Genomic DNA, 144,179 nt, shown 5'->3' on the forward strand with positions numbered 1-144,179 from the left:
GTATTTATATCGTACTTTATACTTCTGGCGTTGACTTCTTAGGCCCTAACTATGCCATCTGGTGGAACAACGCCCTAGGGTGAAGCCTAGGTTGCCCAGAAAGCAGAAATGACCATAACTTTCATACTGGTTGCAATTATTCGTTTTATCTGGTGGAAAAACTGTAGTATTTATATTGTATTTTATGCTTCTGGCGTTGACTTCTAAGGCCCTAACTATTCGATCAGGTGGAGCAACGCCCTAGAGTGAAGCCTAGGTTGCTCGAAATGTAGAAAGGACCATAACTTTCACATTGGTTGCAATTATTCGTTTTATTCGATGGAAAAGCTGTTGTATTTATATCGTATTTTATGCTTCTGGCGTTGACTTCTTAGGCCCTAACTATTCCATCTGGTGGAACGACGCCCTAGGGTAAAGCCAAGATTGCGCGGAACGTAGAAATGACCATAACTTTCACACTGGTAGCAATTATTCGTATTATACTATGGCAAAACTGTTCTATTTATTTTGTATTTTATGCTTCGGGCGTTGACTTCTAAGGCCCTAACTATTAGATCTGGCAGAGCAACGCCCTAGAGTGAAGCCTAGGTTGCCCGGAACGTAGAAATGACCATTACTTGCACAGTGTTTGCAATTATTCATTTTATACGATGGCGAAGCTGTTGTATTTATATTGTATTTTATGCTTCCGGCGTTAACTTCTAACGCCGTAGCTATCAGATGTGGAGCAGCAACGCCCTAGAGTGACGCGTAGGTTGCCAGGCACGCAGAAATGACCATTACTTTCACAATGTTCGCAATCATTCATTTTATACGATGGAAAAACTGTTGTACTTATATCGTATTTTATTCTTCTGGCGTTGACTTCTTAGGCCCTAACTATTTGATCTGGTGGAGCAACGCCCTAGAGTGAAACATAGGTTACCCGGAACGTAGAAATGACCAGTACTTTCACACTGGTTGCAGTTATTCGTTCTATAAAATGGAAAAACTGTTCTATTTATTTTGCATTTTATGCTTCGGGCGTTGACTTCTAAGGCCCTAGCTATTCCATCTGGTGGAGCAACACCCTAGCGTGAAGACTAGGTTGCCCGGAACGTAGAAATGACAATTACTTCCACACTGTTTACAAATATACATTTTATACGTTGGCAAAGCTGTTGCATTTATATTGTATTTTATGCTTCTGGCGTTGACTCCTTAGGCCCTAACTATTCGATCTAGTGGAGCAATGCCTCAGAGTTAAGTCTAGGATGCCCGAAACGCCGAAATGATCATTACTTTCACGCTTGTTGCAATTATTCCTGTTATACGATGGAAAAACTGTTGTATTTTTATTGCATTTTATGCTTCGGGCGTTGACTTCTAAGGCCCTGACTATTCAATCTGTTGGAGCTACGCGCTAGAGTGAAGCCTAGGTTGCTCGGAATGTAGAAATGACCATAGCTTTCACACTGGTTGCAATTATTCGTTTTATACGATGGAAAAACTGTTGTACCTATATTGTATTTTATGCTTCTGGCGTTCACTTCTTAGGCCCTAACTATTCGATCTGGTGAAACAACGGCCTAGTGTGAAGCCGAGGTTGCCCGGAACGTAGAAATGACCATAACTTTTACACTGGTAGCAATTATTCGTTTTATACAATGGAAAAACTGTTCTATTTATTTTGTATTTTATGCTTCGGGCGTTGACTTCTAGGGCCCTAACTGTTTAATCTGGTGGAGCAACGCCCTAGGGTGAAGCCTAGGTTGCCCGGAACGTAGAAATGACCATTACTTTCGCACTGTTTGCAATTATTCCTTTTATACGATGGAAAAGCTGTTGTATTTATATCGTATTTTATGCTTCTGGCGTTGACTTCTATGGTCCTAGCTATTCGATCTAGTGGAGCAACGCCCTAGAGTGAAGCCTAGGCTGCCCGGAACGTAGAAATGACAATTACATTCACACTGTTTGCAATTATTCCTTTTATACGATGCAAAAGCTGTTGTATTTATATCGTATTTTATGCTTCTGGCGTTGACTTCTAAGGACCTAACTATTCGGTCTGGTGGAGCAACGCCCTAAAGTGAAGCCTAGGTTGCTCGGAATGTAGAAATAACCATAACTTTCACACTGGTTGCAATTATTCCTTTTATACGATGGAAAAGCTGTTGTATTTATATAGTATTTTATGCTTCTGGCGTTGACTTCTATGGCCCTAGCTATTCGATCTAGTGGAGCAACGCCCTAGAGTGAAGCCTAGGCTGCCCGGAACGTAGAAATGACAATCACTTTCAAACCTGTTGCAATTAATCCTGTTACACGATGGGAAAACTGTTGTATTTTTATTGCATTTTATGCTTCGGGCGTTGACTTCTAAGGCCCTGACTATTCAATCTGTTGGAGCTACGCGCTAGAGTGAAGCGTAGGTTGCTCGGAATGTAGAAATGACCATAGCTTTCACACTGGTTGCAATTATTCGTTTTATACGATGGAAAAACTGTTGTATTTATATTGCATTTTATGCTTCTGGCGATCACTTCTTAGGCCCTAACTATTCGATCTGGTGGAACAACGGCCTAGGGTGAAGCCTAGGTTGCCCGGAACGTAGAAATGACCATAACTTTTACACTGGTAGCAATTATTCGTTTTATACAATGGAAAAACTGTTCTATTTATTTTGTATTTTATGCTTCGGGCGTTGACTTCTAGGGTCCTAACTGTTTAATCTGGTGGAGCAACGCCCTAGGGTGAAGCCTAGGTTGCCCGGAACGTAGAAATGACCATTACTTTCGCACTGTTTGCAATTATTCCTTTTATACGATGGAAAAGCTGTTGTATTTATATCGTATTTTATGCTTCTGGCGTTGACTACTAAGGCCCTAGCTATTCGATCTAGTGGAGCACCGCCCTAGAGTGAAGCCTAGGTTGCCCGGAACGTAGAAATGACCATAACTATTACACTGGTAGCAATTATTCGTGTTATACAATGGAAAAACTGTTCTATTTATTTTGTATTTTATGCTTCGGGCGTTGACTTCTAAGGCCCTAACTGTTTGATCTGGCGGAGCAACGCCCTAGAGTGAAGCCTAGGTTGCCCGGAGCGTAGAAATGACAATGACATTTACACTGGTTGCAATTATTCGTTTTATACAATGGAAAAACTGTTCTTTTTATTTTGTATTTTATGCTTCGGGCGTTCACTTCTTAGGCCCTAACTATTCGATCTGGTGGAACAACGCCCTAGGGTGAAGCCTAGGTTGCCCGGAACGTAGAAATGACCATAACTTTTACACTGGTAGCAATTATTCGTTTTATACAATGGAAAAACTGTTGTATTTATTTTGTATTTTATGCTTCTGGCGTTGACTTCTTAGGCCCTAACTATTCGATCTGGTGGAGCAATGCCTCAGAGTTAAGTCTAGGATGCCCGAAACGCCGAAACGATCATTACTTTCACGCTTGTTGCAATTATTCCTGTTACACGATGAAAAGACCGTTGTATTTTTATTGTATTTTATGCTTCAGGCGTAGGCTTCTAAGGCAGTAGCTATTCGATATGGTGGAGCACCGCCCTAGAGTGAAGCCTAGGTTGCCCGGAACGTAGAAATGACCCTTACTTTCACACTGTTTGCAATTATTCGTTTTATACGATGGAAAAGCTGTTGTATTTATATCGTATTTTATGCTTCTGGCGTTGACTTCTTAGGCCCTAACTATTCCACCTGGTGGAACAACGCCCTAGGGTGAACCCTAGGTTGCCCGGAACGTAGAAATGATCATAACTTTTACACTGGTAGCAATTATCCGTTTTATACGATGGAAAAACTGTTCTATTTATTTTGTATTTTATGCTTCGGGCGTTGACTTCTAAGGGCCTAACTGTTTGATCTGGTGGAGCAACGGTCTAGAGTGAAGCCTAGGTTGCCCGGAAGGTAGAAATGACCATAACTTTCACACTGGTTGCAATTATTCGTTTTATACGATGGAAAAGCTGTTGTATTTATATCGTATTTTATGCTTCTGGCGTTGACTTCTTAGGCCCTAACTATTCCATCTGGTGGAACAACGCCCTAGGGTGAACCCTAGGTTGCCCGGAAAGTAGAAATGATCATAACTTTTACACTGGTAGCAATTATCCGTTTTAAAGGATGGAAAAACTGTTCTATTTATTTTGTATTTTATGCTTCGGGCGTTGACTTCTAAGGCCCTAACTGTTTGATCTGGTGGAGCAACGCTCTAGAGTGAAGCCTAGGTTGCCGGAACGTAGAAATGACCATTACTTTCACACTGTTTGCAATTATTCCTGTTATACGATGGAAAGACTGTTGCATTTTTATTGTATTTTATGCTTCAGGCGTTGACTTCTGAGGCCGTAGCTATTCGATGTGGTGGAAGAACGCCCTGGAGTGAAGCCTAGGTTTCCCGGAACGTAGAAATGACCATCACTTTCAAACTGGTTGCAATTAATCCTGTTATACGATGGAAAAACTGTTGTATTTTTATTGCATTTTATGCTTCTGGCGTTCACTTCTTAGGCCCTAACTATTCGATCTGGTGGAACAACGTCCTAGCTTGAAGCCTAGGTCGCCCGGAACGTAGAAATGACCACAAGTTTCATAATGGTTGCAATTATTCGTTTTATACGATGGAAAAACTGTTGTACTTCAATAGTATTTTATGCTTCGGGCGTTGACTTCTTAGGCCCTAACACTTTGATCTGGTGGAGCAACGCCCTACAGTGAAGCCTAGGTTGCTCGGAATGTAGAAATGACCATTACTTTCACACTGGTTGCAATTATTCGATTTATACGATGGAAAAGCTGTTGTATTTATATTGTATTTTATGCTTCTGGCGTTCACTTGTTAGGCCCTAACTATTCGATCTGGTGGAACAACGCCCTAGGGTGAAGCCTAGGTTGCCCGGAACGTAGAAATGACCATCACTTTCACACGGGTTGCAATTATTCCTGTTATAGCATGGAAAAGCTGTTGTATTTATATCGTATTTTATGCTTCTGGCCTTGACTTCTAAGGCCCTAGCTATTCGATCTAGTGGAACAACGCCCTAGAGTGAAGCCTAGGTTGCCCGGAACGTAGGAATGACCATTACTTTCACACTGTTTGCATTTATTCCTTTTATACGATGGAAAAGCTGTTGTATTTATAACGGATTTTATGCGTCTGGCGTTGACTTCTAAGGACCTAACTATTCGATCTGGTGGAGCAACGCCCTACAGTGATGCCTAGGTTGCCGGGAACGTAGATATGAACATAACCTTCGCACTGGTTGCAAATTATTCCTGCTATACGATGGAAAAACTGTTGTATTTTTATTGCATTTTATGCTTCGGGCATTGACTTCTAAGGCCCTAACTATGCAATCTGTTGGAGCAACCCCCTTAGGGGGAAGCCTAGGTTGCCCGGAACGTAGAAATGACAATAACTTTCACACTGGTTGCAATTATTCGTTTTATACGATGGAAAAGCTGTTGTATTTATATCGTATTTTATGCTTCTGGCGTTGACTTCTTAGGCCCTAACTATTCCATCTGGTGGAACAACGCCCTAGGGTGAAGTCTAGGTTGCCCGGAAGGTAGAAATGACCATAACTTTCACACTGGTAGCAATTATTCGTTTTATACGATGGAAAAACTGTTCTATTTATTTTATACTTTATGCTTCGGGCGTTGACTTCTAAGGCCCTAACTATGCAATCTGTTGGAGCAACCCCCTTAGGGGGAAGCCTAGGTTGCCCGGAACGTCGAAATGACCATAACTTTCACACTGGATGCAATTATTCGTTTTATACCATCGAAAAGCTGTTGTATTTATATCGTATTTTATGCTTCTGGCGTTGACTTCTTAGGCTCTAACTATTCCATCTGGTGGAACAACGCCCTAAGGTGAACCCTAGGTTGCTCGGAACGTAGACATGATCTTAACTTTTACACTGGTAGCAATTATCCGTTTTATACAATGGAAAAACTGTTTTATTTATTTTGTATTTTATGCTTCGGGCGTTGACTTCTAAGGCCCTAACTGTTTGATCTGGTGGAGCAACGCTCTAGAGTGAAGCCTAGGTTGCCCGGAACGTAGAAATGACCATTACTTTCACACTGGTTGCTATTATTCGTTTTATACGATGGAAAAATTGTTATATTTATATCGTATTTTATGCTTCTGGCGTTGACTTCTTAGGCCCTAACTATTCGATCTGGTGGAACAACGCCCTAGAGTGAAGCCTAGGTTGCCTGGAACGTAGAAATGACCATCACTTTCACACGGGTTGCAATTATTCCTGTTATAGGATGGAAAGACTGTTGCATTTTTATTGTATTTTATGCTTCAGGCGTTGACTTCTGAGGCCGTAGCTATTCGATGTGGTGGAAGAACGCCATAGAGTGAAGCCTAGGTTGCCCGGAACGTAGATATGACAATTACATTCACACTGCTTTCAATTATTCCTTTTATACGATGCAAAAGCTGTTGTATTTATATCGTATTTTATGCTTCTGGCGTTGACTTCTAAGGCCCTAACTGTTTGATCTGGTGGAGCAACGCCCCAGAGTGAAGCCTAGGTTGCCCGGAACGTAGAAATGACCATCACTTTCAAACTGGTTGCAATTAATCCTGTTATACAATGGAAAAACTGTTGTATTTTTATTGCATTTTATGCATCGGGCGTTGACTTCTAAGGCCCTAACTATTCAATCAGTTGGAGCAACGCCCTAGAGTGAAGCCTAGGTTGCTCGGAATGTTGATATGACCATAACATTCACACTGGTTGCAATTATTCGTTTTATACGATGGAAAAACTGTTGTATTTATATTGTATTTTATGCTTCTGGCGTTCACTTCTTAGGCCCTAACTATTCAATCTGGTGGAACGACGCCCTAGGGTGAAGCCTAGGTTACCCGGAACGTAGAAATGACCATAACTTTTACACTGGTAGCAATTATTCGTTTCATACAATGGAAAAACTGTTGTATTTATATGGTACTTTATGCTTCTGGCGTTGACTTCTTAGGCCCTAACTATTCGATCTGGTGGAGCAATGCCTCAGAGTTAAGTCTAGGATGACCGAAACGCCGAAATGATCATTACTTTCACGCTTGTTGCAATTATTCCTGTTATACGATGAAGAGACCGTTGTATTTTTATTGTATTTTATGCTTCAGGCGTAGGCTTCTAAGGCCGTAGTTATTCGATATGGTGGGGCACCGCCCTAGAGTGAAGCCTAGGTTGCCCGGAACGTAGAAATGACCATAACTTTTACACTGGCAGCACTTATTCGTTTTATACGATGGAAAAGCTGTTGTATTTATATTGTATTTTATGCTTCTGTCGTTCACTTCTTAGGCCCTAACTATTCGATCTGGTGGAACAACGCCCTAGAGTGAAGCCTAGGTTGCCCGGTACGTAGAAATGACCATCACTATCAAACTGGTTGCAATTATTTGTTTTATACGATGGAAAAGCTGTTGTATTTATATCGTACTTTATGCTTCTGGCGTTGACTTCTTAGGCCCTAACTATTCCATCTGGTGGAACAACGCCCTAGGGTGAAGCCTAGGTTGCCCAGAAAGCAGAAATGACCATAACTTTCATACTGGTTGCAATTATTCGTTTTATCTGGTGGAAAAACTGTAGTATTTATATTGTATTTTATGCTTCTGGCGTTGACTTCTAAGGCCCTAACTATTCGATCAGGTGGAGCAACGCCCTAGAGTGAAGCCTAGGTTGCCCGAAATGTAGAAAGGACCATAACTTTCACATTGGTTGCAATTATTCGTTTTATTCGATGGAAAAGCTGTTGTATTTATATCGTATTTTATGCTTCTGGCGTTGACTTCTTAGGCCCTAACTATTCCATCTGGTGGAACGACGCCCTAGGGTAAAGCCAAGATTGCGCGGAACGTAGAAATGACCATAACTTTCACACTGGTAGCAATTATTCGTATTATACTATGGAAAAACTGTTCTATTTATTTTGTATTTTATGCTTCGGGCGTTGACTTCTAAGGCCCTAACTATTAGATCTGGCAGAGCAACGCCCTAGAGTGAAGCCTAGGTTGCCCGGAACGTAGAAATGACCATTACTTGCACAGTGTTTGCAATTATTCATTTTATACGATGGCGAAGCTGTTGTATTTATATTGTATTTTATGCTTCCGGCGTTAACTTCTAACGCCGTAGCTATCAGATGTGGAGCAGCAACGCCCTAGAGTGACGCGTAGGTTGCCAGGCACGCAGAAATGACCATTACTTTCACAATGTTCGCAATCATTCATTTTATACGATGGAAAAACTGTTGTACTTATATCGTATTTTATTCTTCTGGCGTTGACTTCTTAGGCCCTAACTATTTGATCTGGTGGAGCAACGCCCTAGAGTGAAACATAGGTTACCCGGAACGTAGAAATGACCAGTACTTTCACACTGGTTGCAGTTATTCGTTCTATAAAATGGAAAAACTGTTCTATTTATTTTGCATTTTATGCTTCGGGCGTTGACTTCTAAGGCCCTAGCTATTCCATCTGGTGGAGCAACACCCTAGCGTGAAGACTAGGTTGCCCGGAACGTAGAAATGACAATTACTTCCACACTGTTTACAAATATACATTTTATACGTTGGCAAAGCTGTTGCATTTATATTGTATTTTATGCTTCTGGCGTTGACTCCTTAGGCCCTAACTATTCGATCTAGTGGAGCAATGCCTCAGAGTTAAGTCTAGGATGCCCGAAACGCCGAAATGATCATTACTTTCACGCTTGTTGCAATTATTCCTGTTATACGATGGAAAAACTGTTGTATTTTTATTGCATTTTATGCTTCGGGCGTTGACTTCTAAGGCCCGGACTATTCAATCTGTTGGAGCTACGCGCTAGAGTGAAGCCTAGGTTGCTCGGAATGTAGAAATGACCATAGCTTTCACACTGGTTGCAATTATTCGTTTTATACGATGGAAAAACTGTTGTACCTATATTGTATTTTATGCTTCTGGCGTTCACTTCTTAGGCCCTAACTATTCGATCTGGTGAAACAACGGCCTAGGGTGAAGCCGAGGTTGCCCGGAACGTAGAAATGACCATAACTTTTACACTGGTAGCAATTATTCGTTTTATACAATGGAAAAACTGTTCTATTTATTTTGTATTTTATGCTTCGGGCGTTGACTTCTAGGGCCCTAACTGTTTAATCTGGTGGAGCAACGCCCTAGGGTGAAGCCTAGGTTGCCCGGAACGTAGAAATGACCATTACTTTCGCACTGTTTGCAATTATTCCTTTTATACGATGGAAAAGCTGTTGTATTTATATCGTATTTTATGCTTCTGGCGTTGACTTCTATGGCCCTAGCTATTCGATCTAGTGGAGCAACGCCCTAGAGTGAAGCCTAGGCTGCCCGGAACGTAGAAATGACAATCACTTTCAAACCTGTTGCAATTAATCCTATTACACGATGGAAAAACTGTTGTATTTTTATTGCATTTTATGCTTCGGGCGTTGACTTCTAAGGCCCTAACTATTCAATCTGTTGGAGCAACGCCCTAGAGTGAAGCCTAGGTTGCTCGGAATGTAGAAATGACCATAACTTTCACACTGGTTGCAATTATTCGTTTTATACGATGGGAAAACTGTTGTATTTATATTGCATTTAATGCTTCTGGCGTTCACTTCTTAGGCCCTAACTATTCGATCTGGTGGAACAACGCCCTAGGGTGAAGCCTAGGTTGCCCGGAACGTAGAAATGACCATAACTTTTACACTGGTAGCAATTATTCGTTTTATACAATGGAAAAACTGTTGTATTTATATTGTATTTTATGCTTCTGGCGTTGACTTCTTAGGCCCTAACTATTCGATCTGGTGGAGCAATGCCTCAGAGTTAGGTCTAGGATGCCCGGAACGTAGATATGACCATAACCTTCACACAGGTTGCAATTATTCGTTTTATACGGTGTAAAGGCTGTTGTATCTATTTTGTATTTTATTCTTCTGGTGTTGACTTCTTAGGCCCTAACTATTCGATATGGTGGAATAACGCCGTAGAGTGAAGCCTAGGTTGCCCGGAACGTAGAAATGACCATTACTTTCACACTGTTTGCAATTATTCCTTTTATACGATGGAAAAGCTGCTGTATTTATATCGTATTTTATGCTTCTGGCGTTGACTTCTAAGGACCTAACTATTCGATCTGGTGGAGCAACGCCCTAGAGTGAAGCCTAGGTTGCTCGGAATGTAGAAATGACCATAACTTTCACACTGGTTGCAATTATTCGTTTTATACGATGGGAAAACTGTTGTATTTAAATTGTATTTTATGCTTCTGCCGCTCACTTCTTGGGCCCTAACTATTCGATCTGGTGGAGCAACGCCCTAGAGTGAAGCCTAGGTTGCCCGGAACGTAGAAATGACAATTACATTCACACTGTTTGCAATTATTCCTTTTATACGATGCAAAAGCTGTTGTATTTATATCGTATTTTATGCTTCTGGCGTTGACTTCTAAGGACCTAACTATTCGGTCTGGTGGAGCAACGCCCTAGAGTGAAGCCTAGGTTGCTCGGAATGTAGAAATAACCATAACTTTCACACTGGTTGCAATTATTCCTTTTATACGATGGAAAAGCTGTTGTATTTATATAGTATTTTATGCTTCTGGCGTTGACTTCTATGGCCCTAACTATTCGATCTAGTGGAGCAACGCCCTAGAGTGAAGCCTAGGCTGCCCGGAACGTAGAAATGACAATCACTTTCAAACCTGTTGCAATTAATCCTGTTACACGATGGGAAAACTGTTGTATTTTTATTGCATTTTATGCTTCGGGCGTTGACTTCTAAGGCCCTGACTATTCAATCTGTTGGAGCTACGCGCTAGAGTGAAGCGTAGGTTGCTCGGAATGTAGAAATGACCATAGCTTTCACACTGGTTGCAATTATTCGTTTTATACGATGGAAAAACTGTTGTATTTATATTGTATTTTATGCTTCTGGCGATCACTTCTTAGGCCCTAACTATTCGATCTGGTGGAACAACGGCCTAGGGTGAAGCCTAGGTTGCCCGGAACGTAGAAATGACCATAACTTTTACACTGGTAGCAATTATTCGTTTTATACAATGGAAAAACTGTTCTATTTATTTTGTATTTTATGCTTCGGGCGTTGACTTCTAGGGTCCTAACTGTTTAATCTGGTGGAGCAACGCCCTAGGGTGAAGCCTAGGTTGCCCGGAACGTAGAAATGACCATTACTTTCGCACTGTTTGCAATTATTCCTTTTATACGATGGAAAAGCTGTTGTATTTATATCGTATTTCATGCTTCTGGCGTTGACTACTAAGGCCCTAGCTATTCGATCTAGTGGAGCACCGCCCTAGAGTGAAGCCTAGGTTGCCCGGAACGTAGAAATGACCATAACTATTACACTGGTAGCAATTATTCGTGTTATACAATGGAAAAACTGTTCTATTTATTTTGTATTTTATGCTTCGGGCGTTGACTTCTAAGGCCCTAACTGTTTGATCTGGCGGAGCAACGCCCTAGAGTGAAGCCTAGGTTGCCCGGAGCGTAGAAATGACCATGACATTTACACTGGTTGCAATTATTCGTTTTATACAATGGAAAAACTGTTCTTTTTATTTTGTATTTTATGCTTCGGGCGTTCACTTCTTAGGCCCTAACTATTCGATCTGGTGGAACAACGCCCTAGGGTGAAGCCTAGGTTGCCCGGAACGTAGAAATGACCATAACTTTTACACTGGTAGCAATTATTCGTTTTATACAATGGAAAAACTGTTGTATTTATTTTGTATTTTATGCTTCTGGCGTTGACTTCTTAGGCCCTAACTATTCGATCTGGTGGAGCAATGCCTCAGAGTTAAGTCTAGGATGCCCGAAACGCCGAAACGATCATTACTTTCACGCTTGTTGCAATTATTCCTGTTACACGATGAAAAGACCGTTGTATTTTTATTGTATTTTATGCTTCAGGCGTAGGCTTCTAAGGCAGTAGCTATTCGATATGGTGGAGCACCGCCCTAGAGTGAAGCCTAGGTTGCCCGGAACGTAGAAATGACCCTTACTTTCACACTGTTTGCAATTATTCCTTTTATACGATGGAAAAGCTGTTGTATCTATATCGTATTTTATGCTTCTGGCGTTGACTTCTAAGGCCCTAGCTATTCGATCTAGTGGAGCAACGCCCTAGAGTGAAGCCTAGGTTTCCCAGAACGTAGAAATGACCATCACTTTCAAACTGGTTGCAATTAATCCTGTTATACGATGGAAAAACTGTTGTATTTTTATTGCATTTTATGCTTCTGGCGTTCACTTCTTAGGCCCTAACTATTCGATCTGGTGGAACAACGTCCTAGCTTGAAGCCTAGGTTGCCCGGAAGGTAGAAATTACCATAAGTTTCATACTGGTTGCAATTATTCGTTTTATACGATGGAAAAACTGTTGTATTTCTATTGTATTTTATGCTTCGGGCGTTGACTTCTTAGGCCCTAACACTTCGATCTGGTGGAGCAACGCCCTACAGTGAAGCCTAGGTTGCCCGGAACGTAGATATGACCATAACCTTCACACAGGTTGCAATTATTCGTTTTATACGGTGTAAAGGCTTTTGTATTTATTTTGTATTTAATTCTTCTGGTGTTGACTTCTTAGGCCCTAACTATTCGATATGGTGGAATAACGCCGTAGAGTGAAGCCTAGGTTGCCCGGAACGTAGAAATGACCATTACTTTCACACTGTTTGCAATTATTCCTTTTATACGATGGAAAAGCTGTTGTATTTATATCGTATTTTATGCTTCTGGCGTTGACTTCTAAGGCCCTAGCTATTCGATCAAGTGGAGCAACGCCCTAGAGTGAAGCCTAGGTTGCTCGGAATGTAGAAATGACCATAACTTTCACACTGGTTGCACTTATTCGTTTTATTCGATGGAAAAGCTGTTGTATCTATATTGTATTTTATGCTTCTGCCGTTCACTTCTTGGGCCCTAACTATTCGATCTGGTGGAACAATGCCCTAGGGTGAAGCCTAGGTTGCCCGGAACGTAGAAATGACCATAACTTTTACACTGGTAGCAATTATTCGTCTTATACAATGGAAAAACTGTTCTATTTATTTTGTATTTTATGCTTCGGGCGTTGACTTCTTTGGCCCTAACAATTCGATCTGGTGGAGCAACGCCCTAGAGTGAAGCCTAGGTTCCCTGGAACGTACAAATGACCATCAGTTTCACACGGGTTGCAATTATTCCTGTTATAGGATGGAAAGACTGTTGTATTTTTATTGCGTTCTATGCTTCTGGCGTTCACTTCTTAGGCCCTGACTATTCGATCTGGTGGAACAACGCCCTAGGGTGAAGCCTAGGTAGCCCGGAACGTAGAAATGACCATAACTTTTACACTGGTAGCAATTATTCGTTTTATACAATGGAAAATCTGTTCTATTTATTTTGTATTTTATGCTTGGGGCGTTGACTTCTAAGGCCCTAACTGTTTGATCTGGTGGAGCAACGCGCTAGAGTGAAGCCTAGGTTGCCCGGAACGTAGAAATGACAATTACATTCACACTGTTTGCAATTATTCCTTTTATACGATGCAAAAGCTGTTGTATTTATATCGTATTTTATGCTTCTGGCGTTGACATCTAAGGACCTAACTATTCGATCTGGTGGAGCAACGGCCTAGAGTGAAGCCTAGGTTGCTCGGAATGTAGAAATAACCATAACTTTCACACTGGTTGCAATTATTCGTTTTCTACGATGGAAAAGCTGTTGCATTTATATTGTATTTTATGACTCTGGCGTTGACTTCTAAGGCCCTAGCTATTCGATCTAGTGGAGCAACGCCCTAGAGTGAAGCCTAGGTTACCCGGAACGTAGAAATGACCATCACTTTCAAACTGGTTGCAATTATTCGTTTTATACGATGGAAAAACTGTTCTATTTATTTTGTATTTTATGCTTCGGGCGTTGACTTCTAAGGCCCTAACTGTTTCATCTGGTGGAACAACGCCCCAGAGTGAAGCCTAGGGTGCCCGGAACGTAGATATGACCAATACTATCACACTGTTTGCAATTATTCCTTTTATACGATGGAAAAGCTGTTGTATTTTTATTGCATTTTATGCTTCTGGCGTTCACTTCTTAGGCCCTAACTATTCGATCTGGTGGAACAACGTCCTAGGGTGAAGCCTAGGTTGCCCGGAAGGTAGAAATGACCATAACTTTCACACTGGTTGCAATTATTCGTTTTATACGATGGAAAAACTGTTGTATTTATATTGTATTTTATGCTTCTGGCGTTCACTTCTTGGGCCCTAACTATTCGATCTGGTGGAACAACGCCCTAGGGTGAAGCCTAGGTTGCCCGGGACGTAGAAATGACCATAACATTTACACTGGTAGCAATTATTCGTTTTATACAATGGAAAAACTGTTCTTTTTATTTTGTATTATATGCTTCGGGCGTTGACTTCTAAGGCCCTAACTGTTTGATCTGGTGGAGCAACGCCCTAGAGTGAAGCCTAGGTAGCCCGGAACGTAGAAATGACCATCACTTTCAAACTGGTTGCAATTAATCCCGTTATACGATGGAAAAACTGTTGTATTTATATTGTATTTTATGCTTCTGGCGTTCACTTCTTAGGGCCTAACTATTCGATCTGATGGAACAATGCCCTAGGGTGAAGCCTAGGTTGCCCGGAACGTAGAAATGACCATAACTTTTACACTGGTAGCAATTATTCGTTTTATACAATGGAAAAACTGTTCTACTTATTTTGTATTTTATGCTTCGGGCGTTGACTTCTAAGGCCCTAACTGTTTGATCTGGTGGAGCAACGACCTAGAATGTAGCCTAGGTTGCCCGGAACGTAGAAATGACAATTACTTTCACACTGTTTGCAATTATTCCTTTTATACGATGCAAAAGCTGTTGTATTTATATCGTATTTTATGCTTCTGGCGTTGACTTCTAAGGACCTAACTATTCGATCTGGTGGAGCAACGCCCTAGAGTGAAGCCTAGGTTGCTCAGAATGTAGAAATAACCATAACTTTCACACTGGTTGCAATTATTCGTTCTTTACGATGGAAAAGCTGTTGTATTCATATTGTATTTTATGCCTCTGGCGTTGACTTCTAAGGCCCTAGCAATTCGATCTAGTGGAGCAACGCCCTAGAGTGAAGCCTAGGTTGCCCTGAACGTAGAAATGACCATCACTTTCAAACTGGTTGCAATTAATCCTGTTATACGATGGAAAAACTGTTGTATTTTTTTTGCATTTTATGCTTCGGGCGTTGACTTATAAGGCCCTGACTATTCAATCTGTTGGAGCAACGCCCTAGAGTGAAGCCTAGGTTGCTCGGAATGCGGAAATGGCCATAGCTTTCACACTGTTTGCAATTATTCATTTTATACGGTGGCAAAGCTGTTGCATTTATATTGTGTTTTATGCTTCTGGCGTTGACTCCTTAGGCCCTAACTATTCAATCTGGTGGAGCAATGCCTCAGAGTTAAGTCTAGGATGCCCGAAACACCGAAATGATCATTACTTTCACGCATGTTGCAATTATTCCGGTTATACGATGAAAAGACTGTTGTATTTTTATTGTATTTTATGCTTCAGGCGTAGGCTTCTAAGGCCGTAGCTATTCGATATGGTGGAGCCCCGCCCTAGAGTGAAGCCTAGGTTGCTCGGAACGCAGAAATGACCACTACTTTCACACAGTTTGCAATAATTCATTTAATACGATGGAAAAGCTGTTGTATTTATATCGTATTTTATGCTTCGGTCGTTGACTTCTTAGGCCCTAACACTTCGATCTGGTGGAGCAACGCCCTACAGTGAAGCCTAGGTTGCCCGGAACGTAGATATGACCATAACCTTCACACAGGTTGCAATTATTCGTTTTATACGGTGTAAAGGCTTTTGTATTTATTTTGTATTTAATTCTTCTGGTGTTGACTTCTTAGGCCCTAACTATTCGATATGGTGGAATAACGCCGTAGAGTGAAGCCTAGGTTGCCCGGAACGTAGAAATGACCATTACTTTCACACTGTTTGCAATTATTCCTTTTATACGATGGAAAAGCTGTTGTATTTATATCGTATTTTATGCTTCTGGCGTTGACTTCTAAGGCCCTAGCTATTCGATCAAGTGGAGCAACGCCCTAGAGTGAAGCCTAGGTTGCTCGGAATGTAGAAATGACCATAACTTTCACACTGGTTGCAATTATTCGTTTTATTCGATGGAAAAGCTGTTGTATCTATATTGTATTTTATGCTTCTGCCGTTCACTTCTTGGGCCCTAACTATTCGATCTGGTGGAACAACGCCCTAGGGTGAAGCCTAGGTTGCCCGGAACGTAGAAATGACCATAACTTTTACACTGGTTGCAATTATTCGTTTTCTACGATGGAAAAACTGTTGTATTTATATTGTATTTTATGCTTCTGGCGTTCACTTCATAGGGCCTAACTATTCGATCTGATGGAACAATGCCCTAGGGTGAAGCCTAGGTTGCCCGGAACGTAGAAATGACCATAACTTTTACACTGGTAGCAATTATTCGTCTTATACAATGGAAAAACTGTTCTATTTATTTTGTATTTTATGCTTCGGGCGTTGACTTCTTTGGCCCTAACAATTCGATCTGGTGGAGCAACGCCCTAGAGTGAAGCCTAGGTTCCCTGGAACGTACAAATGACCATCACTTTCACACGGGTTGCAATTATTCCTGTTATAGGATGGAAAGACTGTTGTATTTTTATTGCGTTCTATGCTTCTGGCGTTCACTTCTTAGGCCCTGACTATTCGATCTGGTGGAACAACGCCCTAGGGTGAAGCCTAGGTAGCCCGGAACGTAGAAATGACCATAACTTTTACACTGGTAGCAATTATTCGTTTTATACAATGGAAAATCTGTTCTATTTATTTTGTATTTTATGCTTGGGGCGTTGACTTCTAAGGCCCTAACTGTTTGATCTGGTGGAGCAACGCGCTAGAGTGAAGCCTAGGTTGCCCGGAACGTAGAAATGACAATTACATTCACACTGTTTGCAATTATTCCTTTTATACGATGCAAAAGCTGTTGTATTTATATCGTATTTTATGCTTCTGGCGTTGACATCTAAGGACCTAACTATTCGATCTGGTGGAGCAACGGCCTAGAGTGAAGCCTAGGTTGCTCGGAATGTAGAAATAACCATAACTTTCACACTGGTTGCAATTATTCGTTTTCTACGATGGAAAAGCTGTTGCATTTATATTGTATTTTATGACTCTGGCGTTGACTTCTAAGGCCCTAGCTATTCGATCTAGTGGAGCAACGCCCTAGAGTGAAGCCTAGGTTACCCGGAACGTAGAAATGACCATCACTTTCAAACTGGTTGCAATTATTCGTTTTATACGATGGAAAAACTGTTCTATTTATTTTGTATTTTATGCTTCGGGCGTTGACTTCTAAGGCCCTAACTGTTTCATCTGGTGGAACAACGCCCCAGAGTGAAGCCTAGGGTGCCCGGAACGTAGATATGACCATTACTATCACACTGTTTGCAATTATTCCTTTTATACGATGGAAAAGCTGTTGTATTTTTATTGCATTTTATGCTTCTGGCGTTCACTTCTTAGGCCCTAACTATTCGATCTGGTGGAACAACGTCCTAGGGTGAAGCCTAGGTTGCCCGGAAGGTAGAAATGACCATAACTTTCACACTGGTTGCAATTATTCGTTTTATACGATGGAAAAACTGTTGTATTTATATTGTATTTTATGCTTCTGGCGTTCACTTCTTGGGCCCTAACTATTCGATCTGGTGGAACAACGCCCTAGGGTGAAGCCTAGGTTGCCCGGGACGTAGAAATGACCATAACATTTACACTGGTAGCAATTATTCGTTTTATACAATGGAAAAACTGTTCTTTTTATTTTGTATTTTATGCTTCGGGCGTTGACTTCTAAGGCCCTAACTGTTTGATCTGGTGGAGCAACGCCCTAGAGTGAAGCCTAGGTTGCCCGGAACGTAGAAATGACCATCACTTTCAAACTGGTTGCAATTAATCCCGTTATACGATGGAAAAACTGTTGTATTTATATTGTATTTTATGCTTCTGGCGTTCACTTCTTAGGGTCTAACTATTCGATCTGATGGAACAATGCCCTAGGGTGAAGCCTAGGTTGCCCGGAACGTAGAAATGACCATAACTTTTACACTGGTAGCAATTATTCGTTTTATACAATGGAAAAACTGTTCTACTTATTTTGTATTTTATGCTTCGGGCGTTGACTTCTAAGGCCCTAACTGTTTGATCTGGTGGAGCAACGACCTAGAATGTAGCCTAGGTTGCCCGGAACGTAGAAATGACAATTACTTTCACACTGTTTGCAATTATTCCTTTTATACGATGCAAAAGCTGTTGTATTTATATCGTATTTTATGCTTCTGGCGTTGACTTCTAAGGACCTAACTATTCGATCTGGTGGAGCAACGCCCTAGAGTGAAGCCTAGGTTGCTCAGAATGTAGAAATAACCATAACTTTCACACTGGTTGCAATTATTCGTTCTTTACGATGGAAAAGCTGTTGTATTCATATTGTATTTTATGCCTCTGGCGTTGACTTCTAAGGCCCTAGCAATTCGATCTAGTGGAGCAACGCCCTAGAGTGAAGCCTAGGTTGCCCTGAACGTAGAAATGACCATCACTTTCAAACTGGTTGCAATTAATCCTGTTATACGATGGAAAAACTGTTGTATTTTTTTTGCATTTTATGCTTCGGGCGTTGACTTATAAGGCCCTGACTATTCAATCTGTTGGAGCAACGCCCTAGAGTGAAGCCTAGGTTGCTCGGAATGCGGAAATGGCCATAGCTTTCACACTGTTTGCAATTATTCATTTTATACGGTGGCAAAGCTGTTGCATTTATATTGTGTTTTATGCTTCTGGCGTTGACTCCTTAGGCCCTAACTATTCAATCTGGTGGAGCAATGCCTCAGAGTTAAGTCTAGGATGCCCGAAACACCGAAATGATCATTACTTTCACGCATGTTGCAATTATTCCGGTTATACGATGAAAAGACTGTTGTATTTTTATTGTACTTTATGCTTCAGGCGTAGGCTTCTAAGGCCGTAGCTATTCGATATGGTGGAGCCCCGCCCTAGAGTGAAGCCTAGGTTGCTCGGAACGCAGAAATGACCACTACTTTCACACAGTTTGCAATAATTCATTTAATACGATGGAAAAGCTGTTGTATTTATATCGTATTTTATGCTTCGGTCGTTGACTTCTTAGGCCCTAACACTTCGATCTGGTGGAGCAACGCCCTACAGTGAAGCCTAGGTTGCCCGGAACGTAGATATGACCATAATCTTCACAAAGGTTGCAATTATTCGTTTTATACGGTGTAAAGGCTGTTGTATCTATTTTGTATTTTATTCTTCTGGTGTTGACTTCTTAGGCCCTAACTATTCGATCTGGTGGAACAACGCCGTAGAGTGAAGCCTAGGTTGCCCGGAACGTAGAAATGACCATAACTTTTACACTGGTAGCAATTATTCGTTTTATACAATGGAAAAACTGTTCTACTTATTTTGTATTTTATGCTTCGGGCGTTGACTTCTAAGGCCCTAACCGTTTGATCTGGTGGAGCAACGCCCTACAGTGAAGCCTAGGTTGCTCGGAACGCAGAAATGACCACTACTTTCGCACAGTTTGCAATAATTCATTTAATACAATGGAAAAGCTGTTGTATTTATATCGTATTTTATGCTTCTGGCGTTGACTTCTAAGGACCTAACTATTCGATCTGGTGGAGCAACGCCCTAGAGTGAAGCCTAGGTTGCTCGGAATATAGAAATGACCATAACTTTCACACTGGTTGCAATTATTCGTTTTATACGACGGAAAAACTGTTGTATTTATATTGTATTTTATGCTTCTGGCGTTCACTTCTTAGGCCCTAACTATTCGATCTGGTGGAACAACGCCCTAGGGTGAAGCCTAGGCTGCCCGGAACGTAGAAATGACCATAACTTTTACAATGGTAGCAATTATTCGTTTTATACAATGGAAAAATTGTTCTATTTATGTTGTATTTTATGCTTCGGGCGTTGACTTCTAAGGCCCTAACTGTTTGGTCTGGTGGAGCAACGCCCTAGAGTGAAGACCAGGCTGCCCGGAACGTAGAAATGACCATTACTTTCACACTGTTTGCAATTATTCCTTTTACACGATGGAAAAGCTGTTGTATTTATTTCGTATTTTATGCTTCTGGCGTTGACTTCTATGGCCCTAGCTATTCGATCTAGAGGAGCAACGCCCTAGAGAGAAGCCTAGGTTGCCCGGAACGTAGAAATGAACATCACTTTCAAACTGGTTGCAATTAATCCTGTTATACGATGGAAAAACTATTGTATTTTTATTGCATTTTATGCTTCGGGCGTTGACTTCTAAGGCCCTAACTATTCGATCTGGTGGAGCAATGCCTCAGAGTTAAGTCTAGGATGCCCGAAACGCCGAAATGATCATTACTTTCACGCTTGTTGCAATTATTCCTGTTATACGATGAAAAGACCGTTGTATTTTTATTGTATTTTATGCTTCAGGCGTAGGCTTCTAAGGCCGTAGCTATGCGATATGGTGGAGCACCGCCCTAGAGTGAAGCCTAGGTTGCTCGGAATATAGAAATGACCATATCTTTCACACTGGTTGCAATTATTCGTTTTCTACGATGGAAAGACTGTTGTATTTATATCGTATCTTATGCTTCTGGCGTTGACTTCTATGGCCCTAGCTATTCGATCTAGTGGAGCAACGCCCTAGAGAGAAGCCTAGGTTGCCCGGAACGTAGAAATGACCATCACTTTCAAACTGGTTGCAATTAATCCTGTTATCCGATGGAAAAACTGTTGTATTTTTATTGCATTTTATGCTTCGGGCGTTGACTTCTAAGGCCCTAACTATTCAATCTGTTGGAGCAACGCCCTAGAGTGAAGCCTAGGTTGTTCGGAATGTAGAATGTCCATAACTTTCTCACTGGTTGCAATTATTCGTTTTATACGATGGAAAAACTGTTGTATTTATACTGTATTTTATGCTTCTGGCGTTCACTTCTTAGGGCCTAACTATTCGATCTGGTGGAGCAATGCCTCAGAGTTAAGTCTAGGATTCCCGAAACGCCGAAATGATCATTACTTTCACGCTTGTTGCAATTATTCCTGTTATACGATGAAAAGACCGTTGTATTCTTATTGTATTTTATGCTTCGGGTGTTGACTTCTAAGGCCCTAACTGTTTGATCTGGTGGAGCAACGACCTAGAGTGTAGCCTAGGTTGCCCGGAACGTAGAAATGACAATTACTTTCACACTGTTTGCAATTATTCCTTTTATACGATGCAAAAGCTGTTGTATTTATATCGTATTTTATGCTTCTGGCGTTGACTTCTAAGGACCTAACTATTCGATCTGGTGGAGCAACGCCCTAGAGTGAAGCCTAGGTTGCTCAGAATGTAGAAATAACCATAACTTTCACACTGGTTGCAATTATTCGTTCTTTACGATGGAAAAGCTGTTGTATTCATATTGTATTTTATGCCTCTGGCGTTGACTTCTAAGGCCCTAGCAATTCGATCTAGTGGAGCAACGCCCTAGAGTGAAGCCTAGGTTGCCCTGAACGTAGAAATGACCATCACTTTCAAACTGGTTGCAATTAATCCTGTTATACGATGGAAAAACTGTTGTATTTTTTTTGCATTTTATGCTTCGGGCGTTGACTTATAAGGCCCTGACTATTCAATCTGTTAGAGCAACGCCCTAGAGTGAAGCCTAGGTTGCTCGGAATGTGGAAATGGCCATAGCTTTCACACTGTTTGCAATTATTCATTTTATACGGTGGCAAAGCTGTTGCATTTATATTGTATTTTATGCTTCTGGCGTTGACTCCTTAGGCCCTAACTATTCAATCTGGTGGAGCAATGCCTCAGAGTTAAGTCTAGGATGCCCGAAACACCGAAATGATCATTACTTTCACGCATGTTGCAATTATTCCGGTTATACGATGAAAAGACTGTTGTATTTTTATTGTATTTTATGCTTCAGGCGTAGGCTTCTAAGGCCGCAGCTATTCGATATGGTGGAGCACCGCCCTAGAGTGAAGCCTAGGTTGCTCGGAACGCAGAAATGACCACTACTTTCACACAGTTTGCAAATATTCATTTAACACGATGGAAAATCTGTTGTATTTATGTCGTATTTTATGCTTCGGGCGTTGACTTCTTAGGCCCTAACACTTCGATCTGGTGGAGCAACGCCCTACAGTGAAGCCTAGGTTTCCCGGAACGTAGATATGACCATAACCTTCACACGGGTTGCAATTATTCGTTTTATACGGTGTAAAGGCTGTTGTACTTATTTTGTATTTTATTCTTCTGGTGTTGACTTCTTAGGCCCTAACTATTCGATCTGGTGGAACAACGCCGTAGAGTAACGCCTAGGTTGCCCGGGACGTAGAAATGACATTTACTTTCACACTGGTTGCTATTATTCGTTTTATACGATGGAAAAACTGTTGTATTTATATTGTATTTAATGCTTCTGGCGTTCACTTCTTAGGCCCTAACTGTTCGATCTGGTGAAGCAACGCCCTAGAGTGAAGCCTAGGTTGCCCGGAATGTAGAAATGACAATTACTTTCACACTGTTTGCAATTATTCCTTTTATACGATGCAAAAGCTGTTGTATTTATATCGTATTTTATGCTTCTGGCGTTGACTTCTAAGGACCTAACTATTCGATCTGTTGGAGCAACGCCCTAGAGTAAACCCTAGGTTGCTCAGAATGTAGAAATAACCATAACTTTCACACGGGTTGCAATTATTCCTGTTATAGGATGGAAAGGCTGTTGTATTTATATTGTATTTTATGCTTCTGGCGTTCACTTCTTAGGGCCTAACTATTCGATCTGATGGAACAATGCCATGGGGTGAAGCCTAGGATGCCCGGAACGAAGAAATGACCATAACTTTTCACTGGTAGCAATTATTCGTTTTATACAATGGAAAAACTGTTCTATTTATTTTGTATTTTATGCTTCGGGCGTTCACTTCTTAGGCCCTAACTGTTTGATCTGGTGGAGCAACGCCCTAGAGTGTAGCCTAGGCTGCCCGGAACGTAGAAATGACAATTACTTTCAGACTGTTTGCAATTATTCCTTTTAAACGATACAAAAGCTGTTGTATTTATATCGTATTTTATGCTTCTGGCGTTGACTTCTAAGGACCTAACTATTCGATCTGGTGGAGCAACGCCCTAGAGTGAAGCCTAGGTTGCTCGGAATGTAGAAATAACCATAACTTTCACACTGGTTGCAATTATTAGTTCTTTACGATGGAAAAGCTGTTGTATTTATATTGTATTTTATGCCTCTGGCGTTGACTTCTAAGGCCCTAGCAATTCGATCTAGTGGAGCAACGCCCTAGAGTGTAGCCTAGGTTGCCCGGAACGTAGAAATGACCATCACTTTCAAACTGGTTGCAATTAATCCTCTTATACGATGGAAAAACTGTTGTATTTTTATTGCATTTTATGCTTCGGGCGTTGACTTATAAGGCCCTGACTATTCAATCTGTTGGAGCAACGCCCTAGAGTGAAGCCTAGGTTGCTCGGAATGTAGAAATGACCATAGCTTTCACACTGGTTGCAATTATTCGTTTTATACGATGGAAAAACTGTTGTATTTATATTGTATTTTATGCTTCTGGCGTTTACTTCTTAGGCCCTAACTATTCGATCTGGTGGAACAACGCACTAGGGTGAGGCCTAGGCTGCCCGGAACGTATAAATGACCATAACTTTTACACTGGTAGCAATTATTCGTTTTATACAATGGAAAAACTGTTCTATTTATTTTGTATTTTATGCTTCGGGCGTTGACTTCTAAGGCCCTAACTGTTTGATCTGGTGGAGCAACGCCCTAGAGTGAAGCCTAGGTTGCCCGAAACGTAGAAATGACCATTACTTTCACACTGTTTGCAATTATTCCTTTTATACGATGGAAAAGCTGTTGTCTTTATATCGTATTTTATGCTTCTGGCGTTGACTTCTATGGCCCTAGCTATTCGATCTAGTGGAGCAACGCCCTAGAGTGAAGCATAGGTTGCCCGGAACGTAGAAATGACCATCACTTTCAAACTGGTTGCAATTAATCCTGTTATACGATGGAAAAACTGTTGTATTTTTATTGCATTTTATGCTTCGGGCGTTGACTTCTAAGGCCCTAACTATTCAATCTGTTGGAGCTACGCCCTAGAGTGAAGCCTAGGTTGTTCGGAATGCAGAAATGACCATTACTTTCACACTGTTTGCAATTATTCCTTTTATACGATGGAAATGCTGTTGTATTTATATCGTATTTTATGCTCCTGGCGTTTACTTCTATGGCCCTAGCTATTCGATCTAGTGGAGCAACGCCCTAGAGTGAAGCCTAGGTTGCCCGGAACGTAGAAATGAGCATCACTTTCAATCTGGTTGCAATTAATCCTGTTATACGATGGAAAAACTGTTGTATTTTTATTGCATTTTATGCTTCGGGCGTTGACTTCTAAGGCCCTAACTATTCAATCTGTTGGAGCTACGCCCTGGAGTGAAGCCTAGGTTGTTCGGAATGTAGAAATGACCATAACTTTCACACTGGTTGCAATTATTCGTTTTATACGATGGAAAAACTGTTGTATTTATATTGTATTTTATGCTTCAGGCGTTCACTTCGTAGGCCCTAACTATTCGTTCTGGTGGAGCAACGCCCTAGGGTGAAGCCTAGGTTGCCCGGAACGTAGAAATGACCATAACTTTTACACTGGTAGCAACTATTCGTTTTATACAATGGAAAAACTGTTGTATTTATATTGTATTTAATGCTTCTGGCGTTCACTTCTTAGGCCCTAACTGTTTGATCTGGTGAAGCAACGCCATAGAGTGAAGCCTACGTTGCCCGGAACGTAGAAATGACAATTACTTTCACACTGTTTGCAATTATTCCTTTTATACGATGCAAAAGCTGTTGTAGTTATATCGTATTTTATGCTTCTGGCGTTGACTTCTAAGGACCTAACTATTCGATCTGGTGGAGCAACGCCCTAGAGTGAAGCCTAGGTTGCACGGAATGTAGAAATAACCATAACTTTCACACTGGTTGCAATTATTCGTTTTATACGATGGAAAAACTGTTGTATTTATATTGTATTTTATGCTTCTGGCGTTGACTTCTATGGCCCTAGCTATTCGATCTAGTGGAGCAACGCCCTATAGTGAAGCCTAGGTTGCCCGGAACGTAGAAATGACCATCACTTTCGAACTGGTTGCAATTAATCCTGTTATACGATGGAAAAACTGTTGTATTTTTATTGCATTTTATGCTTCGGGCGTTGACTTCTAAGGCCCTAACTATTCAATCTGTTGGAGCTACGTCCTAGAGTGAAGCCTAGGTTGTTCGGAATGCAGAAATGACCATTACTTTCACACTGTTTGCAATTATTCCTTTTATACGATGGAAAAGCTGTTTTATTTATATCGTATTTTATGCTTCTGGCGTTTACTTCTATGGCCCTAGCTATTCGATCTAGTGGAGCAACGCCCTAGAGTGAAGCCTAGGTTGCCCGGAACGTAGAAATGACCATCACTTTCAAACTGGTTGCAATTAATCCTGTTATACGATGGAAAAACTGTTGTATTTTTATTGCATTTTATGCTTCGGGCGTTGACTTCTAAGGCCCTAACTATTCAATCTGTTGGAGCTACGCCCTAGAGTGAAGCCTAGGTTGTTCGGAATGTAGAAATGACCATAACTTTCACACTGGTTGCAATTATTCGTTTTATACGATGGAAAAACTGTTGTATTTATATTGTATTTTATGCGTCAGGCGTTCACTTCGTAGGCCCTAACTATTCGGTCTGGTGGAACAACGCCCTAGGGTGAAGCCTAGGTTGCCCGGAACGTAGAAATGGCCATAAGTTTTACACTGGTAGCAACTATTCGTTTTATACAATGGTAAAACTGTTGTATTTATTATGTATTTTATGCTTCTGGCGTTGACTTCTTAGGCCCTAACTATTCGATCTGGTGGAGCAATGCCTCAGAGTTAAGTCTAGGATGCCCGATTGGCCGAACTGATCATTACTTTCACGCTTGTTGCAATTATTCCTGTTATACGATGAAAAGGCCGATGTATTTTTATTGTATTTTGTGCTTCAGGCGTAGGCTTCTAAGGCCGTAGCTATTCTATATGGTGGAGCACCGCCCTAGAGTGAAGCCTAGGTTGCCCGGAATATAGAAATGACCATAACTTTCACACTGGTTGCAATTATTCCTTTTATACGATGGAAAAACTGTTCTATTTATTTTGTATATTATGCTTCGGGCGTTGACTTCTTTGGCCCTAACAATTCGATCTGGTGGAGCAACGCCCTAGAGGGAAGCCTCGGTTGCCTGGAACGTAGAAATGACCATCACTTTCACACGGGTTGCAATTATTCCTGTTATAGGAAGGAAAGACTGTTGTATTTTTATTGCATTTTATGCTTCTGGCGTTCACTTCTTAGGCCCTAACTATTCGATCTGGTGGAACAACGCCCTAGGGTGAAGCCTAGGTTGCCCGGAACGTAGAAATGACCATAAGTTTCATAATGGTTGCAATTATTCCTTTTATACGATGGAAAAGCTGTTGTATTTATAATGTATTTTATGCCTCTGGCGTTGACTTCTAAGGCCCTAGCTATTCGATCTAGTGGAGCAACGCCCTAGAGTGAAGCCTAGGTTGCCCGGAACGTAGAAATGACCATCACTTTCACACGGGTTACAATTATTCCTGTTATAGGATGGAAAGACTGTTGTATATTTATTGCATTTTATGCTTCTGGCGTTCACTTCTTAGGCCCTGACTATTCGATCTGGTGGAGCAACGCCCTAGGGTGAAGTCTAGGTTGCCCGGAACGTAGAAATGACCATAACTTTTACACTGGTAGCAATTATTCGTTTTATACGATCGAAAAACTGTTGTATTTATATTGTATTTAATGCTTCTGGCGTTCACTTCTTAGGCCCTAACTGTTTGATCTGGTAAAGCAACGCCATAGAGTGATGCCTAGGTTGCCCGGAACGTAGAAATGACAATTTCTTTCACACTGTTTGCAATTATTCCTTTTATACGATGCAAAAGCTGTTGTAGTTATATCGTATTTTATGCTTCTGGCGTTGACTTCTAAGGACCTAACTATTCGATCTGGTGGAGCAACGCCCTAGAGTGAAGCCTAGGTTGCTCGGAATGTAGAAATAACCATAACTTTCACACTGGTTGCAATTATTCGTTTTTTACGATGGAAAAGCTGTTGTATTTTTATTGCATTTTATGCTTCTGGCGTTCACTTCCTAGGACCTGACTATTCGATCTGGTGGAACAACGCCCTAGGGTGAAGCCTAGGTTGCCCGGAACGTAGAAATGACCATAACTTTTACACTGGTAGCAATTATTCGTTTTATACAATGGAAAAACTGTTCTATTTATTTGTATTTTATGCTTCGCGCGTTGACTTCTAAGGCCCTAACTGTTTGATCTGGTGAAGCAACGCCCTAGAGTGAAGCCTAGGTTGCCCGGAACGTAGAAATGACAATTACTTTCACACTGTTTGCAATTATTCGTTTTTTACGATGGAAAAGCTGTTGTATTTATATTGTATTTTATGCTTCTGGCGTTGACTTCTTAGGTCCTAACTATTCGATCTGGTGGAGCAATGCCTCAGAGTTAAGTCTAGGATGCCCGAAACGCCGAAATGATCATTACTTTCACGCTTGTTGCAATTATTCCTGTTATACGGTGAAAAGACCGTTGTATTTTTATTGTATTTTATGCTTCAGGCGTAGGCTTCTAAGGCTGTAGCTATTCGATATGGTGGAGCACCGCCCTAGAGTGAAGCCTAGGTTGCTCGGAATATAGAAATGACCATAACTTTCACACTGGTTGCAATTATTCGTTTTCTACGCAGGAAAAACTGTTGTATTTATGTTGTATTTTATGCTTCTGGCGTTCACTTCTTGGGCCCTAACTATTCAATCTGGTGGAACAACACCCTAGGGTGAAGCCTAGGTTGCCCGGAACGTAGAAATGACCATAACATTTACACTGGTAGCAATTATTCGTTTTATACAATGGAAAAACTGTTCCTTTTATTTTGTATTTTATGCTTCGGGCGTTGACTTCTAAGGCCCTGGCTGTTTGATCTGTTGGAGCAACGCCCTAGAGTGAAGCCTAGGTTGCCCGGAACGTAGAAATGACCATAACTTTTACACTGGTTGCTATTATTCGATTTATACGATTGAAAAACTGTTGTATTTATATTGTATTTTATGCTTCTGGCGTTCACTTGTTAGGCCCTAACTATTCGATCTGGTGGAATAACGCCCTAGGGTGAAGCCTAGGTTGCCCGGAACGTAGAAATGACCATGACTTTCACACGGGTTGCAATTATTCCTGTTATAGCATGGAAAAGCTGTTGTATTTATATCGTATTTTATGCTTCTGGCGTTGACTTCTAAGGCCCTAGCTATTCGATCTAGTGGAACAACGCCCTAGAGTGAAGCCTAGGTTGCCCGGAACGTAGGAATGACCATTACTTTCACACTGTTTGCATTTATTCCTTTTATACGATGGAAAAGCTGTTGTATTTATAACGGATTTTATGCTTCTGGCGTTAACTTCTAAGGACCTAACTATTCGATCTGGTGGAGCAACGCCCTACAGTGATGCCTAGGTTGCCCGGAACGTAGATATGAGCATAACCTTCGCACTGGTTGCAATTATTCCTGTTATAGGATGGAAAGACTGTTGTATATTTATTGCATTTTATGCTTCTGGCGTTCACTTCTTAGGCCCTGACTATTCGATCTGGTGGAACAACGCCCTAGGGTGAAGTCTAGGTTGCCCGGAACGTAGAAATGACCATAACTTTTACACTGGTAGCAATTATTCGTTTTATACGATGGAAATACTGTTGTATTTATATTGTATTTAATGCTTCTGGCGTTCACTTCTTAGGCCCTAACTGTTTGATCTGGTGAAGCAACGCCATAGAGTGAAGCCTAGGTTGCCCGGAACGTAGAAATGACAATTACTTTCACACTGTTTGCAATTATTCCTTTTATACGATGCAAAAGCTGTTGTAGTTATATCGTATTTTATGCTTCTGGCGTTGACTTCTAAGGACCTAACTATTCGATCTGGTGGAGCAACGCCCTAGAGTGAAGCCTAGGTTGCTCGGAATGTAGAAATAACCATAACTTTCACACCGGTTGCAATTATTCGTTTTTTACGATGGAAAAGCTGTTGTATTTATATTGTATTTTATGACTCTGGCGTTGTCTTCTAAGGCCCTAGCTATTCGATCTAGTGGAGCAACGCCCGAGAGTGAAGCCTAGGTTGTCCGGAACGTAGAAATGACCATCACTTTCAAACTGGTTGCAATTAATCCTGTTATACGATGGAAAAACTGTTGTATTTTTATTGCATTTTATGCTTCGGGCGTTGACTTATAAGGCCCTGACAATTCAAACTGTTGGCGCAACGCCCTAGAGTGAAGCCTAGGTTGCTCGGAACGTAGAAATGACCATAGCTTTCACACTGGTTGCAATTATTCGTTTTATACGATGGAAAAACTGTTGTATTTATATTGTATTTTATGCTTCTGGCGTTGACTTCTATGGCCCTAGCTATTCGATCTAGTGGAGCAACGCCCTAGAGTGAAGCCTAGGTTGCCCGGAACGTAGAAATGACCATCACTTTCGAACTGGTTGCAATTAATCCTGTTAGACGATGGAAAAACTGTTGTATTTTTATTGCATTTTATGCTTCGGGCGTTGACTTCTAAGGCCCTAACTATTCAATCTGTTGGAGCTACGCCCTAGAGTGAAGCCTAGGTTGTTCGGAATGCAGAAATGACCATTACTTTCACACTGTTTGCAATTATTCCTTTTATACGATGGAAATGCTGTTTTATTTATATCGTATTTTATGCTTCTGGCGTTCACTTCTTAGGCCCTAACTATTCAATCTGGTGGAACAACGCCCTAGGGTGAAGCCTAGGTTGCCCGGAACGTAGAAATGACCATAACTTTTACACTGGTAGCAATTATTCGTTTCATACAATGGAAAAACTGTTGTATTTATATGGTACTTTATGCTTCTGGCGTTGACTTCTTAGGCCCTAACTATTCGATCTGGTGGAGCAATGCCTCAGAGTTAAGTCTAGGATGCCCGAAACGCCGAAATGATCATTACTTTCACGCTTGTTGCAATTATTCCTGTTATACGATGAAGAGACCGTTGTATTTTTATTGTATTTTATGCTTCAGGCGTAGGCTTCTAAGGCCGTAGTTATTCGATAAGGTGGGGCACCGCCCTAGAGTGAAGCCTAGGTTGCCCGGAACGTAGAAATGACCATAACTTTTACACTGGCAGCAATTATTCGTTTTATACGATGGAAAAGCTGTTGTATTTATATTGTATTTTATGCTTCTGTCGTTCACTTCTTAGGCCCTAACTGTTTGATCTGGTGGAGCAACGCCCTAGAGTGAAGCCTAGGTTGCCCGGAACGTAGAAATGACCATTACTTTCACAGTGTTTGCAATTATTCCTTTTATACGATGGAAATGCTGTTGTATTTATATTGTATTTTATGCTTCTGGCGTTCACTTCTTAGGCCCTAACTATTGGATCTGGTGGAACAACGCCCTAGGGTGAAGCCTAGGTTGCCCGGAACGTAGAAATGACCATCACTTTCAAACTGGTAGCAATTATTCGTTTTATACAATGGAGAAACTGTTGTATTTATATTGTATTTTATGCTTCTGGCGTTGACTTCTTAGGCCCTAACTATTCGATCTGGTGGAGCAATGCCTCAGAGTTAGGTCTAGGATGCCCGAAACTCCGAAATGATCATTACTTTCACGCTTGTTGCAATTATTACTGTTATACGATGAAAAGGCCGTTGTATTTTTATTGTATTTTAAGCTTCAGGCGTAGGCTCCTAAGGCCGTAGCTATTCGATATGGTGGAGCACCGCCCTAGAGTGAAGCCTAGGTTGCCCGGAACGTAGAAATGACCATAACTTTTACACTGGTAGCAATTATTCGTTTTATACCATGGAAAAACTGTTCTATTTATTTTGTATTTTATGCTTCAGGCGTTGACTTCTAACGCCCCAACTGTTTGATCTGGTGGAGCAACGCCCTAGAGTGAAGCCTAGGTTGCCCGGAACGTAGAAATGACCATTACCTTCACACTGTTTGCAATTATTCCTTTTATACGATGGAAAATCTGTTGTATTTATATTGTATTTTATGGTTCTGGCGTTCACTTCTTAGGCCCTAACTATTCGATCTGGTGGAGCAACGCCCTAGAGGGGAGCCTAGGTTGCCCGGAACGTAGAAATGACCATAACTTTCACACTGGTTGCAATTATTCGTTTTATACGATGGATAAGCTGTTGTATTTATATCGTATTTTATGCTTCTGGCGTTGACTTCTTAGGCCCTAACTATTCCATCTGGTGGAACAACGCCCTAGGGTGAAGTCTAGGTTGCCCGGAAAGTAGAAATGACCATAACTTTCACACTGGTAGCAATTATTCGTTTTATACGATGGAAAATCTGTTGTATTTATATTGTATTTTATGGTTCTGGCGTTCACTTCTTAGGCCCTAACTATTCGATCTGGTGGAGCAACGCCCTAGAGGGGAGCCTAGGTTGCCCGGAACGTAGAAATGACCATAACTTTCACACTGGTTGCAATTATTTGTTTTATACGATGGAAAAGCAGTTGTATTTATATCGTACTTTATGCTTCTGGCGTTGACTTCTTAGGCCCTAACTATTCCATCTGGTGGAACAACGCCCTAGGGTGAAGCCTAGGTTGCCCGGAAAGCAGAAATGACCATAACTTGCATACTGGTTGCAATTATTCGTTTTATATGGTGGAAAAACTGTAGTATTTATATTGTATTTTATGCTTCTGGCGTTGACTTCTAAGGCCCTAACTATTCGATCAGGTGGAGCAACGCCCTAGAGTGAAGCCTAGGTTGCTCGAAATGTAGAAAGGACCATAACTTTCACATTGGTTGCAATTATTCGTTTTATTCGATGGAAAAGCTGTTGTATTTATATCGTATTTTATGCTTCTGGCGTTGACTTCTTAGGCCCTAACTATTCCATCTGGTGGAACGACGCCCTAGGGTAAAGCCAAGATTGCGCGGAACGTAGAAATGACCATAACTTTCACACTGGTAGCAATTATTCGTTTTATACTATGGAAAAACTGTTCTATTTATTTTGTATTTTATGCTTCGGGCGTTGACTTCTAAGGCCCTAACTATTAGATCTGGCAGAGCAACGCCCTAGAGTGAAGCCTAGGTTGCCCGGAACGTAGAAATGACCATAACTTTTACACTGGTAGCAATTATTCGTTTTATACCATGGAAAAACTGTTCTATTTATTTTGTATTTTATGCTTCAGGCGTTGACTTCTAACGCCCCAACTGTTTGATCTGGTGGAGCAACGCCCTAGAGTGAAGCCTAGTTTGCCCGGAACGTAGAAATGACCATTACTTTCACACTGTTTGCAATTATTCCTTTTATACGATGGAAAATCTGTTGTATTTATATCGTATTTTATGGTTCTGGCGTTCACTTCTTAGGCCCTAACTATTCGATCTGGTGGAGCAACGCCCTAGAGGGAAGCCTAGGTTGCCCGGAACGTAGAAATGACCATAACTTTCACACTGGTTGCAATTATTCGTTTTATACGATGGAAAAGCTGTTGTATTTATATCGTATTTTATGCTTCTGGCGTTGACTTCTTAGGCCCTAACTATTCCATCTGGTGGAACAACGCCCTAGGGTGAAGTCTAGGTTGCCCGGAAAGTAGAAATGACCATAACTTTCACACTGGTAGCAATTATTCGTTTTATACGATGGAAAAACTGTTCTATTTATTTTATGCTTTATGCTTCGGGCGTTGACTTCTAAGGCCCTAACTATTCGATCTGGTGGAGCAACGCCCTAGAGTGAAGCCTAGGTTGCCCGGTACGTAGAAATGACCATCACTATCAAACTGGTTGCAATTATTTGTTTTATACAATGGAGAAACTGTTGTATTTATATTGTATTTTATGCTTCTGGCGTTGACTTCTTAGGCCCTAACTATTCGATCTGGTGGAGCAATGCCTCAGAGTTAGGTCTAGGATGCCCGAAACTCCGAAATGATCATTACTTTCACGCTTGTTGCAATTATTACTGATATACGATGAAAAGGCCGTTGTATTTTTATTGTATTTTAAGCTTCAGGCGTAGGCTCCTAAGGCCGTAGCTATTCGATATGGTGGAGCACCGCCCTAGAGTGAAGCCTAGGTTGCCCGGAACGTAGAAATGACCATAACTTTTACACTGGTAGCAATTATTCGTTTTATACCATGGAAAAACTGTTCTATTTATTTTGTATTTTATGCTTCAGGCGTTGACTTCTAACGCCCCAACTGTTTGATCTGGTGGAGCAACGCCCTAGAGTGAAGCCTAGGTTGCCCGGAACGTAGAAATGACCATTACCTTCACACTGTTTGCAATTATTCCTTTTATACGATGGAAAATCTGTTGTATTTATATTGTATTTTATGGTTCTGGCGTTCACTTCTTAGGCCCTAACTATTCGATCTGGTGGAGCAACGCCCTAAAGGGGAGCCTAGGTTGCCCGGAACGTAGAAATGACCATAACTTTCACACTGGTTGCAATTATTCGTTTTATACGATGGATAAGCTGTTGTATTTATATCGTATTTTATGCTTCTGGCGTTGACTTCTTAGGCCCTAACTATTCCATCTGGTGGAACAACGCCCTAGGGTGAAGTCTAGGTTGCCCGGAAAGTAGAAATGACCATAACTTTCACACTGGTAGCAATTATTCGTTTTATACGATGGAAAATCTGTTGTATTTATATTGTATTTTATGGTTCTGGCGTTCACTTCTTAGGCCCTAACTATTCGATCTGGTGGAGCAACGCCCTAGAGGGGAGCCTAGGTTGCCCGGAACGTAGAAATGACCATAACTTTCACACTGGTTGCAATTATTTGTTTTATACGATGGAAAAGCAGTTGTATTTATATCGTACTTTATGCTTCTGGCGTTGACTTCTTAGGCCCTAACTATTCCATCTGGTGGAACAACGCCCTAGGGTGAAGCCTAGGTTGCCCGGAAAGCAGAAATGACCATAACTTGCATACTGGTTGCAATTATTCGTTTTATATGGTGGAAAAACTGTAGTATTTATATTGTATTTTATGCTTCTGGCGTTGACTTCTAAGGCCCTAACTATTCGATCAGGTGGAGCAACGCCCTAGAGTGAAGCCTAGGTTGCTCGAAATGTAGAAAGGACCATAACTTTCACATTGGTTGCAATTATTCGTTTTATTCGATGGAAAAGCTGTTGTATTTATATCGTATTTTATGCTTCTGGCGTTGACTTCTTAGGCCCTAACTATTCCATCTGGTGGAACGACGCCCTAGGGTAAAGCCAAGATTGCGCGGAACGTAGAAATGACCATAACTTTCACACTGGTAGCAATTATTCGTTTTATACTATGGAAAAACTGTTCTATTTATTTTGTATTTTATGCTTCGGGCGTTGACTTCTAAGGCCCTAACTATTAGATCTGGCAGAGCAACGCCCTAGAGTGAAGCCTAGGTTGCCCGGAACGTAGAAATGACCATAACTTTTACACTGGTAGCAATTATTCGTTTTATACCATGGAAAAACTGTTCTATTTATTTTGTATTTTATGCTTCAGGCGTTGACTTCTAACGCCCCAACTGTTTGATCTGGTGGAGCAACGCCCTAGAGTGAAGCCTAGGTTGCCCGGAACGTAGAAATGACCATTACTTTCACACTGTTTGCAATTATTCCTTTTATACGATGGAAAATCTGTTGTATTTATATCGTATTTTATGGTTCTGGCGTTCACTTCTTAGGCCCTAACTATTCGATCTGGTGGAGCAACGCCCTAGAGGGAAGCCTAGGTTGCCCGGAACGTAGAAATGACCATAACTTTCACACTGGTTGCAATTATTCGTTTTATACGATGGAAAAGCTGTTGTATTTATATCGTATTTTATGCTTCTGGCGTTGACTTCTTAGGCCCTAACTATTCCATCTGGTGGAACAACGCCCTAGGGTGAAGTCTAGGTTGCCCGGAAAGTAGAAATGACCATAACTTTCACACTGGTAGCAATTATTCGTTTTATACGATGGAAAAACTGTTCTATTTATTTTATGCTTTATGCTTCGGGCGTTGACTTCTAAGGCCCTAACTATTCGATCTGGTGGAGCAACGCCCTAGAGTGAAGCCTAGGTTGCCCGGTACGTAGAAATGACCATCACTATCAAACTGGTTGCAATTATTTGTTTTATACGATGGAAAAGCTGTTGTATTTATATCGTACTTTATGCTTCTGGCGTTGACTTCTTAGGCCCTAACTATTCCATCTGGTGGAACAACGCCCTAGGGTGAAGCCTAGGTTGCCCGGAAAGCAGAAATGACCATAACTTTCATACTGGTTGCAATTATTCGTTTTTTATGGTGGAAAAACTGTAGTATTTATATTGTATTTTATGCTTCTGGCGTTGACTTCTAAGGCCCTAACTATTCGATCAGGTGGAGCAACGCCCTAGAGTGAAGCCTAGGTTGCTCGAAATGTAGAAAGGACCATAACTTTCACATTGGTTGCAATTATTCGTTTTATTCGATGGAAAAGCTGCTGTATTTATATCGTATTTTATGCTTCTGGCGTTGACTTCTTAGGCCCTAACTATTCCATCTGGTGGAACGACGCCCTAGGGTAAAGCCAAGATTGCGCGGAACGTAGAAATGACCATAACTTTCACACTGGTAGCAATTATTCGTTTTATACTATGGAAAAACTGTTCTATTTATTTTGTATTTTATGCTTCGGGCGTTGACTTCTAAGGCCCTAACTATTAGATCTGGCAGAGCAACGCCCTAGAGTGAAGCCTAGGTTGCCCGGAACGTAGAAATGACCATTACTTGCACAGTGTTTGCAATTATTCATTTTATACGATGGCGAAGCTGTTGTATTTATATTGTATTTTATGCTTCCGGCGATAACTTCTAACGCCGTAGCTATCAGATGTGGAGCAGCAACGCCCTAGAGTGACGCGTAGGTTGCCAGGCACGCAGAAATGACCATTACTTTCACAATGTTCGCAATCATTCATTTTATACGATGGAAAAACTGTTGTACTTATATCGTATTTTATTCTTCTGGCGTTGACTTCTCAGGCCCTAACTATTTGATCTGGAGGAGCAACGCCCTAGAGTGAAACATAGGTTACCCGGAACGTAGAAATGACCAGTACTTTCACACTGGTTGCAGTTATTCGTTCTATAAAATGGAAAAACTGTTCTATTTATTTTGCATTTTATGCTTCGGGCGTTGACTTCTAAGGCCCTTGCTATTCCATCTGGTGGAGCAACACCCTAGCGTGAAGCCTAGGTTGCCCGGAACGTAGAAATGACAATTACTTCCACACTGTTTGTAAATATACATTTTATACGTTGGCAAAGCTGTTGCATTTATATTGTATTTTATGCTTCTGGCGTTGACTCCTTAGGCCCTAACTATTCGATCTAGTGGAGCAATGCCTCAGACTTAAGTCTAGGATGCCCGAAACGCCGAAATGATCATTACTTTCACGCTTGTTGCAAATATTCCTGTTATACGATGGAAAAACTGTTGTATTTTTATTGCATTTTATGCTTCGGGCGTTGACTTCTAAGGCCCTGACTATTCAATCTGTTGGAGCTACGCGCTAGAGTGAAGCCTAGGTTGCTCGGAATGTAGAAATGACCATAGCTTTCACACTGGTTGCAATTATTCGTTTTATACGATGGAAAAACTGTTGTACTTATATTGTATTTTATGCTTCTGGCGTTCACTTCTTAGGCCCTAACTATTCGATCTGGTGGAACAACGGCCTAGGGTGAAGCCGAGGTTGCCCGGAACGTAGAAATGACCATAACTTTTACACTGGTAGCAATTATTCGTTTTATACAATGGAAAAACTGTTCTATTTATTTTGTATTTTATGCTTCGGGCGTTGACTTCTAGGGCCCTAACTGTTTAATCTGGTGGAGCAACGCCCTAGGGTGAAGCCTAGGTTGCCCGGAACGTAGAAATGACCATTACTTTGGCACTGTTTGCAATTATTCCTTTTATACGATGGAAAAGCTGTTGTATTTATATCGTATTTTATGCTTCTGGCGTTGACTTCTATGGCCCTAGCTATTCGATCTAGTGGAGCAACGCCCTAGAGTGAAGCCTAGGCTGCCCGGAACGTAGAAATGACAATCACTTTCAAACCTGTTGCAATTAATCCTATTACACGATGGAAAAACTGTTGTATTTTTATTGCATTTTATGCTTCGGGCGTTGACTTCTAAGGACCTAACTATTCAATCTGTTGGAGCAACGCCCTAGAGTGAAGCCTAGGTTGCTCGGAATGTAGAAATGACCATAACTTTCACACTGGTTGCAATTATTCGTTTTATACGATGGGAAAACTGTTGTATTTATATTGCATTTAATGCTTCTGGCGTTGAGTTCTTAGGCCCTAACACTTCGATCTGGTGGAGCAACGCCCTACAGTGAAGCCTAGGTTGCCCGGAACGTAGATATGACCATAACCTTCACACAGGTTGCAATTATTCGTTTTATACGGTGTAAAGGCTTTTGTATTTATTTTGTATTTAATTCTTCTGGTGTTGACTTCTTAGGCCCTAACTATTCGATATGGTGGAATAACGCCGTAGAGTGAAGCCTAGGTTGCCCGGAACGTAGAAATGACCATTACTTTCACACTGTTTGCAATTATTCCTTTTATACGATGGAAAAGCTGCTGTATTTATATCGTATTTTATGCTTCTGGCGTTGACTTATAAGGACCTAACAATTCGATCTGGTGGAGCAACGCCCTAGAGTGAAGCCTAGGTTGCTCGGAATGTAGAAATGACCATAACTTTCACACTGGTTGCAATTATTCGTTTTATTCGATGGAAAAGCTGTTGTATTTATATTGTATTTTATGCTTCTGCCGTTAACTTCTTGGGCCCTAACTATTCGATCTGGTGGAACAACGCCCTAGGGTGAAGCCTAGGTTGCCCGGAACGTAGAAATGACCATAACATTTACACTGGTAGCAATTATTCGTTTTATACAATGGAAAAACTGTTCTTTTTATTTTGTATTTTATGCTTCGGGCGTTGACTTCTAAGGCCCTAACTGTTTGATCTGGTGGAGCAACGCCCTAGAGTGAAGCCTAGGTTGCCCGGAACGTAGAAATGACCATCACTTTCAAACTGGTTGCAATTAATCCTGTTATACGATGGAAAAACTGTTGTATTTTTATTGCATTTTATGCTTCGGGCGTTGACTTCTAAGGCCCTTACTGTTTGATCTGGTGGAGCAACGCCCTAGGGTGAAGCCTAGGTTGCCCGGAACGTAGAAATGACCATTACTTTCACACTGTTCGCAAATATTCCTTTTATACGATGGAAAAGCTGTTGTATTTATATCGTATTTTTTGCTTCTGGCGTTGACTTCTAAGGCCCTAGCTATTCGATCTAGTGGAGCACCGCCCTAGAGTGAAGCCTAGGTTGCCCGGAACGTAGAAATGACCATAACAATTACACTGGTAGCAATTATTCGTGTTATACAATGGAAAAACTGTTCTATTTATTTTGTATTTTATGCTTCGGGCGTTGACTCCTAAGGCCCTAACTGTTTGATCTGGCGGAGCAACGCCCTAGAGTGAAGCCTAGGTTGCCCGGAGCGTAGAAATGACCATAACATTTACACTGGTAGCAATTATTCGTTTTATACAATGGAAAAACTGTTCTTTTTATTTTGTATTTTATGCTTCGGGCGTTGACTTCTAAGGCCCTAACTGTTTCATCTGGTGGAGCAACGCCCTAGGGTGAAGCCTAGGTTGCCCGGAACGTAGAAATGACCATTACTTTCACACTGTTTGCAATTATTCCTTTTATACGATGGAAAAACTGTTGTATTTATATTGCATTTAATGCTTCTGGCGTTCACTTCTTAGGCCCTAACTATTCGATCTGGTGGAACAACGCCCTAGGGTGAAGCCTAGGTTGCCCGGAACGTAGAAATGACCATAACTTTTACACTGGTAGCAATTATTCGTTTTATACAATGGAAAAACTGTTGTATTTATATTGTATTTTATGCTTCTGGCGTTGACTTCTTAGGCCCTAACTATTCGATCTGGTGGAGCAATGCCTCAGAGTTAAGTCTAGGATGCCCGAAACGCCGAAATGATCATTACTTTCACGCTTGTTGCAATTATTCCTGTTATACGATGAAAAGACCGTTGTATTTTTATTGTATTTTATGCTTCAGGCGTAGGCTTCTAAGGCAGTAGCTATTCGATATGGTGGAGCACCGCCCTAGAGTGAAGCCTAGGTTGCCCGGAACGTAGAAATGACCCTTACTTTCACACTGTTTGCAATTATTCCTTTTATACGATGGAAAAGCTGTTGTATTTATATCGTATTTTATGCTTCTGGCGTTGACTTCTAAGGCCCTAGCTATTCGATCTAGTGGAGCAACGCCCTAGAGTGAAGCCTAGGTTTCCCGGAACGTAGAAATGACCATCACTTTCAAACTGGTTGCAATTAATCCTGTTATACGATGTAAAAACTGTTGTATTTTTATTGCATTTTATGCTTCTGGCGTTCACTTCTTAGGCCCTAACTATTCGATCTGGTGGAACAACGCCCTAGGGTGAAGCCTAGGTTGCCCGGAACGTAGAAATGACCATAACTTTTACACTGGTAGCAATTATTCGTTTTATACAATGGAAAAACTGTTGTATTTATATTGTATTTTATGCTTCTGGCGTTGACTTCTTAGGCCCTAACTATTCGATCTGGTGGAGCAATGCCTCAGAGTTAAGTCTAGGATGCCCGAAACGCCGAAATGATCATTACTTTCACGCTTGTTGCAATTATTCCTGTTATACGATGAAAAGACCGTTGTATTTTTATTGTATTTTATGCTTCAGGCGTAGGCTTCTAAGGCAGTAGCTATTCGATATGGTGGAGCACCGCCCTAGAGTGAAGCCTAGGTTGCCCGGAACGTAGAAATGACCCTTACTTTCACACTGTTTGCAATTATTCCTTTTATACGATGGAAAAGCTGTTGTATTTATATCGTATTTTATGCTTCTGGCGTTGACTTCTAAGGCCCTAGCTATTCGATCTAGTGGAGCAACGCCCTAGAGTGAAGCCTAGGTTTCCCGGAACGTAGAAATGACCATCACTTTCAAACTGGTTGCAATTAATCCTGTTATACGATGTAAAAACTGTTGTATTTTTATTGCATTTTATGCTTCTGGCGTTCACTTCTTAGGCCCTAACTATTCGATCTGGTGGAACAACGCCCTAGGGTGAAGCCTAGGTTGCCCGGAACGTAGAAATGACCATAACTTTTACACTGGTAGCAATTATTCGTTTTATACAATGGAAAAACTGTTGTATTTATATTGTATTTTATGCTTCTGGCGTTGACTTCTTAGGCCCTAACTATTCGATCTGGTGGAGCAATGCCTCAGAGTTAAGTCTAGGATGCCCGAAACGCCGAAATGATCATTACTTTCACGCTTGTTGCAATTATTCCTGTTATACGATGAAAAGACCGTTGTATTTTTATTGTATTTTATGCTTCAGGCGTAGGCTTCTAAGGCAGTAGCTATTCGATATGGTGGAGCACCGCCCTAGAGTGAAGCCTAGGTTGCCCGGAACGTAGAAATGACCCTTACTTTCACACTGTTTGCAATTATTCCTTTTATACGATGGAAAAGCTGTTGTATTTATATCGTATTTTATGCTTCTGGCGTTGACTTCTAAGGCCCTAGCTATTCGATCTAGTGGAGCAACGCCCTAGAGTGAAGCCTAGGTTTCCCGGAACGTAGAAATGACCATCACTTTCAAACTGGTTGCAATTAATCCTGTTATACGATGTAAAAACTGTTGTATTTTTATTGCATTTTATGCTTCTGGCGTTCACTTCTTAGGCCCTAACTATTCGATCTGGTGGAACAACGCCCTAGGGTGAAGCCTAGGTTGCCCGGAACGTAGAAATGACCATAACTTTTACACTGGTAGCAATTATTCGTTTTATACAATGGAAAAACTGTTGTATTTATATTGTATTTTATGCTTCTGGCGTTGACTTCTTAGGCCCTAACTATTCGATGTGGTGGAGCAATGCCTCAGAGTTAAGTCTAGGATGCCCGAAACACCGAAATGATCATTACTTTCACGCTTGTTGCAATTATTCCTGTTATACGATGAAAAGACCGTTGTATTTTTATTGTATTTTAGGCTTCAGGCGTAGGCTTCTAAGGCAGTAGCTATTCGATATGGTGGAGCACCGCCCTAAAGTGAAGCCTAGGTTGCCCGGAACGTAGAAATGACCCTTACTGTCACACTGTTTGCAATTATTCCTTTTATACGATGGAAAAGCTGTTGTATTTATATCGTATTTTATGCTTCTGGCGTTCACTTCTAAGGCCCTAGCTATTCGATCTAGTGGAGCAACGCCCTAGAGTGAAGCCTAGGTTTCCCGGAACGTAGAAATGACCATCACTTTCAAACTGGTTGCAATTAATCCTGTTATACGATGGAAAAACTGTTGTATTTTTATTGCATTTTATGCTTCGGGCGCTGACTTCTAAGGCCCTAACTGTTTGATCTGGTGGAGCAACGCCCTAGAGTGAAGCCTAGGTTGCCCGGAACGTAGAAATGACCATCACTTTCAAACTGGTTGCAATTAATCCTGTTATACGATGGAAAAACTGTTGTATTTTTATTGCATTTTATGCTTCGGGCGTTGACTTCTAAGGTCCTAACTATTCAATCTGTTGGAGCAACGCCCTGGAGTGAAGCCTAGGTTTCCCGGAACGTAGAAATGACCATCACTTTCAAACTGGTTGCAATTAATCCTGTTATACGATGGAAAAACTGTTGTATTTTTATTGCATTTTATGCTTCTGGCGTTCACTTCTTAGGCCCTAACTATTCGATCTGGTGGAACAACGTCCTAGCTTGAAGCCTAGGTTGCCCGGAAGGTAGAAATTACCATAAGTTTCATACTGGTTGCAATTATTCGTTTTATACGATGGAAAAACTGTTGTATTTCTATTGTATTTTATGCTCCGGGCGCTGACTTCTTAGGCCCTAACACTTCGATCTGGTGGAGCAACGCCCTACAGAGAAGCCTAGGTTGCCCGGAACGTAGATATGACCATAACCTTCACACAGGTTGCAATTATTCGTTTTATACGGTGTAAAGGCTTTTGTATTTATTTTGTATTTAATTCTTCTGGTGTTGACTTCTTAGGCCCTAACTATTCGATATGGTGGAATAACGCCGTAGAGTGAAGCCTAGGTTGCCCGGAACGTAGAAATGACCATTACTTTGACACTGTTTGCAATTATTCCTTTTATACGATGGAAAAGCTGCTGTATTTATATCGTATTTTATGCTTCTGGCGTTGACTTCTAAGGACCTAACAATTCGATCTGGTGGAGCAACGCCCTAGAGTGAAGCCTAGGTTGCTCGGAATGTAGAAATGACCATAACTTTCACACTGGTTGCAATTATTCGTTTTATTCGATGGAAAAGCTGTTGTATTTATATTGTATTTTATGCTTCTGCCGTTCACTTCTTGGGCCCTAACTATTCGATCTGGTGGAACAACGCCCTAGGGTGAAGCCTAGGTTGCCCGGAACGTAGAAATGACCATAACATTTACACTGGTAGCAATTATTCGTTTTATACAATGGAAAAACTGTTCTTTTTATTTTGTATTTTATGCTTCGGGCGTTGACTTCTAAGGCCCTAACTGTTTGATCTGGTGGAGCAACGCCCTAGAGTGAAGCCTAGGTTGCCCGGAACGTAGAAATGACCATAACATTTACACTGGTAGCAATTATTCGTTTTATACAATGGAAAAACTGTTCTTTTTATTTTGTATTTTATGCTTCTGGCGTTGACTTCTAAGGCCCTAACTGTTTCATCTGGTGGAGCAACGCCCTAGGGTGAAGCCTAGGTTGCCCGGAACGTAGAAATGACCATTACTTTCACACTGTTTGCAATTATTCCTTTTATACGATGGAAAAACTGTTGTATTTATATTGCATTTAATGCTTCTGGCGTTCACTTCTTAGGCCCTAACTATTCGATCTGGTGGAACAACGCCCTAGGGTGAAGCCTAGGTTGCCCGGAACGTAGAAATGACCATAACTTTTACACTGGTAGCAATTATTCGTTTTATACAATGGAAAAACTGTTGTATTTATATTGTATTTTATGCTTCGGGCGTTGACTTCTAAGGCCCTAACTATTAGATCTGGCAGAGCAACGCCCTAGAGTGAAGCCTAGGATGCCCGGAACGTAGAAATGACCATTACTTGCACAGTGTTTGCAATTATTCATTTTATACGATGGCGAAGCTGTTGTATTTATATTGTATTTTATGCTTCCGGCGATAACTTCTAACGCCGTAGCTATCAGATGTGGAGCAGCAACGCCCTAGAGTGACGCGTAGGTTGCCAGGCACGCAGAAATGACCATTACTTTCACAATGTTCGCAATCATTCATTTTATACGATGGAAAAACTGTTGTACTTATATCGTATTTTATTCTTCTGGCGTTGACTTCTCAGGCCCTAACTATTTGATCTGGAGGAGCAACGCCCTAGAGTGAAACATAGGTTACCCGGAACGTAGAAATGACCAGTACTTTCACACTGGTTGCAGTTATTCGTTCTATAAAATGGAAAAACTGTTCTATTTATTTTGCATTTTATGCTTCGGGCGTTGACTTCTAAGGCCCTTGCTATTCCATCTGGTGGAGCAACACCCTAGCGTGAAGCCTAGGTTGCCCGGAACGTAGAAATGACAATTACTTCCACACTGTTTGTAAATATACATTTTATACGTTGGCAAAGCTGTTGCATTTATATTGTATTTTATGCTTCTGGCGTTGACTCCTTAGGCCCTAACTATTCGATCTAGTGGAGCAATGCCTCAGACTTAAGTCTAGGATGCCCGAAACGCCGAAATGATCATTACTTTCACGCTTGTTGCAAATATTCCTGTTATACGATGGAAAAACTGTTGTATTTTTATTGCATTTTATGCTTCGGGCGTTGACTTCTAAGGCCCTGACTATTCAATCTGTTGGAGCTACGCGCTAGAGTGAAGCCTAGGTTGCTCGGAATGTAGAAATGACCATAGCTTTCACACTGGTTGCAATTATTCGTTTTATACGATGGAAAAACTGTTGTACTTATATTGTATTTTATGCTTCTGGCGTTCACTTCTTAGGCCCTAACTATTCGATCTGGTGGAACAACGGCCTAGGGTGAAGCCGAGGTTGCCCGGAACGTAGAAATGACCATAACTTTTACACTGGTAGCAATTATTCGTTTTATACAATGGAAAAACTGTTCTATTTATTTTGTATTTTATGCTTCGGGCGTTGACTTCTAGGGCCCTAACTGTTTAATCTGGTGGAGCAACGCCCTAGGGTGAAGCCTAGGTTGCCCGGAACGTAGAAATGACCATTACTTTGGCACTGTTTGCAATTATTCCTTTTATACGATGGAAAAGCTGTTGTATTTATATCGTATTTTATGCTTCTGGCGTTGACTTCTATGGCCCTAGCTATTCGATCTAGTGGAGCAACGCCCTAGAGTGAAGCCTAGGCTGCCCGGAACGTAGAAATGACAATCACTTTCAAACCTGTTGCAATTAATCCTATTACACGATGGAAAAACTGTTGTATTTTTATTGCATTTTATGCTTCGGGCGTTGACTTCTAAGGACCTAACTATTCAATCTGTTGGAGCAACGCCCTAGAGTGAAGCCTAGGTTGCTCGGAATGTAGAAATGACCATAACTTTCACACTGGTTGCAATTATTCGTTTTATACGATGGGAAAACTGTTGTATTTATATTGCATTTAATGCTTCTGGCGTTGAGTTCTTAGGCCCTAACACTTCGATCTGGTGGAGCAACGCCCTACAGTGAAGCCTAGGTTGCCCGGAACGTAGATATGACCATAACCTTCACACAGGTTGCAATTATTCGTTTTATACGGTGTAAAGGCTTTTGTATTTATTTTGTATTTAATTCTTCTGGTGTTGACTTCTTAGGCCCTAACTATTCGATATGGTGGAATAACGCCGTAGAGTGAAGCCTAGGTTGCCCGGAACGTAGAAATGACCATTACTTTCACACTGTTTGCAATTATTCCTTTTATACGATGGAAAAGCTGCTGTATTTATATCGTATTTTATGCTTCTGGCGTTGACTTATAAGGACCTAACAATTCGATCTGGTGGAGCAACGCCCTAGAGTGAAGCCTAGGTTGCTCGGAATGTAGAAATGACCATAACTTTCACACTGGTTGCAATTATTCGTTTTATTCGATGGAAAAGCTGTTGTATTTATATTGTATTTTATGCTTCTGCCGTTAACTTCTTGGGCCCTAACTATTCGATCTGGTGGAACAACGCCCTAGGGTGAAGCCTAGGTTGCCCGGAACGTAGAAATGACCATAACATTTACACTGGTAGCAATTATTCGTTTTATACAATGGAAAAACTGTTCTTTTTATTTTGTATTTTATGCTTCGGGCGTTGACTTCTAAGGCCCTAACTGTTTGATCTGGTGGAGCAACGCCCTAGAGTGAAGCCTAGGTTGCCCGGAACGTAGAAATGACCATCACTTTCAAACTGGTTGCAATTAATCCTGTTATACGATGGAAAAACTGTTGTATTTTTATTGCATTTTATGCTTCGGGCGTTGACTTCTAAGGCCCTTACTGTTTGATCTGGTGGAGCAACGCCCTAGGGTGAAGCCTAGGTTGCCCGGAACGTAGAAATGACCATTACTTTCACACTGTTCGCAAATATTCCTTTTATACGATGGAAAAGCTGTTGTATTTATATCGTATTTTTTGCTTCTGGCGTTGACTTCTAAGGCCCTAGCTATTCGATCTAGTGGAGCACCGCCCTAGAGTGAAGCCTAGGTTGCCCGGAACGTAGAAATGACCATAACAATTACACTGGTAGCAATTATTCGTGTTATACAATGGAAAAACTGTTCTATTTATTTTGTATTTTATGCTTCGGGCGTTGACTCCTAAGGCCCTAACTGTTTGATCTGGCGGAGCAACGCCCTAGAGTGAAGCCTAGGTTGCCCGGAGCGTAGAAATGACCATAACATTTACACTGGTAGCAATTATTCGTTTTATACAATGGAAAAACTGTTCTTTTTATTTTGTATTTTATGCTTCGGGCGTTGACTTCTAAGGCCCTAACTGTTTCATCTGGTGGAGCAACGCCCTAGGGTGAAGCCTAGGTTGCCCGGAACGTAGAAATGACCATTACTTTCACACTGTTTGCAATTATTCCTTTTATACGATGGAAAAACTGTTGTATTTATATTGCATTTAATGCTTCTGGCGTTCACTTCTTAGGCCCTAACTATTCGATCTGGTGGAACAACGCCCTAGGGTGAAGCCTAGGTTGCCCGGAACGTAGAAATGACCATAACTTTTACACTGGTAGCAATTATTCGTTTTATACAATGGAAAAACTGTTGTATTTATATTGTATTTTATGCTTCTGGCGTTGACTTCTTAGGCCCTAACTATTCGATCTGGTGGAGCAATGCCTCAGAGTTAAGTCTAGGATGCCCGAAACGCCGAAATGATCATTACTTTCACGCTTGTTGCAATTATTCCTGTTATACGATGAAAAGACCGTTGTATTTTTATTGTATTTTATGCTTCAGGCGTAGGCTTCTAAGGCAGTAGCTATTCGATATGGTGGAGCACCGCCCTAGAGTGAAGCCTAGGTTGCCCGGAACGTAGAAATGACCCTTACTTTCACACTGTTTGCAATTATTCCTTTTATACGATGGAAAAGCTGTTGTATTTATATCGTATTTTATGCTTCTGGCGTTGACTTCTAAGGCCCTAGCTATTCGATCTAGTGGAGCAACGCCCTAGAGTGAAGCCTAGGTTTCCCGGAACGTAGAAATGACCATCACTTTCAAACTGGTTGCAATTAATCCTGTTATACGATGTAAAAACTGTTGTATTTTTATTGCATTTTATGCTTCTGGCGTTCACTTCTTAGGCCCTAACTATTCGATCTGGTGGAACAACGCCCTAGGGTGAAGCCTAGGTTGCCCGGAACGTAGAAATGACCATAACTTTTACACTGGTAGCAATTATTCGTTTTATACAATGGAAAAACTGTTGTATTTATATTGTATTTTATGCTTCTGGCGTTGACTTCTTAGGCCCTAACTATTCGATCTGGTGGAGCAATGCCTCAGAGTTAAGTCTAGGATGCCCGAAACGCCGAAATGATCATTACTTTCACGCTTGTTGCAATTATTCCTGTTATACGATGAAAAGACCGTTGTATTTTTATTGTATTTTATGCTTCAGGCGTAGGCTTCTAAGGCAGTAGCTATTCGATATGGTGGAGCACCGCCCTAGAGTGAAGCCTAGGTTGCCCGGAACGTAGAAATGACCCTTACTTTCACACTGTTTGCAATTATTCCTTTTATACGATGGAAAAGCTGTTGTATTTATATCGTATTTTATGCTTCTGGCGTTGACTTCTAAGGCCCTAGCTATTCGATCTAGTGGAGCAACGCCCTAGAGTGAAGCCTAGGTTTCCCGGAACGTAGAAATGACCATCACTTTCAAACTGGTTGCAATTAATCCTGTTATACGATGTAAAAACTGTTGTATTTTTATTGCATTTTATGCTTCTGGCGTTCACTTCTTAGGCCCTAACTATTCGATCTGGTGGAACAACGCCCTAGGGTGAAGCCTAGGTTGCCCGGAACGTAGAAATGACCATAACTTTTACACTGGTAGCAATTATTCGTTTTATACAATGGAAAAACTGTTGTATTTATATTGTATTTTATGCTTCTGGCGTTGACTTCTTAGGCCCTAACTATTCGATGTGGTGGAGCAATGCCTCAGAGTTAAGTCTAGGATGCCCGAAACACCGAAATGATCATTACTTTCACGCTTGTTGCAATTATTCCTGTTATACGATGAAAAGACCGTTGTATTTTTATTGTATTTTAGGCTTCAGGCGTAGGCTTCTAAGGCAGTAGCTATTCGATATGGTGGAGCACCGCCCTAAAGTGAAGCCTAGGTTGCCCGGAACGTAGAAATGACCCTTACTGTCACACTGTTTGCAATTATTCCTTTTATACGATGGAAAAGCTGTTGTATTTATATCGTATTTTATGCTTCTGGCGTTCACTTCTAAGGCCCTAGCTATTCGATCTAGTGGAGCAACGCCCTAGAGTGAAGCCTAGGTTTCCCGGAACGTAGAAATGACCATCACTTTCAAACTGGTTGCAATTAATCCTGTTATACGATGGAAAAACTGTTGTATTTTTATTGCATTTTATGCTTCGGGCGCTGACTTCTAAGGCCCTAACTGTTTGATCTGGTGGAGCAACGCCCTAGAGTGAAGCCTAGGTTGCCCGGAACGTAGAAATGACCATCACTTTCAAACTGGTTGCAATTAATCCTGTTATACGATGGAAAAACTGTTGTATTTTTATTGCATTTTATGCTTCGGGCGTTGACTTCTAAGGTCCTAACTATTCAATCTGTTGGAGCAACGCCCTGGAGTGAAGCCTAGGTTTCCCGGAACGTAGAAATGACCATCACTTTCAAACTGGTTGCAATTAATCCTGTTATACGATGGAAAAACTGTTGTATTTTTATTGCATTTTATGCTTCTGGCGTTCACTTCTTAGGCCCTAACTATTCGATCTGGTGGAACAACGTCCTAGCTTGAAGCCTAGGTTGCCCGGAAGGTAGAAATTACCATAAGTTTCATACTGGTTGCAATTATTCGTTTTATACGATGGAAAAACTGTTGTATTTCTATTGTATTTTATGCTCCGGGCGCTGACTTCTTAGGCCCTAACACTTCGATCTGGTGGAGCAACGCCCTACAGAGAAGCCTAGGTTGCCCGGAACGTAGATATGACCATAACCTTCACACAGGTTGCAATTATTCGTTTTATACGGTGTAAAGGCTTTTGTATTTATTTTGTATTTAATTCTTCTGGTGTTGACTTCTTAGGCCCTAACTATTCGATATGGTGGAATAACGCCGTAGAGTGAAGCCTAGGTTGCCCGGAACGTAGAAATGACCATTACTTTGACACTGTTTGCAATTATTCCTTTTATACGATGGAAAAGCTGCTGTATTTATATCGTATTTTATGCTTCTGGCGTTGACTTCTAAGGACCTAACAATTCGATCTGGTGGAGCAACGCCCTAGAGTGAAGCCTAGGTTGCTCGGAATGTAGAAATGACCATAACTTTCACACTGGTTGCAATTATTCGTTTTATTCGATGGAAAAGCTGTTGTATTTATATTGTATTTTATGCTTCTGCCGTTCACTTCTTGGGCCCTAACTATTCGATCTGGTGGAACAACGCCCTAGGGTGAAGCCTAGGTTGCCCGGAACGTAGAAATGACCATAACATTTACACTGGTAGCAATTATTCGTTTTATACAATGGAAAAACTGTTCTTTTTATTTTGTATTTTATGCTTCGGGCGTTGACTTCTAAGGCCCTAACTGTTTGATCTGGTGGAGCAACGCCCTAGAGTGAAGCCTAGGTTGCCCGGAACGTAGAAATGACCATAACATTTACACTGGTAGCAATTATTCGTTTTATACAATGGAAAAACTGTTGTATTTATATTGTATTTTATGCTTCGGGCGTTGACTTCTAAGGCCCTAACTATTAGATCTGGCAGAGCAACGCCCTAGAGTGAAGCCTAGGATGCCCGGAACGTAGAAATGACCATTACTTGCACAGTGTTTGCAATTATTCATTTTATACGATGGCGAAGCTGTTGTATTTATATTGTATTTTATGCTTCCGGCGATAACTTCTAACGCCGTAGCTATCAGATGTGGAGCAGCAACGCCCTAGAGTGACGCGTAGGTTGCCAGGCACGCAGAAATGACCATTACTTTCACAATGTTCGCAATCATTCATTTTATACGATGGAAAAACTGTTGTACTTATATCGTATTTTATTCTTCTGGCGTTGACTTCTCAGGCCCTAACTATTTGATCTGGAGGAGCAACGCCCTAGAGTGAAACATAGGTTACCCGGAACGTAGAAATGACCAGTACTTTCACACTGGTTGCAGTTATTCGTTCTATAAAATGGAAAAACTGTTCTATTTATTTTGCATTTTATGCTTCGGGCGTTGACTTCTAAGGCCCTTGCTATTCCATCTGGTGGAGCAACACCCTAGCGTGAAGCCTAGGTTGCCCGGAACGTAGAAATGACAATTACTTCCACACTGTTTGTAAATATACATTTTATACGTTGGCAAAGCTGTTGCATTTATATTGTATTTTATGCTTCTGGCGTTGACTCCTTAGGCCCTAACTATTCGATCTAGTGGAGCAATGCCTCAGACTTAAGTCTAGGATGCCCGAAACGCCGAAATGATCATTACTTTCACGCTTGTTGCAAATATTCCTGTTAAACGATGGAAAAACTGTTGTATTTTTATTGCATTTTATGCTTCGGGCGTTGACTTCTAAGGCCCTGACTATTCAATCTGTTGGAGCTACGCGCTAGAGTGAAGCCTAGGTTGCTCGGAATGTAGAAATGACCATAGCTTTCACACTGGTTGCAATTATTCGTTTTATACGATGGAAAAACTGTTGTACTTATATTGTATTTTATGCTTCTGGCGTTCACTTCTTAGGCCCTAACTATTCGATCTGGTGGAACAACGGCCTAGGGTGAAGCCGAGGTTGCCCGGAACGTAGAAATGACCATAACTTTTACACTGGTAGCAATTATTCGTTTTATACAATGGAAAAACTGTTCTATTTATTTTGTATTTTATGCTTCGGGCGTTGACTTCTAGGGCCCTAACTGTTTAATCTGGTGGAGCAACGCCCTAGGGTGAAGCCTAGGTTGCCCGGAACGTAGAAATGACCATTACTTTGGCACTGTTTGCAATTATTCCTTTTATACGATGGAAAAGCTGTTGTATTTATATCGTATTTTATGCTTCTGGCGTTGACTTCTATGGCCCTAGCTATTCGATCTAGTGGAGCAACGCCCTAGAGTGAAGCCTAGGCTGCCCGGAACGTAGAAATGACAATCACTTTCAAACCTGTTGCAATTAATCCTATTACACGATGGAAAAACTGTTGTATTTTTATTGCATTTTATGCTTCGGGCGTTGACTTCTAAGGACCTAACTATTCAATCTGTTGGAGCAACGCCCTAGAGTGAAGCCTAGGTTGCTCGGAATGTAGAAATGACCATAACTTTCACACTGGTTGCAATTATTCGTTTTATACGATGGGAAAACTGTTGTATTTATATTGCATTTAATGCTTCTGGCGTTGAGTTCTTAGGCCCTAACACTTCGATCTGGTGGAGCAACGCCCTACAGTGAAGCCTAGGTTGCCCGGAACGTAGATATGACCATAACCTTCACACAGGTTGCAATTATTCGTTTTATACGGTGTAAAGGCTTTTGTATTTATTTTGTATTTAATTCTTCTGGTGTTGACTTCTTAGGCCCTAACTATTCGATATGGTGGAATAACGCCGTAGAGTGAAGCCTAGGTTGCCCGGAACGTAGAAATGACCATTACTTTCACACTGTTTGCAATTATTCCTTTTATACGATGGAAAAGCTGCTGTATTTATATCGTATTTTATGCTTCTGGCGTTGACTTCTAAGGACCTAACAATTCGATCTGGTGGAGCAACGCCCTAGAGTGAAGCCTAGGTTGCTCGGAATGTAGAAATGACCATAACTTTCACACTGGTTGCAATTATTCGTTTTATTCGATGGAAAAGCTGTTGTATTTATATTGTATTTTATGCTTCTGCCGTTCACTTCTTGGGCCCTAACTATTCGATCTGGTGGAACAACGCCCTAGGGTGAAGCCTAGGTTGCCCGGAACGTAGAAATGACCATAACATTTACACTGGTAGCAATTATTCGTTTTATACAATGGAAAAACTGTTCTTTTTATTTTGTATTTTATGCTTCGGGCGTTGACTTCTAAGGCCCTAACTGTTTGATCTGGTGGAGCAACGCCCTAGAGTGAAGCCTAGGTTGCCCGGAACGTAGAAATGACCATCACTTTCAAACTGGTTGCAATTAATCCTGTTATACGATGGAAAAACTGTTGTATTTTTATTGCATTTTATGCTTCGGGCGTTGACTTCTAAGGCCCTTACTGTTTGATCTGGTGGAGCAACGCCCTAGGGTGAAGCCTAGGTTGCCCGGAACGTAGAAATGACCATTACTTTCACACTGTTCGCAAATATTCCTTTTATACGATGGAAAAGCTGTTGTATTTATATCGTATTTTTTGCTTCTGGCGTTGACTTCTAAGGCCCTAGCTATTCGATCTAGTGGAGCACCGCCCTAGAGTGAAGCCTAGGTTGCCCGGAACGTAGAAATGACCATAACAATTACACTGGTAGCAATTATTCGTGTTATACAATGGAAAAACTGTTCTATTTATTTTGTATTTTATGCTTCGGGCGTTGACTCCTAAGGCCCTAACTGTTTGATCTGGCGGAGCAACGCCCTAGAGTGAAGCCTAGGTTGCCCGGAGCGTAGAAATGACCATAACATTTACACTGGTAGCAATTATTCGTTTTATACAATGGAAAAACTGTTCTTTTTATTTTGTATTTTATGCTTCGGGCGTTGACTTCTAAGGCCCTAACTGTTTCATCTGGTGGAGCAACGCCCTAGGGTGAAGCCTAGGTTGCCCGGAACGTAGAAATGACCATTACTTTCACACTGTTTGCAATTATTCCTTTTATACGATGGAAAAACTGTTGTATTTATATTGCATTTAATGCTTCTGGCGTTCACTTCTTAGGCCCTAACTATTCGATCTGGTGGAACAACGCCCTAGGGTGAAGCCTAGGTTGCCCGGAACGTAGAAATGACCATAACTTTTACACTGGTAGCAATTATTCGTTTTATACAATGGAAAAACTGTTGTATTTATATTGTATTTTATGCTTCTGGCGTTGACTTCTTAGGCCCTAACTATTCGATCTGGTGGAGCAATGCCTCAGAGTTAAGTCTAGGATGCCCGAAACGCCGAAATGATCATTACTTTCACGCTTGTTGCAATTATTCCTGTTATACGATGAAAAGACCGTTGTATTTTTATTGTATTTTATGCTTCAGGCGTAGGCTTCTAAGGCAGTAGCTATTCGATATGGTGGAGCACCGCCCTAGAGTGAAGCCTAGGTTGCCCGGAACGTAGAAATGACCCTTACTTTCACACTGTTTGCAATTATTCCTTTTATACGATGGAAAAGCTGTTGTATTTATATCGTATTTTATGCTTCTGGCGTTGACTTCTAAGGCCCTAGCTATTCGATCTAGTGGAGCAACGCCCTAGAGTGAAGCCTAGGTTTCCCGGAACGTAGAAATGACCATCACTTTCAAACTGGTTGCAATTAATCCTGTTATACGATGTAAAAACTGTTGTATTTTTATTGCATTTTATGCTTCTGGCGTTCACTTCTTAGGCCCTAACTATTCGATCTGGTGGAACAACGCCCTAGGGTGAAGCCTAGGTTGCCCGGAACGTAGAAATGACCATAACTTTTACACTGGTAGCAATTATTCGTTTTATACAATGGAAAAACTGTTGTATTTATATTGTATTTTATGCTTCTGGCGTTGACTTCTTAGGCCCTAACTATTCGATCTGGTGGAGCAATGCCTCAGAGTTAAGTCTAGGATGCCCGAAACGCCGAAATGATCATTACTTTCACGCTTGTTGCAATTATTCCTGTTATACGATGAAAAGACCGTTGTATTTTTATTGTATTTTATGCTTCAGGCGTAGGCTTCTAAGGCAGTAGCTATTCGATATGGTGGAGCACCGCCCTAAAGTGAAGCCTAGGTTGCCCGGAACGTAGAAATGACCCTTACTGTCACACTGTTTGCAATTATTCCTTTTATACGATGGAAAAGCTGTTGTATTTATATCGTATTTTATGCTTCTGGCGTTCACTTCTAAGGCCCTAGCTATTCGATCTAGTGGAGCAACGCCCTAGAGTGAAGCCTAGGTTTCCCGGAACGTAGAAATGACCATCACTTTCAAACTGGTTGCAATTAATCCTGTTATACGATGGAAAAACTGTTGTATTTTTATTGCATTTTATGCTTCGGGCGCTGACTTCTAAGGCCCTAACTGTTTGATCTGGTGGAGCAACGCCCTAGAGTGAAGCCTAGGTTGCCCGGAACGTAGAAATGACCATCACTTTCAAACTGGTTGCAATTAATCCTGTTATACGATGGAAAAACTGTTGTATTTTTATTGCATTTTATGCTTCGGGCGTTGACTTCTAAGGTCCTAACTATTCAATCTGTTGGAGCAACGCCCTGGAGTGAAGCCTAGGTTTCCCGGAACGTAGAAATGACCATCACTTTCAAACTGGTTGCAATTAATCCTGTTATACGATGGAAAAACTGTTGTATTTTTATTGCATTTTATGCTTCTGGCGTTCACTTCTTAGGCCCTAACTATTCGATCTGGTGGAACAACGTCCTAGCTTGAAGCCTAGGTTGCCCGGAAGGTAGAAATTACCATAAGTTTCATACTGGTTGCAATTATTCGTTTTATACGATGGAAAAACTGTTGTATTTCTATTGTATTTTATGCTCCGGGCGTTGACTTCTTAGGCCCTAACACTTCGATCTGGTGGAGCAACGCCCTACAGAGAAGCCTAGGTTGCCCGGAACGTAGATATGACCATAACCTTCACACAGGTTGCAATTATTCGTTTTATACGGTGTAAAGGCTTTTGTATTTATTTTGTATTTAATTCTTCTGGTGTTGACTTCTTAGGCCCTAACTATTCGATATGGTGGAATAACGCCGTAGAGTGAAGCCTAGGTTGCCCGGAACGTAGAAATGACCATTACTTTGACACTGTTTGCAATTATTCCTTTTATACGATGGAAAAGCTGCTGTATTTATATCGTATTTTATGCTTCTGGCGTTGACTTCTAAGGACCTAACAATTCGATCTGGTGGAGCAACGCCCTAGAGTGAAGCCTAGGTTGCTCGGAATGTAGAAATGACCATAACTTTCACACTGGTTGCAATTATTCGTTTTATTCGATGGAAAAGCTGTTGTATTTATATTGTATTTTATGCTTCTGCCGTTCACTTCTTGGGCCCTAACTATTCGATCTGGTGGAACAACGCCCTAGGGTGAAGCCTAGGTTGCCCGGAACGTAGAAATGACCATAACATTTACACTGGTAGCAATTATTCGTTTTATACAATGGAAAAACTGTTCTTTTTATTTTGTATTTTATGCTTCGGGCGTTGACTTCTAAGGCCCTAACTGTTTCATCTGGTGGAGCAACGCCCTAGGGTGAAGCCTAGGTTGCCCGGAACGTAGAAATGACCATTACTTTCACACTGTTTGCAATTATTCCTTTTATACGATGGAAAAACTGTTGTATTTATATTGTATTTTATGCTTCTGGCGTTGACTTCTTAGGCCCTAACTATTCGATCTGGTGGAGCAATGCCTCAGAGTTAAGTCTAGGATGCCCGAAACGCCGAAATGATCATTACTTTCACGCTTGTTGCAATTATTCCTGTTATACGATGAAAAGACCGTTGGATTTTTATTGTATTTTATGCTTCAGGCGTAGGCTTCTAAGGCAGTAGCTATTCGATATGGTGGAGCACCGCCCTAGAGTGAAGCCTAGGTTGCCCGGAACGTAGAAATGACCCTTACTTTCACACTGTTTGCAATTATTCCTTTTATACGATGGAAAAGCTGTTGTATTTATATCGTATTTTATGCTTCTGGCGTTGACTTCTAAGGCCCTAGCTATTCGATCTAGTGGAGCAACGCCCTAGAGTGAAGCCTAGGTTTCCCGGAACGTAGAAATGACCATCACTTTCAAACTGGTTGCAATTAATCCTGTTATACGATGTAAAAACTGTTGTATTTTTATTGCATTTTATGCTTCTGGCGTTCACTTCTTAGGCCCTAACTATTCGATCTGGTGGAACAACGCCCTAGGGTGAAGCCTAGGTTGCCCGGAACGTAGAAATGACCATAACTTTTACACTGGTAGCAATTATTCGTTTTATACAATGGAAAAACTGTTGTATTTATATTGTATTTTATGCTTCTGGCGTTGACTTCTTAGGCCCTAACTATTCGATGTGGTGGAGCAATGCCTCAGAGTTAAGTCTAGGATGCCCGAAACACCGAAATGATCATTACTTTCACGCTTGTTGCAATTATTCCTGTTATACGATGAAAAGACCGTTGTATTTTTATTGTATTTTAGGCTTCAGGCGTAGGCTTCTAAGGCAGTAGCTATTCGATATGGTGGAGCACCGCCCTAAAGTGAAGCCTAGGTTGCCCGGAACGTAGAAATGACCATAACATTTACACTGGTAGCAATTATTCGTTTTATACAATGGAAAAACTGTTCTTTTTATTTTGTATTTTATGCTTCCGGCGTTGACTTCTAAGGCCCTAACTGTTTGATCTGGTGGAGCAACGCCCTAGAGTGAAGCCTAGGTTGCCCGGAACGTAGAAATGACCATCACTTACAAACTGGTTGCAATTAATCCTGTTATACGATGGAAAAACTGTTGTATTTTTATAGCATTTTATGCTTCGGGCGTTGACTTCTAAGTTCCTAACTATTCAATCTGTTGGAGCAACGCCCTGGAGTGAAGCCTAGGTTGCCCGGAAGGTAGAAATGACCATAACTTTCACACTGGTTGGAATTATTCGTTTTATACGATGGAAAAACTGTTGTATTTATATTGTATTTTATGCTTCTGGCGTTCACTTCTTGGGCCCTAACTATTCGATCTGGTGGAACAACGCCCTAGGGTGAAGCCTAGGTTGCCCGGAACGTAGAAATGACCATAACATTTACACTGGTAGCAATTATTCGTTTTATACAATGGAAAAACTGTTCTTTTTATTTTGTATTTTATGCTTCCGGCGTTGACTTCTAAGGCCCTAACTGTTTGATCTGGTGGAGCAACGCCCTAGAGTGAAGCCTAGGTTGCCCGGAACGTAGAAATGACCATCACTTACAAACTGGTTGCAATTAATCCTGTTATACGATGGAAAAACTGTTGTATTTTTATAGCATTTTATGCTTCGGGCGTTGACTTCTAAGTTCCTAACTATTCAATCTGTTGGAGCAACGCCCTGGAGTGAAGCCTAGGTTGCCCGGAAGGTAGAAATGACCATAACTTTCACACTGGTTGGAATTATTCGTTTTATACGATGGAAAAACTGTTGTATTTATATTGTATTTTATGCTTCTGGCGTTCACTTCTTGGGCCCTAACTATTCGATCTGGTGGAACAACGCCCTAGGGTGAAGCCTAGGTTGCCCGGAACGTAGAAATGACCATAACATTTACACTGGTAGCAATTATTCGTTTTATACAATGGAAAAACTGTTCTTTTTATTTTGTATTTTATGCTTCCGGCGTTGACTTCTAAGGCCCTAACTGTTTGATCTGGTGGAGCAACGCCCTAGAGTGAAGCCTAGGTTGCCCGGAACGTAGAAATGACCATCACTTACAAACTGGTTGCAATTAATCCTGTTATACGATGGAAAAACTGTTGTATTTTTATTGCATTTTATGCTTCGGGCGTTGACTTCTAAGTTCCTAACTATTCAATCTGTTGGAGCAACGCCCTGGAGTGAAGCCTAGGTTGCCCGGAAGGTAGAAATGACCATAACTTTCACACTGGTTGCAATTATTCGTTTTATACGATGGAAAAACTGTTGTATTTATATTGTATTTTATGCTTCTGGCGTTCACTTCTTGGGCCCTAACTATTCGATCTGGTGGAACAACGCCCTAGGGTGAAGCCTAGGTTGCTCGGAATGTAGAAATGACCATAACTTTCACACTGGTTGCAATTATTCGTTTTATTCGATGGAAAAGCTGTTGTATTTATATTGTATTTTATGCTTCTGCCGTTCACTTCTTGGGCCCTAACTATTCGATCTGGTGGAACAACGCCCTAGGGTGAAGCCTAGGTTGCCCGGAACGTAGAAATGACCATAACTTTTACACTGGTTGCAATTATTCGTTTTCTACGATGGAAAAACTGTTGTATTTATATTGTATTTTATGCTTCTGGCGTTCACTTCTTAGGGCCTAACTATTCGATCTGATGGAACAATGCCCTAGGGTGAAGCCTAGGTTGCCCGGAACGTAGAAATGACCATAACTTTTACACTGGTAGCAATTATTCGTCTTATACAATGGAAAAACTGTTCTATTTATTTTGTATTTTATGCTTCGGGCGTTGACTTCTTTGGCCCTAACAATTCGATCTGTTGGAGCAACGCCCTAGAGTGAAGCCTAGGTTCCCTGGAACGTACAAATGACCATCACTTTCACACGGGTTGCAATTATTCCTGTTATAGGATGGAAAGACTGTTGTATTTTTATTGCGTTCTATGCTTCTGGCGTTCACTTCTTAGGGCCTAACTATTCGATCTGATGGAACAATGCCCTAGGGTGAAGCCTAGGTTGCCCGGAACGTAGAAATGACCATAACTTTTACACTGGTAGCAATTATTCGTTTTATACAATGGAAAAACTGTTCTCCTTATTTTGTATTTTATGCTTCGGGCGTTGACTTCTAAGGCCCTAACTGTTTGATCTGGTGGAGCAACGACCTAGAGTGTAGCCTAGGTTGCCCGGAACGTAGAAATGACAATTACTTTCACACTGTTTGCAATTATTCCTTTTATACGAAGCAAAAGCTGTTGTATTTATATCGTATTTTATGCTTCTGGCGTTGACTTCTAAGGACCTAACTATTCGATCTGGTGGAGCAACGCCCTAGAGTGAAGCCTAGGTTGCTCAGAATGTAGAAATAACCATAACTTTCACACTGGTTGCAATTATTCTTTCTTTACGATGGAAAAGCTGTTGTATTCATATTGTATTTTATGCCTCTGGCGTTGACTTCTAAGGCCCTAGCAATTCGATCTAGTGGAGCAACGCCCTAGAGTGAAGCCTAGGTTGCCCTGAACGTAGAACTGACCATCACTTTCAAACTGGTTGCAATTAATCCTGTTATACGATGGAAAAACTGTTGTATTTTTTTTGCATTTTATGCTTCGGGCGTTGACTTATAAGGCCCTGACTATTCAATCTGTTGGAGCAACGCCCTAGAGTGAAGCCTAGGTTGCTCGGAATGTGGAAATGGCCATAGCTTTCACACTGTTTGCAATTATTCGTTTTATACGGTGGCAAAGCTGTTGCATTTATATTGTATTTTATGCTTCTGGCGTTGACTCCTTAGGCCCTAACTATTCAATCTGGTGGAGCAATGCCTCAGAGTTAAGTCTAGGATGCCCGAAACACCGAAATGATCATTACTTTCACGCATGTTGCAATTATTCCGGTTATACGATGAAAAGACTGTTGTATTTTTATTGTATTTTATGCTTCAGGCGTAGGCTTCTAAGGCCGTAGCTATTCGATATGGTGGAGCCCCGCCCTAGAGTGAAGCCTAGGTTGCTCGGAACGCAGAAATGATCACTACTTTCACACAGTTTGCAATAATTCATTTAATACGATGGAAAAGCTGTTGCATTTATATCGTATTTTATGCCTCGGTCGTTGACTTCTTAGGTGCTAACACTTCAATCTGGTGGAGCAACACCCTAGAGTGAAGCCTAGGTTGCTCGGAATGTAGAAATGACCATAACTTTCACACTGGTTGCAATTATTCGTTTTATACGATGGAAAAACTGTGGTATTTATATTGTATTTAATGCTTCTGGCGTTCACTTGTTAGGCCCTAACTATTCGATCTGCTGGAACAACGCCCTAGGGTGAAGCCTAGGTTGCACGGAACGTAGAAATGTCCATAACTTTTACACTGGTAGCAATTATTCGTTTCATACAATAGAAAAACTGTTGTATCTATATTGTATTTTATGCTTCTGGCGTTGACTTCTTAGGCCCTAACTATTCGATCTGGTGGAGCAATGCCTCAGAGTTAAGTCTAGGATGCCCGAACCGCCGAAATGATCATTACTTTTACGCTTGTTGCAATTATTCCTGTTATACGATGAAAAGACCGTTGTATTTTGATTGTATTTAATGGTTCAGGCGTAGGCTTCTAAGGCCGTAGCTATTCGATATGGTGGAGCACCGCCCTAGAGTGAAGCCTAGGTTGCTCGGAATATAGAAATGACCATAACTTTCACACTGGTTGCAATTATTCATTTTATACGGTGGCAAAGCTGTTGCATTTATATTGTATTTTATGCTTCTGGCGTTGACTCCTTAGGCCCTACCTATTCAATCTAGTGGAGCAGTGCCTCAGAGTTAAGTCTAGGATGCCCGAAACGCCGAAATGATCATTACTTTCACGCATGTTGCAATTATTCCGGTTATACGATGAAAAGGCTGTTGTATTTTTATTGTATTTTATGCTTCACGCGTAGGCTTCTAAGGCCTTAGCTATTCGATATGGTGGAGCACCGCCCTAGAGTGAAGCCTAGGTTGCTCAGAACGCAGAAATGGCCACTACTTTCACACAGTTTGCAATTATTCATTTAATACGATGGGAAAGCTGTTGTATTTATATCGTATTTTATGCTTCGGGCGTTGACTTCTTAGGCCCTAACACTTCGATCTGGTGGAGCAACACCCTACAGTGAAGCCTAGGTTGCCCGGAACGTAGATATGACCATAACCTCCACACAGGTTGCAATTATTCATTTTATACGGTGTAAAGGCTGTTGCATTTATTTTGTATTTTATTCTTCTGGTGTTGACTTCTTAGGCCCTAACTATTCGATCTGGTGGAGCAACGCCCTAGAGTGTAGCCTAGGTAGCCCGGAACGTAGAAATGACAATTACTTTCACACTGTTTGCAATTATTCCTTTTAAACGATGCAAAAGCTGTTGTATTTATATCGTATTTTATGCTTCTGGCGTTGACTTCTAAGGACCTAGCTATTCGATCTGGTGGAGCAACGCCCTAGAGTGAAGCCTAGGTTGCTCGGAATGTAGAAATAACCATAACTTTCACACTGGTTGCAATTATTCGTTCTTTAGGATGGAAAAACTGTTCTATTTATTTTGCATTTTATGCTTCCGGCGTTGACTTCTAAGGCGCTAACTATTCAATCTGTTGGTGCAACGCCCTGGGGTGTATCCTAGGTTGCCCGGGAAGTAGAAATGACCATAACTTTCATACTGGTTGCAATTATTCGTTTTATATGATGGAAAAACTGTTGTATTTATATTGTATTTTATGCTTCTGGCGTTCACTTCTTAGGCCCTAACTACTCGATCTGGTGGAACAACGGCCTAAGGTGAAGCCTAGGTTGCCCGCAACATAGAAATGGAAATAACTTTTACACTGGTAGCAATTATTCGTTTTATACAATGGAAAAGCTCTTCTATTTATTTTGCATTTTATGCTTCGGGCGTTGACTTCTAAGGCGCTAACTATTCAATCTGTTGGTGCAACGCGCTGGGGTGTATCCTAGGTTGCCCGGGAAGTAGAAATGACCATAACTTTCATACTGGTTGCAATTATTCGTTTTATATGATGGAAAAACTGTTGTATTTATATTGTATTTTATGCTTCTGGCGTTCACTTCTTAGGCCCTAACTATTCGATCTGGTGGAACAACGGCCTAAGGTGAAGCCTGGGTTGCCCGCAACATAGAAATGGAAATAACTTTTACACTGGTAGCAATTATTCGTTTTATACAATGGAAAAATTCTTCTATTTATTTTGTATTTAATGCTTCGGGCGTTGACTTCTAAGGCCCTAACTGTTTGATCTGGTGGAGCAACGCCCTAGAGTGAAGACCAGGTTGCCCGGAACGTAGAAATGACCATTACTTTCACACTGTTTGCAATTATTCCTTTTATACGATGGAAAAGCTGTTGTATTTATTTCGTATTTTATGCTTCTGGCGTTGACTTCTATGGCCCTAGCTATTCGATCTAGAGGAGCAACGCCCTAGAGAGAAGCCTAGGTTGCCCGGAACGTAGAAATGACCATCACTTTCAAACTGGTTGCAATTAATCCTGTTATACGATGGAAAAACTATTGTATTTTTATTGCATTTTATGCTTCGGGCGTTGACTTCTAAGGCCCTAACTATTCGATCTGGTGGAGCAATGCCTCAGAGTTAAGTCTAGGATGCCCGAAACGCCGAAATGATCATTACTTTCACGCTTGTTGCAATTATTCCTGTTATACGATGAAAAGACCGTTGTATTTTTATTGTATTTTATGCTTCAGGCGTAGGCTTCTAAGGCCGTAGCTATTCGATATGGTGGAGCACCGCCCTAGAGTGAAGCCTAGGTTGCTCGGAATATAGAAATGACCATATCTTTCACACTGGTTGCAATTATTCGTTTTCTACGATGGAAAGACTGTTGTATTTATATCGTATTTTATGCTTCTGGCGTTGACTTCTATGGCCCTAGCTATTCGATCTAGTGGAGCAACGCCCTAGAGAGAAGCCTAGGTTGCCCGGAACGTAGAAATGACCATCACTTTCAAACTGGTTGCAATTAATCCTGTTATCCGATGGAAAAACTGTTGTATTTTTATTGCATTTTATGCTTCGGGCGTTGACTTCTAAGGCCCTAACTATTCAATCTGTTGGAGCAACGCCCTAGAGTGAAGCCTAGGTTGTTCGGAATGTAGAATGTCCATAACTTTCTCACTGGTTGCAATTATTCATTTTATACGATGGCAAAGCTGTTGCATTTATATTGTATTTTATGCTTCTGGCGTTGACTCCTTAGGCCCTAACTATTCAATCTAGTGGAGCAGTGCCTCAGAGTTAAGTCTAGGATGCCCGAAACGCCGAAATGATCATTACTTTCACGCATGTTGCAATTATTCCGGTTATACGATGAAAAGGCTGTTGTATTTTTATTGTATTTTATGCTTCACGCGTAGGCTTCTAAGGCCTTAGCTATTCGATTTGGTGGAGCACCGCCCTAGAGTGAAGCCTAGGTTGCTCAGAACGCAGAAATGACCACTACTTTCACACAGTTTGCAATTATTCATTTAATACGATGGGAAAGCTGTTGTATTTATATCGTATTTTATGCTTCGGGCGTTGACTTCTTAGGCCCTAACACTTCGATCTGGTGGAGCAACACCCTACAGTGAAGCCTAGGTTGCCCGGAACGTAGATATGACCATAACCTCCACACAGGTTGCAATTATTCATTTTATACGGTGTAAAGGCTGTTGCATTTATTTTGTATTTTATTCTTCTGGTGTTGACTTCTTAGGCCCTAACTATTCGATCTGGTGGAACAACGGCCTAAGGTGAAGCCTAGGTTGCCCGCAACATAGAAATGGAAATAACTTTTACACTGGTAGCAATTATTCGTTTTATACAATGGAAAAACTGTTCTATTTATTTTGTATTTAATGCTTCGGGCGTTGGCTTCTAAGGCTCTAACTGTTTGATCTGGTGGAGCAATGCCCTAGAGTGAAGCCAAGATTGCCCGGAACGTAGAAATGACCATAACTTTCACACTGGTTGCTATTATTCGTTTTATACGATGGAAAAACTGTTATATTTATATTGTATTTTATGCTTCAGGCGTTGACTTCTGAGGCCGTAGCTATTCGATGTGTTGGAAGAACGCCATAGAGTGAAGCCTAGGTTGCCCGGAACGTAGAAATGTCCATATCTTTCACACTGTTTGCAATTATTCATTTTATACGGTGGCAAAGCTGTTGCATTTATATTGTATTTTATGCTTCTGGCGTTGACTCCTTAGGCCCTAACTATTCAATCTGGTGGAGCAATGCCTCAGAGTTAAGTCTAGGATGCCGGAAACGCCGAAATGATCATTACTTTCACGCATGTTGCAATTATTCCGGTTATACGATGAAAAGACTGTTGTATTTTTATTGTATTTTATGCTTCAGGCGTAGGCTTCTAAGGCCGCAGCTATTCGATATGGTGGAGCACCGCCCTAGAGTGAAGCCTAGGTTGCTCGGAACGCAGAAATGACCACTACTTTCACACAGTTTGCAATTATTCATTTAATACGATGGAAAATCTGTTGTATTTATGTCGTATTTTATGCTTCGGGCGTTGACTTCTTAGGCCCTAACACTTCGATCTGGTGGAGCAACGCTCTACAGTGAAGCCTAGGTTTCCCGGAACGTAGATATGACCATAACCTTCACACAGGTTGCAATTATTCGTTTTATACGGTGTAAAGGCTGTTGTACTTATTTTGTATTTTATTCTTCTGGTGTTGACTTCTTAGGCCCTAACTATTCGATCTGGTGGAACAACGCCGTAGAGTAACGCCTAGGTTGCCCGGGACGTAGAAATGACCATTACTTTCACACTGTTTGCAATTATTCCTTTTATACCATGGAAAAGCTGTTGTATTTATATCGTATTTTATGCTTCTGGCGTTGACTTCTAAGGACCTAACTATTCGATCTGGTGGGGCAACGCCCTAGAGTGAAGCCTAGGTTGCCTGGAACGTAGAAATGACCATCACTTTCAAACTGGATGCAATTAATCCTGTTATACGATGGAAAAACTGTTGTATTTTTATTGCATTTTATGCTTCGGGCGTTGACTTCTAAGGCCCTGACTATTCAATCTGTTGGAGCAACGCCCTAGAGTGAAGCCTAGGTTGCTCGGAATGTAGAAATGACCATAGCTTTCACACTGTTTGCAATTATTCCTTTTATACCATGGAAAAGCTGTTGTATTTATATCGTATTTTATGCTTCTGGCGTTGACTTCTAAGGACCTAACTATTCGATCTGGTGGGGCAACGCCCTAGAGTGAAGCCTAGGTTGCTGGGAATGTAGAAATAACCATAACTTTCACACTGGTTGCAATTATTCGTTCTTTAGGATGGAAAAACTGTTCTATTTATTTTGGATTTTATGCTTCGGGCGTTTACTTCTAAGGCGCTAACTATTCAATCTGTTGGTGCAACGCCCTGGGGTGTATCCTAGGTTGCCCGGGAAGTAGAAATGACCATAACTTTCATACTGGTTGCAATTATTCGTTTTATATGATGGAAAAACTGTTGTATTTATATTGTATTTTATGCTTCTGGCGTTCACTTCTTAGGCCCTAACTATTCGATCTGGTGGAACAACGTCCTAGCTTGAAGCCTAGGTTGCCCGGAAGGTAGAAATTACCATAAGTTTCATACTGGTTGCAATTATTCGTTTTATACGATGGAAAAACTGTTGTATTTCTATTGTATTTTATGCTCCGGGCGTTGACTTCTTAGGCCCTAACACTTCGATCTGGTGGAGCAACGCCCTACAGTGAAGCCTAGGTTGCCCGGAACGTAGATATGACCATAACCTTCACACAGGTTGCAATTATTCGTTTTATACGGTGTAAAGGCTTTTGTATTTATTTTGTATTTAATTCTTCTGGTGTTGACTTCTTAGGCCCTAACTATTCGATATGGTGGAATAACGCCGTAGAGTGAAGCCTAGGTTGCCCGGAACGTAGAAATGACCATTACTTTGACACTGTTTGCAATTATTCCTTTTATACGATGGAAAAGCTGCTGTATTTATATCGTATTTTATGCTTCTGGCGTTGACTTCTAAGGACCTAACAATTCGATCTGGTGGAGCAACGCCCTAGAGTGAAGCCTAGGTTGCTCGGAATGTAGAAATGACCATAACTTTCACACTGGTTGCAATTATTCGTTTTATTCGATGGAAAAGCTGTTGTATTTATATTGTATTTTATGCTTCTGCCGTTCACTTCTTGGGCCCTAACTATTCGATCTGGTGGAACAACGCCCTAGGGTGAAGCCTAGGTTGCCCGGAACGTAGAAATGACCATAACATTTACACTGGTAGCAATTATTCGTTTTATACAATGGAAAAACTGTTCTTTTTATTTTGTATTTTATGCTTCGGGCGTTGACTTCTAAGGCCCTAACTGTTTGATCTGGTGGAGCAACGCCCTAGAGTGAAGCCTAGGTTGCCCGGAACGTAGAAATGACCATAACATTTACACTGGTAGCAATTATTCGTTTTATACAATGGAAAAACTGTTCTTTTTATTTTGTATTTTATGCTTCGGGCGTTGACTTCTAAGGCCCTAACTGTTTCATCTGGTGGAGCAACGCCCTAGGGTGAAGCCTAGGTTGCCCGGAACGTAGAAATGACCATTACTTTCACACTGTTTGCAATTATTCCTTTTATACGATGGAAAAACTGTTGTATTTATATTGCATTTAATGCTTCTGGCGTTCACTTCTTAGGCCCTAACTATTCGATCTGGTGGAACAACGCCCTAGGGTGAAGCCTAGGTTGCCCGGAACGTAGAAATGACCATAACTTTTACACTGGTAGCAATTATTCGTTTTATACAATGGAAAAACTGTTGTATTTATATTGTATTTTATGCTTCTGGCGTTGACTTCTTAGGCCCTAACTATTCGATCTGGTGGAGCAATGCCTCAGAGTTAAGTCTAGGATGCCCGAAACGCCGAAATGATCATTACTTTCACGCTTGTTGCAATTATTCCTGTTATACGATGAAAAGACCGTTGGATTTTTATTGTATTTTATGCTTCAGGCGTAGGCTTCTAAGGCAGTAGCTATTCGATATGGTGGAGCACCGCCCTAGAGTGAAGCCTAGGTTGCCCGGAACGTAGAAATGACCCTTACTTTCACACTGTTTGCAATTATTCCTTTTATACGATGGAAAAGCTGTTGTATTTATATCGTATTTTATGCTTCTGGCGTTGACTTCTAAGGCCCTAGCTATTCGATCTAGTGGAGCAACGCCCTAGAGTGAAGCCTAGGTTTCCCGGAACGTAGAAATGACCATCACTTTCAAACTGGTTGCAATTAATCCTGTTATACGATGGAAAAACTGTTGTATTTTTATTGCATTTTATGCTTCGGGCGCTGACTTCTAAGGCCCTAACTGTTTGATCTGGTGGAGCAACGCCCTAGAGTGAAGCCTAGGTTGCCCGGAACGTAGAAATGACCATCACTTTCAAACTGGTTGCAATTAATCCTGTTATACGATGGAAAAACTGTTGTATTTTTATTGCATTTTATGCTTCGGGCGTTGACTTCTAAGGTCCTAACTATTCAATCTGTTGGAGCAACGCCCTGGAGTGAAGCCTAGGTTGCCCGGAAGGTAGAAATGACCATAACTTTCACACTGGTTGGAATTATTCGTTTTATACGATGGAAAAACTGTTGTATTTATATTGTATTTTATGCTTCTGGCGTTCACTTCTTGGGCCCTAACTATTCGATCTGGTGGAACAACGCCCTAGGGTGAAGCCTAGGTTGCCCGGAACGTAGAAATGACCATAACATTTACACTGGTAGCAATTATTCGTTTTATACAATGGAAAAACTGTTCTTTTTATTTTGTATTTTATGCTTCCGGCGTTGACTTCTAAGGCCCTAACTGTTTGATCTGGTGGAGCAACGCCCTAGAGTGAAGCCTAGGTTGCCCGGAACGTAGAAATGACCATCACTTACAAACTGGTTGCAATTAATCCTGTTATACGATGGAAAAACTGTTGTATTTTTATTGCATTTTATGCTTCGGGCGTTGACTTCTAAGTTCCTAACTATTCAATCTGTTGGAGCAACGCCCTGGAGTGAAGCCTAGGTTGCCCGGAAGGTAGAAATGACCATAACTTTCACACTGGTTGGAATTATTCGTTTTATACGATGGAAAAACTGTTGTATTTATATTGTATTTTATGCTTCTGGCGTTCACTTCTTGGGCCCTAACTATTCGATCTGGTGGAACAACGCCCTAGGGTGAAGCCTAGGTTGCCCGGAACGTAGAAATGACCATAACATTTACACTGGTAGCAATTATTCGTTTTATACAATGGAAAAACTGTTCTTTTTATTTTGTATTTTATGCTTCCGGCGTTGACTTCTAAGGCCCTAACTGTTTGATCTGGTGGAGCAACGCCCTAGAGTGAAGCCTAGGTTGCCCGGAACGTAGAAATGACCATCACTTACAAACTGGTTGCAATTAATCCTGTTATACGATGGAAAAACTGTTGTATTTTTATTGCATTTTATGCTTCGGGCGTTGACTTCTAAGTTCCTAACTATTCAATCTGTTGGAGCAACGCCCTGGAGTGAAGCCTAGGTTGCCCGGAAGGTAGAAATGACCATAACTTTCACACTGGTTGGAATTATTCGTTTTATACGATGGAAAAACTGTTGTATTTATATTGTATTTTATGCTTCTGGCGTTCACTTCTTGGGCCCTAACTATTCGATCTGGTGGAACAACGCCCTAGGGTGAAGCCTAGGTTGCCCGGAACGTAGAAATGACCATAACATTTACACTGGTAGCAATTATTCGTTTTATACAATGGAAAAACTGTTCTTTTTATTTTGTATTTTATGCTTCCGGCGTTGACTTCTAAGGCCCTAACTGTTCGATCTGGTGGAGCAACGCCCTAGAGTGAAGCCTAGGTTGCCCGGAACGTAGAAATGACCATCACTTACAAACTGGTTGCAATTAATCCTGTTATACGATGGAAAAACTGTTGTATTTTTATTGCATTTTATGCTTCGGGCGTTGACTTCTAAGTTCCTAACTATTCAATCTGTTGGAGCAACGCCCTGGAGTGAAGCCTAGGTTGCCCGGAAGGTAGAAATGACCATAACTTTCACACTGGTTGCAATTATTCGTTTTATACGATGGAAAAACTGTTGTATTTATATTGTATTTTATGCTTCTGGCGTTCACTTCTTGGGCCCTAACTATTCGATCTGGTGGAACAACGCCCTAGGGTGAAGCCTAGGTTGCTCGGAATGTAGAAATGACCATAACTTTCTCACTGGTTGCAATTATTCGTTTTATTCGATGGAAAAGCTGTTGTATTTATATTGTATTTTATGCTTCTGCCGTTCACTTCTTGGGCCCTAACTATTCGATCTGGTGGAACAACGCCCTAGGGTGAAGCCTAGGTTGCCCGGAACGTAGAAATGACCATAACTTTTACACTGGTTGCAATTATTCGTTTTCTACGATGGAAAAACTGTTGTATTTATATTGTATTTTATGCTTCTGGCGTTCACTTCTTAGGGCCTAACTATTCGATCTGATGGAACAATGCCCTAGGGTGAAGCCTAGGTTGCCCGGAACGTAGAAATGACCATAACTTTTACACTGGTAGCAATTATTCGTCTTATACAATGGAAAAACTGTTCTATTTATTTTGTATTTTATGCTTCGGGCGTTGACTTCTTTGGCCCTAACAATTCGATCTGTTGGAGCAACGCCCTAGAGTGAAGCCTAGGTTCCCTGGAACGTACAAATGACCATCACTTTCACACGGGTTGCAATTATTCCTGTTATAGGATGGAAAGACTGTTGTATTTTTATTGCGTTCTATGCTTCTGGCGTTCACTTCTTAGGGCCTAACTATTCGATCTGATGGAACAATGCCCTAGGGTGAAGCCTAGGTTGCCCGGAACGTAGAAATGACCATAACTTTTACACTGGTAGCAATTATTCGTTTTATACAATGGAAAAACTGTTCTCCTTATTTTGTATTTTATGCTTCGGGCGTTGACTTCTAAGGCCCTAACTGTTTGATCTGGTGGAGCAACGACCTAGAGTGTAGCCTAGGTTGCCCGGAACGTAGAAATGACAATTACTTTCACACTGTTTGCAATTATTCCTTTTATACGAAGCAAAAGCTGTTGTATTTATATCGTATTTTATGCTTCTGGCGTTGACTTCTAAGGACCTAACTATTCGATCTGGTGGAGCAACGCCCTAGAGTGAAGCCTAGGTTGCTCAGAATGTAGAAATAACCATAACTTTCACACTGGTTGCAATTATTCTTTCTTTACGATGGAAAAGCTGTTGTATTCATATTGTATTTTATGCCTCTGGCGTTGACTTCTAAGGCCCTAGCAATTCGATCTAGTGGAGCAACGCCCTAGAGTGAAGCCTAGGTTGCCCTGAACGTAGAACTGACCATCACTTTCAAACTGGTTGCAATTAATCCTGTTATACGATGGAAAAACTGTTGTATTTTTTTTGCATTTTATGCTTCGGGCGTTGACTTATAAGGCCCTGACTATTCAATCTGTTGGAGCAACGCCCTAGAGTGAAGCCTAGGTTGCTCGGAATGTGGAAATGGCCATAGCTTTCACACTGTTTGCAATTATTCGTTTTATACGGTGGCAAAGCTGTTGCATTTATATTGTATTTTATGCTTCTGGCGTTGACTCCTTAGGCCCTAACTATTCAATCTGGTGGAGCAATGCCTCAGAGTTAAGTCTAGGATGCCCGAAACACCGAAATGATCATTACTTTCACGCATGTTGCAATTATTCCGGTTATACGATGAAAAGACTGTTGTATTTTTATTGTATTTTATGCTTCAGGCGTAGGCTTCTAAGGCCGTAGCTATTCGATATGGTGGAGCCCCGCCCTAGAGTGAAGCCTAGGTTGCTCGGAACGCAGAAATGATCACTACTTTCACACAGTTTGCAATAATTCATTTAATACGATGGAAAAGCTGTTGCATTTATATCGTATTTTATGCCTCGGTCGTTGACTTCTTAGGTGCTAACACTTCAATCTGGTGGAGCAACACCCTAGAGTGAAGCCTAGGTTGCTCGGAATGTAGAAATGACCATAACTTTCACACTGGTTGCAATTATTCGTTTTATACGATGGAAAAACTGTGGTATTTATATTGTATTTAATGCTTCTGGCGTTCACTTGTTAGGCCCTAACTATTCGATCTGCTGGAACAACGCCCTAGGGTGAAGCCTAGGTTGCACGGAACGTAGAAATGTCCATAACTTTTACACTGGTAGCAATTATTCGTTTCATACAATAGAAAAACTGTTGTATCTATATTGTATTTTATGCTTCTGGCGTTGACTTCTTAGGCCCTAACTATTCGATCTGGTGGAGCAATGCCTCAGAGTTAAGTCTAGGATGCCCGAACCGCCGAAATGATCATTACTTTTACGCTTGTTGCAATTATTCCTGTTATACGATGAAAAGACCGTTGTATTTTGATTGTATTTAATGGTTCAGGCGTAGGCTTCTAAGGCCGTAGCTATTCGATATGGTGGAGCACCGCCCTAGAGTGAAGCCTAGGTTGCTCGGAATATAGAAATGACCATAACTTTCACACTGGTTGCAATTATTCATTTTATACGGTGGCAAAGCTGTTGCATTTATATTGTATTTTATGCTTCTGGCGTTGACTCCTTAGGCCCTACCTATTCAATCTAGTGGAGCAGTGCCTCAGAGTTAAGTCTAGGATGCCCGAAACGCCGAAATGATCATTACTTTCACGCATGTTGCAATTATTCCGGTTATACGATGAAAAGGCTGTTGTATTTTTATTGTATTTTATGCTTCACGCGTAGGCTTCTAAGGCCTTAGCTATTCGATATGGTGGAGCACCGCCCTAGAGTGAAGCCTAGGTTGCTCAGAACGCAGAAATGGCCACTACTTTCACACAGTTTGCAATTATTCATTTAATACGATGGGAAAGCTGTTGTATTTATATCGTATTTTATGCTTCGGGCGTTGACTTCTTAGGCCCTAACACTTCGATCTGGTGGAGCAACACCCTACAGTGAAGCCTAGGTTGCCCGGAACGTAGATATGACCATAACCTCCACACAGGTTGCAATTATTCATTTTATACGGTGTAAAGGCTGTTGCATTTATTTTGTATTTTATTCTTCTGGTGTTGACTTCTTAGGCCCTAACTATTCGATCTGGTGGAGCAACGCCCTAGAGTGTAGCCTAGGTAGCCCGGAACGTAGAAATGACAATTACTTTCACACTGTTTGCAATTATTCCTTTTAAACGATGCAAAAGCTGTTGTATTTATATCGTATTTTATGCTTCTGGCGTTGACTTCTAAGGACCTAGCTATTCGATCTGGTGGAGCAACGCCCTAGAGTGAAGCCTAGGTTGCTCGGAATGTAGAAATAACCATAACTTTCACACTGGTTGCAATTATTCGTTCTTTAGGATGGAAAAACTGTTCTATTTATTTTGCATTTTATGCTTCCGGCGTTGACTTCTAAGGCGCTAACTATTCAATCTGTTGGTGCAACGCCCTGGGGTGTATCCTAGGTTGCCCGGGAAGTAGAAATGACCATAACTTTCATACTGGTTGCAATTATTCGTTTTATATGATGGAAAAACTGTTGTATTTATATTGTATTTTATGCTTCTGGCGTTCACTTCTTAGGCCCTAACTACTCGATCTGGTGGAACAACGGCCTAAGGTGAAGCCTAGGTTGCCCGCAACATAGAAATGGAAATAACTTTTACACTGGTAGCAATTATTCGTTTTATACAATGGAAAAGCTCTTCTATTTATTTTGCATTTTATGCTTCGGGCGTTGACTTCTAAGGCGCTAACTATTCAATCTGTTGGTGCAACGCGCTGGGGTGTATCCTAGGTTGCCCGGGAAGTAGAAATGACCATAACTTTCATACTGGTTGCAATTATTCGTTTTATATGATGGAAAAACTGTTGTATTTATATTGTATTTTATGCTTCTGGCGTTCACTTCTTAGGCCCTAACTATTCGATCTGGTGGAACAACGGCCTAAGGTGAAGCCTGGGTTGCCCGCAACATAGAAATGGAAATAACTTTTACACTGGTAGCAATTATTCGTTTTATACAATGGAAAAATTCTTCTATTTATTTTGTATTTAATGCTTCGGGCGTTGACTTCTAAGGCCCTAACTGTTTGATCTGGTGGAGCAACGCCCTAGAGTGAAGACCAGGTTGCCCGGAACGTAGAAATGACCATTACTTTCACACTGTTTGCAATTATTCCTTTTATACGATGGAAAAGCTGTTGTATTTATTTCGTATTTTATGCTTCTGGCGTTGACTTCTATGGCCCTAGCTATTCGATCTAGAGGAGCAACGCCCTAGAGAGAAGCCTAGGTTGCCCGGAACGTAGAAATGACCATCACTTTCAAACTGGTTGCAATTAATCCTGTTATACGATGGAAAAACTATTGTATTTTTATTGCATTTTATGCTTCGGGCGTTGACTTCTAAGGCCCTAACTATTCGATCTGGTGGAGCAATGCCTCAGAGTTAAGTCTAGGATGCCCGAAACGCCGAAATGATCATTACTTTCACGCTTGTTGCAATTATTCCTGTTATACGATGAAAAGACCGTTGTATTTTTATTGTATTTTATGCTTCAGGCGTAGGCTTCTAAGGCCGTAGCTATTCGATATGGTGGAGCACCGCCCTAGAGTGAAGCCTAGGTTGCTCGGAATATAGAAATGACCATATCTTTCACACTGGTTGCAATTATTCGTTTTCTACGATGGAAAGACTGTTGTATTTATATCGTATTTTATGCTTCTGGCGTTGACTTCTATGGCCCTAGCTATTCGATCTAGTGGAGCAACGCCCTAGAGAGAAGCCTAGGTTGCCCGGAACGTAGAAATGACCATCACTTTCAAACTGGTTGCAATTAATCCTGTTATCCGATGGAAAAACTGTTGTATTTTTATTGCATTTTATGCTTCGGGCGTTGACTTCTAAGGCCCTAACTATTCAATCTGTTGGAGCAACGCCCTAGAGTGAAGCCTAGGTTGTTCGGAATGTAGAATGTCCATAACTTTCTCACTGGTTGCAATTATTCATTTTATACGATGGCAAAGCTGTTGCATTTATATTGTATTTTATGCTTCTGGCGTTGACTCCTTAGGCCCTAACTATTCAATCTAGTGGAGCAGTGCCTCAGAGTTAAGTCTAGGATGCCCGAAACGCCGAAATGATCATTACTTTCACGCATGTTGCAATTATTCCGGTTATACGATGAAAAGGCTGTTGTATTTTTATTGTATTTTATGCTTCACGCGTAGGCTTCTAAGGCCTTAGCTATTCGATTTGGTGGAGCACCGCCCTAGAGTGAAGCCTAGGTTGCTCAGAACGCAGAAATGACCACTACTTTCACACAGTTTGCAATTATTCATTTAATACGATGGGAAAGCTGTTGTATTTATATCGTATTTTATGCTTCGGGCGTTGACTTCTTAGGCCCTAACACTTCGATCTGGTGGAGCAACACCCTACAGTGAAGCCTAGGTTGCCCGGAACGTAGATATGACCATAACCTCCACACAGGTTGCAATTATTCATTTTATACGGTGTAAAGGCTGTTGCATTTATTTTGTATTTTATTCTTCTGGTGTTGACTTCTTAGGCCCTAACTATTCGATCTGGTGGAACAACGGCCTAAGGTGAAGCCTAGGTTGCCCGCAACATAGAAATGGAAATAACTTTTACACTGGTAGCAATTATTCGTTTTATACAATGGAAAAACTGTTCTATTTATTTTGTATTTAATGCTTCGGGCGTTGGCTTCTAAGGCTCTAACTGTTTGATCTGGTGGAGCAATGCCCTAGAGTGAAGCCAAGATTGCCCGGAACGTAGAAATGACCATAACTTTCACACTGGTTGCTATTATTCGTTTTATACGATGGAAAAACTGTTATATTTATATTGTATTTTATGCTTCAGGCGTTGACTTCTGAGGCCGTAGCTATTCGATGTGTTGGAAGAACGCCATAGAGTGAAGCCTAGGTTGCCCGGAACGTAGAAATGTCCATATCTTTCACACTGTTTGCAATTATTCATTTTATACGGTGGCAAAGCTGTTGCATTTATATTGTATTTTATGCTTCTGGCGTTGACTCCTTAGGCCCTAACTATTCAATCTGGTGGAGCAATGCCTCAGAGTTAAGTCTAGGATGCCGGAAACGCCGAAATGATCATTACTTTCACGCATGTTGCAATTATTCCGGTTATACGATGAAAAGACTGTTGTATTTTTATTGTATTTTATGCTTCAGGCGTAGGCTTCTAAGGCCGCAGCTATTCGATATGGTGGAGCACCGCCCTAGAGTGAAGCCTAGGTTGCTCGGAACGCAGAAATGACCACTACTTTCACACAGTTTGCAATTATTCATTTAATACGATGGAAAATCTGTTGTATTTATGTCGTATTTTATGCTTCGGGCGTTGACTTCTTAGGCCCTAACACTTCGATCTGGTGGAGCAACGCTCTACAGTGAAGCCTAGGTTTCCCGGAACGTAGATATGACCATAACCTTCACACAGGTTGCAATTATTCGTTTTATACGGTGTAAAGGCTGTTGTACTTATTTTGTATTTTATTCTTCTGGTGTTGACTTCTTAGGCCCTAACTATTCGATCTGGTGGAACAACGCCGTAGAGTAACGCCTAGGTTGCCCGGGACGTAGAAATGACCATTACTTTCACACTGTTTGCAATTATTCCTTTTATACCATGGAAAAGCTGTTGTATTTATATCGTATTTTATGCTTCTGGCGTTGACTTCTAAGGACCTAACTATTCGATCTGGTGGGGCAACGCCCTAGAGTGAAGCCTAGGTTGCCTGGAACGTAGAAATGACCATCACTTTCAAACTGGATGCAATTAATCCTGTTATACGATGGAAAAACTGTTGTATTTTTATTGCATTTTATGCTTCGGGCGTTGACTTCTAAGGCCCTGACTATTCAATCTGTTGGAGCAACGCCCTAGAGTGAAGCCTAGGTTGCTCGGAATGTAGAAATGACCATAGCTTTCACACTGTTTGCAATTATTCCTTTTATACCATGGAAAAGCTGTTGTATTTATATCGTATTTTATGCTTCTGGCGTTGACTTCTAAGGACCTAACTATTCGATCTGGTGGGGCAACGCCCTAGAGTGAAGCCTAGGTTGCTGGGAATGTAGAAATAACCATAACTTTCACACTGGTTGCAATTATTCGTTCTTTAGGATGGAAAAACTGTTCTATTTATTTTGGATTTTATGCTTCGGGCGTTTACTTCTAAGGCGCTAACTATTCAATCTGTTGGTGCAACGCCCTGGGGTGTATCCTAGGTTGCCCGGGAAGTAGAAATGACCATAACTTTCATACTGGTTGCAATTATTCGTTTTATATGATGGAAAAACTGTTGTATTTATATTGTATTTTATGCTTCTGGCGTTCACTTCTTAGGCCCTAACTATTCGATCTGGTGGAGCAATGCCTCAGAGTTAAATCTAGGATCCCCGAAACGCCGAAATGATCATTACTTTCACGCTTGTTGCAATTATTCCTGTTATACGATGAAAAGACCGTTGTATTTTTATTGTATTTTATGCTTCAGGCGTAGGCTTCTAAGGCCGTAGCTATTCGATATGGTGGAGCACAGCCCTAGAGTGAAGCCTAGGTTGCTCGGAATATAGAAATGACCATAACTTTCACACTGGTTGCAATTATTCATTTTATACGGTCGCAAAGCTGTTGCATTTATATTGTATTTTATGCTTCTGGCGTTGACTCCTTAGGCCCTAACTATTCAATCTAGTGGAGCAGTGCCTCAGAGTTAAGTCTAGGATGCCCGAAACGCCGAAATGATCATTACTTTCACGCATGTTGCAATTATTCCGGTTATACGATGAAAAGGCTGTTGTATTTTTATTGTATTTTATGCTTCACGCGTAGGCTTCTAAGGCCTTAGCTATTCGATATGGTGGAGCACCGCCCTAGAGTGAAGCCTAGGTTGCTCAGAACGCAGAAATGACCACTACTTTCACACAGTTTGCAATTATTCATTTAATACGATGGGAAAGCTGTTGTATTTATATCGTATTTTATGCTTCGGGCGTTGACTTCTTAGGCCCTAACACTTCGATCTGGTGGAGCAACACCCTACAGTGAAGCCTAGGTTGCCCGGAACGTAGATATGACCATAACCTCCACACAGGTTGCAATTATTCATTTTATACGGTGTAAAGGCTGTTGCATTTATTTTGTATTCTATTCTTCTGGTGTTGACTTCTTAGGCCCTAACTATTCGATCTGGTGGAACAACGGCCTAAGGTGAAGCCTAGGTTGCCCGCAACATAGAAATGGAAATAACTTTTACACTGGTAGCAATTATTCGTTTTATACAATGGAAAAACTGTTCTATTTATTTTGTATTTAATGCTTCGGGCGTTGGCTTCTAAGGCTCTAACTGTTTGATCTGGTGGAGCAATGCCCTAGAGTGAAGCCAAGATTGCCCGGAACGTAGAAATGACCATAACTTTCACACTGGTTGCTATTATTCGTTTTATACGATGGAAAAACTGTTATATTTATATTGTATTTTATGCTTCAGGCGTTGACTTCTGAGGCCGTAGCTATTCGATGTGTTGGAAGAACGCCATAGAGTGAAGCCTAGGTTGCCCGGAACGTAGAAATGTCCATATCTTTCACACTGTTTGCAATTATTCATTTTATACGGTGGCAAAGCTGTTGCATTTATATTGTATTTTATGCTTCTGGCGTTGACTCCTTAGGCCCTAACTATTCAATCTGGTGGAGCAATGCCTCAGAGTTAAGTCTAGGATGCCGGAAACGCCGAAATGATCATTACTTTCACGCATGTTGCAATTATTCCGGTTATACGATGAAAAGACTGTTGTATTTTTATTGTATTTTATGCTTCAGGCGTAGGCTTCTAAGGCCGCAGCTATTCGATATGGTGGAGCACCGCCCTAGAGTGAAGCCTAGGTTGCTCGGAACGCAGAAATGACCACTACTTTCACACAGTTTGCAATTATTCATTTAATACGATGGAAAATCTGTTGTATTTATGTCGTATTTTATGCTTCGGGCGTTGACTTCTTAGGCCCTAACACTTCGATCTGGTGGAGCAACGCCCTACAGTGAAGCCTAGGTTTCCCGGAACGTAGATATGACCATAACCTTCACACAGGTTGCAATTATTCGTTTTATACGGTGTAAAGGCTGTTGTACTTATTTTGTATTTTATTCTTCTGGTGTTGACTTCTTAGGCCCTAACTATTCGATCTGGTGGAACAACGCCGTAGAGTAACGCCTAGGTTGCCCGGGACGTAGAAATGACCATTACTTTCACACTGTTTGCAATTATTCCTTTTATACCATGGAAAAGCTGTTGTATTTATATCGTATTTTATGCTTCTGGCGTTGACTTCTAAGGACCTAACTATTCGATCTGGTGGGGCAACGCCCTAGAGTGAAGCCTAGGTTGCCCGGAACGTAGAAATGACCATCACTTTCAAACTGGATGCAATTAATCCTGTTATACGATGGAAAAACTGTTGTATTTTTATTGCATTTTATGCTTCGGGTGTTGACTTCTAAGGCCCTGACTATTCAATCTGTTGGAGCAACGCCCTAGAGTGAAGCCTAGGTTGCTCGGAATGTAGAAATGACCATAGCTTTCACACTGGTTGCAATTATTCGTTTTATACGATGGAAAAGCTGTTATATTTATATTGTATTTTAAGCTTCAGGCGTTGACTTCTGAGGCCCTAACACTTCGATCTGGTGGAGCACCGCCCTAGAGTGAAGCCTAGGTTGCTCGGAATATAGAAATGACCATAACTTTCACACTGGTTGCAATTATTCATTTTATACGGTGGCAAAGCTGTTGCATTTATATTGTATTTTATGCTTCTGGCGTTGACTCCTTAGGCCCTAACTATTCAATCTAGTGGAGCAGTGCCTCAGAGTTAAGTATAGGATGCCCGAAAAGCCGAAAGGATCATTACTTTCACGCATGTTGCAATTATTCCGGTTATACGATGAAAAGACTGTTGTATTTTTATTGTATTTTATGCTTCAGGCGTAGGCTTCTAAGGCCGTAGCTATTCGATATGGTGGAGCACCGCCCTAGAGTGAAGCCTAGGTTGCTCGGAACGCAGAAATGACCACTACTTTCACACAGTTTCCAATTATTCATTTAATACGATGGGAAAGCTGTTGTATTTATATCGTATTTTATGCTTCTGGCGTTGACTTCTAAGGACCTAACTATTCGATCTGGTAGAGCAACGCCCTAGAGTGAAGCCTAGGTTGCTCGGAATGTAGAAATAACCATAACTTTCACACTGGTTGCAATTATTCGTTCTTTAGGATGGAAAAACTGTTCTATTTATTTTGGATTTTATGCTTCGGGCGTTTACTTCTAAGGCGCTAACTATTCAATCTGTTGGTGCAACGCCCTGGGGTGTATCCTAGGTTGCCCGGGAAGTAGAAATGACCATAACTTTCATACTGGTTGCAATTATTCGTTTTATATGATGGAAAAACTGTTGTATTTATATTGTATTTTATGCTTCTGGCGTTCACTTCTTAGGCCCTAACTATTCGATCTGGTGGAGCAATGCCACAGAGTTAAGTCTAGGATGCCCGAAACGCCGAAATGATCATTACTTTCACGTTTGTTGCAAGTATTCCTGTTATACGATGAAAAGACCGTTGTATTTTTATTGTATTTTATGCTTCAGGCGTAGGCTTCTAAGGCCGTAGCTATTCGATATGGTGGAGCACCGCCCTAGAGTGAAGCCTAGGTTGCTCGGAATATAGAAATGACAATAACTTTCACACTGGTTGCAATTATTCGTTTTCTACGATGGAACAACTGTTGTATTTATATCGTATTTTATGCTTCTGGCGTTGACTTCTAAGGACCTAACTATTCGATCTGGTGGAGCAACGCCCTAGAGTGAAGTCTAGGTTGCCCGGAACGTAGAAATGACCATCACTTTCAAACTGGTTGCAATTAATCCTGTTATACGATGGAAAAACTGTTGTATTTTTATTGCATTTTATGCTTCGGGCGTTGACTTCTAAGGCCCTGACTATTCAATCTGTTGGAGCAACGCCCTAGAGTGAAGCATAGGTTGCTCGGAATGTAGAAATGACCATAGCTTTTACACTGGTTGCAACTATTCGTTTTATACGATGGAAAAACTGTTCTATTTATTTTGTATTTTATGCTTCGAGCGTTGACTTCTTTGGCCCTAACAATTCGATCTGGTGGAGCAACGCCCTAGAGTGTAGCCTAGGTTCCCTGGAACGTACAAATGACCATCACTTTCACACGGGTTGCAATTATTCCTGTTATAGGATGGAAAGACTGTTGTATTTTGATTGCATTTTATGCTTCTGGCGTTCACTTCTTAGGCCCTTACTATTCGATCTGGTGGAACAACGCCCTAGGGTGAAGCCTAGGTTGCCCGGAACGTAGAAATGACCATAACTTTTACACTGGTAGCAATTATTCGTTTTATACGATGGAAAAACTGTTGTATTTATATTGTATTTAATGCTTCTGGCGTTCACTTCTTAGGCCCTAACTGTTCGATCTGGTGAAGCAACGCCCTAGAGTGAAGCCTAGGTTGCCCGGAACGTAGAAATGACAATTACTTTCACACTGTTTGCAATTATTCCTTTTATACGATGCAAAAGCTGTTGTATTTATATCGTATTTTATGCTTCTGGCGTTGACTTCTAAGGACCTAACTATTCGATCTGTTGGAGCAACGCCCTAGAGTAAACCCTAGGTTGCTCGGAATGTAGAAATAACCATAACTTTCACACTGGTTGCAATTATTCGTTTTTTACGATGGAAAAGCTGTTGTATTTATATCGTATTTTATGCTTCTGGCGTTGACTTGTATGGCCCTAACTATTCGATCTAGTGGAGCAACGCCCTAGAGTGAAGCCTAGGTTGCCCGGAACGTAGAAATGACCACCACTTTCAAACTGGTTGCAATTAATCCTGTTATACGATGGAAAAACTGTTGTACTTTTATTGCATTTTATGCTTCGGGCGTTGACTTCTAAGGCCCTAACTATTCAATCTGTTGGAGCAACACCCTAGAGTGAAGCCTAGGTTGCTCGGAACGTAGAAATGACCATTACTTTCACACTGGTTGCAATTATTCCTTTCATACCATGGAAAAACTGTTCTATTTATTTTGTATTTTATGCTTCGGGCGTTGACTTCTAAGGCCCTAACTGTTTGATCTGGTGGAGCAACGCCCTAGAGTGTAGCCTAGGTAGCCCGGAACGTAGAAATGACAATTACTTTCACACTGTTTGCAATTATTCCTTTTAAACCATGCAAAAGCTGTTGTATTTATATCGTATTTTATGCTTCTGGCGTTGACTTCTAAGGACCTAGCTATTCGATCTGGTGGAGCAACGCCCTAGAGTGAAGCCTGGGTTGCTCGGAATGTAGAAATAACCATAACTTTCACACTGGTTGCAATTATTCGTTCTTTAGGATGGAAAAACTGTTCTATTTATTTTGCATTTTATGCTTCGGGCGTTCACTTCTAAGGCGCTAACTATTCAATCTGTTGGTGCAACGCCCTGGGGTGTATCCTAGGTTGCCCGGGAAGTAGAAATGACCATAACTTTCATACTGGTTGCAATTATTCGTTTTATACAATGGAAAAACTGTTCTATTTATTTTGTATTTAATGCTTCGGGCGTTGGCTTCTAAGGCTCTAACTGTTTGATCTGGTGGAGCAATGCCCTAGAGTGAAGCCAAGATTGCCCGGAACGTAGAAATGACCATAACTTTCACACTGGTTGCTATTATTCGTTTTATACGATGGAAAAACTGTTATATTTATATTGTATTTTATGCTTCAGGCGTTGACTTCTGAGGCCGTAGCTATTCGATGTGTTGGAAGAACGCCATAGAGTGAAGCCTAGGTTGCCCGGAACGTAGAAATGTCCATATCTTTCACACTGTTTGCAATTATTCATTTTATACGGTGGCAAAGCTGTTGCATTTATATTGTATTTTATGCTTCTGGCGTTGACTCCTTAGGCCCTAACTATTCAATCTGGTGGAGCAATGCCTCAGAGTTAAGTCTAGGATGCCGGAAACGCCGAAATGATCATTACTTTCACGCATGTTGCAATTATTCCGGTTATACGATGAAAAGACTGTTGTATTTTTATTGTATTTTATGCTTCAGGCGTAGGCTTCTAAGGCCGCAGCTATTCGATATGGTGGAGCACCGCCCTAGAGTGAAGCCTAGGTTGCTCGGAACGCAGAAATGACCACTACTTTCACACAGTTTCCAATTATTCATTTAATACGATGGGAAAGCTGTTGTATTTATATCGTATTTTATGCTTCTGGCGTTGACTTCTAAGGACCTAACTATTCGATCTGGTGGAGCAACGCCCTAGAGTGAAGCCTAGGTTGCTCGGAATGTAGAAATAACCATAACTTTCACACTGGTTGCAATTATTCGTTCTTTAGGATGGAAAAACTGTTCTATTTATTTTGGATTTTATGCTTCGGGCGTTTACTTCTAAGGCGCTAACTATTCAATCTGTTGGTGCAACGCCCTGGGGTGTATCCTAGGTTGCCCGGGAAGTAGAAATGACCATAACTTTCATACTGGTTGCAATTATTCGTTTTATATGATGGAAAAAATGTTGTATTTATATTGTATTTTATGCTTCTGGCGTTCACTTCTTAGGCCCTAACTATTCGATCTGGTGGAGCAATGCCACAGAGTTAAGTCTAGGATGCCCGAAACGCCGAAATGATCATTACTTTCACGTTTGTTGTAAGTATTCCTGTTATACGATGAAAAGACCGTTGTATTTTTATTGTATTTTATGCTTCAGGCGTAGGCTTCTAAGGCCGTAGCTATTCGATATGGTGGAGCACCGCCCTAGAGTGAAGCCTAGGTTGCTCGGAATATAGAAATGACAATAACTTTCACACTGGTTGCAATTATTCGTTTTCTACGATGGAACAACTGTTGTATTTATATCGTATTTTATGCTTCTGGCGTTGACTTCTAAGGACCTAACTATTCGATCTGGTGGAGCAACGCCCTAGAGTGAAGTCTAGGTTGCCCGGAACGTAGAAATGACCATCACTTTCAAACTGGTTGCAATTAATCCTGTTATACGATGGAAAAACTGTTGTATTTTTATTGCATTTTATGCTTCGGGCGTTGACTTCCAAGGCCCTGACTATTCAATCTGTTGGAGCAACGCCCTAGAGTGAAGCATAGGTTGCTCGGAATGTAGAAATGACCATAGCTTTTACACTGGTTGCAACTATTCGTTTTATACGATGGAAAAACTGTTCTATTTATTTTGTATTTTATGCTTCGAGCGTTGACTTCTTTGCCCTAACAATTCGATCTGGTGGAGCAACGCCCTAGAGTGTAGCCTAGGTTCCCTGGAACGTACAAATGACCATCACTTTCACACGGGTTGCAATTATTCCTGTTATAGGATGGAAAGACTGTTGTATTTTGATTGCATTTTATGCTTCTGGCGTTCACTTCTTAGGCCCTTACTATTCGATCTGGTGGAACAACGCCCTAGGGTGAAGCCTAGGTTGCCCGGAACGTAGAAATGACCATAACTTTTACACTGGTAGCAATTATTCGTTTTATACGATGGAAAAACTGTTGTATTTATATTGTATTTAATGCTTCTGGCGTTCACTTCTTAGGCCCTAACTGTTCGATCTGGTGAAGCAACGCCCTAGAGTGAAGCCTAGGTTGCCCGGAACGTAGAAATGACAATTACTTTCACACTGTTTGCAATTATTCCTTTTATACGATGCAAAAGCTGTTGTATTTATATCGTATTTTATGCTTCTGGCGTTGACTTCTAAGGACCTAACTATTCGATCTGTTGGAGCAACGCCCTAGAGTAAACCCTAGGTTGCTCGGAATGTAGAAATAACCATAACTTTCACACTGGTTGCAATTATTCGTTTTTTACGATGGAAAAGCTGTTGTATTTATATCGTATTTTATGCTTCTGGCGTTGACTTGTATGGCCCTAACTACTCGATCTAGTGGAGCAACGCCCTAGAGTGAAGCCTAGGTTGCCCGGAACGTAGAAATGACCACCACTTTCAAACTGGTTGCAATTAATCCTGTTATACGATGGAAAAACTGTTGTACTTTTATTGCATTTTATGCTTCGGGCGTTGACTTCTAAGGCCCTAACTATTCAATCTGTTGGAGCAACACCCTAGAGTGAAGCCTAGGTTGCTCGGAACGTAGAAATGACCATTACTTTCACACTGGTTGCAATTATTCCTTTCATACCATGGAAAAACTGTTCTATTTATTTTGTATTTTATGCTTCGGGCGTTGACTTCTAAGGCCCTAACTGTTTGATCTGGTGGAGCAACGCCCTAGAGTGTAGCCTAGGTAGCCCGGAACGTAGAAATGACAATTACTTTCACACTGTTTGCAATTATTCCTTTTAAACCATGCAAAAGCTGTTGTATTTATATCGTATTTTATGCTTCTGGCGTTGACTTCTAAGGACCTAGCTATTCGATCTGGTGGAGCAACGCCCTAGAGTGAAGCCTGGGTTGCTCGGAATGTAGAAATAACCATAACTTTCACACTGGTTGCAATTATTCGTTCTTTAGGATGGAAAAACTGTTCTATTTATTTTGCATTTTATGCTTCGGGCGTTCACTTCTAAGGCGCTAACTATTCAATCTGTTGGTGCAACGCCCTGGGGTGTATCCTAGGTTGCCCGGGAAGTAGAAATGACCATAACTTTCATACTGGTTGCAATTATTCGTTTTATACAATGGAAAAACTGTTCTATTTATTTTGTATTTAATGCTTCGGGCGTTGGCTTCTAAGGCTCTAACTGTTTGATCTGGTGGAGCAATGCCCTAGAGTGAAGCCAAGATTGCCCGGAACGTAGAAATGACCATAACTTTCACACTGGTTGCTATTATTCGTTTTATACGATGGAAAAACTGTTATATTTATATTGTATTTTATGCTTCAGGCGTTGACTTCTGAGGCCGTAGCTATTCGATGTGTTGGAAGAACGCCATAGAGTGAAGCCTAGGTTGCCCGGAACGTAGAAATGTCCATATCTTTCACACTGTTTGCAATTATTCATTTTATACGGTGGCAAAGCTGTTGCATTTATATTGTATTTTATGCTTCTGGCGTTGACTCCTTAGGCCCTAACTATTCAATCTGGTGGAGCAATGCCTCAGAGTTAAGTCTAGGATGCCGGAAACGCCGAAATGATCATTACTTTCACGCATGTTGCAATTATTCCGGTTATACGATGAAAAGACTGTTGTATTTTTATTGTATTTTATGCTTCAGGCGTAGGCTTCTAAGGCCGCAGCTATTCGATATGGTGGAGCACCGCCCTAGAGTGAAGCCTAGGTTGCTCGGAACGCAGAAATGACCACTACTTTCACACAGTTTGCAATTATTCATTTAATACGATGGAAAATCTGTTGTATTTATGTCGTATTTTATGCTTCGGGCGTTGACTTCTTAGGCCCTAACACTTCGATCTGGTGGAGCAACGCCCTACAGTGAAGCCTAGGTATCCCGGAACGTAGATATGACCATAACCTTCACACAGGTTGCAATTATTCGTTTTATACGGTGTAAAGGCTGTTGTACTTATTTTGTATTTTATTCTTCTGGTGTTGACTTCTTAGGCCCTAACTATTCGATCTGGTGGAACAACGCCGTAGAGTAACGCCTAGGTTGCCCGGGACGTAGAAATGACCATTACTTTCACACTGTTTGCAATTATTCCTTTTATACCATGGAAAAGCTGTTGTATTTATATCGTATTTTATGCTTCTGGCGTTGACTTCTAAGGACCTAACTATTCGATCTGGTGGGGCAACGCCCTAGAGTGAAGCCTAGGTTGCCCGGAACGTAGAAATGACCATCACTTTCAAACTGGATGCAATTAATCCTGTTATACGATGGAAAAACTGTTGTATTTTTATTGCATTTTATGCTTCGGGCGTTGACTTCTAAGGCCCTGACTATTGAATCTGTTGGAGCAACGCCCTAGAGTGAAGCCTAGGTTGCTCGGAATGTAGAAATGACCATAGCTTTCACACTGGTTGCAATTATTCGTTTTATACGATGGAAAAGCTGTTGTATTTATATTGTATTTTATGCTTCTGGCGTTCACTTCTTAGGCCCTACCTATTCGATCTGGTGGAACAACGCCCTAGGGTGAAGCCTAGGTTGCCCGGAACGTAGAAATGACCATAACTTTTACACTGGTAGCAATTATTCGTTTTATACAATGGAAAAACTGTTCTATTTATTTTGTATTTTATGCTTCGGGCGTTGACTTCTAAGGCCCTAACTGTTTGATCTGGTGGAGCAACGCCCTAGAGTGAAGCCTAGGTTGCCCGGAACGTAGAAATGACAATTACTTTCACACTGGTTGCTATTATTCGTTTTATACGATGGAAAAACTGTTATATTTATATTGTATTTTAAGCTTCAGGCGTTGACTTCTGAGGCCCTAACACTTCGATCTGGTGGAGCACCGCCCTAGAGTGAAGCCTAGGTTGCTCGGAATATAGAAATGACCATAACTTTCACACTGGTTGCAATTATTCATTTTATACGGTGGCAAAGCTGTTGCATTTATATTGTATTTTATGCTTCTGGCGTTGACTCCTTAGGCCCTAACTATTCAATCTAGTGGAGCAGTGCCTCAGAGTTAAGTATAGGATGCCCGAAACGCCGAAAGGATCATTACTTTCACGCATGTTGCAATTATTCCGGTTATACGATGCAAAGACTGTTGTATTTTTATTGTATTTTATGCTTCAGGCGTAGGCTTCTAAGGCCGTAGCTATTCGATATGGTGGAGCACCGCACTAGAGTGAAGCCTAGGTTGCTCGGAACGCAGAAATGACCACTACTTTCACACAGTTTGCAATTATTCATTTAATACGATGGGAAAGCTGTTGTATTTATATCGTATTTTATGCTTCTGGCGTTGACTTCTAAGGACCTAACTATTCGATCTGGTGGAGCAACGCCCTAGAGTGAAGCCTAGGTTGCTCGGAATGTAGAAATAACCATAACTTTCACACTGGTTGCAATTATTCGTTCTTTAGGATGGAAAAACTGTTCTATTTATTTTGGATTTTATGCTTCGGGCGTTTACTTCTAAGGCGCTAACTATTCAATCTGTTGGTGCAACGCCCTGGGGTGTATCCTAGGTTGCCCGGGAAGTAGAAATGACCATAACTTTCATACTGGTTGCAATTATTCGTTTTATATGATGGAAAAACTGTTGTATTTATATTCTATTTTATGCTTCTGGCGTTCACTTCTTAGGCCCTAACTATTCGATCTGGTGGAGCAATGCCTCAGAGTTAAGTCTAGAATGCCCGAAACGCCGAAATGATCATTACTTTCACGTTTGTTGCAATTATTCCTGTTATACGATGAAAAGACCGTTGTATTTTTATTGTATTTTATGCTTCAGGCGTAGGCTTCTAAGGCCGTAGCTATTCGATATGGTGGAGCACCGCCCTAGAGTGAAGCCTAGGTTGCTCGGAATATAGAAATGACCATAACTTTCACACTGGTTGCAATTATTCATTTTATACGGTGGCAAAGCTGTTGCATTTATATTGTATTTTATGCTTCTGGCGTTGACTCCTTAGGCCCTAACTATTCAATCTAGTGGAGCAGTGCCTCAGAGTTAAGTATAGGATGCCCGAAACGCCGAAAGGATCATTACTTTCACGCATGTTGCAATTATTCCGGTTATACGATGAAAAGACTGTTGTATTTTGATTGCATTTTATGCTTCTGGCGTTCACTTCTTAGGCCCTTACTATTCGATCTGGTGGAACAACGCCCTAGGGTGAAGCCTAGGTTGCCCGGAACGTAGAAATGACCATAACTTTTACACTGGTAGCAATTATTCGTTTTATACGATGGAAAAACTGTTGTATTTATATTGTATTTAATGCTTCTGGCGTTCACTTCTTAGGCCCTAACTGTTCGATCTGGTGAAGCAACGCCCTAGAGTGAAGCCTAGGTTGCCCGGAACGTAGAAATGACAATTACTTTCACACTGTTTGCAATTATTCCTTTTATACGATGCAAAAGCTGTTGTATTTATATCGTATTTTATGCTTCTGGCGTTGACTTCTAAGGACCTAACTATTCGATCTGTTGGAGCAACGCCCTAGAGTAAACCCTAGGTTGCTCGGAATGTAGAAATAACCATAACTTTCACACTGGTTGCAATTATTCGTTTTTTACGATGGAAAAGCTGTTGTATTTATATCGTATTTTATGCTTCTGGCGTTGACTTGTATGGCCCTAACTATTCGATCTAGTGGAGCAACGCCCTAGAGTGAAGCCTAGGTTGCCCGGAACGTAGAAATGACCACCACTTTCAAACTGGTTGCAATTAATCCTGTTATACGATGGAAAAACTGTTGTATTTTTATTGCATTTTATGCTTCGGGCGTTGACTTCTAAGGCCCTAACTATTCAATCTGTTGGAGCAACACCCTAGAGTGAAGCCTAGGTTGCTCGGAACGTAGAAATGACCATTACTTTCACACTGGTTGCAATTATTCCTTTCATACCATGGAAAAACTGTTCTATTTATTTTGTATTTTATGCTTCGGGCGTTGACTTCTAAGGCCCTAACTGTTTGATCTGGTGGAGCAACGCCCTAGAGTGTAGCCTAGGTAGCCCGGAACGTAGAAATGACAATTACTTTCACACTGTTTGCAATTATTCCTTTTAAACCATGCAAAAGCTGTTGTATTTATATCGTATTTTATGCTTCTGGCGTTGACTTCTAAGGACCTAGCTATTCGATCTGGTGGAGCAACGCCCTAGAGTGAAGCCTGGGTTGCTCGGAATGTAGAAATAACCATAACTTTCACACTGGTTGCAATTATTCGTTCTTTAGGATGGAAAAACTGTTCTATTTATTTTGCATTTTATGCTTCGGGCGTTCACTTCTAAGGCGCTAACTATTCAATCTGTTGGTGCAACGCCCTGGGGTGTATCCTAGGTTGCCCGGGAAGTAGAAATGACCATAACTTTCATACTGGTTGCAATTATTCGTTTTATATGATGGAAAAACTGTTGTATTTATATTGTATTTTATGCTTCTGGCGTTCACTTCTTAGGCCCTAACTATTCGATCTGGTGGAACAACGGCCTAAGGTGAAGCCTAGGTTGCCCGCAACATAGAAATGGAAATAACTTTTACACTGGTAGCAATTATTCGTCTTATACAATGGAAAAACTGTTCTATTTATTTTGTATTTAATGCTTCGGGCGTTGGCTTCTAAGGCTCTAACTGTTTGATCTGGTGGAGCAATGCCCTAGAGTGAAGCCAAGATTGCCCGGAACGTAGAAATGACCATAACTTTCACACTGGTTGCTATTATTCGTTTTATACGATGGAAAAACTGTTATATTTATATTGTATTTTATGCTTCAGGCGTTGACTTCTGAGGCCGTAGCTATTCGATGTGTTGGAAGAACGCCATAGAGTGAAGCCTAGGTTGCCCGGAACGTAGAAATGTCCATATCTTTCACACTGTTTGCAATTATTCATTTTATACGGTGGCAAAGCTGTTGCATTTATATTGTATTTTATGCTTCTGGCGTTGACTCCTTAGGCCCTAACTATTCAATCTGGTGGAGCAATGCCTCAGACTTAAGTCTAGGATGCCGGAAACGCCGAAATGATCATTACTTTCACGCATGTTGCAATTATTCCGGTTATACGATGAAAAGACTGTTGTATTTTTATTGTATTTTATGCTTCAGGCGTAGGCTTCTAAGGCCGCAGCTATTCGATATGGTGGAGCACCGCCCTAGAGTGAAGCCTAGGTTGCTCGGAACGCAGAAATGACCACTACTTTCACACAGTTTGCAATTATTCATTTAATACGATGGAAAATCTGTTGTATTTATGTCGTATTTTATGCTTCGGGCGTTGACTTCTTAGGCCCTAACACTTCGATCTGGTGGAGCAACGCCCTACAGTGAAGCCTAGGTTTCCCGGAACGTAGATATGACCATAACCTTCACACAGGTTGCAATTATTCGTTTTATACGGTGTAAAGGCTGTTGTACTTATTTTGTATTTTATTCTTCTGGTGTTGACTTCTTAGGCCCTAACTATTCGATCTGGTGGAACAACGCCGTAGAGTAACGCCTAGGTTGCCCGGGACGTAGAAATGACCATTACTTTCACACTGTTTGCAATTATTCCTTTTATACCATGGAAAAGCTGTTGTATTTATATCGTATTTTATGCTTCTGGCGTTGACTTCTAAGGACCTAACTATTCGATCTGGTGGGGCAACGCCCTAGAGTGAAGCCTAGGTTGCCCGGAACGTAGAAATGACCATCACTTTCAAACTGGATGCAATTAATCCTGTTATACGATGGAAGAACTGTTGTATTTTTATTGCATTTTATGCTTCGGGCGTTGACTTCTAAGGCCCTGACTATTCAATCTGTTGGAGCAACGCCCTAGAGTGAAGCCTAGGTTGCTCGGAATGTAGAAATGACCATAGCTTTCACACTGGTTGCAATTATTCGTTTTATACGATGGAAAAGCTGTTGTATTTATATTGTATTTTATGCTTCTGGCGTTCACTTCTTAGGCCCTACCTATTCGATCTGGTGGAACAACGCCCTAGGGTGAAGCCTAGGTTGCCCGGAACGTAGAAATGACCATAACTTTTACACTGGTAGCAATTATTCGTTTTATACAATGGAAAAACTGTTCTATTTATTTTGTATTTTATGCTTCGGGCGTTGACTTCTAAGGCCCTAACTGTTTGATCTGGAGGAGCAACGCCCTAGAGTGAAGCCTAGGTTGCCCGGAACGTAGAAATGACAATTACTTTCACACTGGTTGCTATTATTCGTTTTATACGATGGAAAAACTGTTATATTTATATTGTATTTTAAGCTTCAGGCGTTGACTTCTGAGGCCCTAACACTTCGATCTGGTGGAGCACCGCCCTAGAGTGAAGCCTAGGTTGCTCGGAATATAGAAATGACCATAACTTTCACACTGGTTGCAATTATTCATTTTATACGGTGGCAAAGCTGTTGCATTTATATTGTATTTTATGCTTCTGGCGTTGACTCCTTAGGCCCTAACTATTCAATCTAGTGGAGCAGTGCCTCAGAGTTAAGTATAGGATGCCCGAAACGCCGAAAGGATCATTACTTTCACGCATGTTGCAATTATTCCGGTTATACGATGAAAAGACTGTTGTATTTTTATTGTATTTTATGCTTCAGGCGTAGGCTTCTAAGGCCGTAGCTATTCGATATGGTGGAGCACCGCCCTAGAGTGAAGCCTAGGTTGCTCGGAACGCAGAAATGACCACTACTTTCACACAGTTTGCAATTATTCATTTAATACGATGGGAAAGCTGTTGTATTTATATCGTATTTTATGCTTCTGGCGTTGACTTCTAAGGACCTAACTATTCGATCTGGTGGAGCAACGCCCTAGAGTGAAGCCTAGGTTGCTCGGAATGTAGAAATAACCATAACTTTCACACTGGTTGCAATTATTCGTTCTTTAGGATGGAAAAACTGTTCTATTTATTTTGGATTTTATGCTTCGGGCGTTTACTTCTAAGGCGCTAACTATTCAATCTGTTGGTGCAACGCCCTGGGGTGTATCCTAGGTTGCCCGGGAAGTAGAAATGACCATAACTTTCATACTGGTTGCAATTATTCGTTTTATATGATGGAAAAACTGTTGTATTTATATTGTATTTTATGCTTCTGGCGTTCACTTCTTAGGCCCTAACTATTCGATCTGGTGGAGAAATGCCTCAGAGTTAAGTCTAGAATGCCCGAAACGCCGAAATGATCATTACTTTCACGTTTGTTGCAATTATTCCTGTTATACGATGAAAAGACCGTTGTATTTTTATTGTATTTTATGCTTCAGGCGTAGGCTTCTAAGGCCGTAGCTATTCGATATGGTGGAGCACCGCCCTAGAGTGAAGCCTAGGTTGCTCGGAATATAGAAATGACCATAACTTTCACACTGGTTGCAATTATTCGTTTTCTACGATGGAACAACTGTTGTATTTATATCGTATTTTATGCTTCTGGCGTTGACTTCTAAGGACCTAACTATTCGATCTGGTGGAGCAACGCCCTAGAGTGAAGTCTAGGTTGCCCGGAACGTAGAAATGACCATCACTTTCAAACTGGTTGCAATTAATCCTGTTATACGATGGAAAAACTGTTGTATTTTTATTGCATTTTATGCTTCGGGCGTTGACTTCTAAGGCCCTGACTATTCAATCTGTTGGAGCAACGCCCTACAGTGAAGCATAGGTTGCTCGGAATGTAGAAATGACCATAGCTTTTACACTGGTTGCAACTATTCGTTTTATACGATGGAAAAACTGTTCTACTTATTTTGTATTTTATGCTTCGGGCGTTGACTTCTCTGGCCCTAACAATTCGATCTGGTGGAGCAACGCCCTAGAGTGTAGCCTAGGTTCCCTGGAACGTACAAATGACCATCACTTTCACACGGGTTGCAATTATTCCTGTTATAGGATGGAAAGACTGTTGTATTTTGATTGCATTTTATGCTTCTGGCGTTGACTTCTAAGGACCTAACTATTCGATCTGTTGGAGCAACGCCCTAGAGTAAACCCTAGGTTGCTCGGAATGTAGAAATAACCATAACTTTCACACTGGTTGCAATTATTCGTTTTTTACGATGGAAAAGCTGTTGTATTTATATCGTATTTTATGCTTCTGGCGTTGACTTGTATGGCCCTAACTATTCGATCTAGTGGAGCAACGCCCTAGAGTGAAGCCTAGGTTGCCCGGAACGTAGAAATGACCACCACTTTCAAACTGGTTGCAATTAATCCTGTTATACGATGGAAAAACTGTTGTATTTTTATTGCATTTTATGCTTCGGGCGTTGACTTCTAAGGCCCTAACTATTCAATCTGTTGGAGCAACACCCTAGAGTGAAGCCTAGGTTGCTCGGAATGTAGAAATGAGCATAACTTTCACACTGGTTGCAATTATTCGTTTTATACGATGGAAAAACTGTGGTATTTATATTGTATTTAATGCTTCTGGCGTTCACTTGTTAGGCCCTAACTATTCGATCTGCTGGAACAACGCCCTAGGGTGAAGCCTAGGCTGCCCGGAACGTAGAAATGTCCATAACTTTTACACTGGTAGCAATCATTCGTTTCATACAATAGAAAAACTGTTGTATTTATATTGTATTTTATGCTTCTGGCGTTGACTTCTTAGGCCCTAACTATTCGATCTGGTGGAGCAATGCCTCAGAGCTAAGTCTAGGATGCCCGAAACGCCGAAATGATCATTACTTTCACGATTGTTGCAATTATTCCTGTTATACGATGAAAAGACCGTTGTATTTTGATTGTATTTAATGCTTCAGGCGTAGGCTTCTAAGGCCGTAGCTATTCGATATGGTGGAGCACCGCCCTAGAGTGAAGCCTAGGTTGCTCGGAATATAGAAATGACCATAACTTTCACACTGGTTGCAATTATTCATTTTATACGGTGGCAAAGCTGTTGCATTTATATTGTATTTTATGCTTCTGGCGTTGACTCCTTAGGCCCTAACTAGTCAATCTAGTGGAGCAGTGCCTCAGAGTTAGGTCTAGGATGCCCGAAACGCCGAAATGATGATTACTTTCACGCATGTTGCAATTATTCCGGTTATACGATGAAAAGACTGTTGTATTTTTATTGTATTTTATGCTTCAGGCGTAGGCTTCTAAGGCCGTAGCTATTCGATATGGTGGAGCACCGCCCTAGAGTGAGCCTAGGTTGCTCGGAACGCAGAAATGACCACTACTTTCACACAGTTTGCAATTATTCATTTAATACGATGGGAAAGCTGTTGTATTTTTATTGCATTTTATGCTTCGGGCGTTGACTTCTAAGGCCCTAACTATTCAATCTGTTGGAGCTACGCCCTAGAGTGAAGCCTAGGTTGTTCGGAATACAGAAATGACCATTACTTTCACACTGTTTGCAATTATTCCTTTTATACGATGGAAAAGCTGTTGTATTTATATCGTATTTTATGCTTCTGGCGTTTACTTCTATGGCCCTAGCTATTCGATCTAGTGGAGCAACGCCCTAGAGTGAAGCCTAGGTTGCCCGGAACGTAGGAATGAGCATCACTTTCAAACTGGTTGCATTTAATCCTGTTATACGATGGAAAAACTGTTGTATTTTTATTGCATTTTATGCTTCGGGCGTTGACTTCTAAGGCCCTAACTATTCAATCTGTTGGAGCTACGCCCTAGAGTGAAGCCTAGGTTGTTCGGAATGTAGAAATGACCATAACTTTCACACAGGTTGCAATTATTCGTTTTATACGATGGAAAAACTGTTGTATTTATATTGTATTTTATGCTTCAGGCGTTCACTTCGTAGGCCCTAACTATTCGTTCTGGTGGAACAACGCCCTAGGGTGAAGCCTAGGTTGCCCGGAACGTAGAAATGACCATAACTTTTACACTGGTAGCAACTATTCGTTTTATACAATGGAAACACTGTTGTATTTATTATGTATTTTATGCTTCTGGCGTTGACTTCTTAGGCCCTAACTATTCGATCTGGTGGAGCAATGCCTCAGAGTTAAGTCTAGGATGCCCGAATGGCCGAAATGATCATTACTTTCACGCTTGTTGCAATTATTCCTGTTATACGATGAAAAGACCGATGTATTTTTATTGTATTTTGTGCTTCAGGCGTAGGCTTCTAAGGCCGTAGCTATTCGATATGGTGGAGCACCGCCCTAGAGTGAGGCCTAGGTTGCTCGGAATATAGAAATGACCATAACTTTCACACTGGTTGCAATTATTCGTTTTTTACGATGGAAAAACTGTTGCATTTATATTGTATTTTATGCTTCTGGCGTTCACTTCTTAGGTCCTAACTATTCGATCTGATGGAACAATGCCCTAGGGTGAAGCCTAGGTTGCCCTGAACGTAGAAATGACCATAACTTTTACACTGGTAGCAATTATTTTTTTTATACAATGGAAATACTGTTCTATTTATTTTGTATTTTATGCTTCGGGCGTTGACTTCTTTGGCCCTAACAATTCGATCTGGTGGAGCAACGCCCTAGAGTGAAGCCTAGGTTCCCTGGAACGTACAAATGACCATCACTTTCACACGGGTTGCAATTATTCCTGTTATAGGATGGAAAGACTGTTGTATATTTATTGCATTTTATGCTTCTGGAGTTCACTTCTTAGGCCCTGACTATTCGATCTGGTGGAACAACGCCCTAGGGTGAAGTCTAGGTTGCCCGGAACGTAGAAATGACCATAACTTTTACACTGGTAGCAATTATTCGTTTTATACGATGGAAATACTGTTGTATTTATATTGTATTTAATGCTTCTGGCGTTCACTTCTTAGGCCCTAACTGTTTGATCTGGTGAAGCAACGCCATAGAGTGAAGCCTATGTTGCCCGGAACGTAGAAATGACAATTACTTTCACACTGTTTGCAATTATTCCTTTTATACGATGCAAAAGCTGTTGTAGTTATATCGTATTTTATGCTTCTGGCGTTGACTTCTAAGGACCTAACTATTCGATCTGGTGGAGCAACGCCCTAGAGTGAAGCCTAGGTTGCTCGGAATGTAGAAATAACCATAACTTTCACACTGGCTGCAATTATTCGTTTTTTACGATGGAAAAGCTGTTGTATTTTTATTGTATTTTATGCTTCGGGCGTTCACTTCTAAGGCCCTAACTGTTTGATCTGGTGAAGCAACGCCCTAGAGTGAAGCCTAGGTTGCCCGGAACGTAGAAATGACAATTACTTTCACACTGTTTGCAATTATTCCTTTTATACGATGCAAAAGCTGTTGTATTTATATCGTATTTTATGCTTGTAGCGTTGACTTCTAAGGACCTAACTATTCGATCTGGTGGAGCAACGCCCTAGAGTGAAGCCTGGGTTGTCCGGAACGTAGAAATGACCATCACTTTCAAACTGGTTGCAATTAATCCTGTTATACGATGGAAAAACTGTTGTATTTTTATTGCATTTTATGCTTCTGGCGTTCACTTCTTAGGCCCTGACTATTCGATCTGGTGGAACAACGCCCTAGGGTGAAGTCTAGGTTGCCCGGAACGTAGAAATGACCATAACTTTTACACTGGTAGCAATTATTCGTTTTATACGATGGAAATACTGTTGTATTTATATTGTATTTAATGCTTCTGGCGTTCACTTCTTAGGCCCTAACTGTTTGATCTGGTGAAGCAACGCCATAGAGTGAAGCCTAGGTTGCCCGGAACGTAGAAATGACAATTACTTTCACACTGTTTGCAATTATTCCTTTTATACGATGCAAAAGCTGTTGTAGTTATATCGTATTTTATGCTTCTGGCGTTGACTTCTAAGGACCTAACTATTCGATCTGGTGGAGCAACGCCCTAGAGTGAAGCCTAGGTTGCTCGGAATGTAGAAATAACCATAACTTTCACACTGGTTGCAATTATTCGTTTTTTACGATGGAAAAGCTGTTGTATTTTTATTGTATTTTATGCTTCGGGCGTTCACTTCTAAGGCCCTAACTGTTTGATCTGGTGAAGCAACGCCCTAGAGTGAAGCCTAGGTTGCCCGGAACGTAGAAATGACAATTACTTTCACACTGTTTGCAATTATTCCTTTTATACGATGCAAAAGCTGTTGTATTTATATCGTATTTTATGCTTGTAGCGTTGACTTCTAAGGACCTAACTATTCGATCTGGTGGAGCAACGCCCTAGAGTGAAGCCTAGGTTGCTCGGAACGTAGAAATGACCATTACTTTCACACTGTTTGCAATTATTCCTTTTATACGATGGAAAAGCTGTTTTATTTATATCGTATTTTATACTTCTGGCGTTTACTTCTATGGCCCTAGCTATTCGATCTAGTGGAGCACCGCCCTAGAGTGAAGCTTAGGTTGCTCGGAATATAGAAATGACCATAACTTTCACACTGGTTGCAATTATTCGTTTTTTACGATGGAAAAGCTGTTGTATTTATATTGTATTTTATGACTCTGGCGTTGTCTTCTAAGGCCCTAGCTATTCGGTCTAGTGGAGCAACGCCCTAGAGTGAAGCCTAGGTTGTCCGGAACGTAGAAATGACCATCACTTTCAAACTAGTTGCAATTAATCCTGTTATACGATGGAAAAACTGTTGTATTTTTATTGCATTTTATGCTTCGGGCGTTGACTTATAAGGCCCTGACTATTCAATCTGTTGGAGCACAGCCCTAGAGTGAAGCCTAGGTGGCTCGGAATATAGAAATGACCATAACTTTCACACTGGTTGCAATTATTCGTTTTCTACGATGGAAAAACTGTTGTATTTATATTGTATTTTATGCTTCGGGCGTTGACTTCTTTGGCCCTAACTATTCGATCTGGTGGAGCAATGCCTCAGAGTTAAGTATAGGATGCCCGAAACGCCGAAATGATCATTACTTTCACGCTTGTTGCAATTATTCCTGTTATACGATGAAAAGACCGTTGTATTTTTATTGTATTTTATGCTTCAGGCATAGGCTTCTAAGGCCGTAGCTATTCGATATGGTGGAGCACCACCCTAGAGTGAAGCCTAGGTTGCTCGGAATATAGAAATGACCATAACTTTCACACTGGTTGCAATTATTCCTTTTATACGATGGAAAAACTGTTCTATTTATTTTGTATATTATGCTTCGGGCGTTGACTTCTTTGGCCCTAACAATTCGATCTGGTGGAGCAACGCCCTAGAGGGAAGCCTAGGTTGCCTGGAACGTAGAAATGACCATCACTTTCACACGGGTTGCAATTATTCCTGTTATAGGAAGGAAAGACTGTTGTATTTTTATTGCATTTTATGCTTCTGGCGTTCACTTCTTAGGCCCTAACTATTCGATCTGGTGGAACAACGCCCTAGGGTGAAGCCTAGGTTGCCCGGAACGTAGAAATAACCATAACTTTCACACTGGTTGCAATTATTCGTTTTTTACGATGGAAAAGCTGTTGTATTTTTATTGCATTTTATGCTTCTGGCGTTCACTTCCTAGGCCCTGACTATTCGATCTGGTGGAACAACGCCCTAGGGTGAAGCCTAGGTTGTTCGGAATGTAGAAATGACCATGACTTTCACACGGGTTGCAATTATTCGTTTTATACGATGGAAAAACTGTTGTATTTATATTGTATTTTATGCTTCAGGCGTTCACTTCGTAGGCCCTAACTATTCGTTCTGGTGGAACAACGCCCTAGGGTGAAGCCTAGGTTGCCCGGAACGTAGAAATGACCATAACTTTTACACTGGTAGCAACTATTCGTTTTATACAATGGTAAAACTGTTGTATTTATATTGTATTTTATGCTTCTGGCGTTGACTTCTTAGGTCCTAACTATTCGATCTGGTGGAGCAATGCCTCAGAGTTAAGTCTAGGATGCCCGAAACGCCGAAATGATCATTACTTTCACGCTTGTTGCAATTATTCCTGTTATACGGTGAAAAGACCGTTGTATTTTTATTGTATTTTATGCTTCAGGCGTAGGCTTCTAAGGCTGTAGCTATTCGATATGGTGGAGCACCACCCTAGAGTGAAGCCTAGGTTGCTCGGAATATAGAAATGACCATAACTTTCACACTGGTTGCAATTATTCGTTTTCTACGAAGGAAAAACTGTTGTATTTATGTTGTATTTTATGCTTCGGGCGTTGACTTCTTTGGCCCTAACTATTCGATCTGGTGGAGCAATGCCTCAGAGTTAAGTCTAGGATGCCCGAAACGCCGAAATGATCATTACTTTCACGCTTGTTGCAATTATTCCTGTTATACGATGAAAAGACCGTTGTATTTATTGTATTTTATGCTTCAGGCGTAGGCTTCTAAGGCCGTAGCTATTCGATATGGTGGAGCACCACCCTAGAGTGAAGCCTAGGTTGCTCGGAATATAGAAATGACCATAACTTTCACACTGGTTGCAATTATTCCTTTTATACGATGGAAAAACTGTTCTATTTATTTTGTATATTATGCTTCGGGCGTTCACTTCTTGGGCCCTAACTATTCAATCTGGTGGAACAACACCCTAGGGTGAAGCCTAGGTTGCCCGGAACGTAGAAATGACCATAACATTTACACTGGTAGCAATTATTCGTTTTATACAATGGAAAAACTGTTCCTTTTATTTTGTATTTTATGCTTCGGGCGTTGACTTCTAAGGCCCTGGCTGTTTGATCTGTTGGAGCAACGCCCTAGAGTGAAGCCTAGGTTGCCCGGAACGTAGAAATGACCATAACTTTCACACTGGTTGCTATTATTCGTTTTATACGATGGAAAAACTGTTATATTTGTATTGTATTTTATGCTTCTGGCGTTGACTTCTTAGGCCCTAACTATTCGATCTGGTGGCACAACGCCCTTGAGTGAAGCCTAGGTTGCCTGGAACGTAGAAATGACCATCACTTTCACACGATTTGCAATTATTCCTGTTATAGGATGGAAAGACTGTTGCATTTTTATTGTATTTTATGCTTCAGGCGTTGACTTCTGAGGCCGTAGCTATTCGATGTGGTGGAAGAACGCCATAGAGTGAAGCCTAGGTTGCCCGGAACGTAGAAATGACCACAAGTTTCATAATGGTTGCAATTATTCGTTTTATACGATGGAAAAACTGTTGCATTTCAATTGTATTTTATGCTTCGGGCGTTGACTTCTTAGGCCCTAACACTTCGATCTGGTGGAGCAACGCCCTACAGTGAAGCCTAGGTTGCTCGGAATGTAGAAATTACCATTACTTTCACACTGGTTGCAATTATTCGATTTATACGATGGAAAAACTGTTGTATTTATATTGTATTTTATGCTTCTGGCGTTCACTTGTTAGGCCCTAACTATTCGATCTGGTGGAACAACGCCCTAGGGTGAAGCCTAGGTTGCCCGGAACGTAGAAATGACCATCACTTTCACACGGGTTGCAATTATTCCTGTTATAGGATGGAAAGACTGTTGTATATTTATTGCATTTTATGCTTCTGGCGTTCACTTCTTAGGCCCTAACTGTTTGATCTGGTGAAGCAACGCCATAGAGTGAAGCCTAGGTTGCCCGGAACGTAGAAATGACAATTACTTTCACACTGTTTGCAATTATTCCTTTTATACGATGCAAAAGCTGTTGTAGTTATATCGTATTTTATGCTTCTGGCGTTGACTTCTAAGGACCTAACTATTCGATCTGGTGGAGCAACGCCCTAGAGTGAAGCCTAGGTTGCTCGGAATGTAGAAATAACCATAACTTTCACACTGGTTGCAATTATTCGTTTTTTACGATGGAAAAGCTGTTGTATTTATATTGTATTTTATGACTCTGGCGTTGTCTTCTAAGGCCCTAGCTATTCGATCTAGTGGAGCAACGCCCTAGAGTGAAGCCTAGGTTGTCCGGAACGTAGAAATGACCATCACTTTCAAACTGGTTGCAATTAATCCTGTTATACGATGGAAAAACTGTTGTATTTTTATTGCATTTTATGCTTCGGGCGTTGACTTATAAGGCCCTGACTATTCAATCTGTTGGAGCAACGCCCTAGAGTGAAGCCTAGGTTGCTCGGAATGTAGAAAGGACCATAGCTTTCACACTGGTTGCAGTTATTCGTTTTATACGATGGAAAAACTGTTGTATTTATATTGTATTTTATGCTTCTGGCGTTGACTTCTATGGCCCTAGCTATTCGATCTAGTGGAGCAACGCCCTAGAGTGAAGCCTAGGTTGCCCGGAACGTAGAAATGACCATCACTTTCGAACTGGTTGCAATTAATCCTGTTATACGATGGAAAAACTGTTGTATTTTTATTGCATTTTATGCTTCGGGCGTTGACTGCTAAGGCCCTAACTATTCAATCTGTTGGAGCTACGCCCTAGAGTGAAGCCTAGGTTGTTCGGAATGCAGAAATGACCATTACTTTCACACTGTTTGCAATTATTCCTTTTATACGATGGAAAAGCTGTTTTATTTATATCGTATTTTATGCTTCTGGCGTTTACTTCTATGGCCCTAGCTATTCGATCTAGTGGAGCAACGCCCTAGAGTGAAGCCTAGGTTGCCCGGAACGTAGAAATGACCATCACTTTCAAACTGGTTGCAATTAATCCTGTTATACGATGGAAAAACTGTTGTATTTTTATTGCATTTTATGCTTCGGGCGTTGACTTCTATGGCCCTAGCTATTCAATCTGTTGGAGCTACGCCCTAGAGTGAAGTCTAGGTTGTTCGGAATGTAGAAATGACCATAACTTTCACACAGGTTGCAATTATTCGTTTTATACGATGGAAAAACTGTTGTATTTATATTGTATTTTATGCTTCAGGCGTTCACTTCGTAGGCCCTAACTATTCGTTCTGGTGGAACAACGCCCTAGGGTGAAGCCTAGGTTGCCCGGAACGTAGAAATGACCATAACCTTTACACTGGTAGCAACTATTCGTTTTATACAATGGTAAAACTGTTGTATTTATTATGTATTTTATGCTTCTGGCGTTGACTTCTTAGGCCCTAACTATTCGATCTGGTGGAGCAATGCCTCAGAGTTAAGTCTAGGATGCCCGATTGGCCGAAATGATCATTACTTTCACGCTTGTTGCAATTATTCCTGTTATACGATGAAAAGACCGATGTATTTTTATTGTATTTTGTGCTTCAGGCGTAGGCTTCTAAGGCCGTAGCTATTCGATATGGTGGAGCACCGCCCTAGAGTGAAGCCTAGGTTGCTCGGAATATAGAAATGACCATAACTTTCACACTGGTTGCAATTATTCCTTTTATACGATGGAAAAACTGTTCTATTTATTTTGTATATTATGCTTCGGGCGTTGACTTCTTTGGCCCTAACAATTCGATCTGGTGGAGCAACGCCCTAGAGGGAAGCCTAGGTTGCCTGGAACGTAGAAATGACCATCACTTTCACACGGGTTGCAATTATTCCTGTTATAGGAAGGAAAGACTGTTGTATTTTTATTGCATTTTATGCTTCTGGCGTTCACTTCTTAGGCCCTAACTATTCGATCTGGTGGAACAACGCCCTAGGGTGAAGCCTAGGTTGCCCGGAACGTAGAAATGACCATAAGTTTCATAATGGTTGCAATTATTCCTTTTATACGATGGAAAAGCTGTTGTATTTATAATGTATTTTATGCCTCTGGCGTTGACTTCTAAGGCCCTAGCTATTCGATCTAGTGGAGCAACGCCCTAGAGTGAAGCCTAGGTTGCCCGGAACGTAGAAATGACCATCACTTTCACACGGGTTGCAATTATTCCTGTTATAGGATGGAAAGACTGTTGTATATTTATTGCATTTTATGCTTCTGGCGTTCACTTCCTAGGTCCTGACTATTCGATCTGGTGGAACAACGCCCTAGGGTGAAGCCTAGGTTGCCCGGAACGTAGAAATGACCATAACTTTTACACTGGTAGCAATTATTCGTTTTATACAATGGAAAAACTGTTCTATTTATTTGTATTTTATGCTTCGCGCGTTGACTTCTAAGGCCCTAACTGTTTGATCTGGTGAAGCAACGCCCTAGAGTGAAGCCTAGGTTGCCCGGAACGTAGAAATGACCATAACTTTTACACTGGTAGCAATTATTCGTTTTATACGATGGAAAAACTGTTGTATTTCAATTGTATTTTATGCTTCGGGCGTTTACTTCTTAGGCCCTAACACTTCGATCTGGTGGAGCAACGCCCTACAGTGAAGCCTAGGTTGCTCGGAATGTAGAAATGACCATTACTTTCACACTGGTTGCAATTATTCGATTTATACGATGGAAAAACTGTTGTATTTATATTGTATTTTATGCTTCTGGCGTTCACTTGTTAGGCCCTAACTATTCGATCTGGTGGAACAACGCCCTAGGGTGAAGCCTAGGTTGCCCGGAACGTAGAAATGACCATCACTTTCACACGGGTTGCAATTATTCCTGTTATAGCATGGAAAAGCTGTTGTATTTATATCGTATTTTATGCTTCTGGCGTTGACTTCTAAGGCCCTAGCTATTCGATCGAGTGGAACAACGCCCTAGAGTGAAGCCTAGGTTGCCCGGAAGATAGGAATGACCATTACTTTCACACTGTTTGCATTTATTCCTTTTATACGATGGAAAAGCTGTTGTATTTATAACGGATTTTATGCTTCTGGCGTTGACTTCTAAGGAGCTAACTATTCGATCTGGTGGAGCAACGCCCTACAGTGATGCCTAGGTTGCCCGGAACGTAGATATGAGCATAACCTTCGCACTGGTTGCAAATTATTCCTGCTATACGATGGAAAAACTGTTGTATTTTTATTGCATTTTATGCTTCGGGCATTGACTTCTAAGGCCCTAACTATGCAATCTGTTGGAGCAACCCCCTTAGGGGGAAGCCTAGGTTGCTCGGAAAGTAGAAATGACCATAAGTTTCATACTGGTTGCAATTATTCGTTTTATACGATGGAAAAACTGTTGTATTTATATTGTATTTTATGCTTCAGGCGTTCACTTCGTAGGCCCTAACTATTCGTTCTGGTGGAACAACGCCCTAGGGTGAAGCCTAGGTTGCCCGGAACGTAGAAATGACCATAACTTTTACACTGGTAGCAACTATTCGTTTTATACAATGGAAAAACTGTTGTATTTATTATGTATTTTATGCTTCTGGCGTTGACTTCTTAGGCCCTAACTATTCGATCTGGTGGAGCAATGCCTCAGAGTTAAGTCTAGGATGCCCGAATGGCCGAAATGATCATTACTTTCACGCTTGTTGCAATTATTCCTGTTATACGATGAAAAGACCGATGTATTTTTATTGTATTTTGTGCTTCAGGCGTAGGCTTCTAAGGCCGTAGCTATTCGATATGGTGGAGCACCGCCCTAGAGTGAGGCCTAGGTTGCTCGGGATATAGAAATGACCATAACTTTCACACTGGTTGCAATTATTCGTTTTCTACGATGGAAAAACTGTTGCATTTATACTGTATTTTATGCTTCTGGCGTTCACTGCTTAGGTCCTAACTATTCGATCTGATGGAACAATGCCCTAGGGTGAAGCCTAGGTTGCCCTGAACGTAGAAATGACCATAACTTTTACACTGGTAGCAATTATTTTTTTTTATACAATGGAAATACTGTTCTATTTATTTTGTATTTTATGCTTCGGGCGTTGACTTCTTTGGCCCTAACAATTCGATCTGGTGGAGCAACGCCCTAGAGTGAAGCCTAGGTTCCCTGGAACGTACAAATGACCATCACTTTCACACGGGTTGCAATTATTCCTGTTATAGGATGGAAAGACTGTTGTATATTTATTGCATTTTATGCTTCTGGCGTTCACTTCTTAGGCCCTGACTATTCGATCTGGTGGAACAACGCCCTAGGGTGAAGTCTAGGTTGCCCGGAACGTAGAAATGACCATAGCTTTTACACTGGTAGCAATTATTCGTTTTATACGATGGAAATACTGTTGTATTTATATTGTATTTAATGCTTCTGGCGTTCACTTCTTAGGCCCTAACTGTTTGATCTGGTGAAGCAACGCCATAGAGTGAAGCCTAGGTTGCCCGGAACGTAGAAATGACAGTTACTTTCACACTGTTTGCAATTATTCCTTTTGTACGATGCAAAAGCTGTTGTAGTTATATTGTATTTTATGCTTCTGGCGTTGACTTCTAAGGACCGAACTATTCGATCTGGTGGAGCAACGCCCTAGAGTGAAGCCTAGGTTGCTCGGAATGTAGAAATAACCATAACTTTCACACTGGTTGCAATTATTCGTTTTTTACGATGGAAAAGCTGTTGTATTTTTATTGTATTTTATGCTTCGGGCGTTCACTTCTAAGGCCCTAACTGTTTGATCTGGTGAAGCAACGCCCTAGAGTGAAGCCTAGGTTGCCCGGAACGTAGAAATGACAATTACTTTCACACTGTTTGCAATTATTCCTTTTATACGATGCAAAAGCTGTTGTATTTATATCGTATTTTATGCTTGTAGCGTTGACTTCTAAGGACCTAACTATTCGATCTGGTGGAGCAACGCCCTAGAGTGAAGCCTATGTTGCTCGGAATGTAGAAATAACCATAACTTTCACACTGGTTGCAATTATTCGTTTTTTACGATGGAAAAGCTGTTGTATTTATATTGTATTTTATGACTCTGGCGTTGTCTTCTAAGGCCCTAGCTATTCGATCTAGTGGAGCAACGCCCTAGAGTGAAGCCTAGGTTGTCCGGAACGTAGAAATGACCATCACTTTCAAACTGGTTGCAATTAATCCTGTTATACGATGGAAAAACTGTTGTATTTTTATTGCATTTTATGCTTCGGGCGTTGACTTATAAGGCCCTGACTATTCAATCTGTTGGAGCAACGCCCTAGAGTGAAGCCTAGGTTGCTCGGAATGTAGAAATGACCATAGCTTTCACACTGGTTGCAATTATTCGTTTTATACGATGGAAAAACTGTTGTATTTATATTGTATTTTATGCTTCTGGCGTTGACTTCTATGGCCCTAGCTATTCGATCTAGTGGAGCAACGCCCTAGAGTGAAGCCTAGGTTGCCCGGAACGTAGAAATGACCATCACTTTCGAACTGGTTGCAATTAATCCTGTTATACGATGGAAAAACTGTTGTATTTTTATTGCATTTTATGCTTCGGGCGTTGACTTATAAGGCCCTGACTATTCAATCTGTTGGAGCAACGCCCTAGAGTGAAGCCTAGGTTGCTCGGAATGTAGAAATGACCATAGCTTTCACACTGGTTGCAATTATTCGTTTTATACGATGGAAAAACTGTTGTATTTATATTGTATTTTATGCTTCTGGCGTTGACTTCTATGGCCCTAGCTATTCGATCTAGTGGAGCAACGCCCTAGAGTGAAGCCTAGGTTGCCCGGAACGTAGAAATGACCATCACTTTCGAACTGGTTGCAATTAATCCTGTTATACGATGGAAAAACTGTTGTATTTTTATTGCATTTTATGCTTCGGGCGTTGACTTCTAAGGCCCTAACTATTCAATCTGTTGGAGCTACGCCCTAGAGTGAAGCCTAGGTTGTTCGGAATGCAGAAATGACCATTACTTTCACACTGTTTGCAATTATTCCTTTTATACGATGGAAAAGCTGTTTTATTTATATCGTATTTTATGCTTCTGGCGTTTACTTCTATGGCCCTAGCTATTCGATCTAGTGGAGCACCGCCCTAGAGTGAAGCCTAGGTTGCTCGGAATATAGAAATGACCATAACTTTCACACTGGTTGCAATTATTCGTTTTTTACGATGGAAAAGCTGTTGTATTTATATTGTATTTTATGACTCTGGCGTTGTCTTCTAAGGCCCTAGCTATTCGGTCTAGTGGAGCAACGCCCTAGAGTGAAGCCTAGGTTGTCCGGAACGTAGAAATGACCATCACTTTCAAACTGGTTGCAATTAATCCTGTTATACGATGGAAAAACTGTTGTATTTTTATTGCATTTTATGCTTCGGGCGTTGACTTATAAGGCCCTGACTATTCAATCTGTTGGAGCAACGCCCCAGAGTGAAGCCTAGGTTGCTCGGAATGTAGAAATGACCATAGCTTTCACACTGGTTGCAATTATTCGTTTTATACGACGGAAAAACTGTTGTATTTATATTGTATTTTATGCTTCTGGCGTTGTCTTCTATGGCCCTAGCTATTCGATCTAGTGGAGCAACGCCCTAGAGTGAAGCCTAGGTTGCCCGGAACGTAGAAATGACCATCACTTTCGAACTGGTTGCAATTAATCCTGTTATACGATGGAAAAACTGTTGTATTTTTATTGCATTTTATGCTTCGGGCGTTGACTTCTAAGGCCCTAACTATTCAATCTGTTGGAGCTACGCCCTAGAGTGAAGCCTAGGTTGTTCGGAATGCAGAAATGACCATTACTTTCACACTGTTTGCAATTATTCCTTTTATACGATGGAAAAGCTGTTTTATTTATATCGTATTTTATGCTTCTGGCGTTTACTTCTATGGCCCTAGCTATTCGATCTAGTGGAGCACCGACCTAGAGTGAAGCCTAGGTTGCTCGGAATATAGAAATGACCATAACTTTCACACTGGTTGCAATTATTCGTTTTTTACGATGGAAAAGCTGTTGTATTTATATTGTATTTTATGACTCTGGCGTTGTCTTCTAAGGCCCTAGCTATTCGGTCTAGTGGAGCAACGCCCTAGAGAGAAGCCTAGGTTGTCCGGAACGTAGAAATGACCATCACTTTCAAACTGGTTGCAATTAATCCTGTTATACGATGGAAAAACTGTTGTATTTTTATTGCATTTTATGCTTCGGGCGTTGACTTATAAGGCCCTGACTATTCAATCTGTTGGAGCAACGCCCTAGGGTGAAGCCTAGGTTGCCCGGAACGTAGAAATGACCATAACTTTTACACTGGTAGCAACTATTCGTTTTATACAATGGTAAAACTGTTGTATTTATTATGTATTTTATGCTTCTGGCGTTGACTTCTTAGGCCCTAACTATTCGATCTGGTGGAGCAATGCCTCAGAGTTAAGTCTAGGATGCCCGATTGGCCGAAATGATCATTACTTTCACGCTTGTTGCAATTATTCCTGTTATACGATGAAAAGACCGATGTATTTTTATTGTATTTTGTGCTTCAGGCGTAGGCTTCTAAGGCCGTAGCTATTCGATATGGTGGAGCACAGCCCTAAAGTGAAGCCTAGGTTGCTCGGAATATAGAAATGACCATAACTTTCACACTGGTTGCAATTATTCGTTTTCTACGATGGAAAAACTGTTGTATTTATATTGTATTTTATGCTTCGGGCGTTGACTTCTTTGGCCCTAACTATTCGATCTGGTGGAGCAATGCCTCAGAGTTAAGTCTAGGATGCCCGAAACGCCGAAATGATCATTACTTTCACGCTTGTTGCAATTATTCCTGTTATACGATGAAAAGACCGTTGTATTTTTATTGTATTTTATGCTTCAGGCGTAGGCTTCTAAGGCCGTAGCTATTCGATATGGTGGAGCACCACCCTAGAGTGAAGCCTAGGATGCTCGGAATATAGAAATGACCATAACTTTCACACTGGTTGCAATTATTCCTTTTATACGATGGAAAAACTGTTCTATTTATTTTGTATATTATGCTTCGGGCGTTGACTTCTTTGGCCCTAACAATTCGATCTGGTGGAGCAACGCCCTAGAGGGAAGCCTAGGTTGCCTGGAACGTAGAAATGACCATCACTTTCACACGGGTTGCAATTATTCCTGTTATAGGAAGGAAAGACTGTTGTATTTTTATTGCATTTTATGCTTCTGGCGTTCACTTCTTAGGCCCTAACTATTCGATCTGGTGGAACAACGCCCTAGGGTGAAGCCTAGGTTGCCCGGAACGTAGAAATGACCATAAGTTTCATAATGGTTGCAATTATTCCTTTTATACGATGGAAAAGCTGTTGTATTTATAATGTATTTTATGCCTCTGGCGTTAACTTCTAAGGCCCTAGCTATTCGATCTAGTGGAGCAACGCCCTAGAGTGAAGCCTAGGTTGCCCGGAACGTAGAAATGACCATCACTTTCACACGGGTTGCAATTATTCCTGTTATAGGATGGAAAGACTGTTGTATATTTATTGCATTTTATGCTTCTGGCGTTGACTTCTAAGGACCTAACTATTCGATCGGGTGGAGCAACGCCCTAGAGTGAAGCCTAGGTTGCTCGGAATGTAGAAATAACCATAACTTTCACACTGGTTGCAATTATTCGTTTTTTACGATGGAAAAGCTGTTGTATTTTTATTGCATTTTATGCTTCTGGCGTTCACTTCCTAGGCCCTGACTATTCGATCTGGTGGAACAACGCCCTAGGGTGAAGCCTAGGTTGCCCGGAACGTAGAAATGACCATAACTTTTACACTGGTAGCAATTATTCGTTTTATACAATGGAAAAACTGTTCTATTTATTTGTATTTTATGCTTCGCGCGTTGACTTCTAAGGCCCTAACTGTTTGATCTGGTGAAGCAACGCCCTAGAGTGAAGCCTAGGTTGCCCGGAACGTAGAAATGACCATAACTTTTACACTGGTAGCAATTATTCGTTTTATACGATGGAAAAACTGTTGTACTTATATTGTATTTAATGCTTCTGGCGTTCACTTCCTAGGCCCTGACTATTCGATCTGGTGGAACAACGCCCTAGGGTGAAGCCTAGGTTGCCCGGAACGCAGAAATGACCATAACTTTTACACTGGTAGCAATTATTCGTTTTATACAATGGATAAACTGTTCTATTTATTTCGTATTTTATGCTTCGGGCGTTGACTTCTAAGGCCCTAACTGTTTGATCTGGTGAAGCAACGCCCTAGAGTGAAGCCTAGGTTGCCCGGAACGTAGAAATGACAATTACTTTCACACTGTTTGCAATTATTCCTTTTATACGATGCAAAAGCTGTTGTATTTATATCGTATTTTATGCTTGTAGCGTTGACTTCTAAGGACCTAACTATTCGATCTGGTGGAGCAACGCCCTAGAGTGAAGCCTAGGTTGCCCGGAACGTAGAAATGACAATTACTTTCACACTGGTTGCAATTATTCGTTTTTTACGATGGAAAAGCTGTTGTATTTATATTGTATTTTATGCTTCTGGCGTTGACTTCTTAGGTCCTAACTATTCGATCTGGTGGAGCAATGCCTCAGAGTTAAGTCTAGGATGCCCGAAACGCCGAAATGATCATTACTTTCACGCTTGTTGCAATTATTCCTGTTATACGGTGAAAAGACCGTTGTATTTTTATTGTATTTTATGCTTCAGGCGTAGGCTTCTAAGGCTGTAGCTATTCGATATGGTGGAGCACCGCCCTAGAGTGAAGCCTAGGTTGCTCGGAATATAGAAATGACCATAACTTTCACACTGGTTGCAATTATTCGTTTTCTACGAAGGAAAAACTGTTGTATTTATGTTGTATTTTATGCTTCTGGCGTTCACTTCTTGGGCCCTAACTATTCAATCTGGTGGAACAACACCCTAGGGTGAAGCCTAGGTTGCCCGGAACGTAGAAATGACCATAACATTTACACTGGTAGCAATTATTCGTTTTATACAATGGAAAAACTGTTCCTTTTATTTTGTATTTTATGCTTCGGGCGTTGACTTCTAAGGCCCTGGCTGTATGATCTGTTGGAGCAACGCCCTAGAGTCAAGCCTAGGTTGCCCGGAACGTAGAAATGACCATAACTTTCACACTGGTTGCTATTATTCGTTTTATACGATGGAAAAACTGTTATATTTGTATTGTATTTTATGCTTCTGGCGTTGACTTCTTAGGCCCTAACTATTCGATCTGGTGGCACAACGCCCTTGAGTGAAGCCTAGGTTGCCTGGAACGTAGAAATGACCATCACTTTCACACGATTTGCAATTATTCCTGTTATAGGATGGAAAGACTGTTGCATTTTTATTGTATTTTATGCTTCAGGCGTTGACTTCTGAGGCCGTAGCTATTCGATGTGGTGGAAGAACGCCATAGAGTGAAGCCTAGGTTGCCCGGAACGTAGAAATGACCACAAGTTTCATAATGGTTGCAATTATTCGTTTTATACGATGGAAAAACTGTTGTATTTCAATTGTATTTTATGCTTCGGGCGTTGACTTCTTAGGCCCTAACACTTCGATCTGGTGGAGCAACGCCTTACAGTGAAGCCTAGGTTGCTCGGAATGTAGAAATGACCATTACTTTCACACTGGTTGCAATTATTCGATTTATACGATGGAAAAACTGTTGTATATATATTGTATTTTATGCTTCTGGCGTTCACTTGTTAGGCCCTAACTATTCGATCTGGTGGAACAACGCCCTAGGGTGAAGCCTAGGTTGCCCGGAACGTAGAAATGACCATCACTTTCACACGGGTTGCAATTATTCCTGTCGTAGCATGGAAAAGCTGTTGTATTTATATCGTATTTTATGCTTCTGGCGTTGACTTCTAAGGCCCTAGCTATACGATCTAGTGGAACAACGCCCTAGAGTGAAGCCTAGGTTGCCCGGAACGTAGGAATGACCATTACTTTCACACTGTTTGCATTTATTCCTTTTATACGATGGAAAAGCTGTTGTATTTATAACGGATTTTATGCTTCTGGCGTTAACTTCTAAGGACCTAACTATTCGATCTGGTGGAGCAACGCCCTACAGTGATGCCTAGGTTGCCCGGAACGTAGATATGAGCATAACCTTCGCACTGGTTGCAATTATTCCTGTTATAGGATGGAAAGACTGTTGTATATTTATTGCATTTTATGCTTCTGGCGTTCACTTCTTAGGCCCTGACTATTCGATCTGGTGGAACAACGCCCTAGGGTGAAGTCCAGGTTGCCCGGAACGTAGAAATGATGATAACTTTTACACTGGTAGCAATTATTCGTTTTATACGATGGAAATACTGTTGTATTTATAGTGTATTTAATGCTTCTGGCGTTCACTTCTTAGGCCCTAACTGTTTGATCTGGTGAAGCAACGCCATAGAGTGAAGCCTAGGTTGCCCGGAACGTAGAAATGACAATTACTTTCACACTGTTTGCAATTATTCCTTTTATACGATGCAAAAGCTGTTGTAGTTATATCGTATTTTATGCTTCTGGCGTTGACATCTAAGGACCTAACTATTCGATCTGGTGGAGCAACGCCCTAGAGTGAAGCCTAGGTTGCTCGGAATGTAGAAATAACCATAACTTTCACACTGGTTATAATTATTCGTTTTTTACGATGGAAAAGCTGTTGTATTTTTATTGTATTTTATGCTTCGGGCGTTGACTTCTAAGGCCCTAACTGTTTGATCTGGTGAAGCAACGCCCTAGAGTAAAGCCTAGGTTGCTCGGAATGTAGAAATGACCATTACTTTCACACTGGTTGCAATTATTCGATTTATACGATGGAAAAACTGTTGTATTTATATTGTATTTTATGCTTCTGGCGTTCACTTGTTAGGTCCTAACTATTCGATCTGGTGGAACAACGCCCTAGGGTGAAGCCTAGGTTGCCCGGAACGTAGAAATGACCATCACTTTCACACGGGTTGCAATTATTCCTGTCATAGCATGGAAAAGCTGTTGTATTTATATCGTATTTTATGCTTCTGGCGTTGACTTCTAAGGCCCTAGCTATTCGATCTAGTCGAACAACGCCCTAGAGTGAAGCCTAGGTTGCCCGGAACGTAGGAATGACAATTATTCGTTTTTTACGATGGAAAAGCTGTTGTATTTATATTGTATTTTATGCTTCTGGCGTTGACTTCTTAGGTCCTAACTATTCGATCTGGTGGAGCAATGCCTCAGAGTTAAGTCTAGGATGCCCGAAACGCCGAAATGATCATTACTTTCACGCTTGTTGCAATTATTCCTGTTATACGGTGAAAAGACTGTTGCATTTTTATTGTATTTTATGCTTCAGGCGTTGACTTCTGAGGCCGTAGCTATTCGATGTGGTGGAAGAACGTCATAGAGTGAAGCCTAGGTTGCCCGGAACGTAGAAATGACCATAACATTTACACTGGTAGCAATTATTCGTTTTATACAATGGAAAAACTGTTCCTTTTATTTTGTATTTTATGCTTCGGGCGTTGACTTCTAAGGCCCTGGCTGTTTGATCTGTTGGAGCAACGCCCTAGAGTGAAGCCTAGGTTGCCCGGAACGTAGAAATGACCATAACTTTCACACTGGTTGCTATTATTCGTTTTATACGATGGAAAAACTGTTATATTTGTGTTGTATTTTATGCTTCTGGCGTTGACTTCTTAGGCCCTAACTATTCGATCTGGTGGAACAACGCCCTTGAGTGAAGCCTAGGTTGCCTGGACCGTAGAAATGACCATCACTTTCACACGATTTGCAATTATTCCTGTTATAGGATGGAAAGACTGTTGCATTTTTATTGTATTTTATGCTTCAGGCGTTGACTTCTGAGGCCGTAGCCATTCGATGTGGTGGAGGAACGCCATAGAGTGAAGCCTAGGTTGCCCGGAACGTAGAAATGACCACAAGTTTCATAATGGTTGCAATTATTCGTTTTATACGATGGAAAAACTGTTGTATTTCAATTGTATTTTATGCTTCGGGCGTTGACTTCTTAGGCCCTAACACTTCGATCTGGTGGAGCAACGCCCTACAGTGAAGCCTAGGTTGCTCGGAATGTAGAAATGACCATTACTTTCACACTGGTTGCAATTATTCGATTTATACGATGGAAAAACTGTTGTATTTATATTGTATTTTATGCTTCTGGCGTTCACTTGTTAGGCCCTAACTATTCGATCTGGTGGAACAACGCCCTAGGGTGAAGCCTAGGTTGCCCGGAACGTAGAAATGACCATCACTTTCACACGGGTTGCAATTATTCCTGTTATAGCATGGAAAAGCTGTTGTATTTATATCGTATTTTATGCTTCTGGCGTTAACTTCTATGGCCCTAGCTATTCGATCGAGTGGAACAACGCCCTAGAGTGAAGCCTAGGTTGCACGGAACGTAGGAATGACCATTACTTTCACACTGTTTGCATTTATTCCTTTTATACGATGGAAAAGCTGTTGTATTTATAACGGATTTTATGCTTCTGGCGTTGACTTCTAAGGACCTAACTATTCGATCTGGTGGAGCAACGCCCTACAGTGATGCCTAGGTTGCCCGGAACGTAGATATGAGCATAACCTTCGCACTGGTTGCAAATTATTCCTGCTATACGATGGAAAAACTGTTGTATTTTTATTGCATTTTATGCTTCGGGCATTGACTTCTAAGGCCCTAACTATGCAATCTGTTGGAGCAACCCCCTTAGGGGGAAGCCTAGGTTGCCCGGAACGTAGAAATGACAATAACATTCACACTGGTTGCAATTATTCGTTTTATACGATGGAAAAGCTGTTGTATTTATATCGTATTTTATGCTTCTGGCGTTGACTTCTTAGGCCGTAACTATTCGATCTGGTGGAGCAACGCCCTGGAGTGAAACCTGGGTTGCCCGGAACGTAGAAATGACCACTACTATCACACTGGTTGCAAATTATTCCTGCTATACGGTGGAAAAGCTGTTGTATTTTTATTGCATTTTATGCTTCTGGCGTTCACTTCTTAGGTCCTAACTATTCGATCTGGTGGAACAACGGCCTAGGGTGAAGCCTAGGTTGCCCGGAACGTGGAAATGACCATAACTTTCACACTGGTTGCAATTATTTGTTTTATACGATGGAAAAGCTGTTGTATTTATATCGTATTTTATCCTTCTGGCGTTGAATTCTAAGTCCCTAACTATTCAATCTGTTGGTGCAACGCCCTAGAGTAAAGCCCAGGTTGCGCGGAACGTAGAAATGACCATAACTTTCACACTGGTAGCAATTATTCGTTTTATACGATGGAACAGCTGTTGTATTTATATCGTATTTTATGCTTCTGGCGTTCACTTCTTAGGCCCTAACTATTCGATCTGGTGGAACAACGGCCTAGGGTGAAGCCTAGGTTGCCCGGAACGTAGAAATGACCATAACTTTCACACTGGTTTCTATCATTCGATTTATACGATGGAAAAACTGTTATATTTACATTGAATTTTATACTTCTGGCGTTGACTTCTTAGGCCCTAACTGTTCGATTTGGTGGAACAACGCCCTAGAGTGAAGTCTAGGTTATCCGGAACGTAGAAATGACCAGTACATTCACACTGGTTGCAGTTATTCCTGTAAAACGATGGAAAAACTGTTGCATCTTTATTGTACTTTATGCTTCTGGTGTCGACTTCTTAGGCCCTAAATATTCGATCTGGTGGAGCAACGCCCTGGAGTGAAGCCTAGGTTGGCCGGAACGTAGAAATGACCATTACTTTCACACTGTTTGCAATTATTCGTTTTATACGATGGGAAACCCGTTGTATTTATATTGTATTTTATGCTTCTGGCGTTGACTTCTAAGGCCGTAGCTATTAGATGTGGTGGAGCAACGCCCTAGGGTGACGCCTAGGTTGCCCGGAAGGTCGAAATGACCAGTACTTTCACATTGGTTACAGTTATTCGTTTTATACAATGGAAAAACTGTTCTATTTATTTTGCATTTTATGCTTCGGGCGTTGACTTCTAAGGCCCTAACTATTCGATCTGGTGGAGCAACGCCCTAGAGTGAAGCATAGGTTGCCCGGAACGGAGAAATGACCATAACTTTCACACTGGTTGCCATTATTCGTTTTATACGATGGAAAAGCTGTTGTACTTATATTGTAATTTATGCTTCTGGCGTTGACTTCTTAGGCCCTAACTATTTGATCTGGTGGAGCACCGCCCTAGAGTGAAGCGTAGGTTGCCCGGAACGTAGAACATACCATTACCTTCACACTGGTTGCAATTATTCCTGTTATACGATGGAAAAACTGTTGCACCTTTATTGTATTTTATGCTTCTGGCGTTGACTCCATAGGCCCCAACTATTCGATCTGGTGGAGAAACGTCCTAGAGTGAAGCCTAGGTTGACCGGAACGTAGAAATGACCATAACTTTCACTCTGGTTACCATTATTCGTTTTATACGATGGAAAAGTTGTTGTATTTATATCGTATTTTATGCTTCTGGCGTTGACTTTTAAGGCCGCAGCTATTAGATGTGGTGGAGCATCGCCCTAGAGTGTCGCATAGGTTGCCCGGAACGTAGAACATACGATTACCTTCACCCTGGTTGCAATTATTCCTGTTATACGTTGGAAAAGGTGTTGCATCTTTATTGTATTTTATGCTTCTGGCGTTGACTTCTAAGGCCCCAACTAGTCGATCTGGTGGAGCAACGCCCTTGAGTGAAGCCTAGGTTGCCGGAACGTAGAAATGCCCAGTACCTTCACAATGTTAGCAATTATTCATTTTATACGATGGAAAAACTGTTGTACATATATTGTGTTTAATTCTTCTGGCGTTGACTTCTCAGGCCCTAACTATTCGATCTGGTGTAACAACGCCCTAGGGTAAAGCCTAGGTTGCCAGGAAAGTAGAAATGACCATAACTTTCACAATGTTTGCAATTATTCATTTTATACGATGAAAAAACTGTTGTACATATATTGTATTTTATCCTTCTGGTGTTGAATTCTAAGTCCCTAGCTATTCGACCTATTGGAACGACGCCCTAGAGTGAAACCTAGGTTGCCGGGAACGTAGAAATGACCATCACTTTCAAACGCATAGGTTGCCCGGAACGTAGAACATACGATTACCTTCACCCTGGTTGCAATTATTCCTGTTATACGATGGAAAAACTGTTGCATCTTTATTGTATTTTATGCTTCTGGCGTTGACTTCTAAGGCCCCAACTAGTCGATCTGGTGGAGCAACGCCCTAGAGTGAAGTCTAGGTTGCCGGAACGTAGAAATGACCAGTACCTTCACAATGTTAGCAATTATTCATTTTATACGATCGAAAAACTGTTGTACATATATTGTGTTTTATTCTTCTGGCGTTGACTTCTCAGGCCCTAACTATTCGATCTGGTGGAGCAAGGCCCTAGAGTGACGCCTAGGTTGCCCGGAATGTAGAAATGTCCATTACTTCCACAATGTCTGCAATTATTCATTTTATACGATGGAAAAACTGTTGTACTTATATTGTATTTTATCCTTCTGGTGTTGAATTCTAAGTCCCTAGCTATTCGATCTGGTGGAGCAACGACATAGGGTGAAACCTAGGTTACCCGGAACGTAGAAATGACCAGTACTATCACACTGGTTACAGTTATTCGTTTTATACAATGGAAAAACTGTTCTATTTATTTTGCATTTTATGCTTCGGGCGTTGACTTCTAAGGCCCTAGCTATTCGATCTGGTGGAGCAACGACCTAGAGTGAAACCTGGGTTACCCGGAACGTAGAAATGACCAGTACTTTCACACTGGTTGCAGTTATTCGTTTTATACAATGAAAAACTGTTCTATTTATTTTGCATTTTATGCTTCGGGCGCTGACTTCTAAGGCCCTAACTATTCGATCTGGTGTAGCAACGCCCTAGAGTGATGCCTAGGTTGCCCGTGAAGTAGAAATGACCAGTACTTTCACACTGTTTGCAGTTATTCCTGTTGTATGATGGAAAAACTGTTGCATCTTTATTGTATTGTATGCTTCTGGCGGTGACTTCTAAGGCCCTAACTATTCGATCTGGTGGAACAACACCCTAGGGTGAAGCCTAGGTTGCCCGGAACGTAGAAATGACCATTACTTTCACACTGCTTGCAATTATTCGTTTTATACGATGGAAAAACTGTTGCATCTTTATCGTATTTTATGCTTCTGGCGTTGACTTCTTAGGCCGTAACTATCCGATCTGGTGGAGCAACGCCCTGGAGTGAAACCTGGGTTGCCCGGAACGTAGAAATGACCACTACTATCACACTGGTTGCAAATTATTCCTGCTATACGATGGAAAAACTGTTGTATTTATATTGTATTTTATTCTTCTGGTGTTGACTTCTTAGGCCCTAACTATTCGATCTGGTGGAACAACGCCGTAGAGTGAAGCCTAGGTTGCCCGGAACGTAGAAATGACCATTACTTTCACACTGTTTGCAATTATTCCTTTTATACGATTGAACAGCTGTTGAATTTATATCGTATTTTATGCTTCTGGCGTTGACTTCTAAGGACCTAACTATTCGATCTGGTGGAGCAACGCCGTAGAGTGAAGCCTAGGTTGCCCGAACGTAGAAATGACCATTACTTTCACACTGTTTGCAATTATTCCTTTTATACGATGGAAAAGCTGTTGTATTTATATCGTATTTTATGCTTCTGGCGTTGACTTCTTAGGCCGTAACTATTCGATCTGGTGGAACAACGGCCTAGGGTGAAGCCTAGGTTGCCCGGAACGTGGAAATGACCATAACTTTCACACTGGTTGCAATTATTTGTTTTATACGATGGAAAAGCTGTTGTATTTATATCGTATTTTATCCTTCTGGCGTTGAATTCTAAGTCCCTAACTATTCAATCTGTTGGTGCAACGCCCTAGAGTAAAGCCCAGGTTGCGCGGAACGTAGAAATGACCATAACTTTCACACTGGTAGCAATTATTCGTTTTATACAATGGAAAAACTGTTCTATTTATATTGTATTTTAAGCTTCTGGCGTTGACTACTTAGGCCCTAACTATTCGATCTTGTGGAACAACGCCCTAGAGTGAAGCCTAGGTTGCCCGGAACGTAGATATGACCATAACCTTCACACAGATTGCAATTATTCGTGTTATACGGTGTAAAGGCTGTTGTATTTATTTTATATTTTATTCTTCTGGTGTTGACTTCTTAGGCCCTAACTATTCGATCTGGTGGAACAATGCCGTAGAGTGAAGCCTAGGTTGCCCGGAACGGAGAAATGACCATAACTTTCACACTGGTTGCTATTATTCGTTTTATACGATGGAAAAGCTGTTGTACTTATATTGTAATTTATGCTTCTGGCGTTGACTTCTAACGACCTAACTATTCGATCTGGTGGAGCAACGCCGTAGAGTGAAGCCTAGGTTGCCCGAACGTAGAAATGACCATTACTTTCACACTGTTTGCAATTATTCCTTTTATACGATGGAAAAGCTGTTGTATTTATATCGTATTTTATGCTTCTGGCGTTGACTTCTTAGGCCGTAACTATTCGATCTGGTGGAGCAACGCCCTGGAGTGAAACCTGAGTTGCCCGGAACGTAGAAATGACCACTACTATCACACTGGTTGCAAATTATTCCTGCTATACGATGGAAAAGCTGTTGTATTTTTATTGCATTTTATGCTTCTGGCGTTCACTTCTTAGGCCCTAACTATTCGATCTGGTGGAACAACGGCCTAGGGTGAAGCCTAGGTTGCCCGGAACGTGGAAATGACCATAACTTTCACACTGGTTACAGTTATTCGTTTTATACAATGGAAAAACTGTTCTATTTATTTTGCATTTTATGCTTCGGGCGTTGACTTCTAAGGCCCTAGCTATTCGATCTGGTGGAGCAACGCCCTAGAGTGAAACCTAGGTTACCCGGAACGTAGAAATGACCAGTACTTTCACACTGGTTGCAGTTATTCGTTTTATACAATGAAAAACTGTTCTATTTATTTTGCATTTTATGCTTCGGGCGCTGACTTCTAAGGCCCTAACTATTCGATCTGGTGTAGCAATGCCCTAGAGTGAAGCCTAGGTTGCCCGTGAAGTAGAAATGACCAGTACTTTCACACTGTTTGCAGTTATTCCTGTTGTATGATGGAAAAACTGTTGCATCTTTATTGTATTTTATGCTTCTGGCGTTGACTTCTAAGGCCCTAACTATTCGATCTCGTGGAGCAACGCCCTAGAGTGAAGCCTAGGTTGCTCGGAACGTAGAAACGACCATTACTTTCACAATGTCTGCAATTATTCGTTTTCTACGATGGAAAAGCTGTTGTATTTGTATCGTATTTTATGCTTCTGGCGTTGACTTCTTAGGCCCTAACTATTCCATCTGGTGGAACAACGCCCTAGGGTCAAGCCTAGGTTGACCGGAATGTAGAAATGACCATTACTTTCACAATGTTCGCAATCATTCATTTTATACGATGGAAAAACTGTTGTACTTATATTGTATTTTATGCTTCGGGCGTTGACTTCTAAGGCCCTAACTATTCGATTTGGTGGAGCAACGCCCTACAGTGAAGCCTAGGTTGCCCGGAACGTAGATATGCCCATAACCATCACACAGGTTGCAATTATTTGTTTTATACGATGGAAAGACTGTTGTATTTATTTTGTAGTTTATGCTGCTGGCGTTGACTTCTATGGCCCTAACTCTTCGATCTGGTGGAGCAACGCCTCAGAGTTAAGTCTAGGATGCCCGAAATGTCGATATGAGCATTACTTTCGCGCTGGTTGCAATTAGTCATGCTATACTATGGAAAAACTGCTGCATTTTTATTGTATTTTGTGCTTCTGGAGTTGACTTCTAAGGCCGTAGCTACTAGATATGGTGGAGCAACGCCCTAGAGTGAAGCATAGGTTGCCCGGAACGGAGAAATGACCATAACTTTCACACTGGTTGCTATTATTCGTTTTATACGATGGAAAAGCTGTTGTACTTATATTGTAATTTATGCTTCTGGCGTTGACTTCTTAGGCCCTAACTATTTGATCTGGTGGAGCACCGCCCTAGAGTGAAGCCTAGGTTGCCCGGAACGTAGAACATACCATTACCTTCACACTGGTTGCAATTATTCCTGTTATACGATGGAAAAACTGTTGCACCTTTATTGTATTTTATGCTTCTGGCGTTGACTCCATAGGCCCCAACTATTCGAACTGGTGGAGCAACGTCCTAGAGTGAAGCCTAGGTTGACCGGAACGTAGAAATGACCATAACTTTCACTCTGGTTACCATTATTCGTTTTATACGATGGAAAAGTTGTTGTATTTATATCGTATTTTATGCTTCTGGCGTTGACTTTTAAGGCCGCAGCTATTAGATGTGGTGGAGCATCGCCCTAGAGTGTCGCATAGGTTGCCCGGAACGTAGAACATACGATTACCTTCACCCTGGTTGCAATTATTCCTGTTATACGATGGAAAAGATGTTGCATCTTTATTGTATTTTATGCTTCTGGCGTTGACTTCTAAGGCCCCAACTAGTCGATCTGGTGGAGCAACGCCCTAGAGTGAAGCCTAGGTTCCCGGAACGTAGAAATGCCCAGTACCTTCACAATGTTAGCAATTATTCATTTTATACGATGGAAAAACTGTTGTACATATATTGTGTTTAATTCTTCTGGCGTTGACTTCTCAGGCCCTAACTATTCGATCTGGTGTAACAACGCCCTAGGGTAAAGCCTAGGTTGCCAGGAAAGTAGAAATGACCATAACTTTCACAATGTTTGCAATTATTCATTTTATACGATGAAAAAACTGTTGTACATATATTGTATTTTATCCTTCTGGCGTTGAATTCTAAGTCCCTAGCTATTCGACCTATTGGAACGACGCCCTAGAGTGAAACCTAGGTTGCCGGGAACGTAGAAATGACCATCACTTTCAAACGCATAGGTTGCCCGGAACGTAGAACATACGATTACCTTCACCCTGGTTGCAATTATTCCTGTTATACGATGGAAAAACTGTTGCATCTTTATTGTATTTTATGCTTCTGGCGTTGACTTCTAAGGCCCCAACTAGTCGATCTGGTGGAGCAACGCCCTAGAGTGAAGCCTAGGTTGCCGGAACGTAGAAATGACCAGTACATTCACAATGTTAGCAATTATTCATTTTATACGATCGAAAAACTGTTGTACATATATTGTGTTTTATTCTTCTGGCGTTGACTTCTAAGGCCCTAACTATTCGATCTGGTGGAGCAACGCCCTAGAGTGAAACCTAGGTTACCCGGAACGTAGAAATGACCAGTACTTTCACACTGGTTGCAGTAATTCGTTTTATACAATGAAAAACTGTTCTATTTATTTTGCATTTTATGCTTCGGGCGCTGACTTCTAAGGCCCTAACTATTCGATCTGGTGTAGCAATGCCCTAGAGTGAAGCCTAGGTTGCCCGTGAAGTAGAAATGACCAGTACTTTCACACTGTTTGCAGTTATTCCTGTTATACGATGGAAAAACTGTTGTACTGATGTTGTATTTTATGCTTCTGACGTTGACTTCTAAGGCCGTAACTATTCGATCTGGTGTAGCAGCGCCCTAGACTGAAGCCCAGGAAGCCCGAAACGTAGAAATGACCATTACTTTCACAATGTTTGCAAATATTCATTTTATACAGTGGAAAAGCTGCTGTATTTCTATTGTATTTTATGATTCTGGCGATGACTTCTTAGGCCCTAACTATTCGATCTGGTGGAGCAATGCCCTAGAGTGAAGCCTAGGTTGCCCGGAACGTAGAAATGCCCGTTACTGTCACATTGTTTGCAACTATTCATTATATACGATGGAAAAACTGTTTAATCATATTGTATTTTATGCTTCTGGCGTTGACTTCTAAGGCCATATCTATTCGATGTGGTGGAGCAACGCCCTAGAGTGAAGCCTAGGTTGCCTGGAACGTAGAATTGACCAGTACTTTCACATTGGTTGCACTTATTCCTGCTATAGGAAGGAAAAACTGTTGTATTTATATTGTATTTTATGCTACTGGCGTTGAATTCTTAGTCCCTAACAATTCGATCTGGTGGAGCAATGCCCTAGAGTGAATCCGAGGATGCCTGGAACGTAGAAATGACCGGTACCTTCACAATGTTTGCAATTATTCGTTTTATACGATGGAAAAGCTTTTGTATTTATATTGTATTTTATGATTCTGGCGTTGACTTCTTAGGCCCTAACTATTCGTTCTGGTGGAGCATTGCCCTAGAGTGAAGCCCAGATTGCCCGGAACGTAGAAATGACCGTCACTTTCACATTGTTTGCAATTATTCATTATATACGATGGAAAAGCTTTTGTATTTATATTGTATTTTATGATTCTGGCGTTGACTTCTAAGGCCCTAACTATTACATCTGGTGGAGCAACGCCCTTGAGTGAAGCCTAGGTTTCCCGGAACGTAGAAATGACCATAACTTTCTCACTGGTTGCAATTATTCATTTTATACGATGGAAAAACAGTTTTACTTATATTGCATTTTATGCTTCCGGCGTTGTCTTCTAAGGCCGTAGCTATTCGATGTGGCAGAGCAACGCCCTAGAGTGTACCCTAGGTTACCAGGAACGTAGAAATGACCATTACCTTCGCACTTGTTGGAATCACTCCTGTTATACGATGCAAAGACTGTTGTATTTTCATTGTATTTTATGCTTCTGGCGTTGACTTCTTAGGCCCTAACAAGTCGATCAGGTGGATCAACGTCCTAGACTGAAGAGTAGGTTGCCCGGAATGTAGAAATGACCATCACTTTCACACTGGTTGCAATTATTCCTGTTATACAATGGAAAAGCTGTTGGATTTATGTTGTATTTTATGCTTCTGGTGATGATTTCTAAGGCCGTAACTATTCGATCTGGTGTAGCAACGCCCTAGAGAGAAGCCTAGGATGCCCGGAACGTAGAAATGACCATTACCTTCACACTGGTTGCATTTATTCGTTTTATACGACGGAAAAACTGTTGTATTTATATTGTGTTTTATGCTTCTGGCGTTGACTTCTAAGGCCGTACCTATTTGATGTGGCGGAGCGACGCCCTAGAGTGAAGCCTAGGTTGCCCGGAACGTAGAAATGACCATTACTTTCACATTGGTTGCAATTATTCTCGCTATACGATATAAAAATTGTAGTACTTATATTGTATTTTATGCTTCTGGCGTTGACTTCTAAGGCCGTAACTATTCGATCTGGTGTAGCAACGCCCTAGAGTGAAGCCTACGTTGTCCCAAACTTAGAAATGACCATAACTTTCACGCTGGTTGCATTTATTCCTGTTATACGATGGAAGGACTGTTGTATTTTTATTGTATTTTATGCTTCTGGCGTTGAATTCTTAGTCCCTAACGATTCGATCTGGTGCAGCAACGCCCTAGAGTGAAGCAGAGGATGCCCGGAACGTAGAAATGACCGGTACATTCAGAAAGTTTGCAATTATTCGTTTTATACGATGGAAAAGCTGTTGTATTTATATTGTATTTTATGCTTCTGGCGTTGACTTCTAAGGCCGGAACTATTGGATGTTGCGGAGCCGCGCCATAGTGTGAAGCCTAGGTTGCCCGGAACGTAGAAATGACCATTACTTTTACACTGTATGCAATTATTTATTTTATACGATGGAACAACTGTTTTATTTATATTGCATTTCATGCTTCTGGCGTTGACTTCAAAGGCCGTAGCTATTCGATGTGGCGGAGCAACGCACCAGAGTGTACCCTAGGTTGCCCGGAACGTAGAAATGGCCATTACCTTCGCACTTGTTGCAATCACTCCTGTTATACGATGGAAGAACTGTTGTATTTATTTTGGATTTTAAGCTTCTGGCGTTGACTTCTTAGTCCCTAACAATTCGATCTGGTGGAGCAATGCCCTAGAGTGAATCCGAGGATGCCTGGAACGTAGAAATGACCGGTACCTTCACAATGTTTGCAATTATTCGTTTTATACGATGGAAAAGCTTTTGTATTTATATTGTATTTTATGATTCTGGCGTTGACTTCTTAGGCCCTAACTATTCGTTCTGGTGGAGCATTGCCCTAGAGTGAAGCCCAGATTGCCCGGAACGTAGAAATGACCGTCACTTTCACATTGTTTGCAATTATTCATTATATACGATGGAAAAGCTTTTGTATTTATATTGTATTTTATGATTCTGGCGTTGACTTCTAAGGCCCTAACTATTACATCTGGCGGAGCGACGCCCTAGAGTGAAGCCTAGGTTGCCCGGAACGTAGAAATGACCATTACTTTCACATTGGTTGCAATTATTCTCGCTATACGATATAAAAATTGTAGTACTTATATTGTATTTTATGCTTCTGGCGTTGACTTCTAAGGCCGTAACTATTCGATCTGGTGTAGCAACGCCCTAGAGTGAAGCCTACGTTGTCCCAAACTTAGAAATGACCATAACTTTCACGCTGGTTGCATTTATTCCTGTTATACGATGGAAGGACTGTTGTATTTTTATTGTATTTTATGCTTCTGGCGTTGAATTCTTAGTCCCTAACGATTCGATCTGGTGCAGCAACGCCCTAGAGTGAAGCAGAGGATGCCCGGAACGTAGAAATGACCGGTACATTCAGAAAGTTTGCAATTATTCGTTTTATACGATGGAAAAGCTGTTGTATTTATATTGTATTTTATGCTTCTGGCGTTGACTTCTAAGGCCGGAACTATTGGATGTGGCGGAGCCGCGCCATAGTGTGAAGCCTAGGTTGCCCGGAACGTAGAAATGACCATTACTTTTACACTGTATGCAATTATTTATTTTATACGATGGAACAACTGTTTTATTTATATTGCATTTCATGCTTCTGGCGTTGACTTCAAAGGCCGTAGCTATTCGATGTGGCGGAGCAACGCACCAGAGTGTACCCTAGGTTGCCCGGAACGTAGAAATGGCCATTACCTTCGCACTTGTTGCAATCACTCCTGTTATACGATGGAAGAACTGTTGTATTTATTTTGGATTTTAAGCTTCTGGCGTTGACTTCTTAGTCCCTAACAATTCGATCTGGTGGAGCAATGCCCTAGAGTGAATCCGAGGATGCCTGGAACGTAGAAATGACCGGTACCTTCACAATGTTTGCAATTATTCGTTTTATACGATGGAAAAGCTTTTGTATTTATATTGTATTTTATGATTCTGGCGTTGACTTCTTAGGCCCTAACTATTCGTTCTGGTGGAGCATTGCCCTAGAGTGAAGCCCAGATTGCCCGGAACGTAGAAATGACCGTCACTTTCACATTGTTTGCAATTATTCATTATATACGATGGAAAAGCTTTTGTATTTATATTGTATTTTATGATTCTGGCGTTGACTTCTAAGGCCCTAACTATTACATCTGGTGGAGCAACGCCCTTGAGTGAAGCCTAGGTTTCCCGGAACGTAGAAATGACCATAACTTTCTCACTGGTTGCAATTATTCATTTTATACGATGGAAAAACAGTTTTACTTATATTGCACTTTATGCTTCCGGCGTTGTCTTCTAAGGCCGTAGCTATTCGATGTGGCAGAGCAACGCCCTAGAGTGTACCCTAGGTTACCAGGAACGTAGAAATGACCATTACCTTCGCACTTGTTGCAATCACTCCTGTTATACGATGCAAAGACTGTTGTATTTTCATTGTATTTTATGCTTCTGGCGTTGACTTCTTAGGCCCTAACAATTCGATCAGGTGGATCAACGTCCTAGACTGAAGAGTAGGTTGCCCGGAATGTAGAAATGACCATCACTTTCACACTGGTTGCAATTATTCCTGTTATACAATGGAAAAGCTGTTGGATTTATGTTGTATTTTATGCTTCTGGTGATGATTTCTAAGGCCGTAACTATTCGATCTGGTGTAGCAACGCCCTAGAGAGAAGCCTAGGATGCCCGGAACGTAGAAATGACCATTACCTTCACACTGGTTGCATTTATTCGTTTTATACGACGGAAAAACTGTTGTATTTATATTGTATTTTATGCTTCTGGCGTTGACTTCTAAGGCCATATCTATTCGATGTGGTGGAGCAACCCCCTAGAGTGAAGCCTAGGTTGCCTGGAACGTAGAATTGACCAGTACTTTCACATTGGTTGCAATTATTCCTGCTATAGGAAGGAAAAACTGTTGTATTTATATTGTATTTTATGCTACTGGCGTTGAATTCTTAGTCCCTAACAATTCGATCTGGTGGAGCAATGCCCTAGAGTGAATCCGAGGATGCCTGGAACGTAGAAATGACCGGTACTTTCACAATGTTTGCAATTATTCGTTTTATACGATGGAAAAGCTTTTGTATTTATATTGTATTTTATGATTCTGGCGTTGACTTCTTAGGCCCTAACTATTCGTTCTGGTGGAGCATTGCCCTAGAGTGAAGCCTAGATTGCACAGAACGTAGAAATGACCGTCACTTTCACATTGTTTGCAATTGTTCATTATATACGATGGAAAAACTGTTTAATTATATTGTGTTTTATGCTTCTGGCGTTGACTTCTAAGGCCGTACCTATTTGATGTGGCGGAGCGACGCCCTAGAGTGAAGCCTAGGTTTCCCGGAACGTAGAAATGACCATTACTTTCACATTGGTTGCAATTATTCTCGCTATACGATATAAAAATTGTAGTACTTATATTGTATTTTATGCTTCTGGCGTTGACTTCTAAGGCCGTAACTATTCGATCTGGTGTAGCAACGCCCTAGAGTGAAGCCTACGTTGTCCCAAACTTAGAAATGACCATAACTTTCACGCTGGTTGCATTTATTCCTGTTATACGATGGAAGGACTGTTGTATTTTTATTGTATTTTATGCTTCCGGCGTTGAATTCTTAGTCCCTAACGATTCGATCTGGTGCAGCAACGCCCTAGAGAGAAGCAGAGGATGCCCGGAACGTAGAAATGACCGGTACATTCAGAAAGTTTGCAATTATTCGTTTTATACGATGGAAAAGCTGTTGTATTTATATTGTATTTTATGCTTCTGGCGTTGACTTCTAAGGCCGGAACTATTGGATGTGGCGGAGCCGCGCCATAGTGTGAAGCCTAGGTTGCCCGGAACGTAGAAATGACCATTACTTTTACACTGTATGCAATTATTTATTTTATACGATGGAACAACTGTTTTATTTATATTGCATTTCATGCTTCTGGCGTTGACTTCAACGGCCGTAGCTATTCGATGTGGCGGAGCAACGCACCAGAGTGTACCCTAGGTTGCCCGGAACGTAGAAATGGCCATTACCTTCGCACTTGTTGCAATCACTCCTGTTATACGATGGAAGAACTGTTGTATTTATTTTGGATTTTAAGCTTCTGGCGTTGACTTCTTAGGCCCTAACTATTCGATCTGGTGGAGCAATGCCCTGGAGTGAAGTCTAGGTTGCCGGCAACGTAGAAATGACCGTCAGTTTCACATTGGTTGCAATTATCCCTGCTATAGGAAGGAAAAACTGTTGCATTTATATTGTATTTTATGCTTCTGGCGTTGACTTGTAAGGCCGTAACTATTCGATCTGGTGTAGCAACGCCCTAGAGTGAAGCCTAGGTAGCCCGAAACGTAGAAATGACCATAACTTTCACGCTGGTTGCAATTATTCGCTTTATACGTTGGAGAAACTGCTGTATTTACATTGTATTTTATGCTTCTGGCGTTGAATTCTTAGTTCCTAACAATTCAATCTGGTGCAGCAACGCCCTAGAGTGAAGCCTAGGTAGCCCGAAACGTAGAAATGACCATAACCTTCACGCTGGTTGCAATTATTCGCTTTATACGATGGAGAAACTGCTGTATTTATATTGTATTTTATGCTTCTGGCGTTGACGTCTAAGGCCGTAGCTACTCGATGTGGTGGAGCAACGGCCTAGAATGAAGCGTAGGTTGCCCGGAAAGTATAAATAACCTTAACTTTCACAAAGGTTGCAATTATTCGTTTAATACGATGGAAAAGCTGTTGTATTTATATTGTGTTTTATGCTTCGGGCGTTGACTTCTGAGGCCCTAACTATTCGATATGGTGGAGCAACACGCTAGAGTGAAGCCTAGGTTGCCCGAAACGTAGAAATGACCGTAACTTTCACGCTGGTTGCAATTATTCATTTTATACGATGGAAAAGCTGTTGCATTTTTATTGTATTTTATGCTTCTGGCGTTGACTTCTTAGGCCCTAACTATTCGGTCTGGTGGAACAACGCCCTAGAGTGAGGCCAGGCCGCCCGGAACGTAGAAATGACCTTAACTTTCATACTGGTTGCAATTATTTGTTTTATACGATGGAAAAACTGTTGTATTTATATTGTATTTTATGCTTCTGGCGATGGCTTCTTAGGCCCTAACTATTCGGTCTGGTGTAGCAACGCCCTAGAGTGAAGCCTAGGTTGCCCGAAACGTAGAATTGACCATTACATTCACACTGTTTGCAAATATTCATTTTATACAGTGGAAAGGCTGTTGTACTTATATTGTAGTTTATGCTTCTGGCGTTGACTTCTAAGGCCGTATCTATTTGATGTGGTGGAGCAACGCCCTAGAGTGATGCCTAGGTTGCCCGGAACGTAGAAATGACCATTACCTTCACATTGGTTGCAATTACTCCTGCTATACGATGGAAAAACTGTTGTACTTATATTGTATTTTATGCTTCGGTCATTGACTTCTAAGGCCCTAAGTATTCGATGTGGTACAGCAGCGCCCCAGTGTGAGGTGCAGGTTGCCCGAAACGTACAAATGACCATTACTTTCACATTGGTTGCAATTATTCCAGCTATACGATGGAAAAACTGTTGTACTTATTTTGTATTTTATGCTTCGTGCGTTGACTTCTATGGCCCTAACTATTCAATCTGTTGGAGCAACGCCCTAGGGTGAAGCCTAGGTTGCCCGGAAAGTAGAAATGACCATAACATTCACACTGGTTGCAATTATTCGTTTTATACGATGGAAAAGCTGTTGTACTTATATTGTATTTTATTCTTCTGCCGTTGACTTCTAGGGCCCTAACTTTTCGAACTGGTGGGGCAATGCCCTAGAGAGAAGCGTGGGTTGCCCGGAACGTAGGAATGACCATTACCTTCACACTGGTTGCATTTATTCGTTTTATACGACGGAAAAACTGTTGTATTTATATTGTATTTTATGCTTCTGGCGTTGACTTCTAAGGCCCTAACTATTACATCTGCTGGAGCAACGTCCTTGTGTGAAGCCTAGGTTGCCCGGAACGTAGAAATGACCATAACTTTCACACTGGTTGCAATTATTCCTGTTATACGATGGAAAAACTGTTGTACTTATGTTGTATTTTATGCTTCTGACGTTGACTTCTAAGGCCGTAACTATTCGATCTGGTGTAGCAGCGCCCTAGACTGAAGCCCAGGAAGCCCGAAACGTAGAAATGACCATTACTTTCACAATGTTTGCAAATATTCATTTTATACAGTGGAAAAGCTGCTGTATTTCTATTGTATTTTATGATTCTGGCGATGACTTCTTAGGCCCTAACTATTCGATCTGGTGGAGCAATGCCCTAGAGTGAAGCCTAGGTTGCCCGGAACGTAGAAATGCCCGTTACTGTCACATTGTTTGCAACTATTCATTATATACGATGGAAAAACTGTTTAATCATATTGTATTTTATGCTTCTGGCGTTGACTTCTAAGGCCATATCTATTCGATGTGGTGGAGCAACGCCCTAGAGTGAAGCCTAGGTTGCCTGGAACGTAGAATTGACCAGTACTTTCACATTGGTTGCAGTTATTCCTGCTATAGGAAGGAAAAACTGTTGTATTTATATTGTATTTTATGCTACTGGCGTTGAATTCTTAGTCCCTAACAATTCGATCTGGTGGAGCAATGCCCTAGAGTGAATCCGAGGATGCCTGGAACGTAGAAATGACCGGTACCTTCACAATGTTTGCAATTATTCGTTTTATACGATGGAAAAGCTTTTGTATTTATATTGTATTTTATGATTCTGGCGTTGACTTCTTAGGCCCTAACTATTCCTTCTGGTGGAGCATTGCCCTAGAGTGAAGCCTACGTTGTCCCAAACTTAGAAATGACCATAACTTTCACGCTGGTTGCATTTATTCCTGTTATACGATGGAAGGACTGTTGTATTTTTATTGTATTTTATGCTTCTGGCGTTGAATTCTTAGTCCCTAACGATTCGATCTGGTGCAGCAACGCCCTAGAGTGAAGCAGAGGATGCCCGGAACGTAGAAATGACCGGTACATTCAGAAAGTTTGCAATTATTCGTTTTATACGATGGAAAAGCTGTTGTATTTATATTGTATTTTATGCTTCTGGCGTTGACTTGTAAGGCCGTAACTATTCGATCTGGTGTAGCAACGCCCTAGAGTGAAGCCTAGGTAGCCCGAAACGTAGAAATGACCATAACTTTCACGCTGGTTGCAATTATTCGCTTTATACGTTGGAGAAACTGCTGTATTTTCATTGTATTTTATGCTTCTGGCGTTGACTTCTAAGGACGTAGCTATTCGATCTGGTGTAGCAACGCCCTAGAGTGAAGCCTAGGTAGCCCGAAACGTAGAAATGACCATAACTTTCACGCTGGTTGCAATTATTCCTGCTATACGATGGAAGGACTGTTGTATTTTTATTGTATTTTATGCTTCTGGCGTTGAATTCTTAGTTCCTAACAATTCAATCTGGTGCAGCAACGCCCTAGAGTGAAGCCTAGGTAGCCCGAAACGTAGAAATGACCATAACCTTCACGCTGGTTGCAATTATTCGCTTTATACGATGGAGAAACTGCTGTATTTATATTGTATTTTATGCTTCTGGCGTTGACGTCTAAGGCCGTAGCTACTCGATGTGGTGGAGCAACGGCCTAGAATGAAGCGTAGGTTGCCCGGAAAGTATAAATAACCTTAACTTTCACAAAGGTTGCAATTATTCGTTTAATACGATGGAAAAGCTGTTGTATTTATATTGTGTTTTATGCTTCGGGCGTTGACTTCTGAGGCCCTAACTATTCGATATGGTGGAGCAACACGCTAGAGTGAAGCCTAGGTTGCCCGAAACGTAGAAATGACCGTAACTTTCACGCTGGTTGCAATTATTCATTTTATACGATGGAAAAGCTGTTGCATTTTTATTGTATTTTATGCTTCTGGCGTTGACTTCTTAGGCCCTAACTATTCGGTCTGGTGGAACAACGCCCTAGAGTGAGGCCAGGCCGCCCGGAACGTAGAAATGACCTTAACTTTCATACTGGTTGCAATTATTTGTTTTATACGATGGAAAAACTGTTGTATTTATATTGTATTTTATGCTTCTGGCGATGGCTTCTTAGGCCCTAACTATTCGGTCTGGTGTAGCAACGCCCTAGAGTGAAGCCTAGGTTGCCCGAAACGTAGAATTGACCATTACATTCACACTGTTTGCAAATATTCATTTTATACAGTGGAAAGGCTGTTGTACTTATATTGTAGTTTATGCTTCTGGCGTTGACTTCTAAGGCCGTATCTATTTGATGTGGTGGAGCAACGCCCTAGAGTGATGCCTAGGTTGCCCGGAACGTAGAAATGACCATTACCTTCACATTGGTTGCAATTACTCCTGCTATACGATGGAAAAACTGTTGTACTTATATTGTATTTTATGCTTCGGTCATTGACTTCTAAGGCCCTAAGTATTCGATGTGGTACAGCAGCGCCCCAGTGTGAGGTGCAGGTTGCCCGAAACGTACAAATGACCATTACTTTCACATTGGTTGCAATTATTCCAGCTATACGATGGAAAAACTGTTGTACTTATTTTGTATTTTATGCTTCGTGCGTTGACTTCTATGGCCCTAACTATTCAATCTGTTGGAGCAACGCCCTAGGGTGAAGCCTAGGTTGCCCGGAAAGTAGAAATGACCATAACATTCACACTGGTTGCAATTATTCGTTTTATACGATGGAAAAGCTGTTGTACTTATATTGTATTTTATTCTTCTGCCGTTGACTTCTAGGGCCCTAACTTTTCGAACTGGTGGGGCAATGCCCTAGAGAGAAGCGTGGGTTGCCCGGAACGTAGGAATGACCATTACCTTCACACTGGTTGCATTTATTCGTTTTATACGACGGAAAAACTGTTGTATTTATATTGTATTTTATGCTTCTGGCGTTGACTTCTAAGGCCCTAACTATTACATCTGGTGGAGCAACGCCCTTGTGTGAAGCCTAGGTTGCCCGGAACGTAGAAATGACCATAACTTTCACACTGGTTGCAGTTATTCCTGTTATACGATGGAAAAACTGTTGTACTTATGTTGTATTTTATGCTTCTGACGTTGACTTCTAAGGCCGTAACTATTCGATCTGGTGTAGCAGCGCCCTAGACTGAAGCCCAGGAAGCCCGAAACGTAGAAATGACCATTACTTTCACAATGTTTGCAAATATTCATTTTATACAGTGGAAAAGCTGCTGTATTTCTATTGTATTTTATGATTCTGGCGATGACTTCTTAGGCCCTAACTATTCGATCTGGTGGAGCAATGCCCTAGAGTGAAGCCTAGGTTGCCCGGAACGTAGAAATGCCCGTTACTGTCACATTGTTTGCAACTATTCATTATATACGATGGAAAAACTGTTTAATCATATTGTATTTTATGCTTCTGGCGTTGACTTCTAAGGCCATATCTATTCGATGTGGTGGAGCAACGCCCTAGAGTGAAGCCTAGGTTGCCTGGAACGTAGAATTGACCAGTACTTTCACATTGGTTGCAGTTATTCCTGCTATAGGAAGGAAAAACTGTTGTATTTATATTGTATTTTATGCTACTGGCGTTGAATTCTTAGTCCCTAACAATTCGATCTGGTGGAGCAATGCCCTAGAGTGAATCCGAGGATGCCTGGAACGTAGAAATGACCGGTACCTTCACAATGTTTGCAATTATTCGTTTTATACGATGGAAAAGCTTTTGTATTTATATTGTATTTTATGATTCTGGCGTTGACTTCTTAGGCCCTAACTATTCGTTCTGGTGGAGCATTGCCCTTGAGTGAAGCCTAGGTTTCCCGGAACGTAGAAATGACCATAACTTTCACACTGGTTGCAATTATTCATTTTATACGATGGAAAAACAGTTTTACTTATATTGCATTTTATGCTTCCGGCGTTGACTTCTAAGGCCGTAGCTATTCGATGTGGCAGAGCAACGCCCTAGAGTGTACCCTAGGTTACCAGGAACGTAGAAATGACCATTACCTTCGCACTTGTTGCAATCACTCCTGTTATACGATGCAAAGACTGTTGTATTTTCATTGTATTTTATGCTACTGGCGCTGACTTCTTAGGCCCTAACAATTCGATCAGGTGGATCAACGTCCTAGACTGAAGAGTAGGTTGCCCGGAATGTAGAAATGACCATCACTTTCACACTGGTTGCAATTATTCCTGTTATACAATGGAAAAGCTGTTGGATTTATGTTGTATTTTATGCTTCTGGTGATGATTTCTAAGGCCGTAACTATTCGATCTGGTGTAGCAACGCCCTAGAGAGAAGCCTAGGGTGCCCGGAACGTAGAAATGACCATTACCTTCACACTGGTTGCATTTATTCGTTTTATACGACGGAAAAACTGTTGTATTTATATTGTATTTTATGCTTCTGGCGTTGACTTCTAAGGCCATATCTATTCGATGTGGTGGAGCAACCCCCTAGAGTGAAGCCTAGGTTGCCTGGAACGTAGAATTGACCAGTACTTTCACATTGGTTGCAATTATTCCTGCTATAGGAAGGAAAAACTGTTGTATTTATATTGTATTTTATGCTACTGGCGTTGAATTCTTAGTCCCTAACAATTCGATCTGGTGGAGCAATGCCCTAGAGTGAATCCGAGGATGCCTGGAACGTAGAAATGACCGGTACTTTCACAATGTTTGCAATTATTCGTTTTATACGATGGAAAAGCTTTTGTATTTATATTGTATTTTATGATTCTGGCGTTGACTTCTTAGGCCCTAACTATTCGTTCTGGTGGAGCATTGCCCTAGAGTGAAGCCTAGATTGCCCAGAACGTAGAAATGACCGTCACTTTCACATTGTTTGCAATTATTCATTATAGACGATGGAAAAACTGTTTAATTATATTGTGTTCTATGCTTCTGGCGTTGACTTCTAAGGCCGTACCTATTTGATGTGGTGGAGCGACGCCCTAGAGTGAAGCCTAGGTTGCCCGGAACGTAGAAATGACCATTACTTTCACATTGGTTGCAATTATTCTCGCTATACGATATAAAAATTGTAGTACTTATATTGTATTTTATGCTTCTGGCGTTGACTTCTAAGGCCGTAACTATTCGATCTGGTGTAGCAACGCCCTAGAGTGAAGCCTACGTTGTCCCAAACTTAGAAATGACCATAACTTTCACGCTGGTTGCAATTATTCGTTTAATACGATGGAAAAACTGCAGTATTTTTATTGTATTTTATGCTTCAGGCGTTGTCTTCTAAGGTCGCAGCTATTCGACGTGGTGGAGCAACGCCCTAGAGTGAAGCCTAGGTTGCCCGGAACGTAGAAATGACCATATCTTTCACACTGGTTGCGATTATTCCTGTTATACGATGGAAAAACTGTTGTACTTATATTGTATTTTATGCTTCTGGCGTTGACTTCTAAGGCCGTAACTATTCGATTTGGAGTGGCAACGCCCTAGAGTGAAGCCTAGGTTGCCCGAAACGTAGAAATGACCATAACTTTCACGCTGGTTGCAATTATTCGTTTTATACGATGGAAAAACTGTTGTATTTATATTGTACTTCATGCTTCTGGCGATGACTTGTTGGGCCCTAACTATTCGGTCTGGTGTAGCAACGCCCTAGAGTGAAGCCTAGGTTGCCCGGAACGTAGAAATGGCAATATCTTTCACACTGGTTGCAATTATTCCTGTTATACGATGGAAAAACTGTAGTATTTTTATGGTATTTTATGCTTCAGGCGTTGTCTTCTAAGGTCGCAGCTGTTCGACGTGGTGGAGCAACGCCCTAGAGTGAAGCCTAGGTTGCCCGGAACGTAGAAATGCCCATAACTTTCACGCTGGTTGCAATTATTCCTGCTATACGATGGAAGGACTGTTGTATTTTTATTGTATTTTATGCTTCTGGCGTTGAATTCTTAGTTCCTAACAATTCAATCTGGTGCAGCAACGCCCTAGAGTGAAGCCTAGGATGCCCGGAACGTAGAAATGACCATATCTTTCACACTGGTTGAAATTATTCCTGTTATACGATGGAAAAGCTATTGTGTTTTTAATGTATTTTATGTTTCAGGCGTTGTCTTCTAAGTTCGTAGCTATTCGAAGAGGTGGAGCAACGCCCTAGAGTGAAGCCTAGGTTGCCCGGAATGTAGAATTGACCATTACTTTCACACTGTTTGCAAATATTCATTTTATACAGTGGAAAAGCTGTTGTACTTGTATAGTATTTTATGATTCTGGCGTTGACTTCTTAGGCCCTAACCATTCGACCTGGTGGAGCAATGCCCTAGAGTGAAGCGTAGATTGCCTTGAACGTAGAAATGACCAGTACTTTCACATTGGTTGCAATTATTCCTGCTATACGATGGAAAAACTGTTGTACTTATATTGTATTTTATGATTCTGGCGTTGACTTCTTAGGCCCTAACTATTCGATCTGGTGGAGCAATGCCCTAGAGTGAAGCCTAGGTTGCCGGGAACGTAGAAATGACCATATCTTTCACACTGGTTGCGATTATTCCTGTTATACGATGGAAAAACTGTTGTACTTATATTGTATTTTATGCTTCTGGCGTTGACTTCTAAGGCCGTAACTATTCGATTTGGTGTGGCAACGCCCTAGAGTGAAGCCTAGGTTGCCCGAAACGTAGAAATGACCATAACTTTCACGCTGGTTGCAATTATTCGTTTTATACGATGGAAAAACTGTTGTATTTATATTGTATTTTATGCTACTGGCGTTGAATTCTTAGTCCCTAACAATTCGATCTGGTGGAGCAATGCCCTAGAGTGAATCCGAGGATGCCTGGAACGTAGAAATGACCGGTACTTTCACAATGTTTGCAATTATTCGTTTTATACGATGGAAAAGCTTTTGTATTTATATTGTATTTTATGATTCTGGCGTTGACTTCTTAGGCCCTAACTATTCGTTCTGGTGGAGCATTGCCCTAGAGTGAAGCCTAGATTGCCCAGAACGTAGAAATGACCGTGACTTTCACATTGTTTGCAATTATTCATTATATACGATGGAAAAACTGTTTAATTATATTGTGTTTTATGCTTCTGGCGTTGACTTCTAAGGCCGTACCTATTTGATGTGGTGGAGCGACGCCCTAGAGTTAAGCCTAGGTTGCCCGGAACGTAGAAATGACCATTACTTTCACATTGGTTGCAATTATTCTCGCTATACGATATAAAAATTGTAGTACTTATATTGTATTTTATGCTTCTGGCGTTGACTTCTAAGGCCGTAACTATTCGATCTGGTGTAGCAACGCCCTAGAGTGAAGCCTACGTTGTCCCAAACTTAGAAATGACCATAACTTTCACGCTGGTTGCATTTATTCCTGTTATACGATGGAAGGACTGTTGTATTTTTATTGTATTTTATGCTTCTGGCGTTGAATTCTTAGTCCCTAACGATTCGATCTGGTGCAGCAACGCCCTAGAGTGAAGCAGAGGATGCCCGGAACGTAGAAATGACCGGTACATTCAGAAAGTTTGCAATTATTCGTTTTATACGATGGAAAAGCTGTTGTATTTATATTGTATTTTATGCTTCTGGCGTTGACTTCTAAGGCCGGAACTATTGGACGTGGCGGAGCCGCGCCATAGTGTGAAGCCTAGGTTGCCCGGAACGTAGAAATGACCATTACTTTTACACTGTATGCAATTATTTATTTTATACGATGGAACAACTGTTTTATTTATATTGCATTTCATGCTTCTGGCGTTGACTTCAAAGGCCGTAGCTATTCGATGTGGCGGAGCAACGCACCAGAGTGTACCCTAGGTTGCCCGGAACGTAGAAATGGCCATTACCTTCGCACTTGTTGCAATCACTCCTGTTATACGATGGAAGAACTGTTGTATTTATTTTGGATTTTAAGCTTCTGGCGTTGACTTCTTAGGCCCTACTATTCGATCTGGTGGAGCAATGCCCTGGAGTGAAGTCTAGGTTGCCGGCAACGTAGAAATGACCGTCACTTTCACATTGGTTGCAATTATTCCTGCTATAGGAAGGAAAAACTGTTGTATTTATATTGTATTTTATGCTTCTGGCGTTGACTTGTAAGGCCGTAACTATTCGATCTGGTGTAGCAACGCCCTAGAGTGAAGCCTAGGTAGCCCGAAACGTAGAAATGACCATAACTTTCACGCTGGTTGCAATTATTCGCTTTATACGTTGGAGAAACTGCTGTATTTACATTGTATTTTATGCTTCTGGCGTTGACTTCTAAGGCCGTAGCTATTCGATCTGGTGTAGCAACGCCCTAGAGTGAAGCCTAGGTAGCCCGATACGTAGAAATGACCATAACTTTCATGCTGGTTGCAATTATTCCTGCTATACGATGGAAGGACTGTTGTATTTTTATTGTATTTTATGCTTCTGGCGTTGAATTCTTAGTTCCTAACAATTCAATCTGGTGCAGCAACGCCCTAGAGTGAAGCCTAGGTAGCCCGAAACGTAGAAATGACCATAACCTTCACGCTGGTTGCAATTATTCGCTTTATACGATGGAGAAACTGCTGTATTTATATTGTATTTTATGCTTCTGGCGTTGACGTCTAAGGCCGTAGCTACTCGATGTGGTGGAGCAACGGCCTAGAATGAAGCGTAGGTTGCCCGGAAAGTATAAATAACCTTAACTTTCACAAAGGTTGCAATTATTCGTTTAATACGATGGAAAAGCTGTTGTATTTATATTGTGTTTTATGCTTCGGGCGTTGACTTCTGAGGCCCTAACTATTCGATATGGTGGAGCAACACGCTAGAGTGAAGCCTAGGTTGCCCGAAACGTAGAAATGACCGTAACTTTCACACTGGTTGCAATTATTCCTGTTATACGATGGAAAAACTGTTGTACTTATGTTGTATTTTATGCTTCTGACGTTGACTTCTAAGGCCGTAACTATTCGATCTGGTGTAGCAGCGCCCTAGACTGAAGCCCAGGAAGCCCGAAACGTAGAAATGACCATTACTTTCACAATGTTTGCAAATATTCATTTTATACAGTGGAAAAGCTGCTGTATTTCTATTGTATTTTATGATTCTGGCGATGACTTCTTAGGCCCTAACTATTCGATCTGGTGGAGCAATGCCCTAGAGTGAAGCCTAGGTTGCCCGGAACGTAGAAATGCCCGTTACTGTCACATTGTTTGCAACTATTCATTATATACGATGGAAAAACTGTTTAATCATATTGTATTTTATGCTTCTGGCGTTGACTTCTAAGGCCATATCTATTCGATGTGGTGTAGCAACGCCCTAGAGTGAAGCCTAGGTAGCCCGATACGTAGAAATGACCATAACTTTCATGCTGGTTGCAATTATTCCTGCTATACGATGGAAGGACTGTTGTATTTATATTGTATTTTATGCTACTGGCGTTGAATTCTTAGTCCCTAACAATTCGATCTGGTGGAGCAATGCCCTAGAGTGAATCCGAGGATGCCTGGAACGTAGAAATGACCGGTACCTTCACAATGTTTGCAATTATTCGTTTTATACGATGGAAAAGCTTTTGTATTTATATTGTATTTTATGATTCTGGCGTTGACTTCTTAGGCCCTAACTATTCGTTCTGGTGGAGCATTGCCCTAGAGTGGAGCCCAGATTGCCCGGAACGTAGAAATGACCGTCACTTTCACATTGTTTGCAATTATTCATTATATACGATGGAAAAGCTTTTGTATTTATATTGTATTTTATGATTCTGGCGTTGACTTCTAAGGCCCTAACTATTACATCTGGTGGAGCAACGCCCTTGAGTGAAGCCTAGGTTTCCCGGAACGTAGAAATGACCATAACTTTCTCACTGGTTGCAATTATTCATTTTATACGATGGAAAAACAGTTTTACTTATATTGCATTTTATGCTTCCGGCGTTGTCTTCTAAGGCCGTAGCTATTCGATGTGGCAGAGCAACGCCCTAGAGTGTACCCTAGGTTACCAGGAACGTAGAAATGACCATTACCTTCGCACTTGTTGCAATCACTCCTGTTATACGATGCAAAGACTGTTGTATTTTCATTGTATTTTATGCTTCTGGCGTTGACTTCTTAGGCCCTAACAATTCGATCAGGTGGATCAACGTCCTAGACTGAAGAGTAGGTTGCCCGGAATGTAGAAATGACCATCACTTTCACACTGGTTGCAATTATTCCTGTTATACAATGGAAAAGCTGTTGGATTTATGTTGTATTTTATGCTTCTGGTGATGATTTCTAAGGCCGTAACTATTCGATCTGGTGTAGCAACGCCCTAGAGAGAAGCCTAGGATGCCCGGAACGTAGAAATGACCATTACCTTCACACTGGTTACATTTATTCGTTTTATACGACGGAAAAACTGTTGTATTTATATTGTATTTTATGCTTCTGGCGTTGACTTCTAAGGCCATATCTATTCGATGTGGTGGAGCAACCCCCTAGAGTGAAGCCTAGGTTGCCTGGAACGTAGAATTGACCAGTACTTTCACATTGGTTGCAATTATTCCTGCTATAGGAAGGAAAAACTGTTGTATTTATATTGTATTTTATGCTACTGGCGTTGAATTCTTAGTCCCTAACAATTCGATCTGGTGGAGCAATGCCCTAGAGTGAATCCGAGGATGCCTGGAACGTAGAAATGACCGGTACTTTCACAATGTTTGCAATTATTCGTTTTATACGATGGAAAAGCTTTTGTATTTATATTGTATTTTATGATTCTGGCGTTGACTTCTTAGGCCCTAACTATTCGTTCTGGTGGAGCATTGCCCTAGAGTGAAGCCTTGATTGCACAGAACGTAGAAATGACCGTCACTTTCACATTGTTTGCAATTATTCATTATATACGATGGAAAAACTGTTTAATTATATTGTGTTTTATGCTTCTGGCGTTGACTTCTAAGGCCGTACCTATTTGATGTGGTGGAGCGACGCCCTAGAGTGAAGCCTAGGTTGCCCGGAACGTAGAAATGACCATTACTTTCACATTGGTTGCAATTATTCTCGCTATACGATATAAAAATTGTAGTACTTATATTGTATTTTATGCTTCTGGCGTTGACTTCTAAGGCCGTAACTATTCGATCTGGTGTAGCAACGCCCTAGAGTGAAGCCTACGTTGTCCCAAACTTAGAAATGACCATAACTTTCACGCTGGTTGCATTTATTCCTGTTATACGATGGAAGGACTGTTGTATTTTTATTGTATTTTATGCTTCTGGCGTTGAATTCTTAGTCCCTAACGATTCGATCTGGTGCAGCAACGCCCTAGAGTGAAGCAGAGGATGCCCGGAACGTAGAAATGACCGGTACATTCAGAAAGTTTGCAATTATTCGTTTTATACGATGGAAAAGCTGTTGTATTTATATTGTATTTTATGCTTCTGGCGTTGACTTCTAAGGCCGGAACTATTGGATGTGGCGGAGCCGCGCCATAGTGTGAAGCCTAGGTTGCCCGGAACGTAGAAATGACCATTACTTTTACACTGTATGCAATTATTTATTTTATACGATGGAACAACTGTTTTATTTATATTGCATTTCATGCTTCTGGCGTTGACTTCAAAGGCCGTAGCTATTCGATGTGGCGGAGCAACGCACCAGAGTGTACCCTAGGTTGCCCGGAACGTAGAAATGGCCATTACCTTCGCACTTGTTGCAATCACTCCTGTTATACGATGGAAGAACTGTTGTATTTATTTTGGATTTTAAGCTTCTGGCGTTGACTTCTTAGGCCCTAACTATTCGATCTGGTGGAGCAATGCCCTGGAGTGAAGTCTAGGTTGCCGGCAACGTAGAAATGACCGTCACTTTCACATTGGTTGCAATTATTCCTGCTATAGGAAGGAAAAACTGTTGTATTTATATTGTATTTTATGCTACTGGCGTTGAATTCTTAGTCCCTAACAATTCGATCTGGTGGAGCAAGGCCCTAGAGTGAATCCGAGGATGCCTGGAATGTAGAAATGACCGGTACCTTCAAAATGTTTGCAATTATTCGTTTTATACGATGGAAAAGCTTTTGTATTTGTATTGTATTTTATGATTCTGGCGTTGACTTCTTAGGCCCTAACTATTCGTTCTGGTGGAGCATTGCCCTAGAGTGAAGCCTAGATTGCCCGGAACGTAGAAATGACCGTCACTTTCACATTGTTTGCAATTATTCATTATATACGATGGAAAAACTGTTTAATTATATTGTGTTTTATGCTTCTGGCGTTGACTTCTAAGGCCGTATCTATTTGATGTGGTGGAGCGACGCCCTAGAGTGAAGCCTAGGTTGCCCGGAACGTAGAAATGACCATAACTTTCACGCTGGTTGCATTTATTCCTGTTATACGATGGAAGGACTGTTGTATTTTTATTGTATTTTATGCTTCTGGCGTTGAATTCTTAGTCCCTAACAATTCGATCTGGTGCAGCAACGCCCTAGAGTGAAGCCGAGGATGCCCGGAACGTAGAAATGACCGGTACATTCACAAAGTTTGCAATTATTCGTTTTATACGATGGAAAAGCTGTTGTAATTATATTGTATTTTATGCTTCTGGCGTTGACTTGTAAGGCCGTAACTATTCGATCTGGTGTAACAACGCCCTAGAGTGAAGCCTAGGTAGCCCGAAACGTAGAAATGACCATAACCTTCACGCTGGTTGCAATTATTCGCTTTATACAATGGAGAAACTGCTGTATTTACATTGTATTTTATGCTTCTGGCGTTGACGTCTAAGGCCGTAGCTACTCGATGTGGTGGAGCAACGGCCTAGAATGAAGCGTATGTTGCCCGGAAAGTAGAAATAACCTTAACTTTCACAAAGGTTGCAATTATTCGTTTAATACGATGGAAAAGCTGTTGTATTTGTATTGTGTTTTATGCTTCGGGCGTTGACTTCTGAGGCCCTAACTATTCGATATGGTGGAGCAACACGCTAGACTGAAGCCTAGGTTGCCCGAAACGTAGAAATGACCGTAACTTTCACGCTGGTTGCAATTATTCATTTTATACGATGGAAAAGCTGTTGCATTTTTATTGTATTTTATGCTTCTGGCGTTGACTTCTTAGGCCCTAACTATTCGGTCTGGTGGAACAACGCCCTAGAGTGAGGCCAGGCCGCCCGGAACGTAGAAATGACCTTAACTTTCATACTGGTTGCAATTATTTGTTTTATACGATGGAAAAACTGTTGTATTTATATTGTATTTTATGCTTCTGGCGATGGCTTCTTAGGCCCTAACTATTCGGTCTGGTGTAGCAACGCCCTAGAGTGAAGCCTAGGTTGCCCGAAACGTAGAATTGACCATTACATTCACACTGTTTGCAAATATTCATTTTATACAGTGGAAAGGCTGTTGTACTTATATTGTAGTTTATGCTTCTGGCGTTGACTTCTAAGGCCGTATCTATTTGATGTGGTGGAGCAACGCCCTAGAGTGATGCCTAGGTTGCACGGAACGTAGAAATGACCATTACCTTCACATTGGTTGCAATTACTCCTGCTATGCGATGGAAAAACTGTTGTACTTATATTGTATTTTATGCTTCGGTCATTGACTTCTAAGGCCCTAAGTATTCGATGTGGTACAGCAGCGCCCCAGTGTGAGGTGCAGGTTGCCCGAAACGTACAAATGACCATTACTTTCACATTGGTTGCAATTATTCCAGCTATACGATGGAAAAACTGTTGTACTTATTGTGTATTTTATTCTTCGTGCGTTGACTTCTATGGCCCTAACTATTCAATCTGTTGGAGCAACGCCCTAGGGTGAAGCCTAGGTTGCCCGGAAAGTAGAAATGACCATAACATTCACACTGGTTGCAATTATTCGTTTTATACGATGGAAAAGCTGTTGTACTTATATTGTATTTTATGCTTCTGGCGTTGACTTCTAAGGCCCTAACTATTACATCTGGTGGAGCAACGCCCTTGAGTGAAGCCTAGGTTGCCCGGAACGTAGAAATGACCATAACTTTCACACTGGTTGCAATTATTCCTGTTATACGATGGAAAAACTGTTGTACTTATGTTGTATTTTATGCTTCTGACGTTGACTTCTAAGGCCGTAACTATTCGATCTGGTGTAGCAGCGCCCTAGACTGAAGCCCAGGAAGACCGAAACGTAGAAATGACCATTACTTTCACAATGTTTGCAAATATTCATTTTATACAGTGGAAAAGCTGCTGTATTTCTATTGTATTTTATGATTCTGGCGATGACTTCTTAGGCCCTAACTATTCGATCTGGTGGAGCAATGCCCTAGAGTGAAGCCTAGGTTGCCCGGAACGTAGAAATGCCCGTTACTGTCACATTGTTTGCAACTATTCATTATATACGATGGAAAAACTGTTTAATCATATTGTATTTTATGCTTCTGGCGTTGACTTCTAAGGCCATATCTATTCGATGTGGTGGAGCAACGCCCTAGAGTGAAGCCTAGGTTGCCTGGAACGTAGAATTGACCAGTACTTTCACATTGGTTGCAGTTATTCCTGCTATAGGAAGGAAAAACTGTTGTATTTATATTGTATTTTATGCTACTGGCGTTGAATTCTTAGTCCCTAACAATTCGATCTGGTGGAGCAATGCCCTAGAGTGAATCCGAGGATGCCTGGAACGTAGAAATGACCGGTACCTTCACAATGTTTGCAATTATTCGTTTTATACGATGGAAAAGCTTTTGTATTTATATTGTATTTTATGATTCTGGCGTTGACTTCTTAGGCCCTAAC

Source organism: Calliopsis andreniformis, unplaced genomic scaffold, assembly GCF_051401765.1.
Source record: "Calliopsis andreniformis isolate RMS-2024a unplaced genomic scaffold, iyCalAndr_principal scaffold0004, whole genome shotgun sequence".
Lineage (NCBI taxonomy): Eukaryota > Metazoa > Arthropoda > Insecta > Hymenoptera > Andrenidae > Calliopsis > Calliopsis andreniformis.